At 49.3% G+C, this 120,846-nt stretch overlaps 2 protein-coding genes and 1 long non-coding RNA gene across 4 annotated transcripts; all 3 read right to left on the reverse strand.

The window, feature by feature from the left end:
* Positions 1 to 10,896: 10,896 nt before the first annotated feature.
* On the reverse strand, positions 10,897 to 41,489 carry LOC144178123 (uncharacterized). The gene is made up of 5 exons (XM_077705664.1): positions 41,179 to 41,489; positions 40,643 to 40,704; positions 12,485 to 12,589; positions 12,098 to 12,124; positions 10,897 to 11,017 (listed from the first exon to the last, which is right to left on the reverse strand). Exons 1-5 carry the CDS (start codon positions 41,264 to 41,266, stop codon positions 10,967 to 10,969), a joined length of 333 nt encoding a protein of 110 aa, XP_077561790.1. The 5' UTR covers positions 41,267 to 41,489; the 3' UTR covers positions 10,897 to 10,966.
* Positions 41,490 to 61,760: 20,271 nt separating this feature from the next.
* Lili (LMBR1-like protein lilipod) lies at positions 61,761 to 89,765 on the reverse strand. 2 transcript variants are annotated; one of them, XM_077705661.1, is made up of 15 exons: positions 89,543 to 89,763; positions 89,012 to 89,099; positions 87,400 to 87,433; positions 86,145 to 86,284; positions 83,232 to 83,335; positions 82,003 to 82,129; positions 81,329 to 81,397; positions 77,196 to 77,260; positions 77,047 to 77,131; positions 75,053 to 75,160; positions 74,497 to 74,573; positions 73,783 to 73,866; positions 73,429 to 73,502; positions 72,267 to 72,424; positions 61,761 to 65,730 (listed from the first exon to the last, which is right to left on the reverse strand). In XM_077705661.1, the coding sequence occupies exons 1-15, from the start codon at positions 89,600 to 89,602 to the stop codon at positions 65,516 to 65,518; spliced, it is 1,488 nt and encodes a 495-aa protein (XP_077561787.1). In that variant the 5' UTR covers positions 89,603 to 89,763; the 3' UTR covers positions 61,761 to 65,515. The 2 variants fall into 2 exon arrangements, with proteins under 2 accessions (XP_077561787.1, XP_077561789.1); XM_077705663.1 differs by having other exon boundaries at positions 65,574 to 65,730; positions 72,267 to 72,452; positions 89,543 to 89,765.
* A 6,793-nt stretch (positions 89,766 to 96,558) lies between these two features.
* LOC144180256 (uncharacterized) lies at positions 96,559 to 101,804 on the reverse strand. Its single transcript, XR_013324354.1, has 2 exons — positions 101,508 to 101,804; positions 96,559 to 96,709 (listed from the first exon to the last, which is right to left on the reverse strand). It is a non-coding gene; the product is annotated as an uncharacterized LOC144180256 (long non-coding RNA).
* Between the last annotated feature and the right edge of the window lie 19,042 nt (positions 101,805 to 120,846).

The raw sequence follows: 120,846 nt of genomic DNA on the forward strand, positions 1-120,846 counted from the left end.
ATGGCAGAAGATTCAGCCACAACCTTTTTCATTGTGCTGGACATGGCTGCAGAAGAGGGGCTTCCTGTACCCACATCTATTACCACCGGAGTTTCGGCGGCCGGAGTCTGTCGAGGAGCGACAGCAACGCCACTCCCAGAGCAATTCTGGTCAGGTGCAACGCCTGCGGGCACTGCTGGCGTTTCACGAGTTGTTTGGCCTGCCAAGGGCAGCACCTCGAGGGGTGGGTGCGCCACCAAGTCAGTTTCACTGACCTGAGTGGCCGCAGAAACCAGACGCCGCCCCACCTCCAGGCGGGCCGCGCTGGCGTAGCTTCCTGAAGGAAGCAGAGCATAACGCTTACGGGCTTCTGGAAATGAAAGATTTTGCGTCACTTTTAGGTTGATGATTTCTTTTTCTTTCTTAAACTCCTGGCAAGAGCGATAGTATGCTCAATGTGGTCCTCCACAGTTGCTGCACTTAAGTTGTATGCTTTTGCAGTCGTCTGCAGAGTGGTCCTGCTCAGAGAACTTCGCACATGTTTGTTTTCCTCGGCACGAGTTGCTGCCGTGCCCAAACCGCTGACAGATGAATCAACGTCGCGGGTTCGGGATGTATGCTCTGGTCTTACAGTGCAGAAATCCTGCATTTACGTACTCAGGCAAAGTGCAGCGATCAAAGGTCAATATTATGTGCTTCGTCTTAATTTCGTTTCCGTTTCGTCTCATGGTGATTCGTCACACAGCGGTTACCCACTGCTCGCGCAAACCTTCAAGCAGGTCAGAGTCTGTTTCGTTCATCAGTTCTGGTTCGGATATGACACCTTGGCAGCTATTAATGGTACGGTGGGGAGTCACAGTGATTTCAAGGTCGGCTACCTTGGTTTGTTTCAAAAGGGTGTTGGACTGCTCTCTACTCTTGACTTCGATCAGCAGGTCCCCAGAAGTGAGCTTTTTCGCTTCATAGTTTTTGCCTATAAAACTTTCAATTAACTTTGCAACTAAAAACACAGATTTGCTGGTGACGGGGGTTGCCTTATCGGCTGACTGCATCATTAGAAAGCGTGGGAAGTTGTCAGGGTTCTTGAAAACGAGGTTAGAAATCGGTTTAAACAGTTTTTCGGTGCGGCCTCGTTTCGGGGACCGATCAGTTCTTTTGGGTGGAATGGAGAAGGAAGCCATAAAATATGGAATTGATTCGGTGGCAAGGCCAGTCACCCACCACGGAGCCCAACAAGGGAGCATGGCTTTTCAGCCCACGCTAACTTTACGTTGCCACTATAACCCTATGCTCACAATCTAGGGTGAAGCCTTCGCGCAGGGTTAACCGTCGCCACCTGGAGAAAAAAACGGAGAAATGAGGAAGAGGCAAGATGACAGGACACGGTTAGGAAAGAAAATAGGAAAGGAAAAGAATGGAGAAGACAGGAAAAGGCGACTGGCTGATTCCCCCCAAGTCGGGTCAGACTGGGGGCACCGTCTACGGGAAGCGGGGGCCGAAGTGGTGTGTTGCCTCTGCCAGGGGGCCATGAAGGTCCAAAACAACCCTGTTTTTGGCTCAACCACCAGGATGCCCTTTTCACCGGACACGGCAAAGCCACGCACAGCCGAGGGCGTGGGTGGGTCCAACCCACATGGGCTCGGGGTCCGCGGTGTCGCCACTACCGAAACCTTGAAACACAAGGTGCCCCTGCGGGCGTGGGCTAGTTGGTGTAGCATCTTAAAAGCCTTAGAAGCAATTGACTCCGTTCTTTTCCGCCGTGACAGCATTAGTCTTTCAAAAGTAAAGACTAAAGCTAAGATGCTATGCAACATGTTAAACTTGACAGAGCTTGCCGGAAGGGTAAACAAGTCTTCAAGATCGTCCTTAGAAATATTCTTCAACGTGAAAACGCATAAGGTTCAGTGGCCCTTGAGGGCAATTGTTTCTGAGAACGGAACTTGGCAGAAAGCAGTATCTTGGTTTTTACAGGAGAAGTTACGGATTTCACATATTAGCGATCCCTTCATGGTGAAAAGTTCTTCAGATGTTATTAAGGTTTTGGATGCTAAAGCAGAACCACTACACGGCATGCTCATTTGATGTCAGAGACCTTTATTATTCGATTCCGCAAGATGAATTGCTTCATTTTTTAGAAGATGAGATCGACATTCATGGACCCGTCGCATTTCAGAACGCTGCTGGTATGACGGTTGCCAGATTTTTAGAACTTGTTGCCGTTTATTTGAACTCGATCTACTTTTTCAACCTGGAACGGCGGAACTTATCTCCAAAAGAATGGCATCTGCATTGGTTCATGCATCGCACCCATATTAAGTGACTTTTATTTAGCTCGAAAAGATAGGGTTTTAGCAGACCGACTCAAGACAGCCATGTCAACAGACATTTTTAGATTGGTTGACAATTACCTAGTAGTGTTTCCATGTGACAAACAGAGCAACTCCTAACAATTTTAATTACTGCTTGAAGCCTCTAGTTGTAACCCATGAACTAACCGTTGGAGGATGTATCCGATTTCTCGATCTTCACCTTTCTTTTAATCACGAGCACATTTGTTGGAAATACGAACCTCGAGGCAAGAAGTCGCTTCTTGCGTATGACTCGGCGCATTCGAAACTTAAAAGAGGAATTGTGAATTTTTCAGGTACAGATTCGGTTAAAAGAGGAATTGCGAATCTGTGCCTGAAAAATTCACTTGTTAAGTCATGCGTTCATATGATGCGCTTTAGTTTCATGGATCAGGTTAATCGCCTAATTAATGCAGGTTATCCTACATATCTATTAACGTCCTGTGCCGGAGGTTTGTTGAAGAAAATGAAGACTAGGCAAAAAAAAAATGATCGCAATAACAAAAAATTCCCCCGCATTTCCCCGAGGGGGAGAATGTGAAAGTGCGAATGCACGGTTGTCGGCCCGCTTGCGGCGCTTGCGCTCGGCCCCCGCAGCCCACCGCCTCGCCGCCTTCTCTTCCATCTCTTCCATCGGGTTTGTAGTATCGCGTGTACACCACGCAGTTATCAAGCCGCTATAACGCCGCTGAGTCGCCAACGCACGCCGCTGACGACGTAGTTTGAATGCGTTAAAGATATAAGGCGCGTCAACACTGATATCACCGTCGCGTCCCTGGCTTGATCGGTAGAGCGTCGCGCTGCGGCCGCAAAGTCCGCGGATCGAAACCTGGCGCCGGATGCTGTTTCTTTATAGAGGAGCACTGCGGACGCCGACGCCGCCGCCGGCGGTGGATGGTTTGGGGTCGCTTATAAAGTGTATTCACACTTAAAAGAAAGGGAAGGTTGCAGTATTGCCGTACATACATACGGTGTCGCATAATCTAAAGAGAATTGCCAAGCGTGCCGACGTAAGTGTTGTTTTTTCAGCTCCAGATAAACTTTCCAGACTGTGTAGACACGTGAATAGCGATACCCCAAGTTCTGAGGTTTGTAGGAACAACGCCGCCTGTATAAACAGTGCCTAACGCGTGAGCGAAAAATGGCCAAACAGCCACTCTCCTGTTGCTCTCTCCTACCCTTCCCCGCTCCGTAGCCTTCCAGCGTGCTTTCGTGTCCGCCAGCCAGCGCCGCTTCTCGGAAACTATGCAAAATAGTGGAAAGTTTGTTTAGCGTTCCCGAGGCGGCGCTCCTACGCCTTCTTGTTTTTCACCATGCCTGTCTGTCTTGGTCTGTCACTGATAAAACTTCCTTTGTCACGAAGCAAAATCCCTTGCGCTGCAGCAGGCTGATGCCGGCTTTGCGCGCTTATCTACTCGGATCACAGGCCCTGAAATTTTCTGAGTGGGGCATCCCACCTCTATCCCCTCCGCATTTAGGTATTGTTTTGACCCCGCTGTTCGCACTCCGCATCGGTACGCACTTCTAAAATTGAGGACTGTACTGTAGAAGCGCCCGCACAGCGTGGCGGGATCCCAGCTGCTTATCCTTTTGTTTCCTATAATTTTCTGAAGTTTACAAGCACGTGATATTATTGGAAAGTAATCGTAGAAGTGAGCGCCTGAACAAAAAACGCGCACGCAAGTTTTTCTTCTCTAAATACTCCAGAAAAAAAATATCAGTAAAATAATGGCTGCCCCAGCAGAAAATATCGTTTTTCTGTGAGCTATATGTCTACCCGACAATCAGTATGTTCTTACACTATTTCAGTTCGCCTCCGTCTTTATCTTTGGAAAAATGCAGCAAGTATGAAGCGAGCGACACGTTGAACGAGATCCCCAGTGCGCCACGGAACTAGCGCCCCGTCGCGGCTAAGATGTAAGCGAAACGGCCCTTGAAGCCCAACAGGCAAGCTGACAGACACACGTCGTAGAAGTGGGTACAGCGTTCGCGACTCGTGAGCAGTGACGTAAGGCGAGATGTCCGCCGGCTAGCGCCACATAGCGGATCAGTGCCTGAACTAAGCGTCCCTACCCTTCCCATTAAAAAGCGCGCGACGCGTCAGGCAATGTTAATACAGGCGGCGTTGGTAGGAAGAAGCACAAACGACAGTTCATCCCATGTGCCACAAACGTAGTTTACAGCATACCTTTATTGTGTGGCAGAGAATATATCGGGCAAACGGGGAGATGTGTTAATGATAGGCTAAAGGAACACAGTTACAACGTGGAAAAAAGCAAAAGTGGTCATCTAGGAGTACATTGTAGGGACTGTCCTGGGTGCGAGCCTATCTTGAGTAGTACCGCAATATTGTGTAAAAATAAGCATAAACTGACGAGGGAGATTATTGAGACTCATAAAATAGCAAAAAGAGAAGAAAAGTGTGTAAGCGTCCCTTCTGTCGCGCTATCATCACAAGAAATCAACTATCTAGCGGAACTGTTATATTTCATTTTCACATGTTATGTGTCGATTTCTTTGTTGCCTTGATTTCCGCTGTATTTATATGCCAGACGTCAGAGCAATAAACTTCAGTTGTTAGTCAGCGCCTGTGTGTCGTGCTGTCCCTATCGTCCTCGTTTCTTGTTTGCGCGGTGAATTCAAGATTCAATATCTTAAGCGGGTTCACAGCGCAAAAAGACGACACACAAGGAAGAGATGACAGGCCAAGCGCTGAACTACAAGTGCTTTTTTTTATTTCGCCATGAAAGACATATCAACCAACACACATCCAATAACAAGGCCCAAAAGAATATGACGAACACTTATCTCGCCCCCCGCCTTTATATACGCTCGCTGCTTCAGAAAGTGTCTTTCTTTTTCTGAGAGTGCAACAGATGGCCTGCTGACGCAGTTTTCATCAAGTCGGTCACTCTCGAGAGCCTCGATAACCTCTAGCGTATGCCTGTCCTTTCCTCTAGCAATCACTGAGCCCTCCCCGAACAGCGGCACGCAGGTACAATCTTTGCAGTGCGCAGCTATAGGTGGCCCGAAGCAGCCGTCTTTCCTACGAGGTTTTTATGTTCCCTCAGCCTATCGTTAAGGCATCTACCCGTCTGGCCGACATAAGTTTTTCCACAATCCAAGGGGAGAGAATAAATAACGCCTTCATCACATTCAACAAATCGTTCCCGGTGTTTCTTCGAGCAGCCCACTTTTTAGATGCGACGCATCTCTTGCTCTGAGGCATGTCCCTCCTGCGTCGTCGTTGTCGCGCCGTCCGTCCGCATCCCTCCTCCGTTCTTCTCTCCGACAGTTGTGCGCAACATCTGTGCGCAACACTCTCACTCCGTCTCATTATCATAAACAACAGCTGCGTGCGCGCGCTTCGCTCCGCTCCCGTCGCGTGGCGACGCGCGGTGTGCGCAAGTGCGCGCATGCGCGACTCTCCTCCGTTGTCTACTCTCCTTCAAGCGCTGTGAATATAAAGCGGGTATCACGCTGCGGCGGTTCGCCCATCTCATCTTCCCGCGTATGAGAACACTCGCATGTGATGGAAATGCATCATACGCGTTCACAACACGTTTCACCCGATTCAGATAATCAACCCAACGGAAACACCAATTGAACTCCCCGGTGCGTCGCATCACACCAGTGTTCCCTCGCCGGAAGATGGGCGTAATTTTCTCTGCCACCGCCATTCACCATCGGACACAGCTTCGAAAGCTTGTTAGGGGCAGAGAAAATTACTTCAACACCGGCGCGCATGCCAATATCCTTGAGGTTATGCACAACCCTGTGTATATACGGAACCTCCACAAATTTTTCCTTCCTTCGCCTTCCTTCGCCTTTCGGTAAAAGTTAACTTTTACCTGACTTCAACATTCATCTACTTTTACCTTACTTCAACATCCGTCTCATGGGAAGGGGGCACGTTCATGCAAAAAACGGGATCTGCATCGGGTCATGCATCGCGCCTATTTTAAGTGACTTGTTTTTAGCCTATGACGATCGTGTTTTAGGTGAGCATTTACCTGAGTCGAATGGAAAACGCGTTTTTAGGTTTGTAGATGACTACCTCATAGTTTTAGATTGTAAATCTGTTAAGTCTGACGAATCAGTTTCCTGTGTGTTGGCGATTTTTAACGACTGTCTTACGCCCTAGGAGTTGACACATGGGGTTCCCCTGGACGGTTCTCTCAAGTTTCTTGATTTGACGTTTATTTTACTCAAGAACATGTGTGTTGGGTGTAGGAGACCCATACGTCAAAACCTCTACTTCCTTAATCCCCCAACCACACAAAACCGGTAAAACGGGGCATTGTCAAGTCGTGTCTAAAAAATTCGTTTTTGAAGTCATGTGTGCATTCAGCAGAAAAAAAGCTTCACGGCTCAAATTAAGCGCCTGTTGTCTGCTGGGTACCCGCAACATTTACTGACAGCAGTGGCTCGTGACTTAGTGAAAGAGTTAAAACGTGGTGACCAGTACTGCCCGGAGATAAGGCGAAGGAAGGAAAAATTTGTGGTGGTTCCGTGTATACAAAGGGTTGCGCTTATATAACCTCAAGAATATTGGCATGCGCGCAGGTGTTGAAGTAATTTTCTCTGCCCCTAACAAGCTTTCGAAGCTGTGTCCGATGGTTAACGGCGGTGGCAGAGAAAAAGTGGGGTGCTCGAAGAAACGCCGGGAACGATTTGTTGAATGTGATGAAGGCGTTATTTATTCTCCCCCCTTGGATTGTGGAAAAACCTATGTCGGCCAGACGGGTAAATGCCTTAACGATAGGCTGAGAGAACACAAAAACCTCGTAGGAAAGACGGCTGCTTCGGGCCACCTATAGCTGCGCACTGCGAAAACTGTACCTGGGTGCCGCCGTTCGGGGAGGGCTCAGTGATTGCTAGAGGAAAGGACAGGCTTACGCGAGAGGTTATCGAGGCACTCGAGAGTGACCGACTTGATGAAAACTGCGTCAGCAGGCCATCTGTTGCACTCTCAGAAAAAGAAAAACGCTTTCTGCAGAAGCGAGCGTATATAAAGGCGGGGGGCGAAATAAGTGTTCGTCATATTCTTTTGGGCCTGGTTATTGGATGTGTGTTGGTTGATATGTCTTTCATGGCGAAATAAAAAAAAAGCACTTGTAGTTCAGCGCTTGTCCTGTCATCTCTTCCTTGTGTGTCGTCGTCTTTGTGCGCTGTGAACCCGTTTAAGTATATAGCTCGTGTTCACAAGGACCTGACATAGTATATACGTCATCATAACTCGCCAACTGCGTTCCTTTGCTTCGTTCGCTTACGCTGAACTTGGCTTATGTGTTGGTGCACTTTGACAAGGATCGTCCATCGGGCCTCGCTCTTCATTCAACAGATCTGATCGGGGAGTACGAATCGCTACTGTTGCGTGTAGTTTCTGAAATATATATGCTTCATATCTTCAGATGATGAAAGGCAAAATACGCGCTGTTCCCACTGATGTTCTAATCGACGGTCATTTACCATTGCGGTTGTGAAATTGCATACGCTGTTTGGAATTTGGTGGAACCCGGGCTCCCACATTTCGCTTTTTTTCACTCTGTACGTGCAGGGTCGTCGAATTGCGTGTCTAGTACTGCACGCATTTTGGACCCCACAGATTGTCGTGCGCATGTCGCCGGTGGCGTACAGACGAAGTGGTAAAGACCGGTGCTGGTACACGCCTTAGCACCCCGTGCTGTGTGGTGTGGCGAATGCTTCGCTTTCGCGGCAATCACATAGCGTAGTTTGAGTGGGTAAGTGAGTGGAGACATGTTCATTCGTTTCGCGATTCTAGTAAGCGTTAGCGAACTAGAATCGCGATGAAGTCACGTGCCGCCTGTTCGGTCCCCACTCACTTCCTCCCCGTTCTTTCCCGACAACTTTCGGCATGAACGCGCCGCATTGCGCCGTCACTGTGCGGGAGCGTGACAGTGTAGTTTAGGATCAAGCCACCTGTCGCTTTGCACTGTGGCAGGCTGGAGCCGCTGAATACATGGACGGGGGAAGGAGGCAGGCGCCAGGCAGCTTTCTGCACTGCAGGAATGGTGTACTGCAGATGACGGCGCCACAGCATGGCTCCGCCACCCTTTCCTTTTTCCTTGCCCAGCGCTCAGCGCCGCTAATAACGTCGACCCCGAAATCTAGGGATGTGCAACCGCCAGCCACCCCCCCCCCCCCCGATTAGCCTTCGTACACCTTGCTCGTTTTATATGCAAAGTAGTCGACCTTCCGTTGTCCGTCGGCGTCCGGCGTCCACACCTCTCCTCCTCTTCCCCCTCTCCAAGCCAGCTGTGATAACGCCACTCTCCTCCTCGCCACTCGGCTCGTCTCGTGCCGGCTCAGAAAGACACCGGCAACACCGGCATCGCTCCAGGAGCCATCTTATGGTCGGGGCTATGTCCCTCCCTTGTTGTTGCGCCGTCCATGAGCCCACTGCGCATGCGCGTCTCTCCTCCATTCTCCTCTCCTCCAGTTCCCCTCGGGGAGATGGTGTAATTTTTGTTCTATCCTTCCATGGCGGTGTTTTACTGCACATCCCCGTTCTGCGCCCAGATGGTTGGAATAAACTGTTTGGAGGGCTGTCTGGAACGAATTGGTTGTGGTGCCGCGAATAGCAAGCGCTTCGCGATAGCATTATTTCCGGGCGCTCGTCAGTGTGGCGAAATATGGCGCCAACTTTTCCTGCTTTTTCTTCCCAGGTGGATAATTACATATATTTTCTAGTCCACCCCTGCCACAATTTTCAGTGCTTTTTTTCCTATTAGAGCCACAACAAAATAGCCTACACAAGCCCTAAAAAGTTATGATTCATTGCTTGCGACAACTTTGCGAGAACTGGTTAATTTCGAGAGTGGCCACTCATGAACATGGGCGCCACTGGGTGAAAGTGGACACTCGTGAACGCGAGCACCGCTTAGCGACAGTGGCCTCTCGCGAGCGTGTCCACTCCCCACCATGAGCACCGCTCATTGCGGCGGATGCGAATGGTGAGCGCAAGTGTGAGTGGAGGATGCGAGTGGGAGTGGCGAATACGAGTGATGAGCGCGAGTGTGAGTAAGAGCGGAGGATGCGAATGGCCAGCGCGAGTGCGAGTGAATGTGGGTGGTGAATGCAAGTGGTGATCACGAGCGCGGGTGAGTGCGAGTAGTACGACGAGTGGTGAGAACGAGTGCGAGTGATTGTGAACGGAAAACGCAAGTGGTGAGCGCGAGTGTGAGGGGTGAATGCGAGGGGTGAGTGTGAATACAAGCGTGAGTGGTGAATGCGATTGCGACTGCGAATGACGGTTATGAATGGTCAATGCAAGTGGTGAGTATGAGTGCGATGAGTGATGGCGAGCGGTAAGCGCAAGTGCGAGCGAGTGTGATCGGCGAATGCGACTGGCGAGCGTAAGTGCGAATCAGTGCGTGTGGCGAAAGCGAGTGGTGAGCTCGAACGTAAGTGAGCGCGAGTGAGTGCGAGAGGTGAGCGTGGGCACCAGGGAGTGCGGGTAGCGAGTGTGAGTGATTACCGTGAGCGCGAGTAAGTGCATGAGGAAATATTGATTTTTAGGTGAGTTCGAGTGAGTGGTCCCCAGTTTTTGCGAGGTATGCTTCTACCTACGGGCAAACTTACAGGGGCCAATTCAAGACAACCTACATCCTCATTTAACAGAAAATAACTAACCTTTCGTAACTTACTGAACTCCATTTCAGCCAACGTTTTAGGGCGCAGCCCTCTGACGCCCGTCTCTGGGCTGAGCCGCGTCGCCGTCAAAACCGAGTGAATGATGGCAAGACCGAATAGTGAAAGAAAGCAAAGGAGGAGAGTGTCGCTAAATTGTGAGGGGTGGGCGGTTCGCCGTGGCGGCGTGAGCGCTCTCCGAAAGTCTGTGGTGGGGGACGGGTGGGGGCAGTATGCTGTGCCCCCACAAGACGCTCGTCAGCGCGAAGCTGGCAAAAACGTGTGGGGGGCGTGCCCGTGACGATGGTGTGCGTTCCCTGCCTAAGACGCGGGTCGTGGTCCCTTCCTGAGACGCACTTCGCGCCGCCGATATCATCATCGCTGCCGTCGAGAGAACCCACGAGTGAGTGCTGCCTAAACGCACTGCTGCTGCGCCCAAATATTGCATTACGGAGTATCGTAAATGCCAGGCAATCCTTTTAGCTGAAGAAACCTCGATATATTGGAAAAATTTAAGAGTTCGCACTACATGACGTCAGCAATGACGAAACAAAGGAAACACTACAACATAGTTATTCGTGTGCTTACTGCGCGGTAGCATTCAAGACATACAGTCAAACGGGAACAGGGGCGCTGCTACAATCGCACAGCTATGTTTCTTAGCGATGGTTTTGGTCGGCGGCCGCCAGTCGCAATAACACGATCTTGTGACGCCGTACGAACACCCGCTCAGAGAGTGGATGGCCAGTCGACACTGCTTCATTGCCTTTAGTTAATATCTCACTTTCTGTTCGAAGTTTGCAATAAAATGGGTACCACTGTTATCGAAACAAAGCAGTCTTCCTATTGAACCAAACTGCATTTTGTCTTCATGGACCCTTTAAAGCTTCTAAAAAAGAAACTATCAGAACATTTACACGATAAGGCCTTTATTTTTGTTCAGACCGGAAGCCGGCTTGATCTTGTCACTGACTTGGTGTCGCATGCTACGTTGCGCACCTTGCAAAGACAACTTCTGCTTCAGCTCTCACTTCAGGCTGAAACAGAACAACAAAAGTAAGACTGCAGTTTCCCGAAGAAAGCCTTGTGGAGGATTTGTCGGTTTGCGGTCACATCCTGATAAAGGACCGAAATCGGGAACATTCCACGACGCTTTCAGGACACCATGTTAAATAAGGGTCTCTGCCTGCCCACTGATATAATGATGGCCTTGCTCGGATCTCCATTCAATCCTGTCAATTGATCCTTTCGTGACAGATAAGGCTATTACGAGACCGGTACCTCGTGACGATATATATATTACACTTTGCATGCTCTTTCGGGCTTCATAATCGGGAACATTGGGAACATCCTACTATGAAACTTGACAACCTGCATCCCACATCCGGAGAGAAAGCTTTATCTGCAATGTAATTAAACTTAAGCACTGGAGAGCCTCCACATCCAACGAACACGGTGAATGTTAACGAAACAAATGGTTGTTAACGTCACTGATCTAGGTAACGATAAATTATCAATGTCGACTCAAACTGCACAAGAATAAAATCGGGTGCAGGATTACTACGGGCTAAAACATATTCTGCAGACACTCTGAAGTACTGAACACTATAGGCTACCTCTCTCAATAAGAAATGCTTACATCCAATGCCTAATTCCGAAGATTATTGACTGGGCGGGGGCACTTAGTAGGCACCAGACGAGCAGGCAGAGAATAATGATTGGGGTTAACGCTTAGGAACGCAGATCGGGCGTCGTGATTTAAAGGGAAAACTTGGGTGGAACCCATCAAGAAGTGGTCAGGCTGGGCGGACTACCAGTGGGCCGCCACGGTAACCGAGGCACGGGGAGAAGAAGACCGATAACGGAACGGATGAGGAAATTCGGTGGATGAGGACAGCAGTTTGTAGGCTGTGGGAGCGGCCTTCGTCCTGCAGTGGATTCCCGTCTGGGCATGCGGCTGTCGTGTGCAAGCGCTGATCATGGAAACCGGTTATCGTTTCACCCTTGTACCCCTTACCAAACTAACCTGCTTATAAACGGGGGTTATCATAGCTAGGACAGTGACACGCAAGATTACTCTGACAAGATATTAGCGAAGCAGATTTGGCGGCACTTACCGTGAAAGCTTCCATGAAATCTTCGTACTGCAAGAAAAGATGCACTCAGGAAGACGCAAACAGCACGCAAATTCACTGAACTGTTGTCACTTGTCTCGCCACCTTCTGTAGTTCCACCTTCGACCATGCTTTGTACCATTTTGATTCCCGATTATAATCCATGGTGCTTGCAGACAGATAAAATACAATATGTCAACTTCGCTGCACTTCCACCGCACGGCGGTTGTTGGAACTCAAACGTCGCGCAGTAATAGGTTTTTGTATTAACAACTGAGAGTTTTTTGTACATTTCCCTTGGAAAATTAAGAGCTCCTCTTTGCCGACTCATCCCGCATGAGAAGAGTGCAATACAGTCAGGCGAGGCAGCCTCTCGAAGGACGCGCTCACCACAAGGTCTCCGTCGTCATCGACAGCGTTGCACAGCATGCGCGTCACTTCCGCCTGCGTCTTGCCGGGAAACAGCGCAATGTGACTGTCGAATTCCTTAATGACCTGCGAGCACGCGCGGGCAAAAATTGGGCTCAGTCGTCTCGCATTCCGCACCGAAAACGAACTCCGCGCTGCCAGCCTATCGTCACGCGTGGTGCTGGGGGCCAGTAATTTCGGAGTTCTCTTTTAAGTGCGAATGCACTTTATAAGCGACCCCAAACCTTCCACCGCCGGCGGCGGCGTCGGCGGCGGCGGCGGCGTCCGCAGTCCTCCTCTCTATATATAAATAAAAAACAGCATCCGGCGCCAGGTTTCGATCCGAGGACTTTGCGGCCGCAGCGCGACGCTCTACCGACTAAGCCACGGACGCGACGCTGATATCAGAGTTAGTAACGCGCCTTATATCTTTAACGCATTCAAACTACGTCGTCAGCGGCGTGCGTTGGCGACTCAGCGGCGTTATAGCGGCTTGATAACTGCGTGGTGTACACGTGATACTACAAACCCGATGGAAGAGATGGAAGAGAAGGCGGCGAGGCGGTGGGCTGCGGGGGCCGAGCGCAAGCGCCGCAAGCGGGCCGACAACCGTGCATTCGCACTTTCACATTCTCCCCCTCGGGGAAATGCGGGGGAATTTTTTGGGCGAGCGCGCAGGGCGGTTATTCAGGAGAGTATCTTCATGCGCAGGTGCGAAACTTTCGTAATGGCTCCGGAAGCAGTCATTACGAATGGGTGACCTTTTTTGCACCCCTCGCGCTCGGTTCCTGCGCATGCCTGCGTTGGAAATCATTATAGATCCCTTGGCTTCTCTTCGCTTACTCCAGCACATTTAGAGTCTGGAGGTACGATCAGTTAGCTCGTGCGTGGTTAGTTTTATCGCACATCTCATCTCTGCACTATTTTCACCGCTTTATTCACCTGTGTATGCTGCCAATGAATGGCGGCATGTACAAGCAGGACAAGCGGCGACAGTAGCGGCGTTTGCCCTGTGGCGGACAACTTTGATTCCTTCGCAAATGATATCAACAGTCATTGTCGAGTTCCATATCTGTTACCACTGCATCCATGCTACCACATTTTCGTCCTCGTGATCTATCAAATGGACCTTTTCCAGTACAGGTCCTCCTAGCGGACTCTACAGCGAACTAAGAGGGAAAGATCTCGCTGTCAAGAAACTTGTGAAGGAAAAGGGTCCAGGCCCACTCGTAATAAAGCCACTCGTCATAGGCTCAATCGTCCCAGGGGAACTGGTTAAGAACGCCACGTTGCCATCGGGCACCTCGTACGCGGAAATCTTGTGCCACCGGAATATTCGCGTTAAAAGAAGCAATGCCTGCCGCCGGCCATACGTCGCCCTTATCAGAAAAAAAGGAGCGAGAGGTCACTGAAAAATCTTAGGTGAATATGCAATTACACATACGCACACCTTGCTTCGGCTTCAGAAGACGAACAAGCAAGGCGGGAGGAGGGTAGGGCTTAGTTTTCGCCCATTGCGTCTGTGTGCTGTTGGCAGTTCACAAACGTAGCCTACAAGCTAGCTTGAAAGCCCGAACTTGACCCGAACTTGGCGCTAAAGCCCGAACATGGCGTTAATAAATAATAATTTGATTCAAAATTAAATTACATGACGCACGGAAAAAGTAAAAAAAACAGTACTAATGACTCAATGAACAGGTTGTACATGAAATGAAAATTGCTGTTTATTGTACCACGTGAAAAAAAAAACAGCTAAACAAACAGGCGTTTCTCTTCCTACACTGACGAACCTCCAAGAGACTGATGTCGGCTGCGTCCGCGGCATGAATATGTTCATGCAGTGGACAGGTCCCTACTAAACTGGAAGATTCGTTTATTGTCATTTTCGCTTTGCAGTGCTTTCTGTCCCTATACACCCAGTAAATGGCCAAACTGCTTCGTCCACAGACGGTACATTAACACCTGTGGTACAATAACACCGGCGCTCCCCGATGATTTTGGTGAGCTCTGCTCCTCTTTGACCGTAAAAAAGACGAAGCTAACATATGGGGGACTGAGTAGTCCTGGCTCCTGGGACAGCAGCTTTTGCAGCATGAAGCTCTTTTGTCAGGGCTGGCGTTATTTAAGCACAACCCACTCTCCATGCACCTTTTCATTGTTCACCAGATTATGATGTAAGGAAATACAAACGACGAAAAGGTACTCTCCCGGCGAATATCGGCTGGGTGGAAAACCCTTGTGCGAAAGGACTCCGATATCGGCCCCTCGTTTCAAACACACGTGCTGGTCGCGCTGGCCCTTGCCCGGTTATTCCCTCCGTTTAAAACAGGAAGCGTCTTTCGAAGGGGGTCGCTTGCCTCGATCGGACGTGCTTCGCCAAGCTCCGCCAACTTTTCGAGTGTTGAGCTGAAATTCCCTCCCAGAGCCCTTAAAACCAGTGCCCGTCTGCGTCGGAAAATGTAAGGAACGACTGGACATCAGTTTTTCGGACTTTCCTGCGTTTTCCCGGACGCAATTTCCACTTTTTTGAGGACCACGCCGGGGTTAGGCCTAACCACCAAGCCTACCCGCAACCAGCCACCTGACCCACGCCTGCAGCCGCGGCCATGAAGGTCGTAGTGCAGGGAGAGGATATCGACTCTTCCGAACTCAACCAAGTCGGCTGGGAAGTAATACGACAACGACAACGCGCCTATCAGCACGCCAAAAGTGAGTCTTCTCGAATTCCACCAACAAACAACGCACCCGACCGCAGAGGGGCCCGAAACCGACGACTGCCCGCCGTGGCCCGCCGGCATCGCCGCTCCCCGAGGAGGACATTAAAATCGTCCTACGCCCAAGAGGAGGACTCGACCTCGGATCAGTGCCCCAGGCCACACTGGCCGATGCTATCTTTCAAGAAGCATGTATTGCCCAAAACATGGTCGATCAGATACGTGTTCACCGAACGCCGAACTATTTGCTCATCAGCACCCCCGCTGAGGAGAGGGCTCAAAAATACGCCTCCATTCAATCCCTAAGCATCAAAGATCGACGATACGAGATGGCCGCACACGTCTCAGCCCCAGCCAACACCGTCTCTGGAGTCATATTCAATATCCCCGAAGACGACTCTCCTGAAGATATTTTCCGCAGCGTCACCAACTACAACCCCGACCTGCAAATCCTGTCTGCAAAACGCCTAGGAACCTCCAGCATGGCACAGGTTCTATTCAATGGCACCCGAGTCCCTTTCTGGATCAGGTACAGAGCAGCCACTTACCGGTGCAAGCCCTTTAAACGCAAGACGGAGGCCTGCACAGCTTGTTGGCAACCCGGTCATCGACAAGACGTATGCCCCAATGCAAGGCCAGCGCCAAGGTGCAACACCTGCTTGACACCCAACGCCGCTGCAGACCATACGTGCCTCCCGAAGTGCATCGTGTGTAATGGCCCGCACGTCACTGGATCAGCGGACTGCCCGCGACGATTTCACCCCCGCCGGCAACCCCAGACCTACGCCCAGGCGGCCATTGCAGGCCACGACCAGCACGACGCCAACACCACCCACCAAGAACGCCCCAAGAGATCCGAGTACAACCAAACAAAAGAAACCGGAAACACGAGTAACCAGAAACAAGACAGCTCGCAACAACAGAAGAAAGCACCGAATGAACGATCCCCGAACAAGCAGCCGGGCAGCGACAAGGTGAGCAGCCCCAGTGCCTCCTCTCACTGCTCACGCCAAAGCTTTCAAACATCCGCCCCCCTCCCTCCAGAGCTAGTCAAGGAGCTGGCTAACATAAAAGCGGAGTTAGCGCTTCTTAGACAAGAAAACTACACTCGGCGACAAGAAAATAAGGTGCTGAAATCGCAGCTTGAAAACAGCCCCCAGGGAGACTTAGATACTAACCCCCCTGCCTCTAAGCGTAGAGCTGTAGATGACTCCCCAGAAAATAGGGTAGAGGAACCTATGGAGGATGACGAGGTAGATAAAAGAATTACCATCCTAGAAAAGAGCTTAACCTCAGTAAGAAAGACCTTTCATGAACAAAAGAACGAATTACAGTCCAACATGACCGCCACGCAGTCTAGCATAGAAGCTCTCCGAAATGAGTTGCACACGTTCATAAGTAATGTCGTGCAAAACATAAGCACCTCCACAGGGCTCATCCCCCAAACAGGACTTCAAAGGGGACTTCAACATGGATCCGCAACCCAATAATAAAACGCACTCAGTTAGAGTCTGGCAGTGGAACTGTAGAGGTTTCGCAAAGAAAAGGTGCAATTCTCCAGTTACTCGTTCAATCAGTCAAAATTCCCCCAGATGTCATAGCCCTACAAGAGACGGGCAAAGCAGTCAAACTGCTCGGCTATAAAGCCTTCCAAAGCGATAGAGATCACAAAACAGCAGTACTTATTCAATGTAATATCCCGGCCAGCAGGACTCGATTCGACAGTGTAGAAATATCTCACGATTTTATAACGATTCTGCCCACTAAAAGAGGAGCCGCAAAGCTCTTCATTCTAAACGTGTACAGTAATCCCAAAGCGCAACACCATCTATTTAACCTTCTCTTCTCGTTAGCCAGACGAGAGGCGGGTCCCCACACTTTGGTGGTGCTAGGAGACTTCAATGCTCCACATACAGCATGGGGATACTCCAAATGCACGAAAAAAGGCAACGACCTCTGGAATCAGGCGCAAATTCATCACTTCACAATAGAAACAGAACCAAACACCCCAACCAGGATAGGTAACAGCGTACAGAAAGACTCCACCCCAGACCTTACTTTCACTCTACACGCCAAACAGGTCAGGTGGAAAACCACGGATGAATCACTTGGAAGCGACCATTTTATAATACAGATAGACCTTGAGCTCACTCACACCATCAAGAAAACTCATCAACAACAACACCTCACCGATTGGCACGAGTTCAGAAATGTCAGAGAATCCCGGCGGGATGAATAAAACACACAAAACCCCCCAGACCTCCACAACTGGGTCAAACAACTGGTTAAGGACGTGAAATCAGTCACTCAAGCGACGGACCCAGAAATTCGCGCGGAAACAGTGGACACACACCTTCAACACCTATGGGAAGCATTCAAAAGCGTTCAAAGAAGGTGGAGGAAAAATAAACACAATCGAAAACTACGCCGAAAACTTGCTGATTTAGAATCCACCATCGAAAAACACGCTCTTCAACTGTCACAGAACCAGTGGGACGAAATTTGCGACCGAATGCAAGGGAACCTGGGGATGAAACGTACCTGGCAACTGCTCAAACACCTGTTGGACCCCAGCAATTCGAAAACAGACCAGGCCCACCGACTCACCCACATCATACAAAACTTCACTGGCTCGGACACAGACCTTATTAATCGCATCAAAGATACGTACCTTCCCAAAACCACCAACGACCTCATCCCCCCCTACACGGGCACAGACAACCCGAGCATGGACAGGGACATTACCGAAGCAGAGGTTAGGGCAGCCATACTCAAACTACGACTTGGCTCAGCCCCGGGGCCTGATCAAATCACCAATAAGACGTTAAGAAATTTAGACGACGACTCGATAGTCGAGATCACCAGCTACTTTAACAAATACTGGACACGGGGCACACTACCGCATTCATGGAGACACGCCAAAATAACATTTATACCCAAGCCCGGTAAACCCCTCTCTCTTGAATACCTGCGACCTATATCCATCACGTCGTGTTTGGGAAAACTGCTTGAACCCGTGATACACGCAAGGCTAGTCACTCACTTGCAAACGACGAGCTCTATACCACATACTATGATTGGATTTAGGGCGGGGCTTTCCACGCAGGACATTCTTCTCCAAATCTCGCACGAAATCATAACCCCTAGAAACAACCTCGACACAGCAGCCTTCCTAGCACTCGATCTAATAAAAGCATTCGACAACGTATCCCACTCAGCCATTATGCGAGGACTTAGTTCAGTAAACCAAGGCCATCGCACATACAATTACATACGGAGCTTCCTAACCGATAGAACGGCAATCTTGCAAATTGGAGGAGTTACGTCAGACACGGTAGAACTCCAGGCTAGAGGGACACCCCAAGGAGCAGTTTTGTCGCCCTTGCTATTCAATCTGGCCGTACTAGAAATCCCCCAACGACTTGACCAAATTCCGAACCTTAGATACAGTTTACACGTCGACGACATCACCTTGTGGGTCAAAAGCGGAAGTGACGCAGAAATAGAACAAACCTTGCAGGAAGGAGTGCAAGAGGTGGTAACAGGAGCCGAGAAGGCAGGATTAACATGCTCTCCTAGCAAATCCGAATTGCTTCTTCTGACCCCCAAGACACGTTGCAAAGTATCCCCCAACATCAAAGTCCACATAGGGGATGATCCAATACCAGAAGTCCCCACGCTCAAAATTCTAGGAATGCTCATCCAAAACAACAGAGAAAATACAGAATATCTGAAAAAGCTTGAACGGCACATCGCCCAAACGATAGGCCTTATCAGTAGAATCTCCAACCGCCGGAAAGGCCTACGTGAATGCGAAAGAATCCGACTAATTCAATCATTCGTCATTAGCAGAATCCCATACTCCCTACCGTACTTGCAACCCTCTAAAACTGAACTGCAAAAAGTCAATACACTAACTAGGAAGGCATACAAATCGGCGCTTCAGCTCCCTCTAAGCACTTACACTGCCAGATTCGAGAGCTTAGGGGTACACAATACTGCCGAAGAGCTTATAGAAGCTCACATATCGAACCAAATAGCTCGATTATCTAAAACCCCAACTGGAAACCACATTCTCAAACAACTTAAAATCAACCAGATCAATAATACGGAAGACAGGTTCCCCCTACCCCCTGAAATTCACAAAAATCTGACTGTCAAACCGATCCCCAGAAATATGCATCCTGTATACCACGCCAAACGTAGAGAGCAGAAGGTGAAGGCTCTACAGCAATGATTTCCCACCAAAGTGGAAACACTCTATGTGGACGCGGCAGAATATAGGGATCGTGCTGCATTCGCAATAGCAGTAACTAACGACCCCCCAAAACCCCCCCTTAACTCCCTAACTCTTCTCACCTCCAACCCTGCAACTGCGGAAGAGGCGGCTATAGCCCTAGCGCTCGTACAAAGGCCAGCCCCTACAACCATAATCTCCGATTCTAAGACGGCCATCCAAAATTTTGCCGCAGGCCTATTATCGCCGCAGGCAACCAAAATTATCCAACAGCACCCACCACAATCCCCAGTAGAACTCGTATGGGCTCCGGCGCACGCTGGCCTGGAGGGTAACGAGGCCGCCCACAGTATGGCTCGAGGGCTTACTATCTGAGCCGGGGCGAGCACGTTCCTCTACCATGGTGCCAGATCCGCCAGAGACAGAATGGTCTCATATCAAGAAATAACCATGCACTACCGCCTCTCCCGCAGAAAAATCCCCTAAGCCAACGTGCTGCTGACACCCGCACAAGAGCACACGTGGAGACTCCTCCAAACGAACAACTTTCCGAACCCAGCCAAGCTCCACCTCATCCACCCTTCCCTTTACCCCTCATCAAACTGTAAAGCATGCGCAGCCCTCGCCACCCTTCCCCACATCATATGGGGATGCATAAAAGACCCTTTCCCCCCCCATTTCTTCCAGTGAGCAGTGGGAGGATGCACTGGCGAGCTCAGACCAGAAGGTCCAACTCTCCCTGGTCACTAGAGCCGCCGACGTCACTGCCCGGCACAAACCGGTAGCCACAACCGCCTTCTAACCGCGCAAGCTCAATAAAGTGCTTTCTCTCTCTCTCTCTCTCGTTTAAAACACATTTGCAACGAATTTACCATTGTCGAAACCGCTTCAGACCTACTATCAATAAGCCTTTCCGGCCAGCGCTTCACGGCACTTGTTCACATGAGCTCCGGATGCATGGACTCGACGAGAAAGGGTCGAGTCAACTGGCGGGTCCAGCTACCTCGACCCCTCCCGCGTTTATATGAACCCCGTCAGGAGAGCGGAGGGGTTCGCGGTAAAGGAGCTACCGTATTTCCACGATTCTAACGCGCACCCACTTTTGCTAAAAGGTCGCCTTAATATTTGTGTGCGCGTTACAATCGGGCTCAAAACCGAAATAGGCTGTAGCGAAAGAAGACCAGCGTCTGGCTTCCGATGTGGTGATCGATACCATTAGCGAGACAGTGCGCACCTCCGATCGTCCTGTTCTTCTCCTTTCCTCCTACTGTCGCCCCTTGCCTGCCCATCTTTATTTCTTAACATACTCCCGCCGCCGCCAAGTTGGTTAGGGACTAGCAGGGGTAGTGGCAAAGTCCGTGTCCCACTACGACCACTTGTCCGACTTCCGTAGCGCGGTGCATGATTGCACCGCAGCGATGCTTGTAAGCTGGCTGTGGGATCCCGTGGAGCATTTGGCAGGGTGTCTCGGTGCCGTCGATCTCTGTAGAGAGCGTTGTCAATCGAGCGAGGCAGTACAAGTCCATAGCCAGCGTCATGGGCAACGAGCGCTTGCTGGCTTGCTGGGTCGAAGTTACTTAGGGCTAAAAGTGAAGACTGCGAGTGTTCATATGGTCCCCCGGGAAAAGAGACGATGCTCAAGGTTTTCGGCGAGAACGTAGCCGCCGGGATTGAATGGGAACGGCTGATGCGGACGGTCAAATTTACAGAGATCATGCGGCGAGTGTAGTGGCATTGTCGTTGCGTGCCTTCCGTGACGGAATCGGTGTGCTCCAGCAGCACATCCGGTTTCTCGGCGAAGCACGGGACTTCGCTGTCTTAGAACCTATAAACACTATAGAAAGGGGCGTCCAGCATCGACTTGCTCTTGTTGAAGAAGGGGTAGTCACCATCGAAGCTTTTGTTCAGGATGCCTCCCCACCGGGCCTGGACTAGCGCGGACGAAGCTCGCTTCCGGCGTTTAAACTTGTTCACGGAGCGTCGGATGAGCCAGCGCTTCGTTATCCCCTGAAGCGAGTTCACCTTCTGCACGAATAGTCTTTTCGTTCCTGGACCCAATGAAAATATCTTCGACTCGAAACCGGGTTTCTGAACTGCTTGCGAAACGAGATCTGCATCGCCGGCGTAATGGGCGCCACAGGGAAGCTCGGATACATCTAAAACAAGAGTCGCATCATCGACGCTAGCGCCGTGGCAGAACGGGTCAGGCGTCTCCAGAGCGGTAGTCAAGGCGTCGAAGCGAGGGTTGCGGAAGGTCTGTAGCGACGTATCTGACGTGAGAGCCGTGTCGCCGACGCCAGCGCTGCGGCAAGGCCGGTCAGTCATCTCGGAAACGATAGTCGCTTCAGCGACGGCGAGGTCTCCGCAGGGTCCCTGAGATTTCTCCACCACGGCAATCACGGCAACAGCAGGGCTAGGAGGCCGCTGGAGCCACTCTCCCTGGCTGAGCCCTTCGGGGTCTTGCTTGGAGTCCTGAAAGGCTGCAGCGCCTCCGTCGTCATTGTTCTGTTCTTCTACCGCCGCACCAGTCATTTCCCGGACGGGCGGCACGTCACCCAGGACCATTGTCCGCCGGGCCTCCTTGGGGATCGAGCAAATAGTCGAGGTTGCGGTGCGGGTAGTAAACAGGGCCGCCTGAGGTTGAAGGACGGGGCTTGCGTTAGAGTCTTGGCTCTCAAAGAAGCGTACGCGCGTTCGCAGGGCGCAGATACGCTCGTCGTAATCGATCGCTTCCAAAACGTCGGCATCAAATTCTTCATTCTTCAGGTTCTCCTGAACTTGAGCGTCGAGTTTGTGAAGGCTCACCTGGTCATGCAAGATGAGGTCGAGGACATTTTGTCTGTCAAGGGCCGTTGCTGCCTGGCTCCGCAGCAAGGCGTCGAGGACTGTCATGGTCCCGGAGACGGTCGCTCGCGGGACATCTCGGCGAATACGAAGAGCGTCCATGGCACCAGTCGATGAAGCAAGACGCTGGGGTTGCGAATACCAAGGGGACAAGGGCGGGTTGGGCACGAGCCGAAAGGGGCGGCGGCCGAGGGCAAAGCTTCCAGGATAAAGCAGTACGAAGGTATCCAAGCCTCGCGTGCCTCGGAGCCGCTGCGCCGTCGAACGCAGATTCGCTCGTGCGCCGGTTCCCGGGTTTCGGCACCAGAAAATGTGTAGCGAAAGAAGACCAGCGCCTGGCTTCCGATGTGGTGATCGAGACGATTAGCGAGACAGTGCGCACCTTCGATCGTCCTGTTCTTCTCCTCCCTTTACTGTCGCCCCCTGCCTGCGCATCTTTATTTCTTAACATAGGCGTTAAAGTGGCCAGCATTATTGCCATACGGAACGGACACCAGGTCCCCCCAAAATCTAACTCTATCCTATAAAAACAACCCGTGAACACCACGTGAGTGAATTCCGGCGCACTAATTTTTGAATGGCATGCCGCATACCTTGGTCAGCTGCTGCACATTTTCTTGTGCTGCTGCAATTAGCCCGCAACGCCTAGAATTATGAAGACCAAGGCACTTGAAATCGCAAACAGCTTCAATGTTCCCCATAACTTTATCTCCAGCAGCAGTTGGATAAGAAATCTTATGATTTGGCTTCCACAGCTGCATACGCCAAATGAAATCTCCGTCTTCCAGGTACGTGGTGCCATGTCTCTTTCATCTGCGTGGTAAAGCCAGTGTCAAGTTCTTTCTTTTTTTCTAATTCTCCTGCGCGAACTTACCCACGCGTTACAATTGGAGGCGCGCTAGAACCGCGCAAATACGGTATTCTTTTCCTCGCGGCCGCCGGCTCAGCCGGCGAACGAGCCAACCTACCCCCTCCTGCCTCCGAGTCGACTGGACTCGCTGCGACGGCTCTCCGACCCAACCCGTCCGCAGCCCGCTTATACATGAGGGGGGAAGGGGGAAGGGGGAAGGAAGGGGGGGGGGGAAGGGGGGCGTTTGAGTCCAAAAAACCTGTTTATTTAGACTGAACGCCCCCTCGTCGGGTCAATGTTGGCCGCGGTGCAACAAAATCCGAGCGACGAAAGGGCACCCTCGCCGAGAATTCCTATCTCGAGATGGCATCGAATGATACCGGCGTGACGAATTTTGACCCGACGAGGGAGCGTTGAGTGAATGAATGAATGAATTTATTGTCAAGAAAAAGGAAAGGAAAGACCACCAGCAGGCGTAAATTGTCACACCTAGGGGTGGACACCGGAACGCCTGCTGGTGTGGGGGTTGGGGCAGAGGATGACAGATTCATAGAGAGGAGAGACAGATGATAGAGGTGACATGTTTACAGAACACAAGAGAGAGAGGGGCATATTTACAAGTTAACACTCACTCCCACACCCACACAAAGTCTGGAGCAAGAGGGAAAAAAAAAAAGTTCGCACAGTCTCGTAAAAGTTCACACAGTCACTGTGCCAGAGAGTCAAGTGCCAGGCGGAGCCCTGAGGCATCCAGGTAGCCGCCCAGCGCCTCGTGGACGCTGTCCCTCTCCCTGGTGTTGCCCGGCGGCCATAGTAGCTCGTCTAGCGGCCGAGCCCTTCCTCCCAGGGCGGCCAGCAGTTCCGGCCTCCCTGCCGCATACTCGGGGCACTCGAAGAGCAGGTGCGGCAGGGACTGGACAGGTGTGCGGCAGTGCCGGCAGGCAGGGCTGTCTGCCAGCCCCAGGCGGTGCTTTCGTTCCGCCGTCCACACCGCCCCCACGCGGAGGCGCAGGATTGCCGAACGCTGCTGTCGGGGCAGCCGTGCAGCCCGCACAGGTGGTGGGGCCTCTCCAGCAGCCAGCCGTGGGTCCGGGTGCTGTGCCCGCACGTGCCGCTGTATAAGCAGGCGGGAGTCGTCCGCCGCTGCCTGGGCATCCGTGGCCGCGGGCGTCAGCTCGTGGGCCTCAGCGGCCAGCACGTCCGCCCGCTCGTTGCCCTCGAGCCCGATGTGGCCGGGCACCCACTGCAGCCGCAGCCGGGCACCCCTGCCTGCCAGCCGCTCCGCCTTCTCGCGCACTCCTCGAACCAGAGGGGAGTGCGGGTCGCCCTCCCGGATGCGCAGCAGAGCCACCCGGGAGTCGCACAGCAGGGCGCAGCGCTCGGGTGCGGGCTCCAGCTCCAGCAGCAGGTCCAAGCCCAGCTGGACCCCCACAAGCTCTGCCGTGGCCGAGGATGCGGCGTAGTGCAGCCGGGCCTGCCGGGTGGCCTCCCCCAGCACGGCGGCCGCTGTAGCGGAGCCCTGCCGCCGCCGCACAGAGCCATCCGAGTACGCCAGGGTGTGGCCCTCCAGTTCTTTCCAGACGACGGCCCGGGTCAGCTGCAGCAACCCGCAGTGGGGCGTTCGCCGCTTGCTGCGCAGGCCCGGAATCTCCAGGTGCAGCTCGGCCGCCAGGTCCGGAGGGCGGCTGGAGGGCCCCAAGTCTGTGGTGCCCACCACCTGCTCGTACCGGGCCAGCATGCGCCCCATGCGCGAGTGCCGGTGGTTGCGCAGCCGCTGCAGCAGGGGGCCGCCCCCCTCGGCTCGGCGCAGCCGGTCAATGTGGCCCAGGGCCCTCTGCTCGGCCGTCATCTCCAGCGTCCACACCCCTGCCTCAGCCAGCGTCCTGTCGCACTGCGAGTTTCGGGGCAGGCCAAGGCAGGCGCGGACGCCCTTTCGATGGTCGCCCTCCAGCTGCCGCCAGTTGGGTCTCCGCAGGGTGACCAGCGGCAGCGCGTACATCAGTAGCCCCACGGCCGAGGCGCTGTACAGCCGCAGGGCTGTCTGCTGGGAGCAGCCTTTGTCCCGGGCGACCATCTTCCGCACGGCCGAGGTGGCCAGCTGTGCCCTGGCACGTAGCTCCTTGGCGGCCTGGCGGAAGTCCACCCTGTGGTCCAGGGTGAGCCCCAGGTAGCTCACCCTGGTCTTCCACTCGAGCTCCTCGCCGTCTATGCGGAGTTTCTTCGTCCGTCCGCGGGCGGCTGCGCTCGGGTGCACAAGCATGGCCTCTGTCTTTGCAGCCGACAGCTGCAGGCCGACACCTTCAAGCTTGCACCGCACCGCATCCATAGCCGCCTGCAGCTGCTGCACGACCGCCCTGCCGTCTCCTTTCGGTCCAAGCACCCACAGGGCAATGTCGTCGGCGTACACCGACATGTGTACCCTGTGCCCCCCCCCCCCCCCTCTGGGCAGGCAGCCTGGCAGGGCTGCCATTACCAGGTTGAAGAGGAAGGGGCTGATGACGGAGCCCTGTGGGGTGCCGATATCCACTGGCCGAGGTGCCGACAAGACGTTCCCCACCTGCACCTGCGCCGTCCGGCCCGTTAGGAACGCCTCGACGAAGCCCCGCAGCTTCCCCGCAATGCCGGCCTCCTCCATGGCCAAGGAGATGGCGGGGCGCTGCAGGTTGTCGAAAGCGCCCTTCACATCGAGCAGCACCAGGGCAGCCACCTGCCTGGTGGCACGGGCGTGTTCCAGGGCCGCCACCACGTCAGTGATGGAGTCGGCCGCCGCTCGGTGCTTTCGAAACCCCGTGAGCTGCTCCGGGATCGCCTCCTCCTCCACCACGATGGCCTCCATCCTGCGCAGCGCCACCCGCTCCAGCAGCTTGCACCCGCAGGAGGTGAGGGCCACGGGACGATATGCCGTGACCGCCCAAAGGCCCTTCCCCGGCTTGAGTATGGGCCTCAGGATGGCGAGCAGCCACTCGGGCGGCAGCTGCCCCGTCTCCCAGATGCGGTTGTAGGCCATCAGGAGCTTGCCGAACCCCACCTCATCCAGGTTGCGGATCATCTGGTAGGTGAGGCCGTCTGCCCCTGGCGCCGACTTGCGCTTGCAGCTTCGGAGGGCACTGCGGAGTTCGCCCTCCGTGATGGGGGCGTCGTTGGGCGAGTGGCGTCCCTCGGGCTCCTCCAGCGCAGCCGCGGGCCTTGGTTCCGTCCGGTGCTGTGGCAGGAAGTGATCCGCAAAGAGTTCGGCCAGCTCCCCAAAGCTTGCCTGCTTGCGGATGGCCAGGGCGGCCAGAGGGTTGCGGTTTATCCGGGGCTTCAAGATGGAGCGGAAGATGCCCCAGAGTCGACGGCAGCGCGGGTCTGCCTCCGAGCTGACACACAGCTCGGCCCACCGTTGCCGGTTGAGGCGGTGGGCATGTCGTCGGCAGGCAGCATCCACGCGACGGTACTCCGTCCAGTCTGCCCTGTCCCCCGAGCGCTGCGCCCTCCGCTCCGCCCGGTTCCGTACCGCCCGCAGCTGCAGCAGCTTCAGGTCTGGCATGGTGGTGGTCCCCTCGGCGACGGTGCAGCTCCGCGTGGCTCGCCTGCGCAGCGAACCAAGCCCCGGAACATCTCTGCTCCCTCCCCCAGCTCCTCCTCAGCAAGGCAGCGCCGGAACTGGTCCCAGTGGGTGATGTGGTGCAGTGCGGGCCGTCTGGCCGGCTTCCCGGGTGGTGCAATGTGCAGCGGGTAATGGTCGGAGCCCCATGTGCTGGGCTCCCGCCTCCAAGTGGCCTCAACCCCGGCTGACACCAGGCTGAGGTCGATGGCAGTGGCAGTGCGACTGCCACGCCTAAAGGTGCACTCACCGGTGTTCAGTGCAGCGAGGTTGAGGCGCAGCATGGTGTCCCACAGCTGCTCTCCCCGCGTGTCGATCCTGCCATCTCCCCAAGCAGTGTGGTGGGCGTTGAAATCACCACAGAGGAGATGGCGGTCTGCGCATAGAGACACCAGCTGATCCAGGAGGCCCGAGTCCCAGCTCTGGCATGGACGCACATAGACACTGCACACAGTCATGTCACCACCCGTGCCTAGCCGTAATGTCACTGCCATGCACTCTTGCACAGTTGTTGTCACCCCACTAGTGTCCAGCACCGCGTATAAATACGTTTTTTGGACTTAACCCCCTCCCCTCATGTAGAAGCGGACGGGTTGGGTCAGAGAGCCCTCGCGGCGAGTCCAGTCGACTCGGAGGCAGGGGGTAGGTTGGCTCGCTCGTCGGGCTGAGTCGGCGGGCCGCGGGGAGCAGAATACCGTATTTGCGCGGTTGTAACGCGCCCCCAATCGTAACGCGCGGTTAAGTTCACGCAGAAAAATACGAACAAAAAATTGACACTGACGGTACTGCGCAGGTGGAACAGACAAGACACCACATACCTGGAGGATGGAGATTTTATTTGGCGCATGCAGCTGTGGAAGCCAAAAAGGATTGTGCTTCATAAGATTGCTTATCCAGCTCCTGCTGGTAATAAAGTCATAGCGGGAAACACTGAAGCTGCTTGCGATTTCAAGTGTCTTGATCTTCATAATTCTAAGCGTTACGGGCTAATTGCAGAAGCACAAAAAATCTGCAACAGTTGACCAAGGTATGCGGCATGCCATTGAGGAATCAGTGCGCCGAAATTCAATCACGTGGTGTTGACGGATCGTTTTTATTTGATTGAGTAGTATTTTGTGGGGACTTCGTGTCCGTTGCGCATGGCAATGCTGCTGGCCGCTTTAAAGCCTATTTCGGTCTTGAGCCCAATTGTAACGCGCACACAAATATGAAGGCTACCTTTTAGCAAAAAAAGGCTGCGCGTTAGAATCGTAAAAATACAGTAGCCCCTTTCCCGGGCACCCCGCCGCTTCCCTCACCTCGATTCTTTGGACGGGGTGCATATAAACGCGGGAGGGGTCGAGGTAGCTGCAGCCGCCAGTCGACTCGACCCTTTCTCGTTCAGTCCATGTATCCGGGGCTTATGACAAGTTCACTGGTGGCCAGCAGGTTTGCGACGAGTGGGCTCATTCCCGCACAAAACATCCTCGTTGCCAAAGTCCCCCCCCCCCCCCGTCACTGTTACCTTTCAAATGAAAACCACGGTAGATGGTGCATACATAATAGAGAGTCATAGCAGATCGGAGGACCAGTCCTGGTACGGTACCCGGTACACCTGCGCATGCGAACAACCAGTTTTTCCACCTCTGCGCATGCGCAGTAATGGCGGTCGCCTACCGGGTATCGTACCGGTACCGGTTCTTCGATCTGCTATAACTCTCTATTATCGAGACTTACCTGCACTGGCGAAGAGACGTTTTCTTTACTTTTTTTGTCTTTGTGACTGTAACACTGGAAGGCAGCCTTCTTTTCTTCGCAACCTTTTGTCTTCTTTGCAATCTCTTTTTTCGGTGCACGGGCAAATGCCCGTGCACCGAAATGAATAATGCATTCTATAATTCTTTTTTCTAAATAAAGGGCACACTCCGCTATTCAAATAAAGCAGCTTTGCAAACAAACGTTTCGGCGAACGAATTATGAGGGCATGCTTGTTTGAAACAGCCATTATATTTTTATTTCCGCGTAAATTGGCTCATGTACAACAGTCTGCTGCAGTGATAGACTATTTAGACAAATTCCATGTTTGATTTCTCTGCGTTATTTTTAGGAATTTAGAATTTGTATTTTTTTACTACCTCGTTCAGTAAATACCTGTTATGCAGCTAATTGACTGCATTATTTTGCACATCGTTTTAATTTACTCCAAGACGTCAATTTAGATTCACTATTATTTTGTGGCATGCAGATCAGCTAAGACAATTAGCCGGGGTTTCTGGTGGTATAATACATTCTATAAGTTTTTTTAAGACACGCGAGCAGAGGAAATACGCGGCCAAGCGCGATTCCTGAGATGAAAGGAGACCAAAAGGAGGAACAACGCAACGAAATGCCGCCGGCGCGATCAGCAAGTGCGGTTATTTTTCAGTGCAGCGCATTCAGTGCAAACGTTATGTAGTTTTCTCTGTAGGAAAACGCTACAAGAAATAGCATTACATGGCAATGAAGAAAAAAAATGTGGAGTCATTTTTTCAACACAAATTCAACCTACTTACCACGCCCCTGGATGGCCGGTTTTTAAGTGCGAATGCACTTCTTAAGCCAGCCTGAATCGTCCGCCGCCGTCGTCCGCATAGCAACAGCTGCGGGTGCGCGCGCTCCTCGTCTTCCTCCTCGTCTTCCCTAGCAACGGGGGGAGATGGGCGCGCGCTACTCTCCTCCTCCTCTCTCCGCTCAGTGACTGCGGGTGTTGGGCGCCTCCTCTCCACTTCGGGCGGGAGAGCTCTCGCTCGCGTAGCGGGCGCTCCGCATTCCGACGCGTGAGGGCGCTCGTGTAGCCCTCGCCGTAACGGCGGGCGCTACTCTCCTCCTCCTCTCTCCGCTCAGTGACTGCGGGTGTTGGGCGCCTCCTCTCCACTCCAAGATCACGATATCCACCGTAATCGCGCAATCAACAACCGTGCATTCGCACTTACACACTCTCCCCCTCGGGGAGGTGCGAGGGAATTTTTTTTCTTAATAAAGGGCACACTCCGCCTATTCAAATAACGCAGTTTTGCGAACATTAGGTTTTTCCCAAAATGCGAAAAATCCTCTGAATAGTTTTACGTGGGCTGCGCTGTCTTGCGGGAATGAGTTTGCAAATACTGTTGTCGCCAGCTTTTTTTTATGGGCAAGTCTAGAATATTATCGGGGAGAGTGGGGTGAGGGGGGGGGGAGGCACGTCATCCAGCAAGTTACCATCGCCCGCGTTATTCCACTGTATAGTCGAGCCAAAACACGACTACTCGTTCTGTGACAGGAACTCTGTTATAACTAAACTGCACAACAGGCTTTTGCCCGCATGTAGGCGTGTCTTGGTAAATGTCGGTATTTTTCCGACATCGAAATTAATTGCAGTTTTTAGTTTCTCATTATTTAAAAAATTCCCCGCATTTCCCCGAGGGGAAGAATGTGAAAGTGCGAATGCACGAGTTGAATTTGCGCGGTTCGGTAATGTTCGCGAAAGAGAGATCACACACACACACACCTACAAAGAAAGAAAGATGCATTTATTCACAGACACCTATTTGTGTTGTCGTTGTACTTGATTGCTAGAGCGGATCTCAGCTTTGAAATTTCGTGTCAGTACTCCTTTAAGCGGGTGCATTAGCCCTTCTCACGCCCGATTCTTGGCCAATCCCCCACGTGGGTATGTGCCATGTCAGCTGCCAGGCAGCGCGCGCCCATCTCCCCCCGTTGCCAAGGAAGACGAGGAGATTCCTGGCCAATCCCCCACGTGGGTATGTGCCATGTCAGCGGCCAGGCAGCGCGCGCCCATCTCCTCCCGTTGCCAAGGAAGACGAGGAGCGCGCGCACCCGCAGCTGTTGCTATGCGGACGGCGGCGGACGCTTCAGGCTCGCTTAAGAAGTGCATTTGCACTTAAAAATTTCTCCCACCTCCCCTCGGGGGAACCCCTGTGTAGATGCGACGCATAGGGGGTTCCGTTGTTGTTTCCGTTAGGTTGATTCTCCCATCGCGTGAAACGTGCCGTGAACCCCCTGCCGCGGCTATGACGCAACGTGGCGCGGCTATGACGCAACACAATCCAGCACAATCCACTTTAATCCAATCCAATCCAATCCAAGCCAAGCCAAGCCAATCCAATCGAATCCAATCCAATGCCCCTCGCGAGAGAGTGTTCGCTATCGGAGAGGAGAGGGGGTGAGCGGCGGAGAGCGCAGCTCGCGCGGTGAGGAGAATGGGGGAGGGGTGTGGACGGACAACAACAACGCCGTATGGAGGGACAAGGCGAGTGAATGAGATGCAGTCGCATCTAAAAAAGTGCTCCATTTTGAAACAAGTGCCCCCTTTTAACAAGTGGCCGGCACGGGGTCAGTTACGGCAGTTGTCACACCAAGAAAACTGTTTTACCCTGCTCTTTGTTCTTTCTAAAAGAAAAGTTACGCCGGCATGGCGGGTCTTCGCCACGGGCGTAGCTGCACCAGCACTTATTCAGCGAAACATCGCAAATAAAAAAGATGAAAAACGCTCATTTCTCTTTTAGAACGACGTCAAACATTGAAAAGCCCCCGGTGTGGCCGCAGAATGAGAAGAGACACTTTTTATGAAAGCGCAAACCAGAAAAGCAGCGGCAGCAGCGGCAGCAGCGGAGCACACGGCATGGAAACGCCTCTCGAACGAGTGATTTCAGCCGCTTGTAACATCGGTATAAACAAAATGATGCAACGTGTCTTTCAGCAGTATTGTTGGCCCTCTTGTGGAGTCTCGTTTTCCCAATTTTGAAAAAAATCGAGAGCTTTTTTTGTATTATTTTTAAAGCTACCCATTTTTAGAAAAAAGCAGAGCAGTCAATCTTTTTTGGCGTATATCGACATTTTTCGAGACAAGCGATATTCCGTAGATATGTTTACAAATATCCGGTAGACGTTTCCTATCACTTACTAGTTGGTCACAATTGCAGATACGGAGATACGTGGCGTCATAACAGAGAGTTTTACCTGACCGTTTTCGACTGTCCGCTCTGGTACCGGCGGCGCGCTCAGCGCGACCGGAGCCAATGCCGTTCGCGGCCAAGCACGTCACGCATGCGTAATGGCGCTCCCGCTCGCTATCGGAGCGGAGAAGACCGCGAAAAACGGTCAGCTAAAGCTCGCTAATATGCGACAATCTAGCGTCTGGACCGATTTTACAATTCTTTTTGTTCAAGGCAGACCGCGAAAGTTGCCTTTACCTGTTTGCCATTTTGGTTTAGTTTATAGTTTCAAACATGGTTTAGTCAGAATGAACAAACCCTGCCGTATGCAAAGCTCTAAAGTTGGGGAAAACTGCGGCTGCCGAAAATCACACGCCACCCGCGCCACCTTTGCAAATATTTTTCTCGCGAAGTACGCATGCTAGAGAAAAACAAGGTTGCCGTTTTAAGTTTTAAGCTATCTGGCTTGCGTATATCTCATAAAAACATGGGAAGAAAGAAAAAATGCGCGTGTGCCCGCATAGAGGTTCCCTCGTGGAATCACCTTGAACTAATTACAGCACCCGCCTCTTCGATTTTCGATTGCAGCGCGCGGCGCCTGCACTTTTCTCTTCGATTTAACGACGGTGCCGAGAGTTCAGGATGAGTTCCCTGCACTCCCCTTAGAGGAGGTGCAGAAGCAGAGGAAAAAACATGCAGGACCGCTTCTGCAGCGGTGGCACCTGCGCTGAACTAGTCGTGAACTCATGCAGAAAGTGCATGCCAAATCGAAGAGACCTAACATTTAAATAGGATTGTGTGACGATAGCTGCCTGCGACTACCTTCTTCCAGTTTTCGACGTCCAGTTCACACACTGGACAAGCACAAGCCCCTCTATCGAAGGGGCTGGTACCCGGTGCCCGGGCCCCGCCCTCCTTTAGCAACACCCCTGTAAGGGCGACCGCGGGTTAGACTTCAAGTAAAACCGACACCTAAAGCAACGAGGACGCTGCTTGAAAGGGAAGTTCAAACGCGGTTAACCTAAGCCGGTTCTTTTTTTTTTTTTTTTTTGCGGTTGTTCTGGGGTGGGGGTTGGGGGAGTGAGATAGAAATTGACTTAAAGCAGAAACGTCTTGAAGCATTGGGTAAAGTGATATCAAAGCGATTCGGAAACTCTTAGATTAAATTATTAGAGCTGCTCAAATGAATACTAACATAAACAAGGTTAAATGGAAGTACACAACAGCGTTCATTTTTACCATCCACTATTGGGTTTTACGCACTGATGCTCCGCCTTGGTTTACTGTTTATTTCCGCGCAGTGCAGCCCACACATAACTCTCAAACGTTAAAGTCGTATAGTCCGGCGAAATTAAAATATTAAATCTAAAACATTAAAAGACTACTTGGGGCATTCCGTGCCCCGAAGTGTCCGCACCGAAACATCCTGCACCGAAGTGTCCGTGCACCGAAATGTTCGTATCCCATTCCGAGTTTATACCCGAACTTGGTGATGTTGTTGTTGTTGTTGCGCCTTACGGCAAACATCTTCGTTTTTATGACGGGCAGAAAGTCGATACCCGAGCCTCCATTCGAACACAGCTTTTCTGAACGCTCGACATTGATGGAAATAGAAAATTTTAATAATCCCTCACTCCTACACGTCGCCCAAATTTGTTCGAAGAAAAGAAACCAAACCAATCGAAAATAAATAAATATGCAGTACATTCGCATTCATCATCATCATCACCACCAGCCTATCCACGCCCACTGCAGGGCAAAGGCCTCTCCCATGGATCTCCAATTACCCCGGTCCTGTGCTAACTGCGACCAATTTATCCCCGCAAACTTCTTGAACACATCTGCCCATCTAACTTTCTGCCGCCCCCTGCAACGCCTGTCTTCTCTAGGGGTCCACTCTGTTACCCTTAATGACCAACGGTTATCTTGCCTTCGCATTACATGCCCTGCCCACGTCCATTTCTTCTTCTTAATTTCTACTAATATGTCCTTAGTACGCGTTTGTTCCCTGACCCACTCCGCTATCTTCTTGCCCCTTAATGTTACACATATCATCTTCCGCTCCATTGCCCGCTGAGTCGTTCTCAATTTAGATTGAACCCTCTTAGTGAGCCTCCAAGTTTCTGCCCCGTAGGTGCTTACCAGTAAGATGCAGCTGTCATACACTTTCTTTTTCAGAGACAATGGTAGGCTGACATTCATTATCTGAGAATGTCTGCCGTATGCACTCCATCCCATTCTTATCCTTCTAATTATCTCTCCCTCATGGTTGGGATCTGGGGTCACAACTTGGCCTAAGTAGATATATTCGCTTACCACTTCCACTGCCTCGTCACCTATCTCAAACCGCTGTGCTGTCCCGAGGTTATTGATCATTACTTTGGTTGTCTGCATATTAATTTTCACGCCCACGGTTCTATTCTGTTTGTCCAGTGCGGAAAGCATGCTTTGCAATTCGTCCCTCGAGTTACTTAGCAAAACAACGTCATCAGCAAATCTGAGGTTACTGAGGTATTCTCCATTAACCCTTACTCCCACCTGTTCCCGATCCAACGTTCTGAATACTTCTTGTACACATGCTGTGAATAACATTGGAGAGATCGTGTCTCGTTGTCTGACGCCCTTCCTTATAGGTATTTTACTGCTCTCCTTATGGTGGATGATGGTAGCTGTAGACCCATTGTAGACATCCTCTAGTATTCTTACGTAATGTCCATCTACCCCCTGGTTTCGTAATGCCTGAATTACTGCTGAGGTTTCGACCGAGTCAAATGCTTTCTCATAGTCTATGAAGGCTATATATAGGGGTTCAGTATACTCAGCGCACTTCTCTATAACCTGATTGATCGTGTGAATATGGTCCATCGTTGAATAGCCTTTACGGAACCCTGCTTGTTCTTTATGTTGACTTAAATCTAAGGTTGCAGAAATTATATTAGCGATTACCTTGGTAAAAACCTTGTCCACGACTGACAGTAAGCTGGTCAGCCTGTAATTTTAAATTCCTTCATTGAAAAATTCAAGGCCAATCAGCTTACTGTCAGCCTGTAATTTTCGGCAGTGGTGTAATTTGGGCGTGGCAGCGGTGGCGTAGAGGTAGAGCATCCGCCTCGCGTGCAGAAGGACCGTGGTTCGAATCGTAATGCCGGACGTTTTCTACCGGATTAAAAAAAACCGCGTATTGATGGAATTGCAGAATGGAGCGTGGGATGCGGCCTGACCCCGGCGACCATTGCCGGTAACGCACTCCCTCACCAGAGCAGGATTGGCCACCCTGCTGCCACAACCTCCCATGAATACGCCAATTAACATTCGTATTGACTCCCAGCAAATACAAAAAAGGGCCGAATTTCGGGAGGTTCGCAACTTTTTATTCTCGCGTACAAACGCCCCATTTCCGTCACGGTTAAGCTTTGTTTTACGCTGTTAGGAGCTCAAAATTTTTTGTTCAATAAAAAGACAATCGGCAAGCTATGATTTAACAAATGATATCTCAATAATGTTACTTTTTTGGCTAACTTATAAATGTATTGATCTAGGAGGCAAAGTGATAGGCTCCAATATTAGGGCAGTTGGCAGCCCCTGCGAATTGTTCACTGTTCTGTTGTCTGTCTACTTAAGTAATTGTTGCTTTCTGCTTTTTATGTGTGTATTTATGCATGTGTGTGTGAATGTGTGTGTGTATGTAGGTATGTATGTATACATGTATGTATGTATGTGTGCATGTATGTATGTATGCATGCATGCATGTATGTATGTATGTATGTATGTATGTATGTATGTATGTATGTATGTATGTATGTATGTATGTATGTATGTATGTATGTATGTATGTATGTATGTATGTATGTATGAAAATATGTATGTATGCATGTATGTATGTGTGTGTGTGTGTGTGTGTGTGTGTGTACAGTGCTCACGGATTGAAACGCGACACTGCGAGCGCGCGGCCGCCGGTACATGCAGCGCCGCCCGTGGACGCCCGCGGAAGCTATAGGTGTTGCATTGTGGTATACCGCGAGGATAAGAGCGTGTTAACCATAGGCTTACCGCTTCCGGTTGCTAATGAGCGGGACTGTGGTTCCCCGCAGCGACAGCGGGGCGCTGCGAGCCTGGAGCGCAGGAACGCGTTTGTGCGCCGACGGTAGTAACCCGGTTGTGCGCGCAGCCGATTTCGCGACATCGTGTGCGCGCGCTCTTGTTACGCGTGCCCTTCAAATGCGGCACAGTAATGTTCAAGTAATGCACGGTCACGCACATGTGAATAAAAGAAACTTCTGTACGTGGGAACAGCAAACTTTATTCCAGGATGTAAACTAAAAAAAAAAAGGAAAGACGCCTTTGCAGGCACGTTCGCGTGTGGTGCGGTGCATTAGTACTTCGTCGGCTCTCCGCTTTTTTCAGTTAAAATGGAATAAAGTCGGCTGTTCCTTCGTGCAGACGCTCGTTTTATTAAGGTAAGCGTGACCGTGACTTACATGAACTTTATCTGTGTCGCATCGGAAGGGCACGCGCAAGAAGAGCGCGCGAGCAGACGATGTCGCGAAATTAGCGGGTTTTAGCTGACCGTTTTTCACGGTTCACTCCGCCCCGATAGCAAGCGGGAGCGCCATTGCCCATGCGTGGCGCGCTTGGGCGCGAACGGCTTTGGCTCCGGTTGAGCTGACCCTGCTGCCGATACCGGAGCGGACCGTGGAAAACGGTTAGCGAAAACTCTGTTGTCTGCGCGGACCGCCGGGCGGCTGCCACCGGCGCACAAACGCGCTCCTGCGCTCCAGGCTCGTAGCGCACAGCTGTCGCTGCGGGGAACCACAGCCCCGCTTATTGGCAACCGGAAGCAGCAAGCCTACGGTTAAAGCGCTCTCATCATCCTCGTGGTATACCACAATGCAACAGCTAGCTTCCACGGGCGTCCACGGGCGGCGCTGCACGTACCGCAAGCCACGCGCTCGCAGTGTCGCGTTTCAATCCGTGAGCACTGTACATGCATGTATGTATGCATGTATGTAAGTATGTATGGATGTGTGTATGTATGTATGTATGCAAGCTTGTATGCATGTATGTATGAATGTATGTATGTATGTATGTATGAATGTATGTATGAATGTAGGCTTGTATGTATGTATGAATGTATGTATGTATGTATGTATGTATGGATGGATGGATGGATGGATGGATGGATGGATGGATGGATGGATGGATGGATGGATGGATGGATGGATGGATGGATGGATGTTGTGTGCATGTATGAATGCGTGTTTGTACGTAAGTATGTATAGATGTTTCTATGTATGAATGTATGTATGAATGTATGTATAAATCTATGTATGTAGGCTTGTATGTATGTATGTATGCATGCATGCTTGTATGTAGGTATGAATGTATGTATGCAAGCATGTATGAATGAATAAATGTATGTATGTGTGTATGTATGTATGCATGCTTGTATGTATGTTTGAATGCGTGTGTGAATGTATGTATGTATGTATGTATGTATGTAGTCTCTTTCCACGGGTCAGCTTCCTGCTGATTGAAAACACCGAAATATCACCTCAGTATTCAAATCAGGTATTAGAGAGTCACCCCTCAATTATCGACCCATTTCATTAACCAGCATCCCATGCAAAATCATCGAACATGTCATCTACACCCGGATCATAGACTTCCTAGATTCAATTAACTTTTTCAATTCCGCGCAGCACGGGTTTCGCAAAGATTTCTCGTGCGAGACTCAACTGGCCATGCTTTCGCACGACTTGCATATTAACTTGGATTCTAACGTGCAGACTGACGCCATCTTTCTGGACTTCGCGAAAGCGTTCGATAAAGTACCCCATAAGCGCCTTCTGTTCAAACTTTCCCGGTTAAACCTACACCCGGACGTCCTAAAGTGGATCCGTGAATTTTTAAGTAACCGCACTCAAGCTTTCCTTGTTAACAATGCTACCTCTACTACCCTCTCGGTAACATCCGATGTCCCTTAGGGGTCAGTTCTAGGTCCGCTTTTATTCCTCATATTTATTAACGATCTCCCAATTCACGTATCCTGTAAAATCCGAATGTTTTCAACTGATTGTGTTATTTACCACACGGTTTGTAACGCTTCTGATCAATCAGCTCTACAAAGTGATCTTAACAATGTAAAACAATGATGCGAAGATTGGCTAATGGAACTTAACCCTCACAAATGCAAAGCCGTTTCCTTCACCCACCGCCCCTCTCCACTTGTTTTTCCTTATGCTATCAGCAACGTTCCAGTTAAAAGAGCTAATTCATTGAAATATCTGGTGGTCACATTCTTCACCGATCTTTTATGGGGTTTTCATATCACAAAAGTCATATCATCGGCAAATAAAACGTTGCGATTCTTGCGACGTCATCTACGCAGCGCACATATAAATGTAAAATTATTAGCTTAGAAAAGCCTTGTAAGAACTAAACTGGAATATGCTTCCACAATTTGGAGCTCGCAACAAGCATATCTTCAAGACGCCCTTGAGTCTCTTCAAAACCGTGTCGCTAGGTTTGTCCATAGTTTGTACTCCCATGACGTCAGCGTATCTTCACTAAAGGCAGAAATTGAACTACCCCTCCTTTCCCTCCTTGCCATGTATCGCCAGTCTTTTTTTATTTCACAAGTTTTTTTTCACAGCTCGATGCGCATGCCACCGTATTTTGTTCCCCCAGCGCACACCTCTCAACGCACCGGTCATCCCCTTCAAGTCGCACGCCCACGTGCACGCACCGTTACTTTTTCTACATCATTTTTTCCTCGCACAGCAGCTGCCTGGAATGGCCTTTCAGGCGACATTCCTGCCATTACTTGTACTTCCACCTTCACAAGCAGTATCACTAATCACCTTTCACCGTAGGACAAGCGATTGTTTTCTTCTCAGTTTTTTATGTACCCAACTCTTATGTAATACTCCGCAAGGGGTCTTTAAGGAAATAAAGTGAAAATGAAATGAAGTGTATGTATGTATGTATGCATGCATGCTTGTTGCTTGCATGTATGTACGAATGTATGCATGTATGAATGAATGTGTGTATGTATGCATAAATGTATGCATGTAGGTATGAATATGTATGTACGAATGCATATTTTTTTTGTTTATTTATTTAGGCAGAATACAAGTTCACCGTGTAAGGTACAGTAATTTCAAATCTTCTGCCGAGGCAAACGGGGCAAAAGGCGTTTGAGCCCATTTGATCGAGCCCGATTGATCGAGCCCTATCGGGCCGCCTGACGAGGCCCCGTCCCTGATGTAGCACAACGGCAGCAGCACTAGCGACGCACATTCAACACACCAGTCAATGAAATTATAAACATGCAACAAACCAAATGACATCATATGCATACTATATCAACACAATTGTTGGCTATATAAAACAATGACAAATCACAAAAAAACGTATAATGATAACAGATATATGCTACGCAAAAGATAGAGACCGTGACACGAGTAGAAAACGTTTAGGAAGAGGAAGTTTTACCCGAACAATACCAAATCAAACTTTTATTTTGCACTTACGGCGGGTACGCAGCATAATTTTAACAGTACCCGCCGCGGTGGCTCAGTGGCTAAGGCGTTGCGCTGCTGAGCACGAGGTCGCGGGTTCGATTCCCGGCCGCGGCGGCCGCTTTTCTGATGGAGGCGAAAAGCAAAAACGCCCGTGTGTACGAGATTTCGGCGCACGTTAAAGATCCCCAGGTGGTCAAAATTAATCCGGAGCCCTCCACTACGGCGCGCCTCATCGCCTGCGTTGCGTCGGCGCGTTAAACCCCACAATCAATCAATAATTTTAACAGTATACCTAAAACAGTATTCAAGGAAACCTTATCATGACGGCACAGAATACGGCATATAAAGCAGTCGCACGCGAGTCCCGACATTCATTTTGTCCGAAAAAAAATATTTTTTTTTTCGAGGTAAATGTACCAAAGAGAACTTTTTCAGGGTTGTCTTGGGGCACATGGCGAAATGCAAAACCATGCCTGACGGGGCCATGGCACCCTATAGCTGCAGCGGCTTCGAGTGGTAATTTGTTTACAATTTTCACACACAACAACAAAAAAGATGTACATAACTGCAGAACAGAAATAACTATCACCTCAGGTAAATAAAGAGTTTTTTGCATATGGCATTGCATAAACAATGAAATTAGGATAATCGATTTTGTGTACATGAACTGATGTAAACACAACTTAACAAAACAGTCGTGTGAGGTATATAAAATACAACACTGCGAATAGGTTGTCACACATTTCAAATCTAAATTAACTTTCAGATGCATTTTTTCAAAGAGTATTTTTTACAAGTATTTTGAAAGTTATCACTCGTATGGAACTATTTAAATGATGCAATAAAATTGGGTTTTCATTTAGCAGATCAGGTATTTGAAATGCTAATCTCTGAGTACCATAATTTGTTCGGTACCATAATTTGTTGTATGTATGTATGTATGTATGTATGTATGTATGTATGTATGTATGCATGTATGTATGTATGTATGTATGTATGTATGTATGTATGTATGTATGTATGTATGTATGTATGACTGCATGTATGTATGCTTGCATGTATGTACGTATGTATGTATGTAGGTAGGTAGGTATGTATGAATGTATATATGTATGTATGCATGCATGCATGCTTGTATGCATGTATGAATGCGTGTATCTATATACGAATGTATGTATATATGTATGTATGTTAAAGAACACACGCTGTACGTCACTTCATGTGCAAATTGTAATCAGCGGCGTCAAGTACGCAGAAAATCAGCCACCAGAACGTAAGTCTGCGTGTTATCGCGAGCAAAAAAAATAAGTCGTTCGTAGTTTCAGCTGTGCAACGCGGTTCCACGAGGCTAGATCTACCAACGTATCGATGCTTCACATTGCAACACCACGCTCCACATTGCAGTCAATGTGTTGTAGACGGATATTGTCTTACTATTTGAGCCACAGAGAGTCTGCAGCACTGGTAAAAGCGAGTCACCTGGTCCATGTCCATCGCTGGAAAAAAGAAAGCGAAAGGCCAAGATGACGCACCAGCGCTGGCAATCAGGTTTGCGGGAGCCGCAATAGGTCACAGATGAAGCAGTGCGCCTGACTGGATCGATAGAAATCAGAGAGGACATTTCATGCGAACCACTCAATGACAAGGACACAGGCGTTGCAAGGGTGCATGCCATACAGAGACAACTAAGGGGAGAAAAAAACATTTGTCTTGCACAATGTCCGGCATTTTTTAGGCAGGGAAAAAATTCAGCAGCGGTCCTCAATCAATTCCGCCTGTTAGGAGCGGGGGTTACCACTTTTCGAGAGGAAATCAAGTTAGTGAGCATTGGTATGGTGGGCGCTGCCGTCTACAATTCGCCCTGTAAATTGCATCTGACATTGCATCGTTTGATCACGGTAATGTCGAAAATTGGTTAGCACAAGTTTGTATTTTTCTCACAGAAAAAAAGAAAAGGTCGCAACACTGACCGCATATATTGAGGACCACGCACTCCAACATTGTCGGTGTGAGCCAGAACCGAAGAAGCAGCAGCAGATGGCGCGACGGCCGCACCATTTGTCGAGCGTAGCACGCACTCGGCGACGACGCTACACGGGGACAGTGCGTGGCTAACAGCGGAAACCTCGGAGCAACAGGAAACCCAGCAAAAAAAGCTCTGCGTTTGTGTGTACGTAATGACCACTCATGGAGGCTTACCTGAGCCAGTCGACCACCAAAAACATGGCTTGAGCTAGATTCGTTACCGGACCCATTAATTGGTGGCCAAAGTGACGTAGTATTTCCGTCACAGGGCGGAGACTTTTAAATAAGAAGGCCATGGCCAACCAATTACCGCTACGCCTTGTGGCTATCTCACTTCATACTGCTGCGGCAATCCGCAGAGATGAAATGAAATTGTTCTTTCTCTCAACGCAAATATTTGTTTGCGCTCGTTTTGAAATTTTCGTTTACTAAGCAAACGAAAAATAACAAGTTCTCCACAAGGACTCGAGCGGCCACCCTCTGCGTATTCTCAGCTTGCGCTGAGTTCTTTAATCGGCAATGCGTATCGAAGAGAGGGGCGAATAAAAGAGGCGGGCAGGACCGGCACATCGATGCAGTCCAACTCCGCAGCTATGAATGTTTCATGAACATGGCGGCCACTTTCACTCGCTCTCTAGCCCCGCCTTCTCAGAGCCGATGTTTGGACAGGCGCATCGCAAAGCAAACACACTGCGCAGTTTTAATGTCCCCGTGCGCAAGGCCCTTGGCGATTTCTTCGGTTTTGAAGTTTTTTTATATACATGCCAATTCTTACGGTTCTTTTTCGAGCTAAGTTGGACGCCCTCAGGGCCGGTGGAAGTACTTTGGAGCCGGCAGTTACATCTAGACTGTCCTTGTTGTGGAAGGACACGGAGCAAGCGGGGCGCATTGTAGCCTCATAAATTCAGATGGCGCTCAGGGATCGGCTGGAGGTCGGTCTGCACTCCTTCTTCTTTCTTTTTTTTTTTCATTTTGAAGAAGATATACTAGTTTTGGAAAAGATAAAGGAAGAAGAAAAAATAAGCGAAAAATTGGTTGTGGCTACGAAAGTGCCCACGTGTGGTAGATAGCTGATGATTGTACGTACCTAATTTCCCTCTCTCGACAACTCAGAGGGTGTGCTCGCTTAGCGCTCTCCCAGCGTGCAGATGACAAGCGTCTTGTGAATTTCCCTTGTACGCGGTTCCCGATGTCGCTTCAAGGTCACAGTGATTGCCAGGAGGGGAAGAAAATTAACGCCAGAAAAAACAATGGCGCAGCTCGCACTCATGGTACAAGGCTGGAGAAACAGCAGAGCTGGCGGCCCCTCTCCCCCCGTCGGAGACCCGGCCGTTGCACCTCACAAGGATTTCCGAGCTTGCCGCAGAACGTTCTCCATGACTGGCAGGCCCGGATAGTTTTGTCCGCACGCTTTCTCATCTCTCCCAAAATGGGCCGGTGGCAACCGGCTCCGCGAACTCAGCGTCTGTGCACTTCAGGGGCGAACGCACGTGAACTGACGAGGAAAACAGCCCGCGATATGATGACGCCACGAACGGGGCACAGTGTTCTCGAAGGTCGAGCTTGCCGGTCAGATTGATGGCCATAGCCATCAGATTGATGGCCATAACAGTTTGTGTATACGTATAAACTGTAATGGCAAGTCATCTATTCTAATTGCGGTGTACAGGGCACCTTGCGCCGATTCCTCCTTCTTGACAAAACTATATGATGATGTAATAAGATTCTCCAAAAGTTCATTATTATAGCCGGAGATTTCAACCTTCCAAACATTATCTGGCCCTCTTTATCTTCCCCCTCTTCCGATGATCACTTGGTATTCGACATTATATATGCTTGCATGCAATCTTAAGCCGTAAATATCCCTACGTGAGTACGAGGAACTACTTCTTCAATTCTAGACCTTGTGTTTTACAGGGCCACTTTCTCTGAAACAGAAGTTGCAGTGGTAGGCGGTTTATCCGATCATCAAGTTGTAATCTTTACGTGTCGACTCGGTGGACGGTTAGCGCATGATTCCGACAGAAAAACTGTAAAAGACTTCAGTAGGGCTAATGATGAAAGTGTTCTCGATTATTTAGACTTTGAACTCGACAACTTCGCCGATAACGATGTCAACTTCCTATGGGACAAGTTTCAAGCTATTTGCAATTTCTGCATCGATAACTTTATTCCCGTGAAAACGAAAAAGGTGCGCCGCTCAAACCCATGGATCAATCGCGATATCATTCATTTTGTTCGCAAGATCAAAAGTTTGAAAAAACGTAAGGTAAACAATTTGTTATCCAGAACTCTCCGTCAAACACTAGTGGATAAAATTCGTGCGAGTAAGCAATTTTTCTATTCCACCACCTTGTCTAATTTTATTAAAACTAATCCTTTAATATTTTGGCGTCACCTGAATGCGAGAGGACGTGACGGCATTAATAGCATAAAAATAGGAAATCAAACTATAACCGATAAACAGGTGATTGCTAGAGAATTTAATTTCTTTCAATTCGTTTATTCTGATTCAGTGCCTTGTCATGACATTGGAGAGATACATCATGCAACCGAACTGAACTCTGACTTTATCAGTTATGAACGAATCGTTGCAATATTACTTAATCTTAAGTTTAAATCCTCTGTAGGCCCTGATAAGATTCCAAACATGTTTCTCTATCGGTATGCCGAATCCATAGCTAAATTTCTCGTTGTTATATCCCGTCTATCCTTTTCTGAAGTGGTTGTCCCCGCCAAGTGGCGTATTGCACGTACAGTGGCTGTCTTTAAAGCTGGCGATTGGTTGCTAACTATCGCCCTATCTCGCTTCTCAATTCGTGCAGCAAACTCATGGAGCATATTATTTTCAACTATTTGGTCGGCTTTTTAAATCCCCGCAATATTTTTTTTTAATTCCCGCAACACCCTTCCAGCACGGTTTCAGTAAGGGTCTATCTACTACAACTCAACTCGTTTCTATTGTACATACCTTTTCTTCAGTTCTCGACAAGTCCGGCCAAGTTGACGCAGTATTTTACTGCAAAGCAGTATATGTCTAACGCCCCTAGTTTTCATTCCGGTGTCATCGATTTACTCGGCGCCGCTCGGGAGCTCTTCCTCACCCACCGCTGACAACTATCTTCCCGCTTGCCTCCACCGAAGCCCGTTTGGCAAGTTGCGCAATAGGCAGCTAACGGCGGTAGTGCCGTTATCAGATGATTGCTAAAAATAAGCAGAAGCACGGATGCGCATAAAGAAAATGCACTGACGATTACTGCACTTCCTAATATGAAATTTGTGCGCAGCGCGAGCTGCAGTCTTCTCGGTCACGGCGCACTTCTGTTGCGTCTCGGGAAGTGTTCGCGTGATCAGGGAACGCACGGCGACGTGCGATACTCTGCTGCTTCCTCGCAGTGCGCCGCCGCCGCCGCCGCCGCCGGCCAGCATGTTGCAAATCGTGTTTGATCCTTCCGCGCAAATGTCACGTGGTTCGGGTTAGCGGAGAGCGGAATTCAGCGTCTGGGGAAAGTGTTGGGGTAGGACGCTCCTTGGTGGGGACGCATGGGACTGATGTGAGGGAAGGGCGGTGAGAGATGACAACGTAGCCGCACGTGTCGTACTCCACTTCACCTTTCGCTAGACGCTTCTCTCCGTTTTCCTTTTTTCGTCGCTGCTGCGTTCGCTCACTCGGTTACGCGGTCATACACAGACTCCGCTCCCGCGAAGGCCAGGTAATGGCTTTCAAAGGGCTGCCCCCTAAAACGACAGAAACCCGCCGTCGCCGTTTCAGCTCAAATTCCACTTCGCCAAGTAGCTGCTAATCCCTCTCGGCGGAAGAGAAACTTCCCCAGTTGGAACACTGGTTTGAGCCCATATTACTTTTTCAGCTTGCAAGGCCTCCAGAGCGATATTTTCGCCGGTGTCTTTCACGCCTAAGTATGCGCCATCACCGGTTCCTGGTTTATTCGTGAGCGGTTTGCGGGTAGGCGTGCACGCACAGCTAGGGTTGATGCCGCTGCCGATGAAATACCGGTTGTGCAGATGGGAAATTTAGATGTCGAAATTACATGACTCAATTCGGTTAGTCGGCTGTCCTCCTTAATCGAGTGGTTGGGGTGTGGATTGATGTGTTACACATAGATCTTACACAAACAGTAAGATGCATACGCGGGGAAAGAAAAACGGACAGCCACATGTTTGTACGCGAGAATAGAAACCAAGGACTTCCAGGTTTTAAATCGTTATGGGACGGATTCATGCCGTTTGTTTGGAGGAAGGGCAAGAATTGAAGCGTTGGCCCGAACACAAGCGCGAATGGGCGCAAAAACAACGCTGCTGGCGCCGCCGTTACCGCCTCAAGTTCAGCTTGTCGAGTAGCGGCGAATCCCTCCCGGATGAACAGCAACTTGCCCGCATAGAACGCCGGTGTGAGCCAATATCACTCCTAAGAGGGCTTTCAGGGGATATTTTCGCCCGCGTCTGTCACTTATATGCACGCGCACATAACCAGTTACCAGTTTATGCGTGCGCAGGTTTGTAGTGAATAGTGGGAGGGAGGAGGGGGAGCGTGCAGGCGCGGCTATATGTTCCATGTCCGTATTGATGGATGGCATGTCCGTTGTGCTGGTGCGAGGTTTAAACGCGGACGTTGAACGGCCCGATAGGACCTTTCCGGAGTCCTTAGTGGTAGAGAGGATAGGGTTTGTGTCAACGTTTATTCTAGTAACGTTGGGTTTGTGTGTTAGGCCATGTTCGGACTACCGACGCAAAAGCCATATCGTAATCTATGGACGTACAAAAATGGCATGTCTCGCAGTTTGGTTGGCTGAGACGTGAAATGACGTTATTCTTTAAAGTTATTACGACAGTTGCGGCAACAGTCTGAACCCGGCCTTACACAAAAAGATGCTTACGACGCGGGAGGGACAAAGGCCGTTCCATGTTTATCTGCAAGAACAAAGCTTCGATCCTTCAGAGGTTCATTCAGCTAATTGGGTAGGAAGTATGCTGCATCGCAAATTACGATAAAGGTGTTATGTATCGTGCACTCCGTGGACTGCGTCCAGCTTTGCAGGTCATCCTTCTTCACAGAGTGGAAGGGCACTAATGCTTTAGATCTAAGCGAAGCATTCGACAGGGTTTCACATCCAGGCCTCCTCTATAAACTTAATACTCGTAATGTTCCGCATCTTCTAATAAAGTGGATTGCCTCATATCTTGAACATAGAAAACAATTTGTTGATGTAGATGGTCACGTTTCAGATCTTGGATCAGTTAACTCCGGGGTGCCTCAAGGAAGTGTCCTGGGGCCTTTATTATATTGTTACGTGGCGGCAGAAGGAATGAGGCAAACCATGGAGGATGACGACACGATCTATTTGCAGTACGAGATGACCTATTTACGTTATTTACAAGGCAGCTGTTGCCCAGCGTTCGCCCAGGCTGCACGCCCCACACACTGCTCTTCTTCGTCGTTCTTCATCGGGCCCACAGCGGCGCATACCCCACTGCGCCCTTCTTCATCCCCTCGTGACAATATTATTTCTGGTGTATATAAACGACATGACTTCTTGCGTCCACGAAATAATTGGTATTCGTTTATTTGCGGACGATTGTCATTTGTACAGAGCTGTTGAATCAAACTGATGACAAAATTGACTCGGCCTCTTACGACACAAACTGAAAAAAAAATGTCCCTCCCATGTTAAACTTCTCGCATATAACACGCTAATCAGGCCTCATCTGAAATTCGCGTGTATCGTTTGGGACCCGTACACAAAAAACGACATTAACATTCTTGAACGAATTCAGAGGCTGGCCCTACGGTTCATATATAATCGTTACCGCCGACATGACTCGCCAACCACTTTAATGCAAACAAACAACATCATGACGTTACAGAGCCGCCGAAAAATAACAAGACTAAAATTTCTTTATCAGCCCTGGAACCGTAAACTGCACTCGACCCCGCACCTTATCTGCACCTTGTGCCCCACCAGGAACTTCCACCCTCTTAAATTTAACTCGATTTTTGCACGCACAAACAAATTCAAACATTCCTTCTTCCCGCGCACCATAAGTGATTGGAATGCCTTGCCGGCCAGAAACCTTCTTAGCAAATAATGTTCCTCAGTTGTTTAACCAGCTCGTAGAATAAAATGTAACGTCGCCAACATCCCGTGATTGGTTTTCCATACCTAGTTGTGTAAAATCTGCCTTACTGTGCATGATTATTGCTCCCTTGCGTCGCTTTTTTTTTCTGCCTCGTTCCCTACCTCCTTATGAGCAATATATATATGAAATATGTACTGATACACCCGTCCTTGTCCTCTTGTGTTTTCCTCGATTGTTCATCGCTTCATTGCTTAATTCTTGTCGCTTTCAATTTTAATTTCTTCTTTTTTCTTCCTCTTCTTTCTTTTTCGTGTTTACAACTGGTTTACCTCATTGATGCATAAACAAACAACTCCTACTTGGGCCGCCAAGCGCCTGCAGTATTGTATAAATAAAATAAATAAATAAAATAAAATAAAATAACGATTGACGGCGGAATTGAAAGCCTGAACAGCTCTTCTGTTGAAACCCTAGGCGCGCCGATAGTAAAACTAGATGGCGAAATTTGGCCAGTGGTGTCGAAATATTTTTAACCGATCGCATGTGCGCCAATGCATCGAGCATTCGGAGCGCTTGGACACTGCGGCCGCTGCATACACATAAATTTGGCGTTAAAGGGACACTGAAGTGAATTTGTCAGGCTCCCGTTTTTGCTTGCACTGCGTAGACTGGCTCAAATTAGCCCACTTTTCATCGTTTATCCGGTTGACAAATCGGTAATTATTTTACAAAGCGCCAAAGAAGAAAAACTACCATGCGCGGTTTGCGGCGGCCGCACCAACTAAAGCTGTGACGTTAGGAGGAGCCGCACCGTGATTGGACGATGCCCAAGGTGAGCAACCAAACAAGTTTCGGTTTCGGTTTCGGTTCTGTAAAACACAACCTGTGCGTTGTTGGATGGGCATTCTCAATAACTTAGTAATCATCGTACCGCGCTTCTGCCATGTTGTCAGCTGTAAAAATGCATAAAGATAAGCCTCCCAGGACGGCTTGGAATCGTAGCATTCACTAGCCGAGGCCTACGCAGTGCATGGACGCCCTCCGCGTGCCCGCAGACGCACATATGTCATGCGCTCCCCCCCCCCCTATTTGGAGCTTGCCTCACTCATGCCTGTACCGTAAAATGCGTGTTCGCACCAGGCCACCAGGCCAAGGGTCTGTTCATTCTGGCCTGTGCCCACTGCCCGCAAGCAGTCGGTGCTTATGGACAGCACGCCAACGAGAACTCGCTAGCGCGCCAGTGCCAGCCTGCGCGCGTTCTGGGAACTAGTTCGTGGAGCCATGAACGTTGCGGCCCAAACAAAGGTGAACTGAATGTAGGGAACATCGGCAGAAAACAAAAAAGTCAACTTACAAAAAAAAAAAAAAAACACGTACCCGCGGGGACTCGAACTTGTGACTTGCAAATAACTCGGCGGCGACATACCTGTAGCCTTAGACAACTAGGCTACGAGACGGGCTGCGCCGGTTATGGTAATATAAGGTATATATTGTACAACAAGTTTACATTTTTATTTAGTTTTGGCATTTCAAGCAGCTTAGGTGGCTATTTGTTGTATTGTGCTCGTGCAGTAAGCGTCCCCCGAGTTTCCGCAATAGCTCACGTCTAGCAATTGCATTTCGTAGACGGAAAAGCGTTCGCAGATGCGTAGTCGTGCTGCTGACCGCTGTGCTTGTTCGCCCAGCGCAAAAAAGTGCTTCCCGCACCCTATTTTTACGCTGTACGGTAAAAATATCAGTTGATTTTATTTCCTTAGTACCTATATTGACTTCGCTGACTCTTCTCCCGCCTTCAAGAGGCCTTATATTTTCCTACGGGTGTACCAGTCAGCGAAGCGTCGCATGTGCGTTTGCGCAGCGCTTGTGTGAAGCGACCTTGACTTGGAGCTAGATACAGTGTACAAACTAACCAAGTAAAGAAAGGCTCATTCTTCCATTCACAAACGTGTCCTGGGCCTGGCTTCGTTTTAACTGAGCGAACGAATTGCGACGACCCGTCGGCGTCCGGCGGACGAAACGCTGGGCCGACTGACTCTGTCTGAAGGCCGGGGAGCCGTGCAGATAGCTCAGCCAATTGCGAGCTCGGCACCTCTCGACGTCACACGAAAACGCCGCAGAAAATGGGCGAGCGTAAAGAGAGGAGGACAGCATTTTCGAATTAAGTTTTCTACTAAATAAAAGCGCGTAAACGCGCCCAGAGTGGTCGTAACATGGCCTGGGGACCCCGGACTACAATTTGCGCAAGTAATCCCGCAATGTTTACATATCACTTCAGTGTCCCTTTAAATATAGCTCCTTCAACCACGGGGGAAGCGCGCTCCGAACCGGCCATGCTCTGACATTAGTGCCGGTTCTTGGTAGTTACTTTTCGACAGCGGAGCTGCTGTCGCTGGCCGTAATGTGTGCGGCGTCATCAGAAAACGCCGGGTCACAGTTACTCCCGCCGATCAATGCGCACGTGATTACGCGTCTTACGAGGAGCGCCCAGCATCGTCCAGGCTTGCGCGTGGCGCTCGCAAAAAATACCAACAGTTCACATGCGTCCGCGACTCAAGGGGGCAGCACAACACAGCTCGCGTTACAGACGCCCAGTTTGCGAAGCCGCTTGCCGCCGGTTCTAGCGCGTGCTTACGCGTTCCACTTTAGAAGAAATGTGAAGGCCTGCGGACAAAACGATCCGGGCCCGCCAGTCATGCATAAGGAATACAACTGTACAGATGGATATGAAGATGACTACCACTACTGTACTACCACAGTGAAAAGCGACGACGAAACATGTAAATAAACAATTTCAAACATAACGCAATGCGTGGTGGTGTGTCCTTCAGTGCTTACGTATTGTTGCAAAGTTGTCATCCCACCGCTGACAACCCGTTGTTGCGTACGGGAAGGCCGACCCGAGCCGAGCTCCGTCGCCTCCGACATACGTGTGGTAGCGTGGTGTGAAGCGAGCGGCCAGCCACTGGTGCAGCCGTGAAGAAGTCCAGAAGCCGTAGGCAAAACGTAACTGTTTACTTCATAGCGAGAGATGAACAGAAGCCAAAGAACAATGCCCCGACGGGCGAGGTTGCAGTACAGGACTCGAGCAGAGTGACAGCGTTGATTCACTGCTCAAACAGGAATAAAACTACAGCGCTCCGGGGCGGTCGTATTTATACCCAAAGCGCTAACGGTCGAAACAAGCGTTCCCTCTAGATTGTGCACCCAACACGAACGGCACAGACACACACAACACTCTTTCCAGAGTTCGTGAGCAGTCGGTAGTAGCGGCGCACGCTGAGTCCGAAAGAGGGGAGAGAGGAGGTCTCCGCTGCGGACGCGGGGCTTCTGCGTCCTTGGTTAAAGTCTCTACGTGTTGCGTCGGCACGCCACCGCAGTTTGATCGCGCCGATAGATAGGCGCCAGAGATCCAGGCTTGTTGAGACGTGCGAGCGTGTCACCGACAAAGGGGGCCTGCTTGAAAGGCGCACGTAGTGGAGGCTTCGCCGCACAGCCTCGTAGTATTGAAACAAAGCCCAGCGGCGGGCTCATTCGTAACAGTATAAAAAAATCCTTCAGCTCCGCTATGATTCAAGCCTTCCACGACTTCGTGCAAGCTTCCCCTTTTTGTTTTCTTTTCCGTATCTTTTTAACCCCCGTTTTTTGTGCAGCGCGGTGCCTTCTCGGCGTTTGCCGCCCAGAGCCACGCTGCTACCAACGCCATTCGCAGCGTCGAGTTCAGATGCCAATGGGGGCGAGAAACGTGCCGCCGGACCACGAAAGCGGCTTTCCGGTTGTCCTTTCGAAATGCCATGCGTATGCTTTCGCGAACTGGGCCATTTTCCAACCCCAGCGGATTTTCCTCGAGGTCGTGGTACGTCGCATGGATCGTCGCATCACAGTAGGGATTTAAAGTTTTGCGGAGCGCAATAGTAAGGGCGCACTTTCGTAATAGGGGTTCTGCAACCCGTCTCCCCCCTTTATACACATATATTGTGAGGGATTACATTCGCATAGACCATCGGGAGTGGTGAATGCTGCCTTCTCCTTGCCGGACTCATGCATCCGAATTCGCCAATACCCGAAACGGAGGCCCAGGCTCTAAAAGTATGCGGCCCCTTGTAAGCAGTCTAGTACGTCATTGGATAGACATCTTTGCGGGTAATTTTGTTTAGGGCCTAATAATCAACGCAAAATCCTATGGAGCCACCTTTTTTTTCGTCAGCCCGTATGACTGGGGAAGACCATGACTTGACGATGGGCGAATAACGTTTCGTTTTAGCATGTCAGTCACGTTTCCCTCAATTATCTTTCTTTTCGAGGAAGAGCCACAATTTGGCGAAGGCGTACAATGGTGGTGTCCCCACCAGTTTGAATTCGGCGCGTGACGATTGTTGTAAGGGCGAAAATCTTGCATGGGAATCCAAAGAGGCCCGATGCTTGTTTAAAACTTTCAACACTGCCAGGTTGGTCTGAGTCCATGGATGCAAGGTGTGGGCTGATAGCGAGTTCGAGAGACGGCCAAGGTGCAGTTGTTTTCGGGGAAGGGCAGGGGCGGAAAATGGAAAGAGAGGTGACACCGAAGGCCTTGCGGGAGTAGAACTGCTTCTGCTGTAGTGTTGTGTACAGGGATAAGGGCTCACCCGCGGGAAACCCAGATGATGCTGGCAGCGACGGCGATGTCACGAGAAAGGAGACGGCCAGAGGGGACGGCTAGCATGTTGCCACTTTAGCAACTGTTCCAGCAGAAACCGAAAAGATGCGCTCCTGGCGCGGGGGTCAGTCGTCAGTCAACACCGGGCGAAGAGCGCGTTTCAAGAAGTACAGAATGTTCTGTGTCCGTTAGGCTCATAGCGGGCGACGGCAACAAATTATAGCTGAAATCGAATACAGGAGCCGAGAATAAGCATGTAAGGGCACGAAGAGAGCACGGCACACTGGATGCGGTGAGAAGCGCTCTCAATACAAACGCGAACTGTAGTGTGCTGCCTTGTTTTAGCGTCATACAATGGAGGGCCCAGTAAGGAGTTCTCAGCTTTTGTAGTCGATTACATTAATCAGCATGGATATTAACCGCGATACTTTCACCAGTATCCTCCAATGCTTCCACAAGAGTACTCTCAACGGACGCTGACGATAAGTTTGGCGGATGCTCTAAAGCAATTTCCGTAGTCCCAGTCGATGCAGTTTTCCCTCCGCAAACTGCATGGCCTATACTTTTCCGAGAGGTGGCTAGCATCGTGCACAGCGGAGCGTCGCAGTGAGACGGAAGGGCGGACAGAGACGGAGATCGGCGTCACGATGCGCGAGTATGACGGGGGCTGATAGGCTCGCGGTCGGGAAGTGGATCAGGAGCTCATTTAGTCGCGCTCGTAGCCGCGTCGTTCATCCTGCTGGCACCTGCGGCAAAATCGGGCGACGTGCATGGCCGCGGATTGCGCAATAAGAACACGCGGGTCAATTAGCCGGTGGCTCTGCACGGGGCTGGCGACACGTGGGGCAGTGCGGCCATGGCCCGTTCTTGTTTCTTATGCTTCTCATTATTCTGGCGCCATAAAATCACTTCAAGTTGGCGCAATGAAAACTATGAATTGGTTTACGGTCAATTCCATTGATGTTAATACCACAAAACACAGCTAATTTGCTTTCATAATCCGTTAAAAACAGTTCACTTAACGCAATCTTTATTTCTACACTCAAAGGTCTGCACTTCTCGTTCTTGTATTCCTGTAAATTATGTGTCCACAGTGAAGTATTTAGGTTTGTATTTCGATAGCGACCTTGCTCGGAATTCCCACCTAACTTATGTAAAAAAGTTCGTGCTGTATCATCTTTGTTGTGTAAATTAAGAACATTTATTCCGTTTTCGCTGCGAAAAGTGATTGTCCATTCCCTTTGTTATAGCGTGGTTAGGTACAGTATTACAGTGTATGGTCACTGTGCTTTACGTTGGATAGACCGAGTCAATTCCATCTTGCATTTTTTTTTTGCTGCGTACCAATGCATACGACTTGCGTATTGAAGATGACAATTGCATTCTAAACCTTGATGTTGCCCGATTTTACCTCTCCTAAACGAAACTGTTATCTTAAAACACTTTTGGATTAATACATTTAAAACTTTTTACACTCCTGCTCGGTCCCTGAGACCGAAGCAATGTTACGCAATTCCTCGTTGGTCCACAAGGTACGGGAAAAGAACACGCCATTATTATGTGCCAGCTATATTTAACGCTTTGCCACCTGACTTTTTTGCGCATGCTTCGAAACATAAACTGAAAAAGGCTTTTTGGTACTTTTTGTTGTAACGTGTTTTTTTTTTGTTTTTTTTTTTACAATAACGCTTGTCGCCTGCCAGGCTCTGCCAGACAAGCCCGTTGCGGCTGTACATAATTGCCTGATACATAATCTGCCCGAGCAGGAGTGTAAAAAGTTTTGAATGTATTAACCCAAAAGTGTTTTAAGATACCAGTTTCGTTTAGGAGCGAGGTAAAATCGGGCAACATCAAGGTTTTGAATACATTGTCATCTTCAATACGCAAGTCGTATGCAATGGTACGCAGCAAAAAATGCAAAATGGGGTTGACTCTGTCTATCCAACGTAAAGCACAGTGACCATATACTGTAATACCGCACCTAACCACACTATAACAAAGGGAATGTACATTGACCTTCGCAGCGAAAACGGAATAAATGTTCTTAATTTATACAACAAAGATGATACATCACGAACTGTTTTACATAAGTTAGGTGGGAATTCCGAGAAAGGTCGCTATCGAAATACAAACCTAAATACTTCACCGTGGACACATAATTAGCTGTTTACCAAGACAATAGTTAACCGCATAACCGCCAGCCTAGAAGTTAGGGAATAGGCTGGGTTTAGAAAAGGGTTCTCTACAATCGACCACGTCCATGTCATCAGCCAAGTAATAGAAAAATGCGCAGAATATAATAAGCCGCTTTTCATGGCGTTTATAGACCATGAGAAAGCGTTTGATTCAGTTAACACAGCTGCAGTGATACCTACCTAAGACTCCTAGACAACATATATGGGGAATGCACGGGCAAAATTACCCTTAGCAAGCAAAGTGGTAAATTCCCGATCCGCAAGGGAGTGCGAAGAGGAGGTACCAGCTCACCAAAATTGTTCCAAGCCTGTCTGGAGAATGTGTTCAGGAGGCCTCACTGGGAAATGGGGAATACTTGCGCCGTTTAAAGTTAGCAGACGACATAGTCTTGCTTAGTTAAATAATCTGCAGAACAACTCCAAAAAATTACTCAAGAACTACAAGCGGAGAGCTTCGCTGTGGGGTAAACATAAATACGAATAAATATAAAATATTGATTGTGGGGGTTTAACGCGCCGACGCAACGCAGGCGATGAGGCGCGCCGTAGTGGAGGGCTCCGGATTAATTGTGACCACCTGGGGATCTTTAACGTGCGCCGAAATCTCGTACACACGGGAGTTTTTGCTTTTAAGCCGCCGCCGCGGCCGGGAATCGAACCCGCGACCTCGTGCTCAGCAGCGCAACGCCTTAGCCACTGAGCCACCGCGGTGAATAAATATAAAGTAATGATAAATAAGCTTGCTGAACGCGTACTTTTAGCATAGGTGACGAAACACTATACTCGGGTACGGCAACGGAAGTTGCCGCTGTGCCTCATCACCGCAGCCGGATGTTAATCCGCATGGCGCAAGTAGTGCGTTACTGGGAATATTTTGAACATGGCCCGAGCCGTTTCCGTGATTTTTCAGACTTAATATGCTTATAAACTACTGCAGCGACGACAAACAAACTACGTGAGAAAAGGCAGACGATATCGTGCATTCATAGCAATCTCGTTTCAAAACGCGCGCGCCCTTCGACATCCGGGTCCATCACTTGGGCGGAGTGATAGCGCACGTGCCTCGAGTTGGTCCAGGCTGATCCCGACCATGAGAAAGAAATCCGATGCAGGATAGGAATGTGGTGGGGTGCATTCGGCAAGCACTCGCAACTAATGAAAAGAAAGCTACCTTTACCCGTAAAAAGAAAGGTATTCAACCGATGCGCCTTGCCGGTGATTACATAGGGAACGGAAATTTGGCGCCTTATTAAACGGAGAGAAAACTTGTGTCCGTCCGAGGTTCCATGGAGCGAATGATGTTGGGAGTAACGCTTATGGACAGGAGCCTGGATTAAGGAGCAAACCCGGTGCCCGGGCTGGCCACGGCACGTGGTGCGACGAACTGACATCCGGTGGGCCACGAGGGCAACAGAGCCTCGAGAGGGGACCAGGAGGCCATTAACTAGAGATGAAATCAGAAAGTCCAGACGCAAAGAATGCACTCGGGCAGCACAGGACAAAAACGCGTGGAGTCCAGTGGGGGAGGCCTTCGTCCTGCAGTGGACCTAAATATGCTGTTGACGAGGATGGTCGATGGTGATCGCATACCCTCGATTGCTGCTACCGATAGAGGCAGCATGACGGCTGGGGACGAGTCGAAATTGGGGTATAAAGTGTCAGCCAGGGTATGAGCAAATTGCAATGAACCTGGCTGGAGTTCAGAAACGCGGAGGCAGCAGGGTCCGGCGGTCGAGATGATCGAAGCGCGCGCACATCCAACGTTGGCAGGACAGCCGGCGTTCATGGCGACAGTCCGCGACAGTGAATTGGTTAAGGTGGTTGGTTGGTGAAGTTCTAGAGCTGGGATTGTGGCAAGCAGCCAATTCCGCCTGGCGGCGCCGCGCAAAACACGTAACGCAAAACACACGAACGCAAAACACGTCCGCACCCCACGACGACCGAAGCCAAACTGCACAGATAGTCTTCTGCAGCCATTCTGTAGCTTCGTCAGGGCCCCGCCCGGGCACTCGTTCAGCTTTTCGCCACGAGGGTGAAGAGCCGGTACATGATTACACGGGCCACTGTGGTGGGTCTGCGTGCTGCCAGCATCTCCCCCCCTTTCTTGCGGACAACGCGCACGCAACCACACTGCCAGCATAGATTTATACCCCCCCCCCCCCCCAAAAAAAAAAAAAAAACTTGTACAACCACGGGCACCAGGGACTTACCGTAAAATATCGATAAGGGCCCCACCCATGCAAGCTCCCCCCTCTCATGTTCTGGGTATTTCGAGTTTTCGAGCACTACCGAACAATCGCCCCGCATCCCCCAACCACCCGAATTGATGGCCCGAACCAGTGAAACCGAAACGGCGCAGGAACACTTCTGACAGCGCTTTTGTTTAAACCAGAGTCCAATCCAAGAACACAGGGTAGCCGTTAATTCCGCACACGCTCGTCATTCATTTGTTATTGTCATGTGGCATAGCCGAATGTGCTTGTGGCTTTGTGACAACGTACGGTGGGTCGTGACATGCATTCGTAACGAAAGCCAGAAGACACTGGAAGATTTCTGAGAGGCACCAAAGCCCTTTTTCTCCGCCGTGAATGCCCTCCAAACACGTCAGGCCTATTTCAAAGTCTCAAAAATAAAATGGACCAGATGATGGCATGAATAGACTCTCTGGCTAACAGGACCAACAGTGCGGGTGACGGGAACAAATTGCTAACACTGGTTGCGCCAAGAGGGGCTCATCTTTACTAAAAATGTGTTTCTCTCCAATGAACCACATTACCTTTTTTTTCTTTATGGGGGGTGGGTAAGGTTGGTTAGCATTTACATGCCGCCATTTTGAATTACGGGGCAGTTCCGAACGAGAGCCACCTCCACAAAATTCTGAGAGGGGGTAGGCACTTGCTCGCTATTTCCCCCTCCCAAAATAGAAATCCAGATAAACCCCTGACTGCCGGTCAGCCGGAACTGGCTCCCCGGCAATGATTGCGGTCAAAATAAGGGCCAGTGTATCGTCGGCCACTTCACCTAGGCTTTTCACCAAGCAGCCAGACCCGGCAGGGCAGTGCGCGAGCTCAGTCCCGCATGTGCACGGTCCAGCGCGCACCGGGGCACCTGCCAGTCGCGCTCGTAAGTGGCCGTGATACCGCTGTGTGTCACATGCGAGACATCAACCAGCGTCTCCCGGCCCGACGTCCTGCATGACAAAAGTCACCCCGGCATCCGAGCAACTCAACACCTCGTCACAGCTCGGTGGTTCTGGCCCTCCATGAATGCAGATGTCCGCCGGTGGGCACGCACCTGCCTCCAGTGCCAACGTGTCAAAATAACCGGGCACACAGTCACTCCTGCCTCGCCATTCCATCCACCGGACAGCCGTTTCGCGCACGTGCACACTGACCTGGTCGGCCCCCTGCCACCGTCGTGATGCGCCACCTACTTGTTCACGTGCGTGGACCGCTTCACGCGCTGGCCAGAGGCAATCCCGATCCCCGATATCAGTCGCCAAAGCCTTTGTTGGTGGTTGGGTGTCCCGTTTCGGCTGCCCTCCTGTTGTCACCACTGATCGCGGGCGTCAATTCCAATCCGCCCTGTTCAACGCTCTCGCTGCCATCTTGGGAGTACGCCACATGCACACCACCTCCTGCCATCCATCTGCCAACGAGATGGTGGAACGTTTACACCGCCAAGTTAAGGCTGCTCTCACCACCTACGAGCCAAGGGAACATTGGGCCGACCACCTTCCCCTAGTCTTGCTCGGACTACGCTCGGCTTTTAAGACTGACCTGCGTTGCACATCAGCCGAGCTGGTGTATGGCTGCCCTCTTCGCCTCTTCGTCTCCCGGGCGACTTCTCACACCTCCGCCTGCCGATGGACCTTTGGACCCCGCCAGTTACGTGGCTGACCTCCGCCGCCTTTTCGAGCAAATCCGGCCCGTCCTTCCTCGACAGCGCAGCGACCACTCTGTCGTCGCGAGCCAGGACCTTTCTTCCTGCACTCACGTGTTCATGGGCCGCAACGCTGCCCGTCGACCCCTCACTCCCGCTTTCGATGGTCCATACCGTGTCATCGAGCGTCACCCGAAGACTTTCACCCTCGACGTCAACGGCCGTCAAGACGTCGTCGCCGCTGACAGGGTAAAGCCCGCATACGTCGCCTGTCTCCGACCCATCCCCGTCTCAACAACCATGCCCAGGAATTTGACCCTTCAACCGTCGAAAACTGTCACGTGGGCTTAAACAATCGCCTCCGGCTCTACGGGGTGGGGGAGCCCTGTAGCGGCGCAGGTCCGCCGCGCCGACCGAGACGACGACGACGACAAAGGCGGAACCACGAGTCGCACGCTCACGTGCGCTCGCGCTGGAGGAATAAAAATCAGTTCGAGCCCAAACACTATCGCGGCTGGTTGTCTGGATGCACAGCAACTCCTGGCATTCAGAGCGAAGGCTCTCTGCTCACCTCATGGATTCCCGGACTAGGGAACCACTCCCATTTCAGAGCTCAAATAAACGTTTCTCTCTCTCTCTCTCTCTCTCTCTGTGCGCCGGTCACGACAAGTTGTTGTAGACCGCAGCTGGGCATGGTCGTGCGCTGTGATTTTGCACTGTACAACCTGCTGCATGGTCCGCTTGCCGATCAAGTACTGTTCCCAAACCACGGCCCGGTGCTGGCTGCCCAACGTGTGTTCAGAGCTGCCCTCACCTGCCAGTCTCGCAAGGAGGGGGTACGGCGACCCCCCTCGCAAGTTGGAGCATGCATGATGCGCCCAGTTCTCCCACGTACTGCTCGTAGTTTGTTGGTGGTGCAGCTTGGAGCTAGAATTCCTGCGCTACAGCCTCGTATGCTGAAGCGGGCAGAACCTGTTGCGATGGCTCACGCCGATCCCTCCAAGCAGAGGTGGTGAGGTGAGCTGTATGCGCTTGTCGCTGCTGGCACTGACCTGCCCGCTTCGTCGATGTGGATGTGGTAGACGTGTTGCGCCAACCTGTGGAACACTAGCGCGTAGTCCAGCTGCATTCACCCTTGCAGTCTGGTCAAAGATTGAGCACCTCAAGTGGCAGCTCTTGAGCTGTCTGAAGCACGAGGTCCCCGTTTGGATAAGCAGTCCCGGGGCTGGGTGTGACCGTTGAAATCGCCCAGCAGCCTTTGTCTGTCGTACAGCAGCCTACATTCTCTGATGCAGTGCATAGTTTGCGCATTCCCCATGTTGTGGCCGCTGTTGACTGCACGGTAGGCTACCCCGAGGAGGACCGGGATGCCCAGGATGTCGCCAGTCGACCACGTGTGCTCGCGGCACGGACACTCGACCCTGGTCCATTAGGTACCAGCCCTCATCTCCGCGGACAAAAACGCGTACTAAATAAACGCACTGAGACACCCGTTTTCCACCGCATCACGCTAGAATGCTTCGTGCTTCAAAGACACGAGACTTTTACAGCAAGGCTGCATACCTCGCCAGAGAGGCCGAGCTAGTGTCAGTAAATAAGGTATTAGAGTATGCCACTGAGGCACGCAAGTCAACAACGGCAACCATTTTGGCGTTTGTCAGCGTTGAGAGATGGCCGCATCTACGGCCTCGCCATAACTTCGACCGGGTCGTTTGTTAACAACACTACCAAAGATGCAGCAAAACAGCATCTTCGGACACACACGTTATCTTCTATTCGCATTCAGAACGACGCCAGTCGCGCGCAGCCATGGAGCAGGGAGAAGAAGCTAGGCCTACGGGAGTTGACCGACTAAAACGCATAAACAACAAAATGGAGGTGCCCATGAACCGTCGTAGTGCATACAAATGCCACGTAATGCGAACTGGCCAATGATCATGGCGGCGGTACGGGACAACAGGAGAAAAGAGTTCCAATACTCTGTGCCCATGTCTAGAGACACGTGCCGAGCACATGTGACAAGCCCGCCGAGACGACGAGAAACATTTCATACCCTCCTCCATCACTATTTGTAATGGTTTACAACCACTTTGCTGGACATCCACTTTCGCAGGGCAGGTTGGCGACCATTTTTTTCTCCCCCTTTCTCATTACCCTTTTCTGAGACACCCCCTTTTTTCTCCTACCCCCGCACTGGGTTATGTGCAGGTGAGCTTCCCGCTGAGCTCAATATCCCCAGTGCACCTTCTTTTCTTCCTTTCTAACCGAATCACGCAGTAGTAGTAGTAGTCTGCAGCGTTTTCCTAGGTGGTTCCTTGTGGCTCTGAGGTTGTGTTCCCATTTCAACCTTTCCCGCTATATTCCACACTTGGTGTAATCTTCTTTCAATGATAATGCCGCTGCGATTTACTGCGCAGCGTATAACAGTAAAGATATCAACGCCAGTGGGCTGCTCCCCCAGCAAATGTTCGCCCAGTCCTAGGTCCTTGCCTTGCACATGGACCACGGGCGGGGCCCCCAATCCAGCGGACAAGCACCTGTCCAGGCTCCTTTGCAGACCTCCAGAACACCGCCTTCGGCAACACAGACATAAGTAGCTGCTTCCCTCTCTCTCTGTCTCTGTATCTCCATGGACAGTGCCTCGCTCATACACACCCCCAAGCCTAGTTCAACCTTTCCTACATGAACTGGATTGAACGTCTTTTTGTCTGGTTTGGGGACGTCCACACTGAAGTTTATGACGCCTTACATTTTTATTTCAGCAAATACCCCTAGCAACTTAATGCCAGGGATTCGCAGTCATGGCACACTGCATGCAAAATGCCCATCAAGCAGAGCATAGCCTCAACAGTCGAGTATCCTGTATGAGCATTATCACATCTTTCCTAATATCACCGTGCCCACCAGAAAAGCCTTCTACATGCATCCAATGTGCAAATAGCAAGGGTCAAGCATAGTGGTGCTCCCAGCAGGAGCCTGAGGGGGTTTTGTTGATACCAGGAAACATGCTCAGCGACCCACCCTTCTGCTTCGCTTGCAAGTGCTGCAGAGCACTACTCCATTCTCAGCTTGGCTCATATTCCCGGGTGTATCAGCCCTTCCGATCCTGTCCCTGTGGCTCTCCTGGGGAGTTGAACCTCGTGTTCTAGGCAGAGCTGCTTAGCTCTGCCTAGGACCCACAGAGACAACATTTGAAAGCAATTTCCACTCTGTGCCTGATGCTTGTTTTATCCAATACTAGGCATATGGCAAGCTTGTGCACCCCAATAAGGGAAAAGGTGCTATAAATATATGCATGTGTCTACGCAAGTGGTTTGCAAGCAAGCAGCTTAATTAGCCCTCCGCGTCAAATTTAGCACCCAAGATCCAGCACAGCAATAGCACCATATAAGTACGGACCATAGAGTTTGTACCAATATATACTGAACAAAAATGCGTTGCTGCAATCGCATGCCACCATGGGAGCCGCTACAACAGCTGCTAACTTTTATTGTGACCAAACAAATTTATACTAGTTGTTACAACAACATTAAAGTTTTTGTAGCTATAGACAACTCATAAGCTTGTCCACGAGCCATGCCAAGTAAGCAGTCCACAATGCCTTGCTCGAAATGCGGCTTTCCTGGATACTAGTGCCAGATGTCCCACTAGTGTATCTTGGTATAAAGCTCCACGGCACTGCAGATTTAAGTGAGTTGACTCAGAGGAAACCACAAGACAGTGAGATATTATAAATGTCATGTTATTGAGCAGAGGCTAGAATGCACAGAAGACAATGCACAGCATTTCAGAGAAAGAAAACAAAGTGTTGTACATAATGCGACTTGGCTGAGAGCTCTTCAACTTCACTTTGCATACTGATGACACTAAGTATTACCACCGCGTAAGCTACTGAGAAGCATCACAAGAGCAAGCCATCACACTGGACATGTAAGCTTGTCAAAAACCTTGGGACATGCTGCCGCACACCACCACGAGGTGAATGCCGCAGCAGATAAATCACAAGCCTGTTCTGCACTGCATGCAGGAACACAACTCCGCCAGGGACCCGCAACATCGAAACACCTCACGGAGACATGTGGCGCAACGTTCACATAAGGCTTCCATCAAACTTAGCTGCCCAGCTGGCAAATATGGTTTGGTTCCTTTCCACGGATTATGCCCGTATGAAAATACATCAATGTGGTGAAAAAATAAACACACTCAGAACAACTCCCGTGCACAGTCCCTGTAGTACAGTATACAAAGTGCAGTATAAATCATGCAGTGTCATGCGGGTTATCACAATTTCATTGAACAGACTAGAATACAATGAGCTGGACACGACGGCAATAAACTGACGCATGCGTTGACCATGCAATATTGCTAGGGGCAGTAAAAATCGATGAACATGTCTCAGCACATGAAATATTTGTCTAGTCTTAAAAACAATGTAGTACATTAACTACGATGGGCCTGGGAACGCAAAGCAAAAGCTGTCATTACACTGATAGACAGGACATGACTACAAATGGTATCATGCTTGGGGAGAGGGTCCTGATTGCAGCTTTTTAAAATTTATTGGCATTACAGGAGTGAGGCTTCGATTTGCAATGCCATGTGCTGGCTTCACACAGCCCTGAGAGCGCCTCTGTGCAAACACTGTTTGCCCTCATAATGGGCAAGAAAAAGGCAGGGGTAGGGTTCGAAACAGACCTGCTCGTTACGGCCATCAACCGCCAGAAACATCAGCCAGTGTTTTCACATTGCACCAATAAGGCTACGGTTACACCATTTCTTGTTGACTGCAGTGGATGCACTATAACAGCCTTTCTCATATTGCTCTGCTTCCCCCAACACGAAGCCTTGCCTGCCCAACATACGTCCTGTGCACATCAATACCCTTTGTACTTCGGTCACATGTCACTCAAAAAGCAGCTCGCATGTATTATGCACTGCACCCCAGGTTCCCCTCACAACACGTGACATAAAAATGTAAAATGAATAAAATGCACTACTGTGCCTAAAATCACACTCTAGAACGGATAGAAAGCTGCACTAGGCTTTCGTCGACCACAAGGGGCCTGCCAAGCCTCATTCACATTTGAGAGCAGCTGAAGCGGAACTAAGTGAAAATGTTGATCTTGTCATTTGTGCCTGAAATAAAGGCTGCCAACACAGTTCTTGTGTACCTCTCATCACTTGGAAAAAAAGGCCTTGGCAACAAGGAAAACAGTCGTGTTTGGCACATGGCAGCATTGCCAATTTACCTGGAGTACCACCACGCTGTCTTGTCTAATTTCAAAGCACAAAAAGCTCTGAAGAAGGAAAAAACTCTGCTGAAGCGCTGCCACCCAACAATTGATGTCTGCATCGCCAACAAACCTAATTAAAATGGTACTCAAGCGGTCATGTTCAACCTTCACTTAATTCTCCTGCAATTTTTCATAACCTATAAATCATCTACGCCACTCGGCTCGTTTTTCTCTCTATACGTTCACGTAAAAATGAGGGCTAAGTGGCGTTGAAATGGAAACTTCATCCAATTTCGATGTTTAGAAAAGGTGCAGGTAATCTCGTCACTTGATGCATGTACAATACTACAATAATGCAATGCATGTGGCTGCTCTTGCAAGCGGTGTCAAAAATGGGCCAAGTGCCAAGCACTGTACCATATGCAAATTCTCATGTGTTCTGGAAAGCATCAGATTCGACAATTTCGCAAAAAGTGCGGATTCATTTTTTTCAGTGGCTCGCAGTATTTTCCCTGGTGGCGGTAGTACGTGCACCAAGTGGCCAGCACCCACCAAAGGAAACGGGTTGCTGCCTGTCGGACTAGCGCTGCCGCACAGCATGCAGCTCCTGAGCACATACTGCACGTCTTGCACGCTGACAGCAGCCCCCCATGGGAATATATCTCATGCGGTGACAGCGACATTTATTGCTTGTTCTCCCAGGCTGCACATGACACACAGTGGTGCACAGAGATTGCAAATGCATTTTTCCCCCCATAAAATCAAAATGAACAGAAACACACATGGATATGCACAAAATGGCAGAAACATTTGAAAGTTATGGGTGCCAAATCAAGCCAAAAAGTCAAGGAACAGTGACTAATACAAACACGAAGGTGCAATACTTGTGTTACGACAATTGGAAACACAACAGTAACATAATGTCACGTAAACACAGGTTAAAGCTATAAGGTCAGGAACTATCAATAAATAAACCCGCAATAAGGGCATCAATACACTGACTATCTGAATATACCTGCGCAACTTATTAAACAAATCCATACTGGCAATGCATTTGCCATGACAAAAGTCACACAGTGCGTGCAAATTAGACGTAAACACAGCAACTGGAAGAGAGGATATTGGAGTGCTAAAGTTGCAATTGCATCAATGAAACAGTCGAATTCAATTACAGTTCGCAGAAAGGGAGAAGGCATCAATCAAGAACTGAAATGTCCCATCCTAATTAGTGCACCTTTCGCTACGAGCAAGGGTGCATTCTTAGAGCACCGTCTACAAGAACGTTGGCATGCATTAAAATACAAACGCGGCAATCACTCTAGGGAGCAAAAGAAGTTCCCAAAATTTGCTCACCTGGTTCCCGCAAAACGATGTGCTGTTGCGTGCTCTCGGTGCTCCCGTAAGATATCCCGGGGACAATGCAGCTAGCACCCATTATTGAAGGTTACGCAACCACAGGCCCACGTGGGATGTACACAGAAACGGTGCCAGAAACCACGCACGCACGGCATGTGTTGTCCCATGAAGGCAGGCAGTGGAAAAACCCGCAGCCGCACACTCTCCAGCAGAGGGACTGCGCATCTTGTCCACCAGCGCAGGGGGCCTGCCGCCTCGGACACCCCGGGCAAGCGTCTCCTCTGCCGAACTCCTCGGCCACGTGAAGCTGTAGCCAGGGGCTCTTGTTGAGCCAGCGCAGCAAGGGTGAACATCCGGTGCCTCGCTCAGCTGGCTTTTCCGAGTCCAAATGCGCAAGGGGCGCTTGTTTTAGGAAATGCAACAACCAACTTGTCTTTTCCCCTTTAGCGCTATAATAACGAAATCAGAAAACGCGAGGTGGTTTGACTAGCACCTCAGTCTGCAAGGGCAAATGGAGCTCTGGGTCTACGAGATCTGGCGTGGCAGTGCCAGACGACACTGGAGACAGCCCACTGCAGCAGTGCTCTGCATGGTGGCAAAATTAGGCCCCTGCGGTGAACAAGACAGCCTCAATTCCCGAGCTTTCCCGGCCACCTTGAGCAAGAAAAGGGGAGCACACGCAGAACTACAACTGTGCTTTGAACACGCTTGGAATGGTTGCTGCTTGACATGTCGAACACAAAGCGACATTGTCAATTTAAAAAAGAAAGTGGACAGATAAAACGTGGGGATTTGTTCACTTCTCCCCTCACCTCCGCAGCACCCAGGCCACTGACGGCGGCTGATGAGTGAAGACACTGGCCCCGCTGGGCAGACAGGGGGGCCATCAGTCGTCCTTTGAGCGGCCACTGGAGAGGCCCAGCAGGGGTCCCCAGGTGGCCAGCCGGCCGAGCAGCTCCCGGCGCACGGCCGCAGTCACCTTGGTCACCAGGCTGGTGGCCGCCGCACCCGCAAACACCAGGTTGTACGTCAGCACCAGAGGAAAGCTGGCCAGCCACTCGATGCGGCCAAAGTCCCCCAGCAGGTCAAAGTTGGTGATGCCTGCAGGCATCCCATCCACTCTTCCTGAGAGAACCCTACACAACCTTAACGCTCCTCTAAGAGATTTCCCAACGAGGAAACAAAAAAATGCGTCACTGAGCAGGTATACAGTAGAAGCAGCTGAACGAGCACCTTGCCCAAGGCAACTGCGAAAGCCCTCACAGCCAGAAAAAACCACGACCGCTTGCAGCACAAGAACAGACAATGGACAGAGAAAAGGCCCACAAGCAAGCACCTGCTTCCAGTGATCATTTGACGGAAATGACACATGCTTAAATATACGTGTCTTCCATTAAAAGTCAGTTGCAAGTCAGCATGGGCATCAGCAGGGGGGTGCAGTGCAACGGGCTCGCTCCCCTCCAGACAAAGCCATCCTGCTGACGCCCATGCCTGCTTGTGGTCCTCTTCTCGGTCTGTCGTCTGTTTTTGGCACGGCGAGTGTGGTGCTTTGCCAACTAGCTGGCACCCTCGCACTCTTGTGGAAGACGTGAAAGGATAGTCCCTCAATGCTTTACCGGCCACGAAACTGCACCGTAACTCTATGGGCAAGTGTCATGTGCCGCCTCTGGCTGCTGCGTGCTGGCACCACCATCTGCATGGGCGCACTCCTCGGGCAGCGTAGCGCTGGCCAGAGCAACATGGACACGGTCACATCAGAGTATTTGGTGCAAGAGTTACGCAAAGCTTCTCACACTGTTTATCATTACAAAACTCAATTAGTGCGTGTAAAGGACGATGCCAAACCTGTGTTGTTCTGGCACAAAGGTGCAACGGAAAGAGTTTCCCTCTTGTGTTGAGGAACAGGAGCCAGCCATTCCGCAGCCAGAAACGGGCGACTTCAGCTTCGACTCCAAGTACAAGAACCACTCTAGCACCACTGACATGGTCCCTGCCCATTAATTTGCTGCCAAATTCAATGCGGTGCCACAGCAGTCCCGAGCACCGTCCCAGCACGTTTCCAGCCTTCCAGCCACCACCACGGGTGCTGAGAGGACCGCCAGATCAGTGGCATTGCCAAGCATGCTCCAAATTCTCGTAGGAAGCATTTGCCCAGTTAACCGCAAACAAATTTGCTTGTGCCCATGTACCCACACGTGGGCACTGTTGAACAGGTTTCGCTCGATTGCCACACTACAGCTTCAGCTGCTGCCCCCACTTGGTGGGAACGTCGGCTGAAGGATACACCTTTTTTCTTCAATGCCGCCTCCATCTTTTCAAGCAAGAAAAATTTAAGCAATAAAGCAAATAGGGTGATTTTACTGAAGATCAAACAAAGTGTGGCTGATTGACCTCTTCGATTTGCTTGAAATTTTTTTATATCATTTCTAGGGATGGGCGAATATAGATTTTGAGGTTCGAAGCGAATTCGAAGCGAATAGTGATTTGGTCGAATAATTTCGAATCGAATAGTTCGAATAGTACACATTGCAAATCACAAAGACAAATGAGCAACTTGTGACCTGACTAATGTACACATTTTTTTCTAATAATTAGAACTCACGTAGGCACACCATTGTGTAAAACTATTACCAGTTGAACATTTATTGCAAAATCTTACACACAGCTTTCCTTTGCTGTATTCACAAGTTTTCATGAAGAAATGCCTGTTGCGCCACATGCTCTAGGTGCAGCAGTTTCCGTCGGCTGCTCATTCACAAGTTTAAGCGCCGCCTATTTATAGAAGCTCCGTTAAAAAAAGAAGTATTGTAGCCACTAGTATCCTCGGCCGTAGCCAAGCAAAGCGCAAGTGGCTGGCCGCCATTTTGAATAGGCTCGCTTAGTGCGGCGTACTGCCGCGCTGTGCGAGCCTATTCAAAATGGCGGCATGCCTATTCAAAATGGCGGCCTGTACAAGTCTGCTGGCTTGGTGCCGCGATGTTCGGAGCGGTGTCGTTTCAGTGCCGCCTTTTTTTTTTTAACCTAAAGTGTGCTGGCGGCCGAGAGCTTCGTCGAACCTCTAGGCAAGGCAGCAACTCGGCAGTGCCGGCACTGATAATAGAAATGTCCGCGTCGGTGGGTCTTGAGCCAAGCCTGGGGTAACTCTTGGAAAGCTTGACCGAAAAGCTAGGCTTTCAGCTGCCTATTCGGGCGCATCAAATAATTCGAAAATATCGAATACCTGCATTCGAATCGAAGCGAATAACGAATAGAGAGCTATTCGATCGAATATTCGACAATACCGAATATTCGCCCATCCCTAATCATTTCCTGATCATTCCAATGTCGAGACTTCGCAATATTTTCCCCAGGAAAAATTTTGTCTAACTGTAAAAAATTTTGGAACGCAACAAGGTGGACCTCACTGCTACATGCCCGTATGCCTTGGCCAACTGTAGCGACGTCCAGCTACGGCAATATGTACGAGGGGCAATTCATAAATTTTATGCTCAATTTATGCCTGGTTTAAATTTATGTAAAAAGATTGTGCTGCTGTCAAAGATATAGTAATTTTTTTTTTCCAATAAGATGTCAAATTCAGCTCACAGCATAATTTTGTTCGAACTTTGAGCCTAAATATTACAAAAACTACTTAAATTACAACCTTCAAATTTTACTCAGGTGTGGTCCTTACAGTTGTAAACAAACACACTGAATACTATAATTGTATACTGTACGGTTAAGGTGTAACGGGCACGCAAGTATGAAGAAAAAACTGAAAAACCCAAATTTCAGGAGCTAATATAAAAAAAATGTGGTTGATGCCTCTTTCATAGGAATCGGTAAAACACAAAAGTGAAATGTGCCTTCACAGGAGCATTTATTGTGCATCCATATGAACTTGCACATCGCTATTTATATTATGTCGGTATGGCACCTTTAGATGCATCAACGTTAGACACTGGATTGAACGCGCTGGAACGTTGCATAAATCCGACTGAAACCACAGCCCCTTGAAAAGCGTGCGAACGAAGTGGAACCGAAACTAAAACCGAAAACAGCAGGTGGCGGAGGGCGCCTCACTTCACACGTGTCCCGCGTGCACGAAGACGCTGGCATCTGTTGGCGCTCATTAGTGTCACGATGAACCGCTTCGCTTCGCTTCACTTCTAGACGGCATTGGAATGAAGAAAGTAGGGGGCAAGATACAAGCGCGTTTGCAGACCTACTTGCGCTTGAATTCGTAGTGCAGTGGGCAGAGTGCTGGGTACCTCCCGTTGCGGCGAGAGAGTTGGTGGCTCAAGCCCGGGCGCAGCCGCGTCAAGGGAACTTTTTCTGGCAACGTCATTTCCGTGACAAATATGATGCCGGTCAGGTTTTCGTGGACCCGGGCACAAAACACTTTTGCGTTAAAAAAAGCACATCCAAGATTTTTCTCAAATTCTGTTGCATCATTCTGTTCCTGGAGATGTGCAGTGCGAGAAAGGAACCCTATCCGCCCGGCTCTCCACGACGTACTGCAGGGACAGCACTTCCCTCAGATTTGTATAGATCATGTGTGTGTAGTACAAAGGACACGTGATCCCTTTACGGATACAAGGAGTGAGAATGTCATAGAAGAATGGCATTTTCAATGTCCATGTTGGCACCATAACAACCAATCTGTGCCCAATTAAAGTGCATTGATTGGGGGAAAAAACAACGAATCTCTTAGGGTCAGCCCCATGTTCAACAGAAGCCCTCCTCCAATTTTTGTGAAACTCTCCCAACATGTCGACCACTAAATTTACTTTGGTTAGAATTAGGAGTAGAAACAGCTTGCATCACACCGACACTGGAGTGTGCACAGCGCCCCATTCCCATAGGGGCAGCACAGGTGGAATGTAATCTGGAAATGCACGCTGCCGTTACCTAACAAAGGGAACAATGTTCTTCAGGTCCACTTTTCAGAGCTTGCTCTTTAGAACACTGACGCTCTTCGTTTTGATACGCTACTTTGCCTTACCGGGCTAATCCATATCGTCAAAACACGGGATTTGTACACTCCGCAATTCTAAACGCGCTACATTCACCCTATAAAATGAAATATTTCACAATAGGAGAAGTTGCACACATTTTTGCTTTTTAGTTTGCTTGCCTCCAAGTAGCGACCCCTCGTTTGCTTACTCACACACACACACACACACACTCGTGGGGGGCTCAGACAGATTGGGGACTGGAAATCGGGCGGCGCAGGAATACCTCGCAAATGATGAGCTCGAGTTATCAACGCAAAGTCAGACAAAACATCATCTGGGTTGTACGTGATGGCGAGGAAACTTGTGAAGAAACACTAAGACAAAGTCAATTGGGGAAGAATTACGCATGTACAAGCAACACTATCTTTCTGAAATTCGAAACAGCGCGAAAAGACGGGACAAGGAAACGACGACACAAGGCGCTGACTAACAACTGGTTGGTTTATTGCGCGGGTTGCGAAATATACCCAGAAAAAAAGGCAAGAAGGAACACGATAAAGGAACACGATGCACTTCTTTTTTTCGTGCTTCCTTCTTTCAAATGCAGAGCATTTCTTAGCCTCGCCTCTTCCTGCGTCAGACGGCGTCCACAGCTCCGCGTCCGCAGCAGGTGCGCCTCTCCTCCTTCCCTCCTCCCTCTCAACAGCAGCTGGCGCGCGCATGCGTCGTAGTCAGCCCGTTCGCTCCGTCGCGGTCTCGGCGTAACAGGTGCGTGATAGCAGCGCGGTGGGGCGTGGAAGGGCGCGCGCTGCTTGCGCATGCGCGCTCTCCCCCCCGTACTGCTCTCCCTCTACTGCGCGCGCTGCAAATATAAAGCGTCTAGCGGTCGCTTGTGCTTCAGTCACTGCGTTGCTCCTTCCTTCCTTGGTTGACGCTCGTGCCCACGTTTACCGTGTCTGCTACTCCAGCATCACGGAAGAAGCGATGGAAGCAACACTGCCTTCAATCAGTACTGAGGCCCCAATGCTCTGCATTTACTCGTGTTCCCCTCGCGGGAAGGCGCAGGAATTTTTTTTTTTAATCGTGTTCCTTCTCGCTTTTTTTTGGGGGGTATATTTCGCAACCCGCACAATAAACCAACCAGTTGTTAGTCAGCGCCTTGTGTTGTGGTTTCCTTGTCCCGTCTTTTCGCGCTGTTTCAAATTTCAGTATGCACCACCAACTAGCCCAAACCACCGTTCTAACACTATCTTTACTACAGCACTGAACTAACAAAGTTTAATGTCTTACTCCTTGCAACCTGGATGAGTCAAATGTAATGGACAGCAAGAAATGTACTCTAGCACAGTGCCAACTAGCATGCTTATGTTGCATACACGGAAAATACCAGGAACATAACTATAGATGCCAGTGATTGAACTGTGCCTTCATATTCAGCGCGCCATCAAATCAATGCTATTGGAGGCGAATGAGAAGTACACAAAACGCACGTCTGGCATGCTCGACAGACTGAATATTCCTGTACAAGGTGGGGTTTTTGGAAGAGGGTGGGAGGAGTGTGGTTGCCGCGTGGGAGATGGAAGGCACTTTACCCGAAGAAGAATCTGGATTGCATTGGCAAAGAATGCATGCGCCATATGCATATATACAGGGTGTCCCAGCTATCATGCACCAACATTTTAAAAAAGAGCAATGGCGTTACTCGAAGAAAACCTAGTGCATAATGGTTCCAGTACAGTGGAGTAGAGGACAGTAATTTTTTCTTATGTAAGACTTAATTATTTGTAATTAATTACCTAACTCAAGAAGTACTCTCTTAATCATTACTCTCCTAATCATAAAAAATCGTTGTCCCTATATGAAACGGTGTCAAAGTTTTGTGACCAGTACAAGCATTGAAGGAGTCCAGTAGTGGTAATACTTGAAAGAGCTTTATTTGCACAACTAGGTAAACCAAAACTACGGCCAATGTCAACTGTGCGAAATGGCAGTGCAACAGATGTCAGCAGACAATTTTGTGATGTCTTCAACGGTGTCACAGGATGATGAACACACTGCAGTGGCCTCAGCTTCAAAGTGCGTTTGCCTCAAATAGCAACCTTTTTTTATTTATTTATTATAAGCAAACTGTAAGAAATAACTCTGGTGGTTTCTTTTTTTTGCTTTTGACCAGGAATTTTAAATCCTAATTATACCAAGTAGGTAACTATCTGAATTTGTTCATAAAATCTTCTGCTGAAGTGACCTTGTGAACAAAATACTGACCACAGAAACTAAGGTGTGTTCCGCATGTGCTACTAATACAAAACTAACATGCTAACAGTTACAAGCCTCATCCGAGAAAAAAAATTCAATAGTGCTGATTTTTTCATTAGTAGCACAAAAGAGAGCTAATGTGGCACTTTGCGAGAATAGGAAAGTTCAGCAAATTGGCAGAATTGAGAACTCCCAAGGTACTTTAGTGGCAGCAAATGGCCCAACAAAATGCCTAAACCTTACGAATAATAAAGGAAGGAAATTGACCGCAAAGCTGCCTTTCTGCAAAGACCTCCACACACTTGAGCAGTGCCACCTTGGTGCACCGTGGCTAGGCTCGGCAAACAGAGCCTGTCCGGACAGGTGAGAGTCCACAGGACACAGCCCGGACATTCAGCACCGCCACCACATGGCCACAACAATGGCCAAAGGGCCGGTACTCACCGAGGGTCCTGGCAAGTACAGGCAAGGCCGAGCTCAGCACCAGCAGGACTGCGCAGTTGCCGATGATCTGGGTGAGAGTGGCCGACGATGGCTTCGGCCGCAGCCGACAGAAGACCGGCAGTGAGAAGAAGCCCACCACCGATGCCAGCCACAGGTAGCTGCAGCATCGCCGGACACGTCAAGGGTCTGTCCACGTTAAGGGCCACGTTAAGGGCCCATCACCCACTGCCCCGCGCTACAGGAAAGCCACGGCACCAGCCCGACTGCCCTCAGTGCTGACCGACAAAGACTGAAAACGCACCCTCAAAGATGCGTCGGGGCTTCACAACACATCAGTATATGCTCCCCTTAATTTAAACCAAACAAATTCCAACTTGTTCTAAGACACAAAAATTCGTAAATTTACTAGTACCTCCATTTCTCACGAGCCATTGGATTCCCTGAGAATTTGCAGTTTTTCTGGTTGGCAAACATTCAAATGACACCACCTGTGGCTTGTCACTGCTTCGCAGTATGAAGCATCCAGAAAAGCACTCTAAAAAAGTGGATCTCCCAAAACACCTACGGTAAAATGAATAGGGAGAGAGAGAGAGAGACAGAGAGAGGAAACTCTCTATTAGAAGAGAAAGCCAAGATGTCTGCTAGATTTTCAATACATGCTACTTGGCGGGAGAAGGGAGGAGAGAAAGGCCCATCAGACTGCAAGGCAGAAGAAAGAGGAAGAAAGGAAAGAAACGAGAAAAAGAAATTTAGCGTTTAGTTCAATAAAAATATACTGCGAGTGTCAAGGATGCGTATTCATCTGTGAAAACAGCATCACCATTGGCACATCCATTACAAGCGCCAAGGGTTCTTCATAGACATGCCCTCATCAATCAATCAATCGGTTTATTTCCCAGAAATACATCTGGAGGGGTCCATGGGCTAAAGGCAGACTTAACCGCTTGACTGGGCCCATGAACCGATGAGCCATTATCATCTCTGTATGAACATTGTCACGCCCCCTCAGAGTGAGCGGTTGAATAAATGCCAGTCCCCTGGAACAGCCCGCCCCTCCCAGTGCACAATGTGTTCCAGGGCGAGGAAAAAGAGGAAGCTTTTCCAAGGGTGCCTAAAGCCGGTGAACGGCTGCGCTCATCGCAAGGCGGAGTGGGCAGGATACAGGATGAGGACGATCTCCAGCGATGATCCCACCACACCCAGGGCCGACAGGGAGCTGATGCCCAGCGAGAATTGCTGCAAGGAAGAGAGGCACGCACTCCTGAGAAGGGCCATTTTGACAAGCACTGGAGCCGGCTACTGGGCCGCAGCACAGTTAGAAGAGAGGTCAGGACAATCAACCCAAACTCACAAACAGAGTGCGTTCCAAAATACTAATACACAAACATTTCAGTTTTTCCAGCATTTCTGATATTTGAATGAGAAATGGAGATGAACACTGACTCCAGCTTCTAGCCATGCCTCCAGCATGTGCAGCGCCAGTGGCAGAGGCATGCCTGGGGAAGGTGTCGCTCACCTGCACCTGCGGGGTGACCGGCAGTGCTCTGATGCCAATGAGAAGCTGCAGCGTGTTGTGGACGACCATCAGCAGAGAGATCACCTGCAGGGACCAGGGCACTGTTAGTGCGCACCACGGGCAGCCAGAGGCTGCTGCTGCCGGAGAATACTGCGCAGGTGTTCCGACAGAGCCCCGAAACGGAGCGCAACGGCGCACACCCGCTCTCATAAGCCCACTTTGAGTAATCTACTACTCGTGTGATTTCCACTACCAGAGTTACCCCATACTCCTCCTTCATATTCAAAGCAGCCTGGAATCGCACACATTACTGGCACCATTGTAATCTTACGCAAGGCACCAGAATTACAAAATGTGTGAAATGTGAAGGTGGGTCATTCTGGTGCAAAACATAGACATGCACAGTACATTGCACCACCTTCCTTTTCGTCCATGGCAAACAATGCAACTACAAATGAACATTAGTGTGCCTTAGAGCCAAAATCCCAAATGCCACGAGTTTGTCTTCAACCGAGACAAATTCAAGAGTGTTAACTGAACCACAGAAATATTCACGGCATGCAAGGGCAATACACACATTCCAGTTGCCTCAAGCACTGAGCGCTGTGGGAATCGTGGGCAAGCAAGCAAGCCACACTGCTCTCCGTCCCCCTCGCGACAGCTCACTGAGGGGGACCACGAGCGCCTGCGACTGCAAGGGTATCGGATGCGTACCGTGAGGCTGAGCAGCAGCAGCATGACAACGGGGTAGCCCAGGTTCCTCCTCCACGGGGACGCCAACTGCTGCAGTGCTGCAGTCAGAGCAAAGTACACCAGGGCCCCTGCACACTCGGCCACGCACAGGCCAACCCAGCCGCCGCTGCTAGCTGCAGCCACTGCACACTGCCACACTCTCAAGACGGCAGCTTTCCTACAGCAGAATCGTCGTGCAATGATAGCTCCAACATTAATCTAATGCACTAGCCATTAGAATTCCATTTTGACAAAGTTTCAAAAAATGAACTTTTGGGAACACATTCCTTTCTCACGAGGAGTAAGTCAGGCCGCAGCTATGCTCTACAGATAATGAATGCGTTTTACATCTGTCAGTACACCACCGGAGTTTTCTAGAAGAGGACCGAGACTACATCCTGCAATATTTCTTGCAATTCTGGCAACACCTACTAGCGGCATGCCGACTGACAGCACATTAATTGCAGGCACTGTGTTTTCTCAAAGCCCGCGCAAGAGAAGGAGAACTGCAGAGGAGGAGGAGGAGGAGGGGGCGTACCCAGCTCTCTGCGAGTCTTCTCCAGCTGTGCCAGCCTCTGCTGCGGGGACATTCCACGGCCATTGGTGCCGTTGCTGTAGCGAGCAACAGGGTCGTGGATTTCATGATCTGCACAAGCATCGCACACCGACGTCAGTGAGCCAGTCCCCGTGGGACGTTCCAAGCGCTTGAGCACATCAAAATCTGCTCAGTGGGATAAACAGACTGGCAGCTCACAGGCCACGGTGCACAAAAGCAGCTCATGCACTGTTTAGCCGCCAATGTGCAAGGAACTTGACCGAAGTAACTCTTAGCAACAACAAATTAACGCCAGTGCTGAGTTCACCGCACACAATGAGAAGTGGGAAGGGACAGCCGCTTCAAATCGGGCACCAGGATTCGTTTACTGCGCGAAGCCATGCCCCCGCTGTCGATAATCAGTTGAACGTATATGCCAGGCAGTGCCCACTGCACAACAAGCATTTCACAGCAAGTTGGTCAGTCAGAGGCCCGGGAATATCAGAATTATTCAACACAACAACAAAAAAAGCTGTGTGAGGAGAAATCAGCTTTCTGTGGCCCAGGCTTCACTGGGGCATGCTACTCCACCCGTGGATGACCAGTTACGCCCCCCGCACTTCCTGCCTCGGCTGTAACTTAGCTTTGTATCCTACCAGTGGACGCCGTTTTTTCCCCCCTGCTCCTTGTAGAACTTTTTACCCTCATTTATCACAAAAAAAGAACGCGTTGAAGGAAAGTCTTGACAGAATAGGGGACTGTGAGAACACAGCAACACAATTAGCAACGCAATTAGCAACACAATTAGCAATGATTGCCAGCTGGCCAAAGTTGTCGCACACCAGGTCACGCAAGCAATTCTAAAGCGGTTTATGGTAATCAAGACCTTGCATACCACTATTTCTGTATAACACTTTTGCAAGTCTACTGTACTCTCCAATGCTACTGATATTTTTTACATCATGCCTGCCAGTGCTTGCACAGTAACAGGAGGACCACGTTTGCTCCCAAGAATCTCACTATGTGCTGCTGGTAAGGATTTAGCTGGAGCATAAATGCCCCAGACCAAAGGGTTCCTGTCAGGCTTGCACGACCATTCCTCTGCCTCGTTGCCGCCTGCTTCTTTGGAAGTTTATTTGGAAGCAAAAGTGCAGTCTCTGAAAAAGTGCATACAGTAAAAGCTCGTTGATTCGAACTTCAATAATCTAAGATTATGGATCATTCGAACTGTACAGTTTGTCCTGGCCAAGTCTTCATAGAAGTCTATGTACAGAGAAGACCATTAATTTGAACCCGAGTAGGTTTTGCAGCGGATAATTCCAACTACGGGCCACCCTGTGACTACACATGAAACGCAGAAGGCAAAAGAGGCCAAACACAATCTGAATCCCACAGGGTGGAGGTTTTGGGAGACGCATTCGATGCAATCGATGAGGGCGTGAACAAAGCGGCGTGTGTGGAGCGCTGACACACGAGGGCATCAAATCACAGGTCACAAGCGCAGCAGAAACTATCGCTGCCAATGACGACACGGATGATGAGAACGAATCCTAGTGCGGCATCCGCTCAGAAGTCGTGGTTGGTTGAAATGCCGCCCGTCTCTACTTGAGTTTTCAAGAACGACAAGATGAGGCGTCCCGGTACATTCGTTTGATAGAGCAAGAAAGTGCTGACTATCACCTTTAGGGACAAGAGGCAGGCTGCAATAAGTGTCAAAGTGTTAACACGCCCCACTGCTTCACATTTGCAGTGTACTGTTGCCATTCTTCCCTTTCATTCGTTCAAACTGAGATGGCGTCCCCTTGCAGCTCGGATTAGTGAGCTTTTACTGTAGTACCAGAACTTGGTGCCATCCCGCTCACCCACCGGTGATGTGACCAGCTGCCAGGTACTCCACTGGATGGCACTGGCCACAGCCCCACAACAGCACTGAGCTGAAATGCGGATAAGTGCGAGGACCTTCTGCGCAGACTAGCATCACTTGGGGCTGCACCCACCGTGGCTCGGCAGGCGAAGCTTTCGGCGGAGGGTCTCCTCCTCCATGAGCGTGCACTGGTACTCCTCCTGAATGTCGCGCAGAAACTGGCAGGGCAGAAGGGCACCGTTACGACAAAGCAGGAGGGGGGGGGGGGCAAGGCCACCGCACCTTTGGTTTGATCACCAGCTCGCCCAGCACCGTGAACAGACGGGCAAAACCCACAGGAGTGCAGACTGCAAGAGAGCGGCATTCTGGCTCAAGACCGAGGGGAGGGAGAGAGTTGCGGAAAATGTCAAAAACCAAAAAGGTCAAAAAACAGTTACCCGCCACATTGATGCCTTTTTCCACAATGGACTTGCAGCAGCGGTCCTGTCCAGTCGTAACCTTCACTCCGTGTACAAAGCCCCACATTTACACTTTACATTCATGAAGGGGCATGAAGACAGAATACGAGTCTTTTTTACTGGAAAGGTTTTGTGTTCCATAGAGCCCCAGCACTTGTCCGGAAGCAAATGATGCTTTATTCACTGCAAAATTAATCAATTTAAGCTAAAATCTTGATTCTCGTGCCAAAACGTGTGTTTGAATAACATTTGTAATGACATCATAAGAAGAGGTCTTTCAGCTAAACTTGGTGTGGAGCGGAGACTTGCTTACTGTTAGTCAGCCTAGATGGCGCCACCACACCGCAGCAAGCCGTTCTCTGCCTTTGGTTTGTTTGTGACTGCATTTAAACCTGTCTTGTTTTTGTTGATGGAGAAAAAAATTGGCCGCGTATCTGCTCCTTTCGTTGCAAATGTCAACAAAAGACCATATTCTTTATCGACTTTTGCCAAGTAAATGTCTCCCTTCGCTTTCCCGCTCACCTCTCATGTTGTTCCTCTTGCGTCGCGCTCCTCTCAAGGTAAAGACGCCAAAGGTTTGCTTAAATCACCTTAAATTTACCGCGCTCCACTGTTCCAGGCCAGGTGTCTCGATGCCAATGCTGCCGTACAGCGTAGACGTGCGTGAATCGAAGCGCCCTACTTCAACGTTGATAGAACCACAGTGCCCTACTCCACGTGCGTTCCAAGCAGAACGTGGAGCCTATCTAGTGGAACGATTCCTAACTGTTGCCGGTTGATTAAAACTATTTTTGTTGTTTATGGACCAAATTTATCCCAATTAGGAGATTTTATGTATTTAACCCTTTGAGGGTCAAATTTTTTCGCCAAATGCGACCTCCAGAGTCGATTTCTTTTATTGCTGATTTAAATTCTTCGGATGAATTTATTTCAAGAAAAAATTATCACGATTTTTTTCGGGTGACCATAAAGTGACAAAAAAATCGTTTTTGTTGTTACATATATGTGGTTTATTCATGAGTAACACGAAAAAAATTCTAAATAAAAACGAGAGAGTAACTAGGCGGCACCTTTTGAGTGAATCAAAATCAGACAGACATCAGTTTCGAGGACGCAAAATGCGGGAAGCGCCCAAAGGACGATACCAAAACCAGCCGCTGCACATGCGCGGCGCGCACGCCGGATGCGGGAGCGATAGACGGCGCACCGCTCATAAAATACAAAAAAAGGAGAAAAGAGCCTCATCAGTTTCGCAGGCGACCTTGGTCTGTGGCAGGCGCAAGAAGCACCTGGGCGCCCGGTGGGCGATACCCAGCGCGCCCCCTCTTTAGCGGATGCACAAGCGATAGCCGGCGCACCGCTGAAGTAAATCATAAAAAAATAAAGAGAAGAGCCATCGGCGCAAAAAAAAAAAAAAAAATTCGACGTATTTCCAAAGTGTGGCAGCACATGCCAAGCAAGAGAAGTTGGAGAAAAAGGCACGCTTTTTAAACACACAAGCAATGCTGTACATGTGTTTTCCGATGCCGTACATGTACGGCCATGACCCTAAAAGGATTAACTAACCTAATAACAAAACTTAAATCAGGTTAAAGATATCTTCTATACTTTTTGAGTTACCAGACTAATTACCTTCACAAAGCAGCTCCAAGATTAACTAATTAGGCAAGAACCCAAAAAGATTTTTATCTCAGCATGACCAGGAAGGTCTATTCTGTGCAAGGAAGCTATTTGATTATTGCTGCATTTCCTTTAGGTATCCAAAAAGAAAGAGAGAAGTTCCTCTTTCTTTTTGACATGAAACCATTACTAATTTCAAAGGGAAGGTGAAACTTTCTTTGGTCTTTCTTTTGCCTAAAGGATATCATGCAATAATCTAATAGCTTCCTTGCACAGAACAGACGTTTCTGATCCCACTGACGTAAAAATCTTGTTGACTTCTTGCCTAATCAGTTAATTATGCTGATTGCAAGTTTCAGGTAATTAGTCTTCTAACTCAAAAAGTATAGATGGTATCTTCAAACTGATTTCAGTTTTGTCGTAAGAATGGTTAGCTACATAAATGCTCCTAATTTGATTCAATTTGGTCCCTAAATAAAAAAATCATTTTACTTGCCACGTACCCCCTTAAAATGGCGGCAGAAGCTATAGTGGTGTGGGCGACAGCAGGCTACAGCGGAGTGAATTTTTTTCTGCAGTTGATGAAGTATTTAATTTCGCAAAAATCAAGCATGTATGATTTTTTATAAAGGAACACTGCAAATATCACTTCTGTATTAATTTGTTGTCTTATATTTGCGTAATGGCTTGTTCATCTTCAACAACGTTGACAAGTATGAACATTACACCGGACTTAGACGGGTAGATTTAGCTGCGACTATATGAGACTATTGCGCAGGCCTTGTTTTACTTTTGCTGGGTGGCTGAATCGAGTCGCAGACAAACAGACAGACATACAGACAGACTAAAATTTCTGGGTTTAAGTAGCCCACGAAAGACTATTGTCTTTAATCATCGTTTCTTGAAATATAGTGCTCGCTCAACAAATATGGTCACGTAAGACACTGTCGCTTGCGTCAATCGGCCAGTGTCGTCTGAGACCAAAGCCCCGTAGCGCTGTGCATCTAAACCAAGCATAGTGTGCGCAGTACCAGCAGCTTCGGTACTTCTATGTTTACGGGTGCTTTCGTAACTTTCATTGTTTGTCCCACCATTCTTACTGATATAAAAAGAATGTGCCCTTAATTTAAGTGCAAATAGTTCGTTCTGCAAGCTTACAAGCCCTGCATAATTTGCGTTTGCTTTTGCCGGCCTGCACCAGTCGCAGAGCTGGCTGGTATGACATCATAGGTTCTGTTGCGGGAAATGAGCTAGTGGGTCGTATGGCCATTCCCTTTTTTTCCTAATCATATAGCTTATTTGAGCAAATTTCACGTCAAAAATGCTGTCAGCATGATTCTAACAAGGCAATCTTTTGAATGAACCAAACTTGCATTTTCTCTTCACGGCCCCTTTAAGTTCAAAGCTTTTCTTCCCACACTGATGAGTTTTTAAGCGTTGAAAGAAATGAAGGTAGCAAGGCCTATCCATTTTCTCGGGCAGTACTGGCCTATGTAAACTTTTTGGCAAAAAACTTTTCCATCCCTTCCCAAAGAAAGCTGAGAGAAGCGCGAAAGCTGTCTCCCATCCAAACTGCGCCACCTTCGCTGGATGCGCATCCAACAGGTCATCAAACCTTCAAAGACCCAAACAACAAGTGAAGAACAAACCCACACGATGAATTTGCATGCAATAAGCAAATGCATCTACAAACGAACTAATGTATACTGATACTACGTAACTGATTGATTGATTGTGGGGTTTAACGCGCCGACGCAACGCAGGCGAAGAGGCGCGCCGTAGTGGAGGGCTCCGGATTAATTTTGACCACCTGGGGATCTTTATCGTGCGCCGAAATCTCGTACACACGGGCGTTTTTGCTTTTCGCCTCCATCAGAAAAGCGGCCGCCGCGGCCGGAAATCGAACCCGCGACCTCGTGCTCAGCAGCGCAACGCCTTAGCCACTGAGCCACCGCGGCGGGTCGATGCTACGTAACTTATGACATAACCACACACTATCGTAGTCCTTCTTCCCGACATGTTTATTGTCTTATCTAGAACCGTTCCTTTCTCACGATACTCGAGTGACCGTTTTGACATTATGGAAGCCCGGTTTCATGCACGCGCCATGTGTCCAGAAATCTTTTTCGGTTTCTTGACAGCATCCCATCAGGCCCACAAAGGAAGCCCTGGCTTTGGACAAGAAGCGATACTTTTCCCTCCTTGTCACTACCGTAAGCAGTTACGCAACAGCGCGTGGCATCTTCTCCTGCAACCCCGTTCCTCGCTGAGAACAGGGCTGCAGGTGCCCAGGTCATGCATGAAAAAGCAGAGGAGGAGGAGAGGCTCTCCACTCACTCAGCAGCAGCATGACTCCAAAGCACGACAGGCACGAGTACAGGAAGGGCAGGTAGCCACTCCACAGGGCTGCAAGATGCCAGGGGACATTAGCAGGTGCCAAGGCTCGCTCAAGAGCGCACATGCTATACTTGGGTGGGGCCGCTTCGCACGATGCCACCTGACTGGCCCTGGGAGCGCAATAGCTTGGCCTCTGGCTACAGCAGGACTCCCACAGAGACACCCAAGTTGACTCAACCTTTTGGTGTCAAACTTTTCTAGCGTATCCCACTAGATCGTCACCGTTTTCACTGTGCAGCCCAAATATGACATGCAGCCTACATCACAAAGCAGCTTCCTTGAAGTTGAACCAAGATATGCAATTGCTGATAAAGACACTGTACCATGAAATGTTACATACTGCGGCAAAGGTATTGTTCAGTGGAAAAATACACATTGGTTCACTTAGTCTTGCTATGGGCAACCCAGTAGTACCTGGAGGTACTACTCAAGTTACTAGGGCTAGGTTACTTAACAGTCACACAAGTCAAAGTAGTGTCGTGGTACCCTGCATGATAGATGACCCACCGACAGCCACCATAATTTCACAGAACAATGGGCCCTGCTAGTTGCCAGGCGTCAGATGCTTTGCCCCCCCAGCTGAGCTGCGGCCACACCCGCCCAGAGGAACGCACCGAAGAGCGAGTGGATGCTGGCCTGCCCATAGTCCAAGATGGCCGACAGCAGGAAGGTCATGCCGAAGAGCAGCGCAGCCACCAGGGTGAACACGAGGAACGTCTCGTACAGGCGCGAGATCAGCCCCTGCACGAGCCACCGCAGAAACGAGAGAAGCCCTTTCCCAAAGCCACTCTCAGCGTCTGCCACCTAAGGGGCTTCCACGAGCCGCACCCATTGGGGCGCAGCAGACCACTGCAATCTGGTAAGACGTGCTGCAGTCCCTCAGCCTACTTGATTTCGTCTTCGTTGACTTCCATAGTGGGGCACTGACAAGCCATCTCAGCTCATTCAGCCCATCATGTGTGCTACTTTCACAGGCACAGGAGCGTTTATTTGCCCTGTTTGCCAATCGCCTGGAAGAGTATGTGCCACTGGTGGGTCTTGCTGGCATTGTACACCATAACACCTGTTAAGAGAGGCTTCCTCCTCAAGCTTTTCCACTGCCCTGTGCTGCCATCACTGAGTGCCACGCCATGGATCGGGCACGAAACCTTTGCCATGATTTCCTCAGAACAAACCGGCAACCCTGGTGCTACAACGCAGTCCTTTGCTTGGGAGAGAGAGACCCGCAGAGTGAAGCCCAACAGTGGGCTCAGACCACACAGTGTACCAATCGGCACTGAACTTGCAGATAACCCTTTTTTTAAACACCAAGAATAGTTACCGAAACAGCCAATCACCTCAACGGTTGCACAGAATGCGTGACACGGGAATAAGGCATGAACTATATGCAACACATGGCCTTCGCATTAATCAAAAAGGCCCTTTGTGCACGTGGTGGTGCCAGGACCTAATCCAGTACCAAGTCCTTGACTCTGCTTCACTCTTAGCCGCTGTCATGTAATGAACGATCACTGCCTACTCAGCAGGCACCCAGGTAACGTGCACATGGTTGGAAAAAATGATTAAGGATATGCGAGGGCACATAAAAAAGAACAGTGCATTTTTACAGGATCACTCGACAGTGCTCTCCCTGTAAAAATAGTTTGACACAAAGGGTCAGAAAAGTCCATTTTGGTATACGCGTTATGTCCAAAGTGCTCACTTTTCTTGCTACAGTCACAAGTTCACATTTAAAATACCCACAAAGAGAAAGACACTTTCCCTTCTGGTTGTGTAGATAAACTGCGCCCTTTCTGCACTCCAGGGGGTGTGCTCGGTGCAAGAGCAGCAACCGGGAGCTCACCTTGCGAGATCCTGGCAGCCCCTCGGATTCCGTGAAGAGGTAGGCAAACGGCAGCAGCAGGAAGATGGAGACGTTGGAGAGGAGGAATATCTCGTTCCACAGCCCTGCGCAAACAGGAGGGCACGTGACATTTCACCTTGGCTCCTAAACGACACACTAGCGATTCCACTGGAACAGCACTCCCGCTGCATCAGGGCGCTCACTGGTCGGGTTCTGAGCACGGTGGCATGCAGCAGCAGTGCTGGGGGCAGCAGAGATGCTTGCATTATGCAGAAAAACAAGAAGGCACCTTCTGGAAATCGAGAAATATCTTTTCATTTAGGTTTTTTTTTCCCCGTTGAAGAGAGTTTTAAAAATGTGTAATGATTTGTACCATACCTAAAACAGAAGGAGGCGCAAAACAATACAAGACCTGAAGGATTAAAAATACAAATTAAATTGGATATTTTTCCTCACATAAACTTTAACACAGAACCCATCATCTGGACGAAAATTATTTGCTATAAACAATAAAGAAAAAATATCCGAGATAAGCACCAGAGAATTCCATCCTCGCATGTGCCTGCTCCAACAAGAGGGACTGCAATGTTGAGTAAGCCCCCTTGAAAAACGGCCAAAAAAAGCGTTTTCTGAAAAATGGCATTTTTGTCCTCCGCGGCCATTTTTCTATCAGTCTGTGAATTCCCTCATCAAAAGGCACCATATTTTGTTGTTATTATATTATCATAGCATTTTAAAGTGCACTCTACAGCTCAGTTAGCTATGAATTCGATGGTGAAACGGAACTTTTCTTGCAATGCAAAGCTACCATTTCACCCTCAGATATCTCGGCACGCAGAGCAGGTACAACTGTAATTATTTTTGCTTCTGATACCGAAATGTGTGGAGAATACAATGTCGGAAACAAATTCTTCAAATGGAGGCTTCGGGAAATTATTATTGTGTTCTATTGGCACCACCTGCGAGCCATTTCTGGCAGAGCGCGGGAGGAGCGAAGTTCACTGTGTTGTAAAACGACCAAAAATAGCTGAATCAAAAAAAAGTTCTGCCTACGTTGTATTCTTTAGTCATTTGTATTCCTAGCCATGTGGTAATTGCCATTCTGTATGGAGTGGTTATTTTGTAACAGTGACCCAAAATAATGGCAATTAATCATTGATTAACTCAAAATATAATCAACTTACAAGAAATCTAATGGCAGATTCGAAATCAGCACAAAAACCTCTATAATGCAGTGCAGTTTCATTAAAATTGGTTGGTAAATAAATAAATTGCTCAAGTCCAGTCTGCCCCCTTAAAGGGGGGGCCATGCAGACAGAATACAACTTTGTCCTATTCCAAAGATTTCACGTTACTTTACAGTGCCCCCAGCGCTTATCCGGCAGCAAACGATGCCATATTCCCCGAGAAATTAATCAATTCAGGTTAAAATTTTGATTCTCCTGCCAAATTGTGTATTTTCGCGACGCTTACCATGAAATCACAAGAGCGGGTATTGAAACGACATTCCAGTGCGTCAGGCTCTGCAGCCTTGCTTACCGTCAGTCCACCCTGATGGCGCTGCCATACTGAGCCGCGGACCGTTGCTTTCGTTTTGACCGTATTTGCACCTGGCTTGTTTTTGTTACGGTAGAAAGTAATCGTTTCGTGAAACATGGGGTATGCTCGACAAACAGAGTCACGTAAGACAACATCGCTTATGCCAACCAGCCAGTGTCGGGTAAGACAACCCCAAAGCAGCGGACTGCTGTGCAGCTAAAACAAGCAGTGTGCTCAGTACCAAATGCAGTGCGCATCAGTACTTCTATGTTTACTTGCATTTTCTTAACTTTCATTGTTTACACCACCATTCTTAGTGCTGTAAAATGAATATGCATTACATTTAAGCGCAAACAGCTCATTCAGCAAGCTTACAAGCCCTGCCTAATTTGCATTTGCTTTTGCCGGCCTCAGCCAATCGCACAGCTGAGCACAAATGAGCTAGTGGGTCGCAGGGCCATTCCCTTTTTTCTCATTATGTAGCTTATCCGAGCGATGTTTACGTTAAAAGTGGTGTCAGTGCTGTTCTAATGAGGCAATCTTACGAATGAGCCAAACTTGTGCTTTGTCTGCATGGCCCCTTTAACCCTTTCAGGGTCACGGAGGTACATATGCGTCCTCTGCAAACACCTTCAAAATGGTCAATAACGTAAATGTACGTCATCACTTGTATGTTTAAAAAGCGCGCCTTTTTTGCCAACTTGTCTTGCTTGGCATGTGCTGCCACACTGCAGAAATACTTCAAATTATTTTCTTGCACCGATGGCTCTTCCTTTTATTTTTTTTTTAATGATTTACTTCAGCGGCGCGCTGGCTATCGCTTGCGCATCTGGTAACGACGGGGCACGCTGGGTGTCCCCACCGGGTGCCTCTCGCTTCTTGCACCTGCCACAGACCAAGGGCACCTGTGAAACTGATGAGGCTCTTTTCTCGTTTTATTTTGTATTTTATAGGAGCGGTGCGCCGTCTATCGCTCCCACATCCAGCCGCACGCTCACGCACAGCGGCTGGTTTCAGTATCGTTCTCCGAACACTTACCGCTTTCTGCACACGCGAAACTGATGTCTATCTGATTTCGATTCACTTAAAGGTGCCAGCTTGTTACTCTCTGGTTTTTATTTAGAATTTTTCTTGCGTTACTCATGAATAAAACCCATGTATGTAACAACACAAACAATTTTTTCGTCCCTTTATGGTCACCCTAAAAAAATTGCGATAATTTTTTCTCGAAATAGATTCATCCGAAGACTTTAAATTAGCAATAACAAAAATCGACCCTGGGGGGTCGCATTTGGTGAACCCTCAAAGGGGCATAACCAGCACTGCTTGTTGCCACCCCCCCAGCGCGAGAGGCCCGACAAGGAGGGGGCTTGCCGTGGATGAGCGAACTGTTGAGCCACTGGATGTAGAAGCTGGACGGGTAGAGCAGCAGGACCTCGTTGCTGATGATGGACACCGGCAGCAGCAGGGCCGCCCCCAGCGACACTGCCAGGCTGAAGCAGCACATCCACAGCCTGCAAGGCAGCCCACCAAGCCGACAATGCTGCCACCGCACTTGCAAGAATTATGGCTCCACATCAAGCACTGAATAAACAAAGGGGCAAATAAGTGCAAAGCCGTTTCACTGTCTATGCCAGCTTTCTGAGGGAAGGGCAAAGGTGGCTTTCATAGTTGCAGCTATAGGGCATGAAGTCTAGTTTTTGTGCAGTTAGTGTTGCTGGTAATGACTGGGAAACAATGCTGCATTTAAAAAAACCAGCACAGCAGGTCCCAGTCTACCATTACAATAGCTGCGCTTGCACGTGAATTGAGGAATAAAGATTAGCGCTGCACAAGCTTCACCCATCGGAAGTCACAAGTCTTAGTATTAGCACTAATGAAAAAGGCCACAGGGTTCAATTGTTGTTGCAGTTGAGCTGAATGACTGGCCTAAAACCAGTTGTTCAGAACAGATCAAAATTGCCAGGAATGCTTAACTTGTGCTCAGTTTAGCTCATTGCCAGCAAATTCTCATTTTGGGCTGGGCCTGAGACAATTAAGAAGTTGACGGAGTTATTTTATCATCAGCTCCAGTGGTCAGTTTAGGGTGGCTGTCAAACCCACTGCCGATCAACAAAATTCGACGCAGAGCCAGTGAAACGCAATCAGTCCCAGCTGATTTTAAATTACCACCAAGAGCTCTGCAGCAGAAAAAGTTGATCAGAGGTGACCAGTGAAGCACAGATAACTTAATGTCGGTCTAAAACATTCCCTCTAGGAACGTGACGGACAAAATAAAGATTATTATAATTATAAACAAATGAAATTCCACAACAATAAGCAAGATGACTGTGTCGTGGCTGTGCCCTCAAGCAAAAAAATGAGCAAGAAAAAACAAGTTTTGCAGCACTTACAGCGTAGCATTTGATTTATTTTTAGTTTGAATCGGAGACAAATTAAATGTAATCGTGTGCTCGATGCATCTATGATGAAAATATGCAGTGCAAGAAAAAATTCGATTCCAAAATTAATTAAAACTTCTGCACAGCAGACAAACCCCGCTGCTTGCAAAGTTTGCAAAACAGCAGCAAAAAACAGGATTTTTTTTGTTATTTAGGAGTAAAAACAAGCTATAAGCAGCTGCACTCACGAGATGCGATACACAATGGCATCTTCGTCGTCATCTGAAAGAAAAACGCATCCTAGAGCATTTGTCAAAAAAGAATGTAACCAAAGCGTGGCAAACATGAGAAACATGCACCACAACAATGATTTAAACCCTGCCTTATATATATATATATATATATATATATATATATATATATATATATATATATATATATATATATATATATATATATATATATATATATGACAGAAATAAGAATTGGCAGTCAAGAAGACCTCGGAAAGCAAAGGGGAGGATGTAGTAGCTCAAGATAAAGAATTTGGAAAATAAGAAAGTGGAGAAAAAATGCCCGCCAGGTGGGATCCGAACCCACGACCTCCAGAATACCGGTCTGGTGCGATAACCACTACGCTACCGGTGGGGCTACTTTAGCCTCCACTTTCTGGGGTATTTATGTTCAGGTGTTTTTGTTTCCTGCGCGAGGTCTTCTTGACTGCCAATTCTTATTTCTGTATTATTTTCAACGAGCCCCTCATTTCCTATTCTGATTCGCTATATATATAAATATATATATATACAACTTTGATATATATATATATATATATATATATATATATATATATACAGAAATAAGAGTTGGCAGTCAAGAAAACCTCGGAAAGCAAAGGGGAGGATGTGGTAGGTCATTGAAACAGATAAAGAAAGACCGGTATTCTGGAGGTCGTGGGTTCGGATCCCACCTGGCGGGCATTTTTTCTCCACTTTTCTTTCTTTCCAAATTCTTTATCTGTTTCAATGACCTACCACATCCTCCCCTTTGCTTTCCAAGGTTTTCTTGGCTGCCAACTCTTATTTCCGTGTTATTTTCAACGAGCCCCTCATTTCCTATTCTGATTCGCTACATGCATAGCGAGGGCCTCTGTTCTGGCAGTCTTGGTGCCATAGGAAGCTTAAGAGGGTTCAACACTGGTCGACCACTCTCGACATGTCGTAGACACTAGAGTCATAGCCCGGGGGTTAAAAAGAAGGTCCCCTTCACCCCGAGTAGTCCGAGTGGCGCTGGCTACCACCCCCAAGCACAGGAAACAAAAACACCTAAACATAAATACCCCAGAAAGTGGAGAGGAAAATCGCCCCGCCGGTAGCATAGTGGTTATCGCACCAGACCGGTATTCTGGAGGTCGTGGATTCGGATCCCACCTGGCGGGCATTTTTTTCTCCACTATCTTTCTTTCTTTCCAAATTCTTTATCTGTTTCAATGACCTACCACATCCTCCCCTTTGCTTTCCAGGGTTTTCTTGACTGCCAACGTTTATTTCTGTTTTATTTTCAACGAGCCCCTCATTTCCTATTCTGATTCGCCATACATATATATATATATATATATATATATATATAGCATGTTGCTGATACACGCTCGAACAGCACAAGTATGAAGTTCTCTTTGTGCTACCAAATGCGATAATATTTTTAATAAAAACAGGGCCCAAGATACTATAAAAACAGAGCAGGCACGAAAGCGATGATGCCTCTGCTATGTTTTTCGACGAGGAGTTAGTTAACCAACTAGCCCAGATTTCATGCTGTTACAACTTGCTTAAATGAGTCGATGAAAAGGAAAGCAGCACTCACCAGCAAAGTAGTACTCTTTCTTCTTTTTAAATTTTGAAATTAGTCCGTACGCAAACACGTAGAGGACAAGAAAAAATAAGAAGTGTATCTGAAATGAAAAAGCAGACGTTTCACCGAGGCGTTTCCGCACTCAGAATCGGTTGGTGCGCCCTCGTTTGTCGCTAAACTTCAGGGAGAAGCTCGCACCCGACACTAACTGACCACTTAATTTGCGCACAGAAGTTCACGCGAAACACCGACTCCTCGGGAGCGTCATCGCAGACGAAGGAGAACCCCGGACAAAACGATAAAGAGCGAAATGCGTCACAGGTCAAGAGCTCGAAACTTGAGTAGTGACATCGATGCACGCTAACCGATTGGCCGGCCCTGCGAGTAAAGGAGTAACAGGTGTGTGCCTACGGGTAAGCACTATGTCAAATTACAGAATTTAAAGAACTATTGGGCTCTAAAAGGACATTAAACGCTCATGCAACGGTCACTTTAGCATAAAGTGGAGTTGACAAGTCATGCGAGCCGACGGTGGACACAAACCAGAATTTCTCGGATTGCGTTGTGGAAGAGCCGCTCTCTAGCATCCGTGTCATTCTCCATTCTTCATGCAGGATTTAAAATGAATAAATGGCCGCAGGTTCTTTGGACCGTCGCGTTAAAAGTGCACATATCTGCACAAGCGTCGTCCACAAACTTCAACAAGCGGCCACGGTTCAATGTTATCTTGTTTTTTTACCCCGTGATACCCGTGACGATCGGGCCATCGCAGCAATCGGAGCTTGGAGCTTCATGACAAGTCCCAAGCCAGTAGCCGAGCCATAGCCAGTTGTTGGGAGATTATCCTCCAAGGCCGCCATTATTCCCACCGGGTGAAAATAACGCTTTTCGGCCAAAAGCGTTATATCCACCCAAGCGTCATTTCCGGTTAAAGATTTTGCTTACAAGCCAATAACTCCTTATTGTAGTGCTATAATATATAAAACGATAACTATTAAGCTTTAAAAAGCAAGCACAACGACAACATTTTTTAAAATAGAGCAAGTTTGTATCTTAACTTCCGGTTTTAACGACTGCAGTAGGTGAAGACTATATTTACATTTTCTTGCTTCACAATAGGTTAAAATTGTTATGCGCAGAATTATTTGAGCTTATTTTGTGGACAAAATTGGTTTGTCAGGGAGTTTGGAACAGTTTGGTTGGTGCAGTTCTTATGTTGGCCACAAAGGGCAGCGCGAGCGGTATTGTTTGCGCGGCGCGTTCAAAACTGTGCTGGAATTCGTGTGAACGCAGTGTGCTCCTTATTCTGTCGTAGCTTTGTGATTTTTATAATTATACTGGGTATACTGTTATCTGGATCTGGTTGATGATATATAAACACAACCGCTGATCAATGGCGGGGGGAGGTCTAAGTAGCCAGGCCCACGACCACTTTGCACTTGTAGTTTCAAAGCCAACACGTCGCGCCTAGCCATCTAGGATGGCTGTGCGCAACTTACTCGCGAAAACAACGTGCAGGTGTACGACAATTGGCGCAAGAATGTCTATGTTTCCATAAATATCAATAGAATAAAGTACTAGCACACGTTTTATATGCAGAAAAACTTCATTCAAAGTCTCTTTGGAAGCGTCATAAAACCGATCCTCTTTTTTCTTGTAAATTTAGGCGATCAAGGTGACTACCCGGCCTTTCTACCACTCGGCTATTGTAATTTCGTGACGTGCGTGCAGAAATCTGCTGGACGCCAGATGAGCGTTGTCAACCAACGCATCGATCGCCGATCGGGATTGGTGCACGTGAACTATCTTTATAAAGATAGTTTGAGGGCATATAAAGTATACTTACAAACATAACGCCTGAGATCAGCAGTTAGCAAAGTAACGGACAGCATATCTCGCAAGTGATCGCCTATCGCCTAACCGTGTCAACTCAGCAGTAATGGCGATAAAGAGGGATGTAGACCTAAAAATGCGAAAAGGGGAGGGGATGCTAATATATCTTAGTTATTTACGCCAATGGTACCAGAAGGCGTAAATGTTACTTATTCACACCAATATTGATTATTACTGCGTTTTCTGGTGGCGGCGAGAATCTAAACCCGCACGCGCACGTACACTGCAGCCTGCATCTAACTTTCGCAGTTTTCTTACAAACATTGTTTGTTATAAAAAAAAAAAAAAAAAAAAGCTAACGCTGTACGTATATTCTTGGCGCTTATCTACCTAGTATATTATTACTAGCAGTTGTTTCCAGTTTCGAAATTTTACGAATTCAGGGGGGCAAAAATTGGGGTTTATACCGCGCCGATTCCGTCTTGGTGGGGCAATCAAATCTTGATCGCAGTAAAGAAATATTGAATTGAACCGAGTAAAACGCCTAGCTTTATACACTAATGGGACTCCTAGACTTGATCGAAGCAACTGATAAAATCAGACTAAACGAGGTTGAATTAACGATAGTTGACAGGCTCTCCATCGTTATTTCAACCCAGGCCTATGGGGACCGCTAAAATTTATAAGTTTAATAAGCGGAAAATGGGACTGACAAAAAATACATGGCTTTGTATACCCTAAGTCGGACCTCATGATTTAACTGAAATAAGTTAGCAGATATAATTAAGTTACATATCAAATAAAGAGAGTCGGCTACACTAAAGTTTGGAAACAGCTAGTGGAGAAATCGGGTTTTTATGAGTGCCGTATTTTGAGAAATTTCTTTTCCAGTCCCGCAAGGAAGAATTAATTACCAGCGACCTTTTGAGATGGCAGGATCAACGGGACAGCACAAGAAAGTGAGCTATGTTTCCTAACGCGCGCTTTTCCTTGCGACGTTTGACAAATGTTCGTATTATAATAAAACGAATATCGCCGGTTTATTTTTTAGTTAACGACAACGCCTGCACTGAGGGTTTAATAAGCTTGTAAGAAGTGGTATAAAAGTGTACTACTTTTCTCGGAAACCTGTGCTCGCGCTTTCTGGACGCTCTCGTGAGCCAGGGTGCACAACTAAAAAAATGCGTACCAATCCACCCTGTGAAGGTGGTTGGAAAGCGAAGCTGTAAACGACACCTATAACGGTTACCCATGCGACGTCACTTGAATTCATACACGTGGCTCTCCAAAGAGTGAAACCAGAGACAAGTGAAATGCACTTAACCGCTCCCCTTATTACTTCATAGAGATATTCTTTGCTAAGGTCAAATGAATGCATGATCCATGAATGGTGTTTTGGTCGAGTTGTATTGGTAAAGCACGTGAGTGGAAACTTTTTTTTTCATAAAATGAAAGGCAGCTCAAACACGGTGTTAGACGATCGCACGTCTCCTCTGTCTCTGTCGCCGCCGACGGAGGCGATGAGATCGGCGGAAAAGACGGAGACGTGAGGTGCCATTCGTTAATTTGAGCTTAATGTAATTTTGGTAACTCCTAGCGCATGCGCAAGGCACGAACACGATGGCTACACGTGCCGTCGGCGGAGCGCACAGCGGCGCAAGAGTTCGCGTGACTTTATCACGTGGCATTCAAAGAGAACGCAAGGGGTAGATCTGCACATGTGCTCGGTGAGTGCACCGTCTGTCTCCCCGTCTCCGCGTGGGTTCGTGGCTGAATCGGTAAGACGATGGGCTCTTGTTCCGTTTCTCTATTCGTTCCAGGTTCAATCCTGGCGGTGCCACTAATTTCTTTCATTTATTCGCGGGAGTTTTCTGCTGACACCAGCAGTCGCGGCAGAACCCTTGGGGGGTAGAAGTACAAAGCTCCACTTTAAAAATATTTACGGGTGAGCATTTAATTGATGGCGGTGCAGTCAGTGCGTGCAATGCAATTCCGGTTGTGTGTCGGACTGTGTTGACGAACTGAATTCGCTTCCCTCCTCTTCGTCCATCTTTCTTGCATGCCACTGCCCACTTTTGCCGAAACTTCAAACCGCAGACGGCGCCGTGCTTGTCTAAAAAGACGCCGAACCGCATACCCACCCGGGTGCGCGCTTATGCCGGCGTAGACAAGAAATGCTTTCGCGTTAAAACGAAAATTGCAGAAATGTTATAGGTTACCATTCTTTCTGCTAGCTTAAAACTGAATGTTTACAGTTAACATAAGCTCGCTGTGACGCTTTAACAAAATGTAATGTTCATAAGCTGTTTCACTGTAATGAAGAAAAAAAAATCTTGTAATTCGTGGATATTTTAGTGCGAAAGCCTATATGGGCTAGGTCGGCAAAAACACGCATCAGGCTGGCGCCAGGTTGGCGTGCGGATATCTGCAAAACGCGTAACCCTCGCCACGCGCTCAAGTCCCATTGGGTGCGACGCGTTCCATAGCGCGTGCATCAGAAATATGGCCCGAAGTCTCGATTGGCGTCCAACTTAAATGAAGAGAGTGTTTCAGCCAGTGTTCCTAACATCTGGATTCAAGCAGTAGGTACGGATTATGCAAGTATCTGCATTGAGTCCGACGAGGGCAGGCAGAAGACCCGTCCACGGATGTATACCGAAAAGAAACACTTTCTTGCACTCCTCTCATACGAATGCGCGCTTATAGAGATCCTCTGCAAATGTTGTTATTGAGCATTATGGCGCGTTCGCTGGGAAATACTCATGCTGTACATCATGCTTTCGAGAGCCCTCGAAAAAGAAAAAAAAAAGAATCGAAGTCTTAACTTTAAAACAACGAACGTCATTCATTTGCCTAAAATCCTGTAGAATATTGAGAGCAAACTACTTGATTGTGTATTTTTGCCCTTATTAAGGCGCCCATGCATAGTTGCGGATTTTCAATCAGCACTGCAATGTCGGATTCTTTCGATACCTTACCAAAAAGTTCTCTATCCACGTTCCAAATGTTTTTTTTTTAATGCAGAGCATTTCAGTCACTCACGATGTCACCCGCGTTGACGTCCGTAGTCCGCACCGTCGCTGTCCCTACTATATATAAAAAAAAAGTACTGTCCGGCGCCCGGTTTCTATCCCTCAACCCTGCGGACGGAACGCAATGTACATGGTGCTCTACCCACTGCGCTACAAAGCCAACACAGAATGGGACGATACGAACGCGCCTTGTATCGTTGACTCATTCAAATTACTGCTGACGAGCGCTCTCTCGTCAGCAGTTGCCACAAGTGCAACAACATTAACGTAACGCAGACTACTTAACGTCGTGCGCCCCCGGAAATGCTCTGCATTTGATCGTGCCCCTCGCGAGGGGGATGTTTCACTGCGTCTTCTCTCGGTCGCGGGACCCGTGGCGCCATCTGGCGGAGGCGCGGCACAACTCGTAGCACTTTGAAAAGATGCGGCGCCAGCCAGTTCAGGTGTTTAGATTAGCGCGCGAAGCGAGTGTTGTTGTAATGCTGGCGCGGCGGGCGCCCCGAACACTCCCGCTGAGTGGGACGCTGACTTCCTTGTGGCCGTGTATGGGGTTGCGCTGATTAAAATTTTTTCAGGCAGTGTGGGCGCGCGTCGCATCCATTAAATTCTCATTGTAACATTATAATAAGTGTTGATTACAGCATTTCTGTATACGATGAATAAATCCGCGCTTGGGAGGCTACTTGGCTCTATATTCCCTATGCGGAAGTATTTTATTATTATTAGGCATAAAATGGTCAGGCCTTTCTACGGCCGGCTGCGCTTTGGCGACCATCAATAGGAGGAGGAAGCAAAATGTTTATTGAGAAAATAAAAAACGGTGGGTGGTACAAAGAAAATTTAAAAAACTGCTCGGCTGCACGCACCGCATGCTGGCCTCAAAATATATATGCACTCCGGCGAAATTCACTTCAAGTTTCTTCTATTCCTCGCCAACAATAAAATAAAGAAATTTGTGCCATCGCGCACTCTGCGAAGGTGGAGGACATGTGACACGATTTTTGGCTGCAGGAGCCATACACCAACGAAGGTCGCGCAGGAGAAACCGACCTCATGTGGCCGCGAGCTATGCAAGATGACAGCTAATTTCGCTTCATTACTGCGCCCCAGTGCGGACGATTCCCGCCACCTCGGGGAGTTGGAGGAAAGTAGTCACGAATGTAAATGGAGCGCGGGGGAGAGAAGGGCACATGCGTTTTTGTTGACGGAGAACAAGAATACACGGAACCCTAGCCGTATACAGACAAAATTAAATTATTGCTAGAAAGTATGGGTCAATTGAGATTCTCTGCTTGATTGACGTTGTTTATTTGCTGTAAATGACTAACTAGTTTTATTAGTCGTACGTGACCAAAGCTTGACCCGATTGAAGGACGAGCACACTGAAGAGTGCCATAAATTTTAGCATCATGTGAAGCAGTTTTGAAGTTACTGGCTAACTCATATTGGTTTATTGTGGCTTATTGGCTAAAATTAGTAATTTTATTACCCATTACATCACTTTGTCCTTTTGTCCAGGGCTCCTTACTGTACAGTTTCAACATTTTAGGAAGTCAATAGGAATTGCCAAAACTGCTGTAAAATTAAGATTTCTATAAAATTGAGAAACACTCGACAATGACAAAGCTAAATTTATTCCGGAGCGGTAAAGTATGCATCCTGTGCTTTTATCATAAATTATCTCTGCCGTTATTTCAATGGTGCACTTTTTCCTAGTGCGATAGGTCTCAGTGCTACGAAAGGTTACTTTGAGACACACTCTGTTACTTTTTGCGCTTATTTTATTCGTAAGATGAGTCGCAAAATAGAATAAACTTTTATTTACCAAAACTCAATGACACTGCTTTCTCCTTGTTGAGCGTGGGTGTGTGGCTTTGGTATGGGCACGAAAAATACTCCACTCAGTGATGGGTCAGCAGGCACAACTGCATGTGTGAGGGTCCTCTCTTATCTGTCTAGGCATGCACTCTTTTGGCTCTGCTGCCTGATGCACGAGTCTTGCTCTGGCTTTGGATGTCCAAAGAAGGCACTGCTCTCACGCCTTTTGTACACCGTGCCAACTGTGCTTAGCACTCTAACCATTTAAGTGGTCACGTCTGCCCTGTTTAGCAGTGGCGTTGGCTACCCGTCTTTTATGTTGTCCACCAGTGTTGGCTGTCCATGGCTGTCATATTCAGCCTTTCCTTTTTTGCCCCCCTTCACCAGCTGCACACTCCATTTCACACGTGCAAGAGGTGACATGACTCAAAGCCCACATGAGCCATCGAGATGGCGTGTCCCCGGTATTACAGAACAGGCAGGCGGTGAGCGGTGCTTCTACTTCACACCATTGGCGTCTCCCTACCAATGTCGGCAGTGGCACAAAAGCAGCACCACCTCAGCCACGTGCTCCCTTTTCATCTGTACTGATCTCTTTCTATGACGGATACACGGTAAAATTTTTTGCCAACATGCTCCACCTATTGCTCACACGTAATGAAATTAAATTATCGATGTGGTTTGAGGACTATTTATTTTGCAAAAGTAGCATGCCAGTATACTCCATTTCATGCATAGTGTGCAACACTGCCTAGGCTAAAGAGTGTAATAGGAAACTTTTTGCAATGAGAAAAATGCTTGAACAATGAAAAAGTCTTCATACATGTTCTCAACTTGTGTGTAACCTGACAAAAAAAGTGAACAGTGGAACAGTGGAACAGTGCTCCCAATTTTATTAATGCAACAAGTGTACATCACGCAGATGTCATACATTTCTGGGTATCACACATGTACTCCTACTGTAGACCAAAAAGAAGCCTTGGTGCTGGGCAGGGCTACGCCTGCAGACGGCCACGGCTGCTTGAACCTGCATAGAGATTAAAAGAAACATGGCAGTACATAGAAGAAATGTAGCAATTACTGGCAAGAGATAAAACTCGCCTGCAATTATGTGCCACGCAATTTACAAAGAATGTCATGCACAATACAACTGAGGTGCGTACGGGCAATAATACAATGGAGCAGCCTTTCTTGGTCCACGTGAGCGCAGAGGTTAACACTGCAGCGAACCCCCTTGTGGCTGCCAGGTGGACAATTTTGAATAGAGTGAAGGCCATTACAGGCACGCAAGGAATGCAGTATTATGAGAATTTGGTGTGCATTCGATTCCTGCTACAAGCAAGGCCGGAGTACTGCAGTTGGTGGCTAGTGTTGCTTGTATAGCAACCACCTGATTTCTCACATGGCCCAGATTACTGCACGAGGTGAATATCATAGAAAGTTGCCCTACGGCTGCCATTCACACAAGAACTGCGACACTTCACTGCTCAGTGAACACCCTATAGACTTCACTTGCTACCCAGCAAAAAGCGGACACAGATTAAAATTTATCTGATTCATGCTCCCTTCCTTCCCCACTTCGGCTGAACAAAATCTCTTAAGTGTCTGTACAAAGGGTAACTTAACTTCGCTGCTTAATTTATCGTGCGCCTTGGATGGTCTGCCAGCATACACATTTTACTGTAAAAGGAAAATTTTCCAAGTGAATTACTTGAGCTAGAGAGGTGTAACTTCAGTTATTCATTGGTGATGGTTGTGGTTTGCGACGGGAAAAGGAAAGGAAATTCACTGGAAATATTTTCAGCTCGGCCAGGTGAGCTCCCTGCCGAGCTCAAAATATTTTCAGTGAATTTCCTTTCTTTTTCCCGTCGCAAACCACCATATAGCCTTAGCCAGCACATTTATGTAATAAGTGGATAAACATACATCTTTAAGAGAAGCCTAACCTTATGTTTCATCAAGGCTCACCATCGTGCCAGTTTGCCACATCTGAAACAAGTTGGCTCAACTTTATAGAAAAAAAAAAAAAAAAAACCAAACAAAAGAAACAGAATTACTAGACAAAGCTTGACAAAACAATACAGACAAACCTCATTAATTCAAACTCTAAGGAGACGAAAAATTTGGTCGGTGATGATTACATGGGTGTAACGACATACGGTCAACTGAGTTGAGCCCGCTCAAGACGCTCATCGGAATGTCTGGCGAAATTGTGAGGGAAAGGGCGGCATGCACTGCTGTGGCACCATCTCTCTCACTGCCTCCCCTGCACACTTTCGGCAGACGCTACTACTCCGTGCGTAGGCCATCTGAACCACGTGATGTTTGTGCGGGAGGTTCAAACACCATTTGCAACAACAAGGTCGTCGGCAGTGGTGGCGCGCTGCGAGATAACAGCACAGTAGTGCACGCCGCCATGCGTTTGCTGATTACGCACTCACTCCCCAAGACACAGCAAATATGCGCCGTGACTGAGAAGGCTGCAGTTTGCACTGTGCACAAATAGGGAGTATAGTAATCATCAGTGCATTTTTAAATTCATTCAACAAGTCGTCATGCACATTTAGCGACTCAAGACAACTTTCAATGACATCGTTATGAGCCCCAAGACCTTCCGAAATTCCATTGGAACAAAGCAAATAAATGTATGAATGCACAAGCATAACTCTATTGGAGCACTGACCAAGTAGTGCAAGCGTACACTGCCGCTGGGCCTCTCTGTCGCTGACTTCTGTAGTTTCACTTGTTTCTGGGTGAGCGACATGACACAAGTCAGTGGCAAAGGGGCCTGGTGGCAGTTGCTAGGTCCTTGCACCCATAGTTACTTTTGTTGCACCCGTTACTGCACTTGCTTCATGTGGTTGCACTTCTGGTCTTCACTTGACACAAAGCAGCAGTAAAGAAACCCACAAGACACCAGGCCGAGTATTAGTACAATGGCAGCTGGGTTAAAAAAAAAGTTCCTAATAGTCTGTGTGTTGCAGTAAGAAAGCTAGTTTAACAAGACCCATGCGATACCACCACACCATGTGAGGCAATTCAAGGCCAACTGCACTCAAGTTTCAGCCCGACCAAATTTATTTTTAATGTGTAGTACACACCACCAAATCAGCTAGGACATGAGTGGTGTCCCCGTGAAACGCCTCATTAATCAGTTGGATACGTTTAATGGGACCCTGCAACACTTACCATCGACTACTCGGTATGTATTTTAAGGTAAAGTCTATAATGCACGTGCATATCCTAGCCAGACTCCTCCACCACTGCCCAATAATTCAAAACTGCCACGATTAGGACGTAAATAGTGTAACACAGCCCTAGCTCTCCCTCTCTCTCACACATGCACTGACGCAGTGTTGAAAGACCGTGCTGAGCCTTTCAACACTGATAAACAAAATGCTTAATGATAGCACCTAATCGTGAACAGCAGTATGCTCCGTCTCCAGCTAAGAAAAATATTGCTTAGATATATAAGAAATTGCGCATTTAAGGCTAGTCTTAGCCTGTGAAAAAAAAAAGCCCGGATAAATTTGGATTTTAACTTATAGTCTCTGTACAGATAGTTGTCGGAGGCGGTACCTCGCCATGGATTGAACAGTGCTAAGGCGGGACAAAGTGAAGTGAAACAACCACAGGAGCTGACTAATCACTGTTTATTTTGGAAGGAAATATTATTTATAGGGGAACAATGCTAGCATGGTTAACTGTGCGCATTGCGGCACGCGAAGAAACAGATCAAATAGGCTGTGATTGTGCGTATCTAACATAAGTTGCAGTGTCTTGCAGTTGAAGCGTGAACCTCTCCTATCTCACCAAATATGCGATTTCTCTCTCCACCGGGGCCACGGACAGCGTGCTCATGCATATCTCACGTGCGTGCTGGCCTCTGTGCCTTTTCGAGACACAGCAGGCCTCAGATCGCAACTTTTCACATGCTGGGCAAGCATGCTGCCGGTCGCTGATGCATCGCACCGTCTGACCAATGTATGATTTTTTGCAGGGTAGTGGAACTTCGTGTACGACTTCCTCGTCGCATTTGACAGAGGCTGTTGCCGGATTCTTAGTACAGCTCTTGCGCACTTTCTCTAGGTTAACTCTTCTGCACAGCCCCCTCAGCTTGTTGGTCGACGAGAAAAGCAGATGTACGAGATGACTTCTCCCCTTGTGCCCTTCTGGCGGGATTTGCTTTGGAGCTGCATACAGTCAAACGCCACTACAATGAACGCTTTTACTATGAAATAGCCTGTACAACGAAGCATGCCACATGGCCTGGCCAGATTCTTATGTATTGCGAAGACCCCTACAGCAAATTTGCCTGTTTAACAAAAAAAATTAATGCATTCCCAATTGCTGAATTGTGGTTTGAAAACGGATACCGCATGTACCATGTGTGCAGCTGCACACATGGTAGCGTGCAGCTGATAGGTGTGCCGTGAGTCATCCAGTTCAGCCAGGTAGCTGTAGGAATCGATAAACACGTACAGTGCGTGCTGCATCGTAGCATCGGTTGTGATGCCTGACAAAAACGTCTCAGTGGAAGACCAGGCCCTGGTTTTCTCTGACCTGACAACTGACCACATCGTGGAGGCCATCATAGAGAAAAGGGACGCCACAAATGATCAGGCGAGCAGTGACGAATAGCTTGCAGAGGAGCTAAGCGTAATGACAACCGCGAAGTGGTAGAGGCGGTTGATGTGCTGCAGATGTAGATCTCGTCACTCCCTGAACTCCGCCGCAGCACACCGTACACTTCAACAGCAGCAGGTCGGTGGTGGGTTCGCATTCAGTACGTCTTACTACTGTGGACAAGAAAATTGTTGACTTTTTTCGCCTACTGCAGTTTAATTCTGACGGTTATTTCTCTCAGTATGCTTATCTGCTTTATTGGGTCAATGAAATGCGTGACGTATAAAATGGAGTGACGTGTAACGAACAAGTATCGCAGTCCCACACGCTTTGTTATACGGGCGCTTGACTGTAGTGCATATCGGCCAGGAGCCTATTGGCTTGCTGTGCAGTAGCTGATCTGGTAACCCAGCAGAGCGGAGATGCTAGATTTGAGCCCCAAAACTGGATTGCACTGAGTGCTCGCAGGACGTGAAGAGGGATGGCTATTGCCTTCTAAATCCAGCGTCTTTGCTCCGCTGGGTATCCAGATCAGCTGCTGCACAGCATAGCCAGCAAGCTCCTTAGCGGCATGCACTCTTGGCCCCGCTAAGCAGAGAATTCGCATATTTGGCGAGATAGGAGCGGTTCACGTTTCACCTGCAAGGCGCTGCAACTCATGTTAGATACGCACTATCACAGCCTATTTGATCTGTTTCTTCGCGTGCTGCAATGCGCACACAGATAACCATGATTGCTTTTACCACTATAAATAATATTTACTACCAAAATAAACAGTGGTTAATCAGCTCCCGTGGTTGTTTCGCTTCACTTTGCTCCGTCTTAGTGCTGTTCAATCCGTGCAACGAACCAACTAGCCCAGCTACAAACACTCCTGCAGTACCTGAGACAAGCGGACACTTGTTCGCAACCGATGCAGAAGAATTTGCATTGCCACCAGCGCACGCGATATCGTGCGAGGCCTCTTGTAAGGCACATAGATGGTAGAGGGGCAGATATACGCATTAGCGATAAGTTCGAAAGCCACGGGTCCGAACTAGTAGGCCCGTCCTTTGTCTGAATTTTCGCGCTCTACTGTGGCGGATCTGAGGAGCATAGGACAAAAGAATGGGAATTGTATAATTTTACACATTGCACAAGGTCAAGCGGTAAGGTATCGCAGCAAAACAAGCGATTGAACAATGAACAGAACCACTTACCACTGTAGAAAGAACGTTGAACGACGCGGGAAACGTTACGCAGGTACGTGGCCAAATGGCTCGCACATTGGCTCGCATGACAACAACGCTAGCCACACCGCCACACGGCTACATCACAGAAAAGAAATAATTGTATAAAACATAGCAAGCAAGCGTTCCTAAAATTAAGCTTCATTTAAAATATTTATGTTTGGCAAATTTGTAGAACATTTTAATGCAAAAACACAGCCGGATGCGGATGTGACGCATGGGTGAGAATAACGCTTTTGGCCGAAAAGCGTTATATCCACCGGGTGGTAGCAGACACTTGCCATCCTCCAATGGCGACGTTAGGAATTTGACGGTAATTTATACATTCGGAAAACAAGCATACCGAGCAGTTGATGAACAATGAAACAGAAAGGAATAGAGGAAAGAAGTGACTTAATGCGGGTGGAGGCAAACTTGTGCAGTCAAAATTACGCGGAAACTGGATCCGCCTGTCCCAAAATTTTGTCTGCCTTTTTTTCTTCCTTTTTTCTTCCTCATGTCTGCCAACTTTCAAAGGCTGCGTCTGCTGCAACCCGGGGCTTCCGAGCCGATTCCCCTCGAACTGGCTGCTGCGCCCCACGGAAGTGACGTACGTCAACAAAAAAAATTGCGTAATTGCATTACATTGCAATTACTTCAATAGTATGGCATATATTTTTGGCAGTGACACACTAATATTACAGTATCAAGATTTATTTTTAGCCTGAGTTTATTGTCTTTTAATATGACGTCACCTAGTCACCGTGACGTCATGGGCATGCTTTGTAGATGTTTGTATTATATTTTTCTCTGCGAAACTCGAGTTTGTTATTGTTTTTGACACTCGCGTAGAAGAAGTTGTGTAAACAAAGCACTTTTTATAGATTTACCACGGGTTTTACGGATGACCTACGGACGAGCGCATGGAGAAGAGGCCGAATTCCATCGAAGAGCGAATTTTGGCCCCGTATTGGCATACGTACGGGTAGAGTTCACTCTAGTACGGGCTCGTCTGTTCCGAGTTTGTTCCGTTGGCCTATTTCAGATATTCCGGCTTCGCGCGGTGCCGAGGCAAGCAAGAATGTTACGAGCGTCGGCGTTGTGTGGAGTCGCTCACGAGTGGTGCGGTGCTGCGCTGTGTTTTCGTTTCGAGCGTCGGCGTTGTGTGGAGTCGCTCACGAGTGGTGCGGTGCTGCGCTGTGTTTTCGTTTCATATGAGGTGTTCAGCTCAAAGCCTGTGTCACCGCGCTTGTATCTTCTGCAGTAATTCACAGTCTTCAAAGTCCGATGACTATTCGTGGCAGCAACGCGAAGTACTGGTCAGCGCTTGCCCAGAGCGCAATGTTTTCATATCAAATACGTACGTATCAGAACCAAATGTTTCCCCAAAATATGCAGTAAAGTACGAAGCACCGTGTTGCCTTCAAAACGTGACCGATGTGTGTGGTGCGTCATAGTTTTCCAGAGGTTTGTTTGTGTGAAGCTGCTGGCGCCGCAGTCATCGATGCTATCATCACAGTCATTGTTATACACGGTGTTGTGTCGGTATCACAACGCGAGGCAAATACTTTGATACTGCTCCACACTCGACTTGCAAGTGTCCAGATTCGTGTCGCTGCAGGAGTGTATACGTGAATAATCTAGAGCCCCATCAGCTAGCAATGGTGCGTCGCAGTTTTCGTTCGTTCGCTTCAACTTGCCGTGATCCCTGTCGTTACAAGCGTGGCCAAAAAATGCGCCGGATATCTGTCGTGAGTTACTGTGGCATTTTCCGTGTGTGTTGTGTTCGTGTGCTCCAAAATTTACGATGTCGCCAAACGTACGTGATCGTGCCCATTTATGACAGGCTAGGTGATGCGTCAGTGGCTTCAGCAATAACAGGTGCTACGTGCTGTGTTGAACTGTTATATCTACATTCTAAGCATACCATCTAGGTGACTCTGCGTAGTTGCTGTTTCTATTTGCTCTAACCTCATTTACCTTGTTCATCTTTTTTGCAGGGTATTTTTATTTACGTGTGCACGCAGCATATTAGCACTAAATCAACCTTACACACTTACCTGTACATGCCATAACCCTCTTTGTAATCACGTGTGCATGTGCTACTGTTACCCTGCAGTATTTCGTCAACTACTGTGCATGCTAGCAAAGATTGTTTGCATGTCGTTCTGAACCATTGCTAATAGCCTGAATTTCCTTTACTATTACTAACATACCTCTTTCTTTCTCACCTGCTGGCTTCGTGTTGCTTTTAAAAGGAATTGATGATTTAACGCTGCGTCTACAGATATGTTGGACAAACTTGCAAAAAACGTAATACACGGGATATACCTGCTAAATTTCTCAATGGCACAAAGCACGTACACTGATCGCACAGGCTAAAATTATGTCTGACGTGCTCCACACTCTTCGTCTGCCCCTCAACGCAGTCATGCTTGATTTTTACCCAACCGGCAAAACCACTTCTGCTCACTGACGAGCCAGGGTCACTGTCACGCCCACTTCGCAACATATGGTGAAAGCAGTCTGTTCTGATTTTTACCAAACAGACGAAAACACTTCCACTCACTGACTAGCCGTGAAGAGTCACTGTTAATAATTAATTGTTACTAATAATTTCAAAAATACAGATGTAATGCTAGGGATGGTGAAGGCTGTAGTGGAAGTCCGGGGTGGGCGACTTTGACGGCGCTTGTGGGTTTCAGTGCATTTGGACTAAGAACGGCTCTCACAGGGTGGAAGCCCTAACATCCTTCTGCTCGCAAATCCATAAAATATTTCTCTGTCTCGTTGTTTAATGCAATGCAAAGTTGAGGCCATTGAAAAGCACCATCAGAGAAACATGAGAAAGCGTTGCTTTTGCCTCCGTGGAATGAACCAAGGTGGACTTGCTAGGTATATCTGCATCTAAGCATACATTGGGTGCTACTACGCAGCCGACTGGTACCCGTTGGCAAACCTGCTTCCCACACAACACAAACACATGCCTGTTGTATGCGGCCTGTGCGCATTTTGTTTGTCTGTGTGGAATGGAATGGCTGTGCCAGCAGGAAATAATTCATGAAGCACTGCAGGGCAGTGCAACAGTCGCCAGAAAAAATTTCCATCGGCAGACTCGCATACTCGAATGGCAACTAGCAGGCTCCATGGTTCAACACAGTGGTAATTCCAGTGTGCCACCAATGCAGCAAGTCTCTCCATAGTATCAGGAGATTCGAATATAGGTTAACAAGGGCGGTGTGACAACTGTCGCCGTGCTGAAAAATGCCACAACAGGGCTGTATTGTGCGCAGATTTTTGTTGCCACTCCCATCCCACCTAGTTGTGTAGTTGTGCCAGCTTCCAAGTTTACCCCGTATCATTTCAAATTAACTGACGTTTGCTGGTGTTTGATTGATAGATGCAAGCACCAGTAAAGTGTGTCTGTCATCTTTAGCACTAAAATCATGTTCTCAATGGGAAACCGAGTTTAACGAGGTTGCAGACATGAAAGCTGGCAGTGCTCATGGGGGTCGTAGCAGAAAAGTTGCAGCATGGCGTCGTGCTGTTTTTGCTATGTTGATGTTATAAAGCGCATGGTATTTATATGGGTCGTACGTTTCAAACAAGGCACTAGCTGCAAGTCGTTGCTGTCCGTTCCCTTTGTTACACTTTGTAGTCGTGCTCTTTGTTTGAAAAAATTATTCGAAACTAGCTAGTGTAATTACAATTATAGAACTAATTTTCTGTGAAGGAAATGCTGCCTTGTGCCGGCTAAAGGATATACACTGTTTTGGCTGCACACATCATAAGACAAGATAGCAATGCAACACTCTACAGAGCCCGTGCACAAGCTGCTGCCTTGCATTGGTCTGACCCACAGAATTGACAGGAACAGCTCCCCAGGACTGGTCCCGAGCAAAGGTTCTGGCTTGCTCATGTCCCTCAACTTCACAGAAGTCAATGAAACCTTGTTACACAGGCTGCGGCTTAAAGTAGCATTGACCTGAAAGTATCTGCACACAATCGGACCCGAAAACAGCCCAGACTGCTTCTGTGTAAGGCTGTACAGAGACAATTGATCATTTGCATAGTTTTTGACCAAGGTATACATATAGTGGGTGAAAAGACCTTGAAGCAGCCTTACTACGCTTGAATGCTTACCCACTGTCTGAACGAAAGATTTTTGGCACGTGGGCTGACATGAAGAAGCAAGATCGAGCTGTCAAAACGCTGCTTGTCCTGTCAAGACTCTTAGGTCTATGTGGTGAAATTTCTCAAACTGCGAAACTTTTTTTTATGGTCGGTAAATAAGTTATGCGAATTATGCAGTGAGTAGTCTATTTCTGCGCCCCATACATGCTTTAAGTGTACAAAGTTCATTGGTTGATTTCACTGTCATTTCTCATACCCTCAGTATTCAGTACCTTCCTTGCCCCAGTGGGATTTAAGTAGCAGGCCCAAGTTCAGTTTCTCAGGCTGGCCTCTTCTCCTTTCAAAAATCTTTTACTATCTCTACCTCTCTCTTGCCAGCATGCCAGGTGCTTGTAACGGTTTACTAGGATTCGCAACAGTCACCATACGATAAAAATTTCTTATGACTACTTTCATTGCTGAAGTTCACTGCACGCAGTGTACTAGGGTGTTTGGTGCACAATAGTAATTATGACTGCAGACAGCCTACAGTTCTTAATGCCCACATCGAAATCCTGCCACGGACTCGTTCTTGCCTTCACTTCGATAAGGCTGTCACAAATGGGTTGATCAGCCGAACATGCTGGAAGGAATGTTTTTCTACACTCTGAATTAATGTTTGATCATTGTGCATACATTAAATACATTAAAGCATTTTTGCTGGTTCTTCCTTTTTATCTCTTGACACCCAGTGCAACCAATGGGCTGGTAAAAGCTGTGGCTTGTCATATGTGTTTCCAGTTCATAATGGTGCATTCTGCTTGTTGCCAAAGCCAACTGCAGAAAAGTTCTTCAGCCATAATGCAGTGCTGGCGATGGTCTTTTGTGGGCTATAAAAGCAAAATGTACTGGTTGTTGGTCAAATAAAGTGAGCCAATTTGAAATGTTTCTTCCCAATGCCAGATGTGTTTTCTTGGAGGTTGTGTGTTTGCTTAGTCCTTTTGGGAACAGTTGAACGTGTATGGCTCATGTGTTGGCCATGAGACTAATCAGCATTTGAAGGTTCATGGGGCAGGTACAACTTGTACAGCTGGTGAGCGAAGGGATATAACTATTACATTTCCGATTTTCTTGCAACATGTCCCTAGCATACAACAATTAGGATTTATAATTTAGCTGCAGTTCTTTTTTACGACAATACTGCTATTGTGCCCATTATAAAATGAATAACAATTACGACCAGCCGTCATACGTTGCTGGCCGTAATGTGTGCGGCGTCATCAGACAACATCTCGTCATAGTTACTCCCGCCGTTTACCGCCCACGTGTGCACGCGTTTTGCGATGAGCGTGCGGCATCAACCTGGCTTGCCCGTGGTGCCCGGAAAAATACCAGGAAAACAGTCACGTACGTCTGCGAGGATGAGCACAAGACGCCTCGCAGACGCCCAGCTCGCGAAGCCGGCGCGTGCCAACGCATTTCACTTTAGGAGGAATGGGAAAGCCTGCGGACAAAGCAATCCGGGTCAGCCAGTCATGCATGCGGAAGATGGATATGACGATAATTTTAGGGACCTTATATGACGATGACTACTACTGCCACAGTGAGAAGCGACGACGGAACACGTAAATAAACAAATTTCGCAATACGTGGTGGTGTGTCATTCAGTGCTTCAGGATGATCTAAAAAGAAATCCTCCAGCTCGCCTTGCGTCACTTAGTGCAAGTTTCGCCAGTTTTAAAGACGAAGGTGTAACATCAAACGCGAAAACTGACCGTACATATACGTGGCGTCGGCGGGGCCACCGCTGTATGGACTAGTGTACTTGAACTCATTTCGCCAGAGCAGCAGCCAAATCCTCTCACTACGGCGCTAAACCGGCACCTTGGCAGAATGGAACCTTGCTGCCAGCTGCAGGTGCACGTGGCAGCACGTATACGCGTAAACGGATGCGCACACATAGCTCTGACTGCTGGGGAACTTCAGCGTGATGAGCATCCAGTCTGCTTGTCAGAAAACGAAGGCCTGTATGCTTCTTTCTTTTTGGACAACAAACGTCACATGGTTGGCCGGTTCTTCATCACTTGCAGTGGTAGTACAGTGGCTAGAATAGGGGGCACGGCCCTCTTCTAGCCACTGTAGTGGTAGGCTGTTGGACAGCTGCTGCTATGACCAGAAGCAACATATGCGCACTACTTACATGACGTTTGTATACAAATTATGTGCAACAACGCTTTTATCAATTTGGTGTTGACAGGAGCTGCGGGCACAGTTTATGTGGGAGACTATATTGGCGCTACATTTGCTGCCCTTACCAGCGTGTGGTACAGCGCTGTGCTCTCGCTGTTTATTAGTTACCAGCACAATTTTTACAACGGTGTGTGAAGTTGGTGAAATGAAGTACAGTGTATCTCCAGGATTGGTCGGTGCTTCCTGCTTCGGCATGATTCTTTCCAGGCCATCACTAACAAGGGTGGCAAAGTTGTGCTTGTGCCAGAAGCCAAATTTTTTGACACTTTAATAGTGATCAGTACTTGTGCACTGCAGTGTACCTTGTAACTTTGGAAGCTCGGAAAAGTTGGTACAACATGACCAAATATAGAGTTGTAGGCACGACGAAAAGAGGCATATTAACACGCGTTTACTCCAAACATCTTTTTGTCACATCTAATATAATGCAGGCCTCTTTTGTCCCAGCTGTGCTGATTTCACTCCCCAAAATAAGGCACCTGCTGGTCTTTTTATGCACAGAAAGTATGGTGAGGTTTCAAAACATTTCAGGCTGCTGCGCTAAAACTATACGGACAAAAACGCTGGTGTTCAGCGGCGCGTACTACAGTGCACCAGAGTGGAATATCAAGTGCACTGGGCACCAGTAATCTAGACCCAAGATAACTCTTGTCAAGTGAGGGCCTTCAAAGGTATTCCTTCGGCCTATTCTTCTCCCCACAAAAGCCACAGATTCTATGATCTAAATGGGAGCGCAAGCAGCCTTCGTGCAACAGTACTATTTAGACCTTTGCCGGCAGAGTCTTCAGCCAGTGCCCACGTTTGAGGACACAGACCCATTCTTCCCTATTGAGCCACAGCAGAACAAACCTGATGGCATGATATGGGGCGCGCACACACCTTCCAAAATAAAAAGAAAGAAAGAAGTGCGGTTACAAAAGCCGGCGAATTTAAACGTGCAACACAATCCTCCGAATCCTCCACTCGGAGTGGTTTTGCCTTGCCCGCAGGTGCGCCGTAGATAATACAACACCGAACGACAGCCGATGTACCAAGGAGGAGAGTTATCAGCCTGCGCTTACGGCACGTACAAAAAGCGCGTGCTTTTCATCGTAAACAATGAAAAGCACAGCCGACCTAAACATGAGTGCTGGCACGGCCGCTTTGCACGGCCGGCATGGTACTTCGTACTAGTTTCGGCGATCAACAACGACGACCAAATCCAAGAAATAATAACAAAAAACAGGTGACGTCACTTCCGTGGGGCGCTCCAGCCAGCCCCGATCGGGCTAGGCTGGAGCACCCCGGGGGAAAGGATCCCCGGGGTGCAGCAGCCTTTGCCACTTTCAAATGTTGCCTTCGCGCCGCCGCGCCGCGCCGCGCCGCCGCCGAACCTGTTTTGGTCGCGCCGTCTGCGCCGCCGCCGAAGCCGCGGGAATGAGCACGCTGCCGCCGCCGCCGCCGGGCGAAAATTGCCGCTCGCCGCCGGCCCCCCGCCGCCCCGCGCCCAGCCTTTGAGAGAACATAAAAGGAAAATACGTCGCTTCGCTGGAAGTTGTCGTTTCTCCCTCTGCAAGAAAAGCCTCTCTCAGCGGTGCTGTTCGTCGTGAAATAATCGCGATCCACCATGCATCAACGGATGATTTGTACTTTCTGCCTGGAATCAGTCATTCTGCTACTCGTGTCGGGGAGACTTCTAGTTCGGGCCCTTCCTCCTTCTTCTTCTCCGAATACCTTTTCTTCCCGGCCCACCAGTCCTACGAACTGTGTGTGCGTACCGCAGCCTTGTTAACAAAGGATAAATGCGTGATTGCCTACCGTACGACTACGGTAGGCAATCACGCATTTATCTTGACGTCTTGACGTGCTTGACTCGGAATCCTCTTGAAGAACTCCAGCTTCCGCTGCCACACGGGGAACAGCTGCACAAGAAGCCGCCGCAGTAGTGCGCAAGCTTGAATAGTCAGCGTCATTACGGGAAGAGTGCACAGGATCCGAGGTGGGGCATCTATAGGTCTCAATAAATGAAATGTCCAGGTATACGCACGAAGGGCCAATGAAAGCGCAGCTAGGATCTCCGGAACTGTGAGCTTGACTCAGGCATTCACAACTCATTAACTTCAGCAATGCATTACTTAAACGAATGTGAAACAAAGGAAGTTCTAATACCCGCCCAACTTCAGATAACCATGTAGTAGTTGAGCACTGTGACTTGCAAAATAGCATCCCTGAGGGCAGAGGAGCGTACGTCATGCCACCCTTTCTGCACTGGAGACCAGTTAAATAGAAGATTTGGAGAAAAAGAATACAGAGATAATGGTGAGAGGTACCATAAAAAAATCTACAGAAATTCAGAGGACATGTCTACCAATGCATTCCTACTCCTCTTGCCTTCATTGCGAGTTCTTTACAGCCGGATTTAGCTATGAGTGTACAAACACGCTGAATTATATGGTTTTTTTAAAGCTAGCTCTCTTCTGTTTCTTTTCGTCAATTGCTGTACACCCTTTGTCAAAATTTGGGGGGCCAATCCTGAGCCTTCTTAACCACCAAGAATTTAAAGAATCAGCTTTACCTTTAAATTTAACAAAAATATTTTAAGGCAGTAAGAAAGAACGGTGTTTTCGCTAGCTTTCCTGCATTAAAATGTTCAGCCTCGCTCGGGACGTAAGCTGTACATTCGATTTTTTGCAGCCTGCGCGTTTCGGCTTGGCCCACAAAATTTTGACAAAGACTGTACATTTACACCATTATCGCAATTTGGCTTCGTCACTTCATCAGTTTTGTGCAAATGAAAGACCTAGTGCGCGGGTAGCCCATTCTCGCAATTTGTTGTTGTCGCCATTATTTTCCGGCTTTTGTTGTCGTTGTTGTCCGGTCAAGACATTGGGTGCCGGTGTAAGAGCAAATAAAAACACACGTGCGATCCGATGGGATTTGAACCCGCGTCTGCACGGACTTCACACGTTGCCAGCGTAGAACAAAAAATCACGCCATATCCACGTAATGAATGATGATAAGTGGGGCGAAGCTCGAGAGGGGGAGATCATCGGTAACCGTAACTCTCCCGTGAAAGTCCGCCCATTACATCATTAAGAAAGACGTAAGACTGTGTGCGTACATTGTACAAATCAACTTTTATTTTCGGAGTCAATGCTCCCAGGCCCAGACCTGGTGAAAGACCCCGCGCCATCGAGGACTACCCCGCACCACCACCACAATTTGTCACGTAGGATGGGACACAACAGTAAAGAAAGAACTTTTATTTAGGGCGAACTTGTGCCCGAACAAGACGAGAGGAAACGAGCAAAGGTCCTTGCGTCACGTTCGATATCCGAGAACGACTGCCTGCGTTCGTGGCGTGATCTCTTGCGTGATCTCCCCCTCGCAGTGCACGTGCGCTCGCGCCTCCGTTGGCGAACACAGACAAGCTCGCGTTCCCGGTGCCGAGTTTGCGCTGCCGGTTGCAGCCGGTTCTTGCGCGTGCAACGCGGCCCACTTTGCGACATCTCCGAAAGCATGCGGCGGTCACGTACCACGAAACACAAGGGATGGACAGACCCATGACTTAAAGGGAAGCTGAAGCGCTTTCCAAAAATTTTTAGTTAGATTAACAGTTATATACCGTAAAAACCCACGTATAATACGGACCCGCGTATAATACGAGGTGTAATTGGGGGACATCAAAATCAGAAAAAAAAATTTTATCCGCTTATAATGCGAGGTAAAGAGCACAGAAAACATTTATTTGCGCTGCAGTTACCGTTGAGTCATTGTCAGTTTTCGCTGGCACTGTCTCCCGACGTCCGCCCGTTCAGTCATCGTGAGATTCGCTGCCGCTGTCTCCTGAAGTCGCCTTGTCGGAAATGTCTTCCCACAGAAAGTGGTCTTAGTGCCATCAAGGGAGTTAGAGATGCCGCATTTCTTAAAAGAGCGACTGACGAGCTCCTCTGGGATGCTGGCCCACGCATCCGCGATCCAGCCACAAAGCACCGCTGGAGAAGCCCGCGTCAGCCATCCGGTAGCTGTCACTTACGGGTCTCCTGACCTCATCCACTCTTGGTAGCAGGACCCGATGCAGTCTTTGAAAGGCTTGTTGATGCAAACGTCTAACGGTTGCAGCTTGGATGTCATTCCTCCTGGAATGACAATGAGTTCGGTGCGGGGTGCGCGCAACAACTTCTTCCCGGGATCAGCCACGTGGCAGCGAAAGGCGTCCAACACGAGCACTGACGGGAAGCCCAAACAGTGCTCCAGGCCACCGACACCACACAGATTTTATCCAGTCAAGCACCAGTTGCTTTCTCCACCCGCGAATGCTGCCTTCGCTGAGGCCGAACTGCCGTCCTGCGGCGCAATTCCATGGTCTCGGCACATAAAATAACTTTTCTTTTAATTGCAGCCGAATACTTCCTTCGTGCACCCGACATCGTGATAGACTTGCGGTGAACGTGCCGATCCTCCGCGTGGTCAAAACAATCAAAATGGCGCCGGCTGAGAGAGATAGAGAGCAGCCAGCTAACAGCACCGCAAGATGGCGCACCCTCCGCTGAAACTGAAACCAAAAGTGCAAATGTTCGGCTGAAAACTTTGGGATCCAAATATAATACGAGTCACAAATTTTTCTTAGTAAAATTAGGAAAAAAACCTCGTATTATAAGCGGGTTTTTACGGTAGTTTCTTGCGCGCTGATTCCGAATATCACAATGAAATTTATCGTACATGAGTCCAAGTGGCATTTATCTTGCAAAAAGCGCGGCCCCGTTTGAAAGACGCGCGCTTTTCGTCTTTTGACGCCCCTGATTGGTTGCGCCCGTCATGACGTCAAAGGAGGACACCCTTCGGCCGCGCGGGTTGTCGGAAGCATTGCGAACGATCGAACGGTTGCCTTTGCGGCAATTTAGCTTGCAGTTTAATTTTCGCACATGGCTGGAAGTTTGTTTTATAATTTCCCGTGCTGTTGGTTCAGTTATCTCGGAGCTTAAATTTGCTTTACACGACAGAGAACCCCAAAGCAGTGACTGTGACGTCGATTAGTGGGTTCCATCAAAATATTTTTGAATTAGGCAACCAGCATAGGGGGATTTTATACCTTATGTTAATATTAGGTACTGCCTTAACTGTTTCTTATTATACACAAAACCATTTATGCCGAAGATTAATGGGCGTTTTATAAACAATCTACCAGCGAAAAGCACGTACGTGCACTGCGCGAAAAAATAGCGTTCATGCGCTGTAAACGTATATGCGAGACACATCTTGCCGGTACACGCATAAACCAACAAGCAGACTCTGCTTCCGCATTTCCTTTGTTCGTTGTCGCCCACCCCAGCCCCGTTACTCATCCCCGTACACAGACCCACACGCGCGCGCCATTTCGGCAGCGGCGCTACGGCGCCTCCGCGATTGCTAGCTGCACTTCGATGAGTGGTGTCTTACTGCTTCACATGCATTTATTCTGAAAACACTGCAGCATACTAGTGCCTGCTCAGCATTATTGGCTGTAGTAGGGCTTGATTTTCGCTTGTGCGTTGCGCATTCTGCTTCAATATTACGGCCACCTCGTTATAATTAACAGACCAGTCGGACAAGGCAGTTACGTTGTAGTTACGTTACTTTAAGTAACAATCACCAAACGTTTGTGATAATGAATCGTTGGCCTGTTTCAGCATTTCTAGATTTAAGCTTTTACCGCGCTAGTCGGACAGAGGCCGTATATTTACTCTTCGCTCCTAATTTTTTTAGTATCATCATTATATATATCACCGACTATCACTGGAGCACACTTGAGGTTCAGTGACAACAAGTGCTTGCCAGGTTATAATATGCAGCCACACGGAATCTTGGGCAAAAGATTAGGCCCCCGCAGTCAACACAAATTATCGCACGGTGGTGGTTCGGAGTGGTGTTTTTTTTTAATTCCAGACAAACATCACCTTATCGTGACATGTATACTTGCAAAATAAGTAATCTGGTTGTCTTGGTTCTTTTACTTTGTAGGAATGCTGTTTGAACACTGTCCCGAGCCCATAGGTAAAGAAAACCGACGCGTTTAACGAAACAAGTATTTCCTGAACAAATGTGACTTGGTTTCTGAATGAAACGAAGCATCCCCGGCCAAAGTACAGCAGTATTTCCCATCCTTCCTAAATCTAGAATCTAATGTGAACATTCACGTCCGTCGTATCAAAAAAAAAAAAACGCATTGGAGTGGTTTACAAAGTATTTAACGTAGTGTAGTATATTCTCTGTCATCAAGCACAGCCACCTAGGCTGTCGCTTCCGTATGTTATCAAGGATCCCGGCGTGGCATTATTCTGCTTAGGAATACGGCATGATAACGTATGCCTCGTTTGGCGTTCGTGCATACTTTTTGAACACGAAAATTGTACAAATGAGTGCTATCAACCACAACAACAAATATCATTCACAAGGAAACACGGCGAAAAGAGCATGGCCGAGGCGGCCGATCCGGCCGGAAGTCCAGGTATGACGTTTTTCAGCCGGTTTTCGCCCGCGCTCTTCGGTCTTCCGGCATCGCGCGGCGAGATGGGGGCGGGGCATCGGGCCACTTTTGTTTGCTCATTGCGCCGCCTCTATTGCATGTATTGCGAAAATATTTCGTACACATGAACTATTCAATGTGTACTTGCTGCTAGTCAACTTTTCTTTTAATTCTAAAACCGCTTCACCTTCCCTTTAAGGAGCTTCGCCCCTAAAAATTGCCGTTTTGCCTTCTTCGGGACATGTATACACTCTTGGTGGATTGGCCAAGAATTAGGAGCTTTACGCTTCCCAAGATTCACATAAGCTATGATTTTGAAGCGTAAAAGTTCTGTATTAATAACGCGGGCTGCGTGACGTGAACATGATTGATTGTGGGGTTTAGCGCACCGAAGCTACATATGGGCTATGAGAGAGAGCGAGAAAGAGAGAGACAGAATAAACTTCGTTAGCGAAAAAATTACGGAGTAGTGTCTTCATTTCCGGACCCAATTCGTGGTGCCAGCTGCGACGGCCATTTCCACCAACCGAAACTGGTCGTCCGCACTGGATCAAAATTAATCCGGAGCGCCTCATAGACCATGTGTTTTTTGACACCTGTGAGTCAAAAAAAAAAAAAAAAGAACCCATGGGCTAGAGGCGCGCTGTAGTGGTGGGCTCTGGATTAATTAATTAACGGGGGACGGAACCATCATCCCCAAGGTCCAGAACATCCGGGTGCTCGGCATGCACATTGAAGCCAGCCGCAGCAACACAATCACAATCGACCGGATGATCACCAAGATGGGGATCGCAACGCGCCTCATCAAGAGGATCTCCACCCGCAGACAGCTAGGGGATGCGCGAAGCTAACCTGCTACGGCTACTACAGTCTTTCGTGATGAGCCACGACACATATGTGGGCGCGTTTCATCAATGGAAGAAGCAAGAACGGGATAGGATCAATGCGGCCATCCGCAAATCCTACAAGGCAGCACTGGGCTTGCTCAACAGCATCATCAACAAATTAAGGCACTCCTCGAACTGGGAGTGCACAATACACTGGAAGAGGTGAGCGAGGCGCAACGGGTTGCACAGCTCGAACGCCTCGGCTCCACAAAGACTGGAAGAAGAATCCTGCAGAGGCTAGGCATCAACCCTCCCCTGACCTCACTGCAGGACGACCAAGTCGCGCCCCTCAGGGACGAAATCATCCGCAAAATCAAGGTGCTGCCCCTGCCGCGCAACGTCCACCCGGACAAGAACGCGGAACGGAGGGCGGCGCGAGCCTGAGCGCTCGCCGAAACGCACAAGGGAGACGCGGGCGCCGTGTACGTAAACGCGGCCAAGCACCGCGACCGCCCAAACACCTTTGTGGCGGTGGCCATCAGAGCCACCACTGGTGAACTGCTAAATGCCTGCAGCATAAGGGCCAAAACGGCCAAGCAGGCAGAGGAGGCTGCCATAGCCATAGCGCTCACCAGCCCAACAACTACACTCAGCGACTCAAGGTCGGCGATCGCGGGCTTTGCCAGGAACGCAGTCTGCGGGACAACGGCAAGCATCGTTGGTGGCGGCCAGAGGACGGAGACTGCATACATCCGCTGGTTCCCCGCTCACGTGGCGGGCCCACTGATCTCCACTTAGTTGGAGATCAGTGGGCGGGCCTGGTGGACAACCGTAACGGGGAGGCGGACGCCATTGAACGCGAACTAGCATCGTGCTGTGCAATGCCACCCCGTCCCTCGCCAACGGTAGACCAGGACATGGAGCCCCTGACTTCATACGGGGACGTGCTACAATCGCATGGGAAGACGGACCCTGCCCCCGCCTCACCCGAGGCTCACGAGGAGCGAGGCGGTGCTTCTTCGTCAACTAGGGGGGCGCTGCGAGCGTTCGGAGCGAGCGGACGTGCTTCGCATCGGCTCCGTCGATGAGGCCAATTTTGGGAGGACCATTCGACCCCAGCCCGTCCAAAACGGTACGATCGGTTTCGGCTTGACACCCGGAGCACGTAGAGCCCAAATCTTGGTGAGTCCGCCCATTTTTGCGGATTTTACGCCTGTTTTGCGCCGGACAACGTGGCGAGCCAGCTAGGCCTAACCGGCCAGCTAGGCTTAGCGACGGCTTTGGCCGCATCGGACCGCGCCGGCGGCCCCGCTTCGTGCGAAATGTCGGCGTCGGGTCACTCAGCAATGGATACGAGCCCGGCCCGGGACCAGCAGCCCATTTTGGACCGCAGCTCGGGACGCATGGTGGTTGCCGTCCCCGGAACATCGATCGACGAGACCCCGGAGAACATCGCCGGTTGGGTGGTCGCCACTCAGCGAGGCAAGAAGGCCACTCCGAACAACGCCGAGACTCCACAGCAAGTTTCGGCACCCCAGCCCGGTAAGAAGGCAGCCCAGCCAACCCGGGCCCAGATTATCAAGAAAGTCAACGCGAACTTCGCGAAGACGGCACGCATGCCTCACGTGCCGCGTGGCGAATGCAAGGTGATAGTCAGGCCCCGGGGGGGACTGATGGTGGGCAAGATTATGATGCCGGAGCTCGTGCAGGCGATTGCGGGTGCGGCGAGAATAAGTCTCGAAGACATACAGAGGGACACGATCTGTCCAAACGTTGCTCAAAACATTATCGTGATCAGCACGCCGGACGGCGAGAGAGTCAGCCGCTACGCGGCCATCCATGCACTCATGATTGGAAATCAAGCATACGAAGTGTGCGCTTACGCGGCGGCACCCGAAAATACGGTGAAGGGCGTAATCGGAGGCATCCCGCTCAGCGAAACGCCCGAAATGATCCGAGCGAAAGTTGTAAATATCTACAACGGTACGGCGCTCGAAGCGCACCGGATCGGAAACTCGCACGCAGTGATCGTGCTCTTTAAGGGGGACAAAGTCCCGTCCTACGTTAAATACTGCGGCGCGCTAATAAGGTGTCGGCTATACCGCCAACACAAAGAAGTGTGCAGAACGTGCGGGCAGGTGGGCCACCGGAGAGACGTGTGCCCCCGACCGAATGTGGTGGTTTGCTTCGCCTGCGGGAAGGCAAACCCCGGCGAAAATCACGAACAGGAATGCAAACCCCGCTGCAAACTGTGCGGAGGCTCGCATCCCACCGGCACGGGAAACTGTGCGAACAAGTTCAAGACGCCATTCTTGCTGCGGAAGCGCGAACACGAGCGCAAGATGGCGGCGGAAAAGGCGGGAAAGTCTGGCCAGAGCAAGGTCAGATTTTCTAGAAAAGACGAATTCCCCGAACTCTCCCCGAGCAAACAAGGGGGGCGGCGCAAGAGCCGCAGCGAGAGCCGAGGGCGGTCCCCAAGCCGCGGACGCTCGGAGAGTCGCGATAGGCGGCGCAGTCCCTCACGTGACGGCCGGAAGTTGTGGACAGATATCGCCAGAGGCGGAGCCAAGGGCGGAAAAGGCGCGAAGGAGCGCCAACGCTCGCGCACGCCGGCGAGAAAGCCGCAGAACGACCCGCTTGCATCCAAGATGATGCAGCTCGAGAGCACGATTAGGCTGTTGCAGGAGACGGTGAAGCAACAACAGGAGACTATGAAACAGCAGAAGGAGCTGATTGCAAGATTCACATCGCAACAGCACGGAAACCAGTCAGGCACGCCATGGAGTGTGGGAACGGCGCAGCAGACGGCATCGTTCACCCCGCTGGGGACGCCGGTCATGCCACCGCCATCACCGCCGCCGCAATCGTTGGAGCAAGGCAAGACCCCCTGCCAGAAGAAGGTCCGCCGTAGCTCGGTGATCGCGTCGGACGAGGACGAAGACCTGAACATGAACACCGGGGACGACGAGACCGAATCCATCTCATCGATCTCGACACTTCACTCTAGGAACACGGATACCCAAGGCGGCCTTAACTGTGGGGCCCGGTTCAAACAAATCAACGAGCGCCTAAACAGGCAAGACAAGCGCATAAATGAGATCTCACAGAAGGTCGACAACGTGGCGTCAGCCATGAAGAATTTTAAAAACGACGTCAAGGCAGACTTTGCCAAGTTCGAAGCCCGAGAGGAGGCCCGCATCAACACGGGCTTCGAGGAAATGAAACATTTCATGGTCCAACTACTGAAGGAGGAGCTGGGGAAACTCGGCCACGGCAACCGCACGTCGCCCGGAGCCTCGCCCAGCCATGGATAAGGCCGCCAACAACGCCAAGCTCAGAGTGTGGCACTGGAACGCCAACGGCCTCCGGTGCCGCAAGGCCCTACTACAACAACAAGTACAAACCATGGCCGCGCCTCCTGACGTGATCATGATTCAAGAGACACATATGGAAGAGACTCCGAAACTCCCGGGTTACCACGTTCACGCATCACCCCCCAGCGCGCGCACCAGCAACACGGGCGCGGCGCAGGGAGTCTGCACCTTTGTACGCAAGGGCATCACCCTCATCAAGCTCGACCGCTTCCTCGATGGCGACACGGCCCTGGAGTTGTGCGCGACCGAAGTCGTGGTCGGAAAGAAGACGCAAGAGTCCGTTTGTCTGGTGAACGCCTACAGCAACCCGCAGCACCGCAGCCAGCGGTTCCGGACGGTGTTCCAGAAAGCCAGGCGAAAAGCCGTCGACATGCCGATCATCGTGGCGGGTGACTTCAACTCGTCCCACAGGGAACTGGGCTACCCCCGCACGACTGCCAAAGGACGGAGCCTGCTGGACGAGGCTGAAGAGGCCGAGTTCGAGCTGCTCTCGGACCCGCAGCAGCCGTCACGAATTGGCACTTCAGCAAGCAGGGACACCACCCCCGACCTCGCCTTCGTGCACCTCCCGGACGACAGACCGGTGAGCTGGCGCAACACGGGGCTCAACTTGGGAAGTGACCATTACATCATACAAGTGGAATTGCCGCTGCGGGTCCGGAGCAAGCAGGCCCCGACTCGCAAGCACAAGCTGACGGATTGGAACGCCTTCCGCCGGCAGGAGATTGCGCCCACCATTGAGGACCTCGAAAAGTGGACGCGCAGCCTGGTAGACGCGGCGGCGCGTGTGAGCACGGAAGTGGAGACGGACGAATCGATCCCCAGTATGGACCCTCGACTGGCCCACCTGATCGAGGCACGACAATCACTGCAACGCCGATGGAAGCGCATGCGGCACAGCAGAACACTGCGCAAGCGCATCGCCCACCTCGGCCGCGAAATCGAAAAATACAGCAGGCAGCTCTGCGCGCAGCAGTGGCATGCCATCTGTAACGAAGCCGACGGGCAGCTGCACGCCAGCCGTACGTGGAAGCTGCTCCGCCACTTACGTGACGAGACGCAGAGCAAATCGTTCCAGCAACACCGACTGGCGCAGATCCTGCACGCGGCAATCAAAGAACACGGCGAGGACGAGGTGGGCAAACGCCTCAACGATCAATATCTCCCGGCCACCGCACAAGTCCGACACCCGGACTACGAAGGCCCAGACAACCCCGCGCTCGACGCGGATATAGAAGAATGGGAGGTCCGCCGAGCGGTGCAAGAGCTGAACTGCAAGTCGGCAGCCGGCCCGGACCTGATCCACAATAAGGCCCTGCGTAACCTTAGCGACGTGGCCATTACGGCCCTTACGAATTTCTACAACGACTGTTGGCGCTCCGGCACGCTGCCCAAGCAGTGGCGGACCGCCCGAACGATATTGATCCCTAAACCCAACAAGCCGCCCAGCATTGAGAATCTCCGCCCGATCTCCCTGACGTCGTGCGCGGGCAAGGTGCTGGAGCACGTGCTAAACAACCGTTGGCAGAGTTTCATGGAAGAGCACGACGCGTACCCTGCGGCGATGCTGGGCTTTCGGGCCCGGCTGAGCACGCAGGACGCAATGCTACTGATCCAGCACGACCTGCTCGAGTCCCCCAGCAAGACCGACTGCAGGGCGATCCTAGGCCTCGACCTCAAGAGTGCCTTTGATAACGTGCTGCACTCCGCAATCCTGGCACAGGTCGAGAGGCTCGGGCTGGGACGACGAACGTACGATTACATCCGGGCCTTTCTCTCGAATCGGACGGCGTGCCTCCACGTCGGTCACCTGCAGCTGGAGGAGCGAAGGTTGGGCAGCGTCGGCACACCGCAAGGGGCCGTCATCTCCCCCTTTCTTTTCAATATAGTCATGATACCAGTGGCCGAGCGCCTTGCCCGATTGCCGCAGGTCCAGCACACAATATATGCAGATGACATCACATTGTGGATGACGGGAGGCACGACCGGCCACATAGAGGAGTCACTGCAAGAGGCAATCTGGCAGATAGAAGACTGCCTGCGGGGGACAGGCCTCCGATGCTCTCCGCAGAAGTCGGAGCTACTGGTATTGCCACCTCCTGGCCACTGGCGCAAGTTGGCGGAGCAGGAGGCGGCTAACATCACGCTGCGGACCGAAGACGGCACCACCATCCCGCACGTCCGAGAAATCAGAGTACTTGGCATGCACGTCGACGCGGGAAACGGCAACCACACCGCTCTGAGCCGGCTGCTAACGAAGGTGGGAGTGGCGACCCGCCTGG

The sequence above is a fragment of the Haemaphysalis longicornis genome, unplaced genomic scaffold, assembly GCF_048455015.1.
Source record: "Haemaphysalis longicornis isolate Haplotype H1 unplaced genomic scaffold, Haemaphysalis longicornis Haplotype H1 scaffold_4, whole genome shotgun sequence".
In the NCBI taxonomy this organism is placed as follows: Eukaryota; Metazoa; Arthropoda; class Arachnida; order Ixodida; family Ixodidae; genus Haemaphysalis; species Haemaphysalis longicornis.

What these genes read in the sequence shown, in the direction of transcription:
- LOC144178123 (XM_077705664.1), bottom strand. Translation starts at nt 41,266, where the DNA reads ATGGTGCGGCCGTCGCGCCATCTGCTGCTGCTTCTTCGGTTCTGGCTC. An exon ending in CGTGGTCCTCAATATATGCG is followed by an intron (nt 40,705 to 41,178) that starts GTCAGTGTTGCG and finishes TCTTTTTTCCAG; the next exon opens with CGATGGACATGGACCAGGTG. An exon ending in ATTTCATGGAAGCTTTCACG is followed by an intron (nt 11,018 to 12,097) that starts GTAAGTGCCGCC and finishes GTTCTGTTTCAG; the next exon opens with CCTGAAGTGAGAGCTGAAGC.
- Lili (XM_077705661.1), bottom strand. Translation starts at nt 89,602, where the DNA reads ATGGAGAATGACACGGATGCTAGAGAGCGGCTCTTCCACAACGCAATC. An exon ending in GCCATTGTGTATCGCATCTC is followed by an intron (nt 86,285 to 87,399) that starts GTGAGTGCAGCT and finishes GCTGCCTTGCAG; the next exon opens with GCTGTGGATGTGCTGCTTCA. An exon ending in TGCTGCTGCTCAGCCTCACG is followed by an intron (nt 73,867 to 74,496) that starts GTACGCATCCGA and finishes TGGTCCCTGCAG; the next exon opens with GTGATCTCTCTGCTGATGGT.